The 128,262-nt window shown below is 42.4% G+C and overlaps 5 protein-coding genes across 8 annotated transcripts; 2 read left to right on the top strand and 3 right to left on the bottom strand.

Annotated features, from left to right (window-relative positions):
- Window positions 1-7,225: 7,225 nt before the first annotated feature.
- On the top strand, window positions 7,226-17,956 carry LOC311121462 (double-strand-break repair protein rad21 homolog A-like). Of its 2 annotated transcripts, none has more exons than XM_084157965.1 (14): window positions 7,226-7,309; window positions 8,345-8,532; window positions 8,828-8,957; window positions 9,264-9,363; window positions 9,554-9,660; window positions 9,999-10,211; window positions 10,775-10,894; window positions 15,194-15,322; window positions 15,598-15,821; window positions 16,120-16,267; window positions 16,589-16,734; window positions 16,966-17,130; window positions 17,463-17,546; window positions 17,678-17,956. In XM_084157965.1, the coding sequence occupies exons 2-14, from the start codon at window positions 8,389-8,391 to the stop codon at window positions 17,867-17,869; spliced, it is 1,902 nt and encodes a 633-aa protein (XP_084014091.1). In that variant the 5' UTR covers window positions 7,226-7,309; window positions 8,345-8,388; the 3' UTR covers window positions 17,870-17,956. The 2 variants fall into 2 exon arrangements, with proteins under 2 accessions (XP_084014091.1, XP_084014092.1); XM_084157966.1 differs by lacking the exon at window positions 7,226-7,309 and adding an exon at window positions 7,464-7,482.
- A 1,506-nt stretch (window positions 17,957-19,462) lies between these two features.
- Window positions 19,463-21,557, bottom strand: LOC311121481 (rRNA-processing protein UTP23 homolog). Its single transcript, XM_084157967.1, has 3 exons — window positions 21,045-21,557; window positions 20,767-20,938; window positions 19,463-20,238 (listed from the first exon to the last, which is right to left on the bottom strand). The coding sequence occupies exons 1-3, from the start codon at window positions 21,230-21,232 to the stop codon at window positions 19,846-19,848; spliced, it is 753 nt and encodes a 250-aa protein (XP_084014093.1). The 5' UTR covers window positions 21,233-21,557; the 3' UTR covers window positions 19,463-19,845.
- A 19,414-nt stretch (window positions 21,558-40,971) lies between these two features.
- Window positions 40,972-57,908, top strand: LOC311120602 (E3 ubiquitin-protein ligase RNF5-like). 2 transcript variants are annotated; one of them, XM_084157868.1, is made up of 7 exons: window positions 40,972-41,244; window positions 51,141-51,159; window positions 51,841-51,953; window positions 52,040-52,094; window positions 52,425-52,536; window positions 52,635-52,746; window positions 57,595-57,908. In XM_084157868.1, exons 1-7 carry the CDS (start codon window positions 41,036-41,038, stop codon window positions 57,626-57,628), a joined length of 654 nt encoding a protein of 217 aa, XP_084013994.1. In that variant the 5' UTR covers window positions 40,972-41,035; the 3' UTR covers window positions 57,629-57,908. The 2 variants fall into 2 exon arrangements, with proteins under 2 accessions (XP_084013994.1, XP_084013995.1); XM_084157869.1 differs by lacking the exon at window positions 57,595-57,908 and having other exon boundaries at window positions 52,635-54,400.
- A 1,907-nt stretch (window positions 57,909-59,815) lies between these two features.
- LOC311120038 (choline transporter-like protein 4) lies at window positions 59,816-98,544 on the bottom strand (the record flags this gene model as incomplete). Its single annotated transcript, XM_084157805.1, has 22 exons — window positions 59,816-59,934; window positions 60,038-60,122; window positions 63,151-63,245; window positions 63,404-63,474; window positions 63,635-63,708; window positions 63,848-63,951; window positions 65,681-65,775; window positions 66,459-66,721; window positions 66,918-67,020; window positions 67,171-67,263; window positions 67,418-67,517; window positions 67,686-67,808; window positions 69,208-69,320; window positions 70,917-71,000; window positions 71,860-71,968; window positions 72,089-72,149; window positions 77,835-77,966; window positions 78,274-78,373; window positions 78,691-78,769; window positions 81,914-81,987; window positions 82,209-82,257; window positions 98,499-98,544. The coding sequence occupies 22 exons, from the start codon at window positions 98,542-98,544 to the stop codon at window positions 59,816-59,818; spliced, it is 2,172 nt and encodes a 723-aa protein (XP_084013931.1).
- Window positions 98,545-99,547: 1,003 nt separating this feature from the next.
- LOC311106493 (histone-lysine N-methyltransferase EHMT2-like) lies at window positions 99,548-120,223 on the bottom strand (the record flags this gene model as incomplete). Of its 2 annotated transcripts, none has more annotated exons than XM_084148841.1 (27): window positions 99,548-100,426; window positions 101,979-102,154; window positions 102,365-102,443; window positions 102,576-102,662; window positions 103,903-104,018; window positions 105,530-105,607; window positions 105,715-106,027; window positions 109,989-110,143; window positions 110,403-110,507; window positions 112,424-112,525; window positions 112,923-113,045; window positions 113,348-113,454; window positions 113,693-113,775; window positions 114,111-114,335; window positions 114,571-114,881; window positions 115,127-115,270; window positions 115,861-115,997; window positions 116,225-116,332; window positions 116,446-116,566; window positions 116,698-116,769; window positions 117,850-117,978; window positions 118,111-118,190; window positions 118,526-118,604; window positions 118,811-119,028; window positions 119,154-119,321; window positions 119,454-119,520; window positions 120,182-120,223. In XM_084148841.1, 27 exons carry the CDS (start codon window positions 120,206-120,208, stop codon window positions 100,246-100,248), a joined length of 3,591 nt encoding a protein of 1,196 aa, XP_084004967.1. In that variant the 3' UTR covers window positions 99,548-100,245. The 2 variants fall into 2 exon arrangements, with proteins under 2 accessions (XP_084004967.1, XP_084004966.1); XM_084148840.1 differs by having other exon boundaries at window positions 112,364-112,525; window positions 120,182-120,208.
- Between the last annotated feature and the right edge of the window lie 8,039 nt (window positions 120,224-128,262).

A 128,262-nucleotide genomic window follows, 5' to 3' on the forward strand; every position in this document is an offset into this window, starting at 1 on the left:
ATAAGAGTGAATGTTCCATTAGCAGGAAAACAACATTATCAAAAGTGACCGCAAATGCGATTATGCATGTAATGCTTTTATTATAAAGGTGCATTTTTATGGTGAAAATGATCTTCCCCAAACTTGAAACTCACATGCTGCGTATGTACAGTGAGGGGAAAAAAGTATTTGATCCCCTGCTGATTTTGTACGTTTACCCACTGACAAAGAAATTATCAGTCTATAATTTTAATGGTAGGTTTATTTGAACAGTGAGAGATAGAATAACAACAACAAAATCCAGAAAAACGCATGTCAAAAATGTTATAAATTGATTTGCATTTTAATGAGGGAAATAAGTATTTGACCCCTCTGAAAAACATGACTTAGTGTCGAGTCATCCACATTCATAGACACTCTGGCTTTACTCAAAGCCAGTGGCATGTCATTAGTAAAGATTGAAAAAAAGTAATGGGCCTAGACAGCTGCCCTGGGGAATTCCTGATTCTACCTGGATTATGTTGGAGAGGCTTCCATTAAAGAACACCCTCTGTGTTCTGTTAGACAGGTAACTCTGTATCCATAATATAGAAGGTGAAGTAAAGCCATAACACATACGTTTTTCCAGCAGCAGACTATGATCGATAATGTAAAAAGCCGCACTGAAGTCTAACAAAACAGCCCCCACAATCTTTTTATCATCAATTTCTCTCAGCCAATCATCAGTCATTTGTGTAAGTGCTATGCTTGTTGAATGTCCTTCCCTATAAGCGTGCTGAAAGTCTGTTGTCAATTTGTTTCCTGTAAAATAGCATTGTATCTGGTCAAACACAATTTTTTCCAATAGTTTACTAAGGGTTGGTAACAGGCTAATTGGTCGGCTATTTGAGCCAGTAAAGGGGGCTTTACTATTCTTAGGTAGCGGAATGACTTTTGCTTCCCTCCAAGCCTGGGGGCACACACATTCTAGTAGGCTTAAATTGAAAATATGGCAAATAGGAGTGGCAATATCGTTTGCTATTGTCCTCAGTAATTTTCCATCCAAGTTGTCAGACCCCGGTGGCTTGCATTGTTGATAGACCATAACAAAAATGTCACCTCTTCCACACTCACTTTACGGAATTCAAAATTACAATGCTTGTCTTTCATAATTTGGTCAGATATACTTGGATGTGTAGTGTCAGCAATTGTTGCTGACATGGCATGCCTAAATTTGCTAATCTTGCCAATGAAAAAATTATTAAAGTAGTTGGCAATATCAGTTGGTTTTGCGATGAATGAGCCATCTGATTCAATGAATGATGGAGCTGAGTTTGCCTTAATTCCCTAAATGTAATTTAAGGTGCTCAAAAGCTTTTTACTATCATTCTTTGTCATTTATCTTTGTTTCATAGTGTAGTTTCTTTAGTTTCTTCTTCTTTTTATTCAGTTTAGTCACATGATTTCTCAATTTGCAATACGTTTGCCAATCGGTCGTGCAGCCAGACTTATTTGCCATTCATTTTGCCTCATCCCCCTCAACCATACAATTTTTCAATTCCTCATCAATCCATGGGGATTTAACAGTTTTTACAGTAATTTTCTTAATGGGTGCATGCTTATTAGTAACTGGAATAAGCAATATCATAAATGTGTCAAGTGCAGTGTCTGTTTGCTCCTCATTACACACCACAGACCAACATATATTCTTTACATCAACAACATAGGAATCACTACAAAACGTATTGTATGACCTCTTATACACAATATTAGGCCCAGCCTTTGGAACTTTGGTTTTCCTAGATATGGCTACTATATTGTGATCACTACATCCAATGGATTTGGATACTGCTTTCAAACTAATCTCTGCAGCATTAGTAAAGATATGATGAATACATGTTGATGATTTAATTCCTGTACTGTTTGTAACTACCCTGGTAGGTTGACTGATAACCTGAACCAGGTTGCAGGCACTGGTTACAGTTTCAATGTGCGCAGGCTCCTTAACATTCTACAGTATATGCAAATCATGGGAAAGGCTCCAAGGCGGCTATTATATTGCTAGATGCTCAAAAAGTGTTTGACCAAATAGAATGGTCATAGATGTTCGAAGCACTCACTAGGTTTGGATTTGGTGACTCATTTATTGCCTGGGTCAAAATGCTCTATGCCTGCCCAACATCCTCTATTCTGACCAACAGCGACAAATCCAGTCCCTTTGAACTACATAGATCTGTCCAGCAGGGTTGCCCACTCAGTCCTCAGCTCTTCGCTGTCGCCCTTGAACCCCTGGCGATAAAAATAAAGGATCATCCTAATATCCAATGTCTTAAAGTAGGAAACATAGAAAGCCGCATTTCGTTATATGCAGACGATGTGCCTCTCGGACCCAGTAGCCTCTGTCCCTAACCTACTAGAAAATCAATTAATTTGGCAAACTATCTTGTTATTCAATAAATTGGGGGAAAGTGATCTTGTGTATCTCAGATAATATTACAGCAAGTGAGCTAGAGAGGATACCATTTAAAGTGGTGCATGACCACTTAACTTACCTGGGACTAAAAATACCTAGAAATCCAAAGCTCAACTTCAAGCTTAACTACACAGTGAGCTGGTTGCAAAGCTAAAACAAAACATAGAGAGCTGGAGAATATTGCCTCTTTCTATGATGGGGCGCATTAATGCCATAAAAATGGTTTCTCTTCCCAGGTTTTTTATCTTTGCCAGAATCTTCCAATTTTTCTTACCTCATCATTTTTTAAAGACTTTGGACTCGACAATCTTGTCATTTGTCTGGGGTTACAAAAAACATCGTATTTGTAAAGCTCACTTGCAAAAGCCCAAGGAAAGTGGCGGCTTAGGCATTAGGCATTATTACCGGGCTGCAAATGACAGGGCATTAATGTACTGGCAACTGGGTTTAACGGATAAGTTGGACACTGTTGCCCACCTGTGGCTAAATATGGAAGTCAAGTCTGTAACAAATTCCTCTCTTCCAGCCTTGCTTTTCTCCAAAGCAGAGTGCCCAAACAAACTGACAGGCAACAACTTTGTTTTAAGAAATTCTTTAAGAATTTTAAACCAGATTAACAATGTTTATAAGGTGCCTGATACCTCTGTATACACCCCGATATGCTTTAATCATTATTTTGTTCCATCTCGGTCTGATAAGGTGTTTGTTGAATGAGGGGGAAGGGACTGGCCACAATTTACATATACATACATTTACATTTTACATTTTCGTCATTTAGCAGACGCTCTTATCCAGAGCGACTTACAAATTGGTGCATTCACCTTATGATAGCCAGTGGGACAACCACTTTACAATATATCCAATTATTATTATTATTATTATTTTTATTTTTTGGGGGGGTGGGATAGGGGGAGGGTAGAAGGATTACTTTTATCCTATCCCAGGTATTCCTTAAAGAGGTGGGGTTTCAAGTGTCTCCGGAAGGTGGTGAGTGACTCCGCTGTCCTGGCGTCGTGAGGGAGCTTGTTCCACCATTGGGGTGCCAGAGCAGCGAACAGTTTTGACTGGGCTGAGCGGGAACTGTGCTTCCGCAGAGGTAGGGGGGCCAGCAGGCCAGAGGTGCCCTCATTTGGGTGTAGGGACTGATCAGAGCCTGAAGGTACGGAGGTGCCGTTCCCCTCACAGCTCCGTAGGCAAGCACCATGGTCTTGTAGCAGATGCGGGCTTCAACTGGAAGCCAGTGGAGTGTGCAGAGGAGCGGGGTGACGTGAGAGAACTTGGGAAGGTTGAACTCCAGACGGGCTCTAGCGTTCTGGATGAGTTGTAGGGGTTTAATGGCACAGGCAGGGAGCCCAGCCAACAGCGAGTTGCAGTAATCCAGACGGGAGATGACAAGTGCCTGGATTAGGACCTGTGCCGCTTCCTGTGTAAGGTAGGGTCGTACTCTGCGAATGTTGTAGAGCATGAACCTACAGGATCGGGTCACCGCTTTGATGTTAGCGGAGAACGACAGGGTGTTGTCCAGGGTCACGCCAAGGTTCTTTGCACTCTGGGAGGAGGACACAACTGAGTTGTCAACCGTGATGGCGAGATCATGGAGCGGGCAGTCGTTCCCCGGGAGGAAGAGCAGCTCCGTCTTGCCGAGGTTCAGCTTGAGGTGGTGATCTCTCATCCACACTGATATGTCTGCCAGACATGCAGAGATGCGATTCGACACCTGGTTATCAGAAGGGGGAAAGGAGAAGATGAATTGTGTGTCGTCTGCGTAGCAATGATAGGAGAGACCATGTGAGGATATGACAGAGCCAAGTGACTTGGTGTATAGAGAGAATAGGAGAGGGCCTAGAACTGAGCCCTGGGGGACACCAGTGGTGAGAGCACGTGGTGCGGAGACAGATTCTCGCCACGCCACCTGGTAGGAGCGACCTGTGAGGTAGGACGCAATCCAAGAGTGAGCCGCGCCGGAGATGCCCAACTTGGAGAGGGTGGAGAGGAGGATCTGATGGTTCACAGTATCAAAGGCAGCAGATAGGTCTAGAAGGATGAGAGCAGAGGAGAGAGAGTTAGCTTTAGCAGTGCGGAGAGCCTCCGTGACACAGAGAAGAGCAGTCTCAGTTGAATAACCAGTCTTGAAACCTGACTGGTTTGGATCAAGAAGGTCATTCTGAGAGAGATAACAAGAGAGTTGGCTAAAGACGGCACGCTCAAGAGTTTTGGAGAGAAAAGAAAGATAAGCAATTAGCATCATTCATCCAATTAAATAATAAATTAAATCTCTCCCATTCACTTTTTTTCAGTTATTTACAAGTCAGACACTATATCAAAGGGAAAATTCAAAATGTTGACACCCTCCCTGTACAACATTCATTTTATGAACTGTAAGTCGCTCTGGATAAGAGCGTCTGCTAAATGACTAAAAATAAAAAATAAAATAAAATGAACACCCCCCCCCCCCCCCACCCCCCCCCCCCCCCAAACTCAAAACACCTCATCTCACAGTCTGACTCCTCTACTGGCCTCTACTGGTCATCTCAAGGAGACCTGGGGTAAAGAGTTAAATATTAACATCTCAGATGATGTATGGGGAGAAGCCCTGTCTAGAATTCATTCCTGTTCCATCAATGCCAGATTTCAATTGATACAATACAAGTCATGCATAGACTTCATAACTCCAAAACCAAATTACATAGAATTTACCCCCAGGTCTCCTCACTGTGTGGGTTCAGCCTCAGAGGGTTCATTAACTCATATTTTTTGGCTCTGCCCCCTACTTAATAATTTTTGGAGGAACATCTTTAATTGGAACTCAAAGGTATATGAGAGGGCCATTGAACCTGATGCAGAACTTGCTCTTTTTGGCTGCTCAGAGTCTGTTCTAAGATCATCCTATGAGGAACATGTTTGGAATGGTGGCTGAAAAAAATGTAAAATCTCACAGAATGGAAGTCACCCACCCCCCTTTGCTTCAGTAGATGGCTAGCAGAAATTATTAACACCATTAACTTGGAAAATATTCATTTTTTCAGGACTAACTCCTCCAGCAGATTTCTCAACATTTGGGTTCCGTTTCTGGACCGTCTGGACAGAGACTGACTGTGAACACTGAGTAGGAACGCTTATTGTTGTTGTGACTGTCATTGTTGCTCTATTCTTGTCCCATGTCTTGCTTAAGCAATACTTCATTTCATATGTCTGGCAGCTGTGTTTTTTTGTTAGTTTTTTGTGTGCTTTTGTTTTGTACTAAATTGCAAAAGAAAATCCTTTAAAATAAAATTTACAAAAAAAAAATGTTATGTTGTGTAGTAAGCTGTTAGTAGCCCATGTGCCTCACCCTAATAATTTGGTCAATTTTCCCCTCATAATTTAGCCTACTGTTCTAACTTGGTGGTGCACATGTAGCTAATAGTCTGTTTTAGAGAAATTTAATCATCAAATATTGTAAGAGCTTTCATTGTCTGCTTATATGCCCCCTTGTTGTACAGGGAGAATACTGTAAGAACGGCCCATGTTCTGAATTCTGTCGCTGTACATTTCAAAAGTGCTGAACAAATAGTTATATTGACTACGTCCGTCTTAATCGAAATTACAGATTGCCTCTTATCTGCTCATCGTCCCCTTATTCCATAGTTTGTACATCTCAATTGTCAGTAGAAACCACATTTGTTTAAGCAAGCTAGCCAAATCAGCTATGTTTTTTTAAAGGCAGTAAATGAGGCTGAATGAACTGTTTCGCTGCCAGACAAGGCTCGGCTGATGGCCAGGTGTAGCAGTGGTAAGGATTCACTCCATTGTGCTGAAAAGAAAGCTCTGCTGTTGGGACAGCTTTTTGTAGGCCCTAAAAGTTTTTGGTCACCGTTTGTCACCGTTGTAGTGCAATTAAATGTATTGTTTAATGTTGTGTTGTGGCTTTTCTTGCATGCATAAAAAAATAACTAATCTTGCACCACCAAGATTTACATGCTAAAATCGGCACTGGCCACATATAGAACAATGAGACAGATATTTCACCGGATGTATAAATGTGAAGCATTTGCTTGACGTTTCCACTCACTAACAAATATGGTAGGGAGAGGAAGCCCAGTGGCCAGCAGTGGGAGAAGATGGATGGAGATGGATTTTGGCCGACATTCTGCAAATTTTCTCATGATGAAACGTTTGATCTCAATACAGTTTTCTGTTCCCAAAACTAGAATATGTTATGAACAGAGTGGACTAAGTTTTGTAGACTTTACCCTTTGCCAAAGTTTTTAAAAATCGCGTCGTGTAGGAGTGCAAAGGCGAATTTAGTTTTTGCACACGCGCGTTTCACAGTCTGCGTTCCCTAACGGAGATATGCAGATGTTTGCTAGAATAGGCAAATATGATCTCGCTAGCTCGTGCTTGGCTCTGCCCACCTCCTTGCTTGTTCTGCCCACTATGACTCATTTGTTCCCATTGGAAAGGACAGGCTGTGTTTTATCTTGTTTTAGTTATAAAAAAATATTCGCTATTGCCTGACCACCCGCTTACTTGGGTCTTCACTAGTAACCACAGCCACAAAGTCATAAACCCCGCCTATTTCAACAATTTTTCTGATTAAAATTTGATTTTAAACCTAACCTTAACCACGATGCTAACCTTATGCCTAACCTTGAATCAAGACCTAAAAGCTCATTTTTGTTTTCATACATTTTTACCAGATATGCCATTTTGACTTTGTGGCTGTGGTGGTAACTAGTGGAAACCGCTGACGGTCTTGTAAACATCCTGTGGATTTGAAAATAATATTTGGGCGGGCGGAAGAAACCAAAAAGTCCGCGCCATTTTGTTTGTTTTTAGTGGGAGGAGGAGAAGGGGTGGAAAAAAGTAAACTACGGCCGCCCAAAACAACTACAATTGGTGCGTAATTGATGAGTTGTTTACATTTTAAATATACTTTCATTTACTGGAATGAAGCTAATGTTCTGTATGTTGGATTCCGTTTTTGTAGACCCGAACCAAAAATCTTATCAGAATACGCGCTCTGTTTTGGAAATTACAGGAGGTTGTTGGTTACGTGGTTGCACACACTGGTTGGTAACATTACATTAGTTATCCTATTCTGTTAACTACCTACCTGTTGTACTGTGTGTATTTAGCTAACTTCACATTGGTTTATTAAACTGGAACGCTATATTGTACCAATATTTATGGAAATAAATTCAGATCACTGTGGCGCGCGCGTCTCCTGCAAAACACCAAAAAGATAGCTGCCTACGGTTAGCTAGTTTGTGCTCGCGCCGAGGCCCGGTTTTAAAAATTTTTTTCTTTACAATCCAAACGATTGGGTTCCTAACTAATTTAGCTAGGTAATATAGTTATATGTATACCTTTTGACAACTGAGCTAGTTGTCCATTGTTAATAAATATTCCGATATGTTTAAGTACAGTATGTGGTTCAATTTACGAAAACTAGCTCTGTGTCAACCTCCGCCCCCCTCCACATGGACGGTAGGTACCGAAAGATCAGGACAGCGCCCAGATTGGGCCTCAGTAGCTAACTAGTTAGCTTGACAGATATAGTTGCAAATTCTTCGTTTAAGTAAACAAATCACAAAATTACCCCATTTTAATTTATTTATTTAATTACATAATTTAACTTCTTAGTATTCAATCGTTGTTATTTATTCATTTTATTAGCATTTATCCACAACGCACTTTCTTCATGCAATGCAGCGTGAAAAGTGTTTTTGGTCTGCCAGCGGAGAGGACTGATGACACAGTCAAATGTTACTGTGACAGATTGAGTAATGCAAAGTGTAGTATAAAAATGACGGTTAATGCATGGTTTCTAACATGTATTTCTCAAAGTCCAATCTTTCCTTATTCAATATGACCATCAAAAGTGTATCACTTCTTGTGATTGGAAGTTTTTTCAAACCTTTGTCCCTGCAGGCTGGTGTCCCCCCCTCACCCATTGGTGAGAAGGTGCTGGGACAATGTTTTACGCCCACTTTGTCCTCAGCAAACGTGGGCCGCTGGCCAAGATCTGGCTAGCGGCCCACTGGGATAAGAAGCTCACCAAGGCTCATGTGTTTGAATGCAACCTGGAGAGCAGTGTGGAGAGCATCATCTGCCCCAAGGTAAACAAGCTATCATCGATACAGGGCTTCTATTATGTGTTTCAGTCATGTGCTGCACTGTCTAGTCTCCACTAGAGTAATGCTGCAGTAAGGGTACTTTGACAGACTAGTGTTGCGTAAACCAGTAGAAGAGGGTCAATTTTCAACACACTGGCTGTGAGTCAAGACATGACGCATGAGCATACTAGAGTTGTAGATGCTGATTTGAAGTGAATTATCTCGCCATAGGGGGAAGTGTATTTCTGAACACTGTGTTAAAGTAAATTACATTATTTCTTATTCTTTATTTGTCCAGGTGAAAATGGCCCTGCGTACGTCAGGTCATCTACTCCTGGGGGTGGTGAGGATCTACAACAGGAAAGCCAAGTACTTGTTGGCTGACTGTAATGAGGCATTCATCAAGATCAAGATGGCCTTCAGACCAGGTAATGTATTGGCTAGGGGGCTGGACTGGTCCAACATCTTCTTAGTTTTTTTTTTACATTCAAGACTCAGAGATACAGTTTGGCTCAACCTCCATCTCCTTTAAATCTTCATTTTGCCGTTGGTTTTGGCATTTTCATATACTGTTGAATGAACTGAAATTGGGGCTCCTGAAAGGGTCCCAATATGAAACGTGTGAGAGGCACACTGGGCTGTTAGACTGTACTGACATTGTAGGAAGATGTTATGGCTGTGTATTATGTGGGTCTGAGTTGGCCTGACTCCTGCCTCCATCCCTGCCCTCTCAGGTGTGGTGGATCTGCCAGAGGAGAACAGAGAAGCTGCCTACAACGCCATCACCATGCCAGAAGAGTTCCACGACTTCGACCAGCCACTACCAGACCTAGAGTGAGTCCTGCATGTCATCGGAGCCCAACAAGTTTAAATGTGTTTTTTGATATTTTTCATGTAGCATCGATGAGTGCTCTGTCTCCATTTATGTATATGTCCTGGATGCTCTTACGGGTATTGATTTGCTTGTATCAAGTGCATTAGATGTTCCTTCGCTCAGTGTTAGTGATTTATGTTGTCTTTGCAGCGACATCGATGTAACCAAGCAGTTCACATTGAACCAGAGTCGAGTGGAAGAGATCACTATGAGGGAGGAGGTGGGCAACCTGAGCTTGTTGCAGGAGAATGACTTCGGTACATAGCCTGGCCTCCTACTCCAATCCTTTCACCACCCCTCACTCTTCAAACTAAACCTTTGCTGCATCTCAATCTGTAGTGGCTTCCTTTCTTCATCTCCTTAACCTCATCTGCACTGATCTGGATAGGTGATAGCAAATGCTTGGTAGTGGCTTACCATGTTTTTACCATGGTTTCATATCCAGGCAGATGCTTGAAATGCACCCATACTCCAGCCTATCTCATCCCATCCCAAGCTCCTCCCTTCCTAGTACGACAATCCCTGCCACACATTATTGTTGTATATACACTTGCGAAAACGCATTCTAACATACTCAATGTTCTCTCCCCTTCAGCTGACTTTGGAATGGACGACCGGGAGATGATGCGGGAGGAGAGTGCCTTTGAGGTGGACATCATCCACGTGGCGTCAGCCTCTAACCTGCTCCTAGACCCAGAGACCTCGGGGGCCCAGATCCCAGACAAGTCCAACCACCTGGAATACGACGACCAGTACAAAGATGACTTCGGAGAGGACCCCATGGCTGACAGCGAGGGAGGCATGCTGGGTAAGAAGGAAGGATAATCTGGTTTGGGATACGTCCAAATTCTGTTAAAAGCTTTTCTTTCCTTGTCTCCTTGGGTGCGTCCCAATAATATCTCCTTCCTCCTGAAGTGTGCACAGGTGTGGGAGGAAGGAGATATAATTGGGAGACAGCCCGTACCTTCTCCATGACTAATGTGGCCAATTAATTGTTTACATTAATGAATGAATGAACCCTGTTTGCTAAGGTAGCCCTGGGGCTCGATACATTCTGTAGAACCGAAGAGTTGCGCAATAGAAATGTAAAGGCAATGTTCCCTTGTTTGTGGAGACTGCATTCGCAGTAAACACTGCATGTGTCAGCTTAATTGGGAATTACCTGTTAGCTAAGGTACCCTGTAGCTCACTTGGTAGAGCATGGCGCTTGCAACGCCAGGGTTGTGGGTTCGTTTCCCACGAGGGGCCAGTATGAAAAAATGTATGCACTCACTAACTGTAAGTCGCTCTGGATAAGAGCATCTGCTAAATGACTAAAATGTAAATGTTTTAACTCCTGCTGAGCATTTCCACTCTCCTGTCTGTCTCTAGTTGACAAGCTCCTCAGTAACGAGGATGGGGGTGGCATTTTCGACGACCCTCCTGCCATCACCGAGAGTGTGCTGAGACTGCAGGACCACGATGACGAAGACGACTTTGATGCCCTCTCACGTGAGTTGCAACACTTGCCATGTGCTATTTCCAAAAGGGATTTTAAAGCTGCAATATGTAACGTTTTGGGCGACCCAACCAAATTCACATAGAAATGTGTGTGATATATCTGTCATTCTCATTGAAAGCAAGTCTAAGAAGCTGTGGATATTTTCTATGTGCGCTATTTCTATGCTTCCCGTACTTGCGTTTCGTTTTTACATTTACATTTGAGTCATTTAGCAGACGCTCTTATCCAGAGCGACTTACGTTTTTGTGTCTTTTACGTTAGTTTTTTTACACCAGCTGAAAACACAATATTTTTGAGTCAAGATAACTTTCTGTGTCAAAATGCAAGCCAAGGTCTACTGTTCAGACTTGTTTTTACATGACTTAAAAAACGTAAGCCTATGCAACATTAACCTATTAAAAACAGTGCAGTAGTAATGAGGTTTGTGCAGCAGGCTATGGGCCCAAAACATTATCACCACATTTTTTTTTTTGTTGTTTTTTTTAATTTATTTACAATTCAACATTTGAGGTAGGCTATATGATCACACCGGTAATAGATCAGTTGTTGTGTTCCTTGTGAGGCACAGCTGAGTGAGCATACATTTTTAATAATTCGCTTTTTTATTTTACTGGGCTGATGGAGCCTGCATCAGATGGTCAGTCTCAGCGGAGGGAGAGGGCAGCAGATTGAGGGTCTGCCTTTCAGCGTCCCTCCGCTTTCCCTTTCCTCCGCTGACACTGACCAAAAAGGGACACAGTCTTCCAGCTGATGGCGAAACTCGAGTAGCACTGCATTATTTCTGCCTCATGCACAAATTAAAGGGTTTTTCTTTATTTTTACTATTTTTTCAATTGTAGAATAATAGTGAAGAGATCAAAACTATGAAATAACACATATGGAATCTTGCAGTAAACAAAAAAGTGTTAAACAAATCAAAATATATTTTATATTTGAGATTCTTCAAATAGCCACCCTTTGCCTTGATGACAGCTTTGCACACTCTTGGCATTCTCTCAACCAGCTTCATGAGGTAGTCAACTGGAATGCATTTCAATTAACAGGTGTGCCTTTTTAAAAGTTCATTTGTGGAATTTCTTTCCTTAATGCGTTTGAGCCAATCAGTTGTGATGTGACAAGGTAGGGGGGTATACAAAAGAGAGCCCTATTTGGTAAAACACCAAGTCCATATAATGGCAAGAACAGCTCAAATAAGCAAAGAGAAACGACAGTCCATCACTACTTTAAGACATGAAGGTCAGTCAATACGGAACATTTCAAGAACTTTGAAAGTTACTTAAAGTGCAGTTGCAAAAACCATCAAGCGCTATGATGAAACTGGCTCTCATGAGGACCGCCACAGGAATGGAAGACCCAGAGTTACCTCTGCTGCAGAGGATAAGTTCATTATAGTTATCAGCCTCAGAAATTGCAGCCCAAATAAATGCTTCACAGAATTCAAGTCACAGACACATCTCAACATCAACTGTTCAGAGGGGACTGTGTGAATCAGGCCTTCATGGTCGAATTGCTGCAAAGAAACCACTACTAAAGGACACCAATAATAAGAAGAGACCTGCTTGGACCAAGAAACACAGGCAATAGACATTAGACCGGTGGAAATTTGTCCTTTGGTCTGGAGTCCAAATTGGAGATTCTTGGTTCCAACCGCTGTGTCTTTGTGAGACGCGGTGTAGGTGAACAGATGATCTCCGCATGTGTAGTTCCCACCATAAAGCATGGAAGAGGAGGTGTTATGTTGTGGGGGTGCTTTGCTGGTGACACTGTCTGTGATTTATTTAGAATTCACACTTAACCAGCTTGACTACCACAGTATTCTGCAGCGATACGCCATCCCATCTGGTTTGCGCTTAGTGGGACTATCATTTGTTTTTCAACAGGACAATGACCCAACACACCTCCAGGCTGTGTAAGGGCTATTTTACCAAGAAGGAGAGTGATTGAGTGCTGCATCAGATGACCTGGCCTCCACAATCCCCGACCTCAATCCAATTGAGATGGTTTGGGATGAGTCAGACAGCAGAGTGAAGGAAAAGTAGCCAACAAGTGCTCAGCATATGTGCGAACTCCTTCAAGACTGTTGGAAAAGCATTCCAGGTGAAGCTGGTTGAGAGAATGCCAAGAGTGTGCAAAGCTGTCATCAAGGCAAAGGGTGTCTATTTGAAGAATCTCATATAAAATATATATTTTGATTTGTTTAACACTTTTTTGTTTACTACATGATTCCATATTTGTTATTTCATAGTTTTGATGTCTTCACTATTCTAAATAAAGAAAAACCATTGAATGAGTAGGTGTGTCCAAACTTTTGACTGGTACTATATAAAAAAAATACCCAAGCCACTAATAATAACAACACAAGCCTATCAATACACTTTCCTATGCATTCATTGCAGCTGCAGTGCTGGTTGTAGCATTAGTGGAAGTAGTGTTGAATAGAAAGTGTTGACAGTGCTGAGTAAAACTTAAACATGAACTCACTCATCAAAACAGTCTCCTCCCTATATCTACACTGATTTAACAGGTACAGTGGGGAAAAAAAGTATTTAGTCAGCCACCAATTGTGCAAGTTCTCCCACTTAAAAAGATGAGAGAGGCCTGTAATTTTCATCATAGGTACACGTCAACTATGACAGACAAAATGAGATTTTTTTTCTCCAGAAAATCACATTGTAGGATTTTTTATGAATTTATTTGCAAATTATGGTGGAAAATAAGTATTTGGTCAATAACAAAAGTTTCTCAATACTTTGTTATTTACCCTTTGTTGGCAATGACACAGGTCAAACGTTTTCTGTAAATCTTCACAAGGTTTTCACACACTGTTGCTGGTATTTTGGCCAATTCCTCCATGCAGATCTCCTCTAGAGCAGTGATGTTTTGGGGCTGTCGCTGGGCAACACAGACTTTCAACTCCCTCCAAAGATTTTCTATGGGGTTGAGATCTGGGGACTGGCTAGGCCACTCCAGGACCTTGAAATGCTTCTTACGAAGCCACTCCTTCGTTGCCCGGGCGGTGTGTTTGGGATCATTGTCATGCTGAAAGACCCAGCCACGTTTCATCTTCAATGCCCTTGCTGATGGAAGGAGGTTTTCACTCAAAATCTCACGATACATGGCCCCATTCATTCTTTCCTTTACACGGATCAGTCGTCCTGGTCCCTTTGCAGAAAAACAGCCCCAAAGCATGATGTTTCCACCCCCATGCTTCACAGTAGGTATGGTGTTCTTTGGATGCAACTCAGCATTCTTTGTCCTCCAAACACGACGAGTTGAGTTTTTAACAAAAAGTTATATTTTGGTTTCATCTGACCATATGACATTCTCCCAATCCTCTTCTGGATCATCCAAATGCACTCTAGCAAACTTCAGACGGGCCTGGACATGTACTGGCTTAAGCAGGGGGACACGTCTGGCACTGCAGGACTTGAGTCCCTGGCGGCGTAGTGTGTTACTGATGGTAGGCTTTGTTACTTTGGTCCCAGCTCTCTGCAGGTCATTCACTAGGTCCCCCCGTGTGGTTCTGGGATTTTTGCTCACCGTCCTTGTGATCATTTTGACCCCACGGGGTGAGATCTTGCGTGGAGCCCCAGATCGAGGGAGATTATCAGTGGTCTTGTATGTCTTCCATTTCCTAATAATTGCTCCCACAGTTTATTTCTTCAAACCAAGCTGCTTACCTATTGCAGATTCAGTCTTCCCAGCCTGGTGCAGGTCTACAATTTTGTTTCTGGTGTCCTTTGACAGCTCTTTGATCTTGGCCATAGTGGAGTTTGGAGTGTGACTGTTTGAGGTTGTGGACAGGTGTCTTTTATACTGATAACAAGTTCAAACAGGTGCCATTAATACAGGTAATGAGTGGAGGACAGAGGAGCTTCTTAAAGAAGAAGTTACAGGTCTGTGAGAGCCAGAAATCTTGCTTGTTTGTAGGTGACCAAATACTTATTTTCCACCATAATTTGCAAATAAATTCATAAAAAATCCTACAATGTGATTTTCTGGAAAAAAAAATCTCAATTTATCTGTCATAGTTGACGTGTACCTATGATGAAAATTAGAGGCCTGTCTCATCTTTTTAAGTGGGAGAACTTGCACAATTGGTGGCTGACTAAATACTTTTTCCCCCCACATCAATAAGGGATCATGGCTTTCACCTGGTCAATCTGTCATGGAAAGAGCAGGCGTTTCTTATGTTTTGTACACTCAGTGTATGTCTTTATGGTGTGTGTGTGTGTGTGTGTGTGTGTGTGTGTGTGTGTGTGTGTGTGTGTGTGTGTGTGTGTGTGTAGCGGGAGGTCCAGACAGCCCAGACTCAGACCCAGCGGAGCCCCTGCCCACCATGCAGGACCAGACGGAGCAGACCACGCTGGTACACAACGAAGAGGAGGCCTTCGCTCTGGAGCCCATCGACATCACAGGTCAGCCCACAACCTCTCAACAAATGTTTATATTCATGTTATGATATTATAATAAACCCGTATTGTTATGTCTGTCACTACATCTGATAGGCCTATGTCATAACATATTCAATTAGTAGCACCACTGCTCTTCTTGGAGTTTAGCAGCACTCAAGAAATCTTCTTCAACAATTTGAGTTGCTTGTCTTTCAAGGCATCCCTTCCACTCTGGATCCCAGTTCTGCCACCAAATGTCACTATTCACTAACAAGTTATTTTCTCTTTACACCTCACAGTGAAGGAAACCAAAGCCAAGAGGAAGAGGAAGCTAATTGTGGACAACCTGAAGGAGCTGGACAGCAAGACCATCCGTGCCCAGCTCAGCGACTACTCTGACATCGTCACCACGCTGGACCTTGCGCCGCCCACAAAGAAGCTGATGATGTGGAAAGAGACGGGAGGTGTGGAGAAGCTCTTCTCCCTGCCAGCACAGCCCCTCTGGAACGGCAGGCTTCTCAAGGTAACCCAGTAACTGGTCTGGTAGTTAGACAAACAAGGGCTGTTTACTGTGTTATTGTTCTCAATCCAGCACCTGGCAATGGCTTTCTGTGTTCCCCCCAGATGTGTGCATGTTAGTTCCTGAACCTCTTTCATTAGAGCTTTTCTATATACGTTTCTATTCTCAACAGTTAGTTTGTGAGGACAATGTAGCCACTACTTTAGGGGTTTTGTGCATGTTGTTGCTACCTAGCCTCTTTCTTTTTTCAACACTGACTCTTTCCTCTCTCCTCTCTCTCTCTGTCCCATTCTTTCTGTAGATGTTCACCCGCACCCTGACCCCCCTGGTGCCAGACGAAATGAGGAAGAGGAGGAAGGGAGGTGAGGCAGACAGCCTGGATGAGTTCCTAAAGGACCTGGAGAACCCTGAGGTGCCCAGAGAGGAGGCCATGCAGAGGGACATCATCGGTGAGATACTCCACTAAGTTAACTCACTACTGAATGGCAACAGTGCAATCCTTTACAGTAGATGCCATTTATAGGCTAGAGGGCCAACTCTTAGCATGGATATAATATAAAGACACAGGCTACTATTCAAAGTAGACGCATGGATACATTCAAAGTAGTACACTTCAAATTTCTTCAACACCAGTGGAGCAGACAGACTCCCAATCTGACATAAGCACCTCATCCGATGCTGAACCATAACAGTCATGTACTTGTACTCAATACCTTTGATTGGTGCTACGTTTTTAATGTTCTTTCTGTGTGACATTGTCCATTCTCCAGACCAGACAATCCTGGAGGAGCCCAGTGTACTGCAGGCATCAGCCATGGAGGGCAGCAGGACCACCCTGGACGAGTCAGTCATGCCCCCACCCTCATCCACGCACGGCCAGAAACGCAAGGCCCAGGACACAGAGCCAGCCTTGCCCGTGAGTGCCTCTTTCCTCCTCTCGTCGCTCAAGCCCTGTTTAACCATGGCTAGGGAAACTTTCAAAGGCAGTTTGTCTAGCATACAAGGCTTTTTGGTGTTTGATATTGTATGCACTGAGAGATCTCATTAGTGCTTTTTGATAGAAGTTAGACCTGCTTTTACCTTTTTGCCCATATTCAACCCCCTACTCAATCACTCACTCAAACATTCTTCCTCTCTCTCCATCCAGATGGGTACTCTGGAACAGGCCGCCAACCATTCAGGTGTGTCCCAGCAGTTGGACATGACGTTGGCGCTGCCCCCCGAGGACAGCACCAACCTCAGCCAGTTCCCTGAGCTCGACCTGATAGAGGAGAAGAAGGACAAGAAGGACGGCGAGGACGACTCAGACGAGGTGAGATAGATACGAAGATGTTCCAGAGGTCACCGCCAACCCTGGTCCTGGAGAGCTACAGGGTGTGCAAGCTTGTGTTCCAAGCAAGCACTAAACAGCTGATGGGACTGTGTGTTAGTGTAGGGCTGGAGGAATAGCCTGGAGACAATGTGGCTTTCTTGGACCATGGCTTGTGACCACTGATCTAGTCTGTCTTATGTTCCTTTGGAAGCTAAATATGTAGGCCTAGGAGTTTGCAGAAGCATGTCTCTTCCTGTCTTGTGTTGCTTGTACATTGGCTACTGTGTAGTATGCATGTATATAGAGTTAATGTTATGTGTGTTCAATGGCAGGATGAGGAGGGTCAGGCTGGAGACCAGGACCGAGAGGAGAAGAGATGGAACAAGAGAACCCAGCAGATGCTCCACGGCCTGCAGGTATGTCATAGGAGAGCTTTTACGAGAGAACTCAACTAGACGTTGTGACCCACCAAGTGAACAATCCCTACATTTCTAACCAGAACCGGGTCTTAACTGTGACCTAACAGTTCTCTCCCTCCCTTCAACAGAGGGTGATGGCCAAGACGGGGGCCCAGCAAATTAGCCTGCTGGATCTGTGCAGGAACAACAACAAGAAGCAGGCCGCCGCCAAGTTCTACAGTTTCCTGGTTCTGAAAAAGCAGCAGGCGGTGGAGCTCAACCAGACAGAGCCCTACAGCGACATCATCGCCACCCCTGGAGCCCGCTTTCACCTCATCTAGAGACTCAACACTGGCTGATATATATTTTTTTTTAATGTGTTTTTGTTTTCTCTGTCCTTGTGCCTTTTTTTATATATATATATATATATATATATACCTATGTGCTTTTGTCTTTCTTGAGATAAAAATGTTTTTTTGTTTTTTTAAAGGTCAAGTGGCGATTGGTGGGGGGTGAAATCTCTGAATGTCATGATTGGCGGGAATATCGTATTCCGTCTTTTGGGCTTTTGTTATCCAATGAAAGCGCTTTGTGTTTAGCTAGAATGTGAGTGATAATCCAATCATGTTGCGTTCCAAGGTTCTATTTCCCTCCCATTAAAAAATAGTTATCATGTTTTCTACCCTTTAGCCAAAAGGAGCATGTAGTATTGAGCAAGTTTCTGAAACACTCAACTGAATAGTATACACCAACAATCTTATCTTGAAGACCAACAGTATCTTAGTAGCTTCAAGCGTTCCAATGGGTTAGTTCTTAATTCTGCATTTACAAGTGCTTAAGTCCCTGATTGTACTTAATTTTTTCATAGCTGCAGGTATTTAGAATAGGTCTCCATTGTTGTGGGGATTTGAGGATCATGTAGGTTTAAAAAAAAAAAAATTGAAACTGTACCCTCATTGCCTTCTCCATTTTTTTTATTCCAAGTAATTGCTCCTGAAATTGCATTTTTATGGTATTACTTGAATCATTCCCTTTAAGTCACATACTATGACAATGATACTCGTATCAACTATCTATTGCAGATCTTAATGTTTTGTTCAGAATGAGACTTAGTTAAGCCTGCATTTTTCGCATCAGATATTTTAAACTATAGTTTTCAACAAAATCTCTACATTTCAAGTCACCTGTGTGTGTCTGGAAATTTCATTTCATTAATCAACTCTGATGCAGCTGAATGTTAAGTAATCTCTGGCATATAGAGAAACTTTAATTTGGTATTTATTAATAATCTAAAACAGACAGTTTTGATGCAATGATAACTACTGGGAAACATCACATGGCAAGTCTTAATTTAATTATGTTAATATGTGCGTAGGTGTTTGTACTAAACTCATTGCGATAGTCATTATTCGATAGCTTGAATACGATATTGCTCATCTTATGGTTCATCGCTGCAGAGCACAATTTATAATAATTCTGACCATCCTTTACAATGACAACGAATGCATTGTTTTGATATCCACAATCTTCTGAAATTGTAAATCATGTAATGTTTCAGTGCATCCCTTCTTTTGAACTATGTGCCGGTAAACTTGCATTCTCCTTTCTGTATAAAACCCAAAACGACACATCTTGTAGATACTGTTGCTGAAGTGTATTCTTACACATCAATAATTGTATTATGATGCCATGCCTGTAGTCCTGAGCCCAAGCAACTTGTTACTTTTCTAATAAAATGAATACTGTTTCAACAGTTCATGTCAATGACGATCCTTTTCATAGCTGGTTCATTGAGCCAGAGAATTGGGTATAATGGTTATGGACTTACTATAATAATGACTTAGAAGATCAATACCTTCTGACGTTCAACTCATAATGGTGTTCAAAAACAAGATTGTGAACTGTTTAAGGATACGTTTTTAGAAGCATGCTGATGTCATGATTCATTGTGTTCTTCTTCAAAATATGTTTTCCAGACTTTTTTTTTTGTCATTTAGCAGACGCTCTTATCCAGAGCGACTTACAGTTAGTGGGTGCATACATTTTCATACCGGCCCCCCGTGGGAAACTAACCCACAACCCTGGCGTTGCAAGCGCCATGCTCTACCAACTGAGCTACAGGGGACCTGTATTTGGAACTTGAATTGGGATGCCTTTAAACTGGCAAATGCAGAGCAAATTGGTTTAATAAAGATCTAAACGGTCATTATCTATAAAAAAATATGTACAGTCTTTCTTATATTCAGTTGTTCAACCTTTGGGAATGGTGGAAAAAAACATTGTTATATCCTGCCCTCAACAAAGTCTCTTCCCACCACTAGGGGTTTAGGGTCGGTTTGAGGGATGGACCCTCCCCTCCCTCTGGCTTGCTGCGTTTCCTTCGCCGGCTCCGTTTCTTCTTCTCACCCTCAGTCTTAAGCAGCTGTGTCTGTTTTTTCTTTTTCTTCTTCAGGCAACTGAGCGGGTTGGGGTTGGAGATTTTCCTCTTACGCTTCTTGCCCCGGCGCTCTCCATCCTGCCCAATCCCCTGCACCTCCTTCAGGCTGTTAATGCTCTGCTGCTGGGCTGGGGTGACCATCTCTCCCAGAGCCACAGCCTGCACATGGTTCACCGAGCACGGGCTGGGTTTGTCCAACACTATGGTGTTGAGGATGATATACAGGAGAGGCACGCCTGGGATCTTCTTCAGGCCTGATGTCACCTCTTGGTCCTGAAATGTAAACATCAGACAGGAAGAGGTGAATCAGTGCATCTGGTATAGACTGAATGCATGCAGCTAGATAGGCGGCACTATTGGTTGTTGATGCTGACGAGACAAGTGTCTAGCACAAGGATCATCAACTAGATTCAGCGCATAGGCATGTGCCTCTGCTCAAGAGTTGCTGACGCATCCCTGATCTTACAACGCCTGGATAGGTATTTTATGTAACAGCTCACCACATCATGGCCGTGTTCCCCTGCTCAGACGTTGTATGCATCAACCAATGTTTGCGTGCCACGTCATCGACTGTGCCATCGGGCAGCAGATTGCTATAATTTATGTGGTTAGTTGATACTTATCCTGGCATTGTAAGATCTGGCATGCGTCAGCAACATCTGAACAGAGGAACACAACACCCATGTTATAGCAATCTGGTGCCCAAAGGCACAGTCAATTGACGTGGCACGAAACGTCTCTAAGCAGGGAAACCCGACCATTGATTGACCCAACTAAGTAAAGATACGCTATAACACGTACCTGTGTAGCAACAATGTAGTGGTGAGGATTGGTCCCTTCCATCATGGACAGCAGACACTCTGACGCAGAGACGGGGTTCTTGAAATGCTTGCAGTTTCTAACCTGATACCGTTGCAGGATGAGTTTGGCACCATAGAGGTCCTTCAGTGATTCAAGTTCCTTCAGCGCACAACTGTAGGACATAAAAACACACATTTACACTGAATAGTAAAAAAATCAGTCGTTGGGTAAAACTCATGACAGTGTGACATTGACTACAACAGCAAACCCCCACTCACTTTGTAGTACAAAGTTGCACCTCCCCCATGAGGTATTTCGGCATCTGCTCTTTGATTTGAATCTTATTCTTCAGAGCCGCCTGGCAAAACGTCCCGTCGATCAGAATTTGAAAGGGCTCCCTAAAACTGAAGTTGTGTTTGTAGAAATTAATGTTTTTTTTGGCTTGCTTTTGTCGTCTGATCTTCATTGTGACTAACGTAGCTTGCTAGCGAGCTAGCCCAATAATGTACTAAAAGGAGCTTGTCCGACAGGATTACTTGCTGAAAAATCCAACACAAATCACTCAAATTGACGCAGTTGCATATCGGAGAGCATTATCTATATTCTGTAAATGTGCGTCAGTATCGGTTTACTAGTACACCCTATTCACGGATTCATAACAAATCACATATATGAGCAAATTTACAAATCAAGGAGCATGAAAAATATAAACACACGTTTGTTCCGTTGAGTAACAGCTGAATATGTCCGTCTGGAAACAGAACGTCAGAAGCAAGACTTCTGTTGCTGTCTCAAGCCAGTTCCGTTATGTGCTGTGATACCATGTTCACGAACTAGTCGGAACTAGGAAATTCTGACATTTCCGATTTGCTAACTGGTGTAGTTATACACGTGCCGCGTTCAACCATTTAGCAAGATGGACATTTCCAAGTTTCCCAGTTCCGACTACCACATGAACGCGGCATCTAGTACTGATGATTAAATATGCCTATTTGAAGTAAAAAATATTATTTTGTGAAACGTAACTTTTTTAAATCTAATGTTGTGAAGAATAACATATTTTACACAATGAATACAGTATTACCTCACTGTGCTGCATGGGTGTGAAATGTCCCTTCATCCAACTATGTAAATAACACAAATAAATAAATACTGTATGAAAATACTTCTGCCATTTGTAATCATGTCTAACCATTCAACCCTTTGTGTCAGCAAGTTATTATGTGCAAAGGTGGATGGCACATAAACAAACATTACAATAATTCACTGTGGTAGTTCAGTGAAATTTCTTCTTCCAGTGTTCTCTGCAGTGCGCATCCCATAAGGAGCGAAAAAATTAAAGTTAGAAATCAATACAAAATAGTAAATAAGGTTATCCAAACAATAATTGTATCCCTAGAGCAGTAAAATAATATACATACACTACCAGTCAAAAGTTTGGACACACCTACTCATGAAAGGGTTTTTCTTTATTTTTGCTATTTTTTACATTGTAGAATAATAGTGAAGACATCAAAACTATGAAATAACACATATGGACTCATGTACTAACCCAAAAAGTATTAAACAAATCAACATATATTTTATATTTGAGATTCTTCAAATAGCCACCCTTTGCCTTGATGACAGCTTTGCACACTCTTGGCATTCTCTCAACCAGCTTCATGAGGAATGCTTTTCCAACAGTCTTGAAGGAGTTCCCACATATGCTGAGCAATTGCTGGCTGCTTTTCCTTCACTCTGCAGTCCAACTCATCCCAAACCATCTCAGTTGGGTTGAGGTCGAGGGATTGTGGAGGCCAGGTCATCTGATGCAGCACTCCATCACTCTCCTTGGTCAAATTGCCCTTACACAGCCTAGAGGTGTGTTTTGGGTCATTGTCCTGTCGAAAAACTAATGATAGTCCCACTAAGCGCAAACAAGATGGGATGGCGTATCGCTGCAGAATGCTGTGGTAGCCATGCTGGTTAAGTGTGCCTTGAATTCAAAATAAATCACAGACCGTGTCACCAGCAAAGCACCCCCACACCATCACACCTCCTCCTCCATGCTTCACGGTGGGAACCACACATGAGGAGGTCATCCGTTCACCTACTCTGCGTCTCACAAAGACATTGCGGTTGGAACCAAAAATCTCAAATTTGGACTCATCAGACCAAAGGACATATTTCCACCGGTCTAATGTCTATTGCTCGTGTTGGCCCAAGCAAGTCTCTTCTTCTTATTGGTGTCCTTTAGTAGTGGTTTCTTTGCAGCAATTCGACCATAAAGGCCTGATTCACGCAGTCTCCTCTGAACAGTTGATGTTGAGATGTGTCTGTGACTTGATACTCTGTGAAGCATTTATTTGGGCTGCAATCTGAGGTGCAGTTAACTCTAATGAACTTATCCTCTGCAGCAGAGGTAACTCTGGTTTTTCCTTTCCTGTGGCGGTCCTCATGAGACCCAGTTTCATCATAGCGCTTAATGGTTTTTGCAACTGCACTTGAAGAAACTTTCAAAGGTCTTGACATTTTCCAGATTGACTGACCTTCATGTCTTAAAGTAATGATAGACTGTAGTTTATCTTTGCTTATTTGAGCTGTTCTTGCCATAATATGGACTTGGTCTTTTACCAAATAGGGCTATCGTCTGTATACCACCCCTACCTTGACACAACACAACTGATTGGCTCAAACGCATTAAGAAGGAAAGAAATTCCACAAATTAACTTTTAACAAGGCACACCTGTTAATTGAAATGCATTCCAGGTGACTACCTCATGAAGCTGGTTGAGAGAATGCCAAGAGTGTGCAAAGCTGTCATCAAGGCAAAGGGTGGCTACTTTGAAGAATCTCAAACATAAAATATATATATTTGTTTAACACTTTTTTTGGTTACTACATGATTCCATGTGTTATTTAATAGTTTTGATGTCTTCACTATTATTCTACAATGTAGAAAATAGTAAAAATTAAGAACAACCCTTGAATGAGTAGGTGTGTCCAAACTTTTGACTGGTACTGTATGTTGACTGCATGACCTTTACAACAACCAAGTCAACTGAACATTTCTAAAGTTGCACCTTGAAGGAGACAACCTTCTTCAGTTTTTTTTTTGGAAGCAAAAGGCACTACATGCTCATAAATGGTTGATGTAACCACCTATCATTGGTTATTACTGTTTCATGCAGTTTTATTGAAGAAGACAACAGTGCCTTAGCCAGCATGTTACAACTTCCATATCTTGCGCATAGAACAATGGCATCCGGTCTATACCCTAACAGTTTAGCACCATACCAGCAGGTGGCATCCAAGCCTTACACATAACATCTCCTTTCCTTTAAACATTTAAGTTTTAAACCACAACAGATAACAAATAGATCCAACATCCTTGCCTACAATGCTCAACTGAAAATATATTGTTATTGTCTTTTTTTTACACAATGAAATAAAACGTGATACTTCAACAATAGTAAAACTGTGTCAACGCCCCAAAGTCCCTCGTCCATAGTTTATCGGCTTTAGGTCAGCGAAACCTGTCACTTATAGATTGAGTCTTTTGGGAGGTGTCGTGGAAATTCAACACCAGGGACAGATGAAGTCAATATTAAATTAATCATTCTTTATTATCAGCAAGCTGGAGAGGTTCCAACAAATGTAATGCACCATAGTACAGTGCCTTGCGAAAGTATTCACCCCCCTTGGCATTTTTCCTATTTTGTTGCTTTACAACCTGGAATTAAAATTGATTTTTGGGCGGTTTGTATAATTTGATTTATACAACGTGCCACTTTGAAGATGCAAAATATTTTTTGGGGTGAAACAAACAGGAAATAAGAGAAAAAAACAGAAAACTTGAGCGTGCATAACTATTCACCCCCCCTCCCCACAATAATAAGCCATTTAGCAGACGCTTTTATCCAAAGCGACTTACAGTCATGCGTGCATACATTTTTGTGTGTGGGTGGTCCCGGGGATCGAACCCACTACCTTGGCGTTACAAGCGCCGCGCTCTACCAGCTGAGCTACAGAGGACCACAAGTCTCTTGGGCTATGTCTCTATAAGCTTGGCACATCTAGCCACTGGGATTTGTGCCCATTCTTCAAGGCAAAACTGCTCCAGCCCTTCAAGTAGGATGGGTTCCGCTGGTGTACAGCAATCTTTAAGTCATATCACAGATTCTCAATAGGATTGAGGTCTGGGCTTTGACTAGGCCATTCCAAGACATTTAAATATTTCCCCTTAAACCACTTGAGTGTTGCTTTAGCAATATGCTTAGGGTCATTGTCCTGCTGGAAGGTGAACCTCCGTCCCAGTCTCAAGTCTCTGGAAGACTGAAACAGGTTTCCCTCAAGTATTTCCCTGTATTTAGCGCCATCCCATCATTCCTTCAATTCTGACCAGTTTCCCAGTCCCTGCCGATGAAAAATATCCCCACAGCATGATGCTGCCACCACCATGCTTCACTGTGGGGATGGTGTTCTCGGGGTGATGAGAGGTGTTTGAGGGGTGATGAGAGGTTTGCGCCAGACATAGCGTTTTCCTTGATGGCCAAAAAGCTCTATTTTAGTCTCATCTGACCAAAGTAACTTCTTCCATATGTTTGGGGAGTCTCCCACATGGCTTTTGGCGAACACCAAATGTGTTTGCTTATTTTGTTCTTTAAGCAATGGCTTTTTTCTGGCCACTCTTCCGTAAAGCCCAGCTCTGTGGAGTGTACGGCTTAAAGTGGTCCTTTGGACAGATACTCCAATCTCCGCTGTGGAGCTTTGCAGCTCCTTCAGGGTTATCTTTGGTCTCTTTGTTGCCTCTCTGGTTAATGCCCTCCTTGCCTGGTCCGTGAGTTTTGGTGGGCAGCCCTCTCTTGGCAAGATTGTTGTGGTGCCATATTCTTTCCATTTCTTAATAATGGATTTAATGGTGCTCCGTGGGATGTTCAAAGTTTCAGATATTTTTTTATAACCCAACCCTGATCTGTACTTCTCCACAGCTTTGTCCCTGACCTGTTTGGAGAGCTCCTAGGTCTTCATGGTGCCGCTTGCTTGGTGGTGCCCCTTGCTTTGTGGTGTTGCAGACTCTGGGGCCTTTCAGAACAGGTGTATATATACTGAGATCATGTGACAGATCATGTGACACTTAGATTGCACACATGTGGACTTTATTTAACTAATTATGTGACTTCTGAAGGTAATTTGTTGCACCAGATCTTATTTAGGGGCTTCATAGCAAAGGGGGTGAATACATATGCACGCACCACTTTTCTATTATTTATTTTTTAGAATTTCTTGAAATAAGTTATTTTTTTCATTTCACTTCACCAATTTGGACTATTTTGTGTATGTCAATTACATGAAATCTAAATAAAAATCCATTTAGATTACAGGTTGTAATGCAACAAAATAGGAAAAATGCCAAGGGGGATGAATACTTTTGCAATGCTCTGTACATGCCGGTCGGGAGCTCTGCCGGGGCAGTCCTGTTAGTTCTCTTATATACTGCCTACACACACAAGTTACATTATTCATTTTTCATCATTAATTCACCATTAACGTTTGGTTCATGCATGGGACCGACCAATACCTCACGAGGCTTCTTCTCTCCAAGCTGAGACCTTGAACCTGCGATACCACTTTCGGTCCTCAAAGCAATGTTCTGGGCGTACTGCCAAATTTCTTATACTGATAGTGAGGATTCCTCCCAGGCACGATCAATCAGTCACTTGCTTGAACCCAGTCAAATTTGTTATTAGAAAAGCACAAAAATAACATTTACCTTCACATTCCCTCCTCTTATCACTCTGCGATAATTATCGTTACATTTTAATGTAAGCATTAGATTATAACTTATATCAAAAGGAGGTTCTATATTTCTATTAAAGTAAGTGAAATCAACACATAAAACCAGACACTTCATCCTTTTAAACCCTTCACTCTGGGTTGTACAATCTAAAATACACACAAGGGATCTGTAGACTCAGATTGTTTCCATAGCACTTACCTATAAAACCATTGCAGTAAAATGTTTTAACTTAAGACCACTTCATACAGTTACACATTTTTATGGATTCCGGCAATGACATTTCAGCTGGAGCTTTTGTCGCGAGTGGCATGTTAATGACAGATCGGTATTTCAATGCATTTTTTGTCTAAATTACTATACATTTTGCAGTGTGCAGGCCTCCACAATCAACCTGATACCCCAAATAAACAATTTGTCTAAATCAATTACGGGTACGTACGGTTGACTGCCCCCCCCCCCTTCCCGATGCTCATTCTTCTGGCGTTTGTTCATTTTCTTCTTGAGATAATGTTTCATTCCGTCCTCCCAATGGCACATGTTCAAAGTGGTTGGCCCATGAGTATGTCCCAATTTCAATATCTGGGGAATAATCTGATTTTCCCAAGCAGACGAATCTCTCACCTGAGCCGCCACCACCATCCTTAACGCTCCATTATGTCTTGTCCATTTTCTGACCAGTATACCAGCAGCATGAGAGAAGTTTGGACGGGATCTCTCTCCATGCTCACTCCACGTGGACTCATGTCGCATTCCTGAGAGAAAAGCCATGAGAGAAAAGGCAGTTGATAGCTTCAACTGAATGCTGTGCACAGGTTGCTGGCTCGAACTCAGGTCTCAGGTAGAAGTGGCGAAGGACGATTATTATCCCTTCCATGCATCTAGATACCCTCTGTGGTCACCTTCGCCATAACCTCGAGAGAGGACAGACCAGAACAACAGTTTAGTTTACGGCATTTCTGATTCAGGAAATCCAGACAAACTATTTACTGTATGACAAATGTATTACTACTACCAATATTCTTAATACACATTTCTAAGACAAATGTCAAAGAGAACAACAAGACACTTTTGAAACCAAATTGGCTTATTCTCCCCTATCACATTGGCGAACCCACCGCAGAGTTACAGGGTCAGGAAATTGATGGCTAATCCTTAGGGAGAAATCCAGACCATCCAGCAGACTCAATCTGGTGAGATTTGTATTGAAGCAAGACAAAAACAAAACAAACAAAACAACAACACAAAAACAAAACAAACTAAACAACAACAGCAATACACTTCTTCATATAAAACACCTTATCCTTTACCCAATCAAGCTCTCTGTCTGTAAGGTTACCTGCTTTGGTCCACATGGCATAGTCTCAGCACTGTCTGGTAACAATCCACAAACCCAACAATCTGATACATTCTGTAGTACAGAGACATTACTAGCTATTTGTAAGAAAGTGTTTGACCCAGGGAAAACTTCAACCCATTTGGAGTAACTGGCAACCATTACCAACATATATGTTTTCCTTTTACAGGCAGGCATGTGAACAAAAATCAATTTGCATATTTACCAAAAGGCCCCAGGGGACTGGTAATTCCCCCTTCGGACACATGAATCACGATGTGAGTCATGCGTCCAAAAAACAACAACAACACTGCCGGTTAAATAAAAAATAAACAAATCAGAATAACAAATAAAATTAGAATTACAACCCTTGATAACTCCATCTTAAAAGAATGGTATCCCATAAGGTAATTCAAGGAATAGTAAAACAGACTAGAGAAAGGTGTCCCTCATTCAGGGGCAGCGCACTCTCTCGGTCCTTCTCGTGGTCGGAATCACACATAGGACTATTGATCAATTATTAACTTCTTCCTAATTATCAGTGTTTATATATTACATTTAAATCTCACTCAATGTCTCTAGCCTTTCTAGTGAGTGTGATCAGGCCTCACCAGAAAGTCAGAACAGAGGTCAGAGGTCATTCAACCCCATTAAGTGAGTGTTTCTTTCCCTTTTCATTCCCTGTACTTCAGACTCATTATCTAAAGACATTTCAAACACATTTCAAACATTTCGTGTACCAGATTTACATTGGGTTTTTCAGTACATTTCTTATCAGGAGTATTTACATGTGTGTAACCAAAACTCTGACAATAGATACTTCCGAAAATTTCATTTGTGTGCCCTTTTAGGTGCATTCTTTCTAACCCGTGAAGAACCCACTAAAACCAAATAAAAACACCCCACACAATAAATCAAACACGGTATTAACACCACTAACAAATATTCATAACAGGTGGGTTATGTGTGGGTGCTGGCGTGTGTGGTAAAACGTAGGGTAAAAACAAACACAATGGCCAGGCCTTACTTAATTTGGAGCTCATTTAACAGCCGGATTCGGGTACATTTATACTAACTGTTCTCCCAAGGCACCTGCCTCAGAAAGCATTTCAAAGGGAGAGATACAGAATCATTGGTAAACACATCAGAAAACTTGGTAGTGGACATTCCATAAGTCCTGGAAGAAAGATAATAAACATGTACTTAGTTTGCACTATGCTACATCTTAATCAGTCCTAAAAATTCTTAATCTTTCTTCGAGTTTACTGCATCTTGGGCAGGAAGTCTTGATAAAACCATACGTATACAGAATCATACTTCAGACACATCAGATGATACAGTGTCCCGTTAAGCAGAATAGGCACCTTCTAAAGTAAACAATCCCAGAGCCCTTTTCTTGTAATCTTATCATTTTTACCTGTTGCATTGACATATGTTACGTACTGACTGTCCTTGTGACATCAACTAGTCAAAATATGAAACCTGTTGTTTAACAAATCTGCTAGGTCCTTCGAAAAGTTGGTGCTGGGTTATCAGCTCAATATTCGGAACTAAAAACATTTACTTGGATCTACTTCAATTTTGGACACAGTTCCACGTAATGGAAACAGATTATTGTTTTAGATTAAATTACCTTCTTACTTAAATCACTGGTATATTCATACTATCTAATTGAGAAATAATAGTTGGAAATGGTCAAAAACTTATCTTATTCAATTATTCATACCTCTGCCCCAAATTTTCCCACTGTGTCCCTTACAGCCTGTTTGAGTTCAGTGAGTACTGGTTGCCTATCTATTGGTCCACAGGAAGCTTTATCTTTAACCCAAACACCAGATGGCAGCCTCTAATATAATCAGTTCCAAGGCTCAATCCCTCTGTTCATCATGTGACCTTGTTTTGAAAAATGTACTTCTTCAAATTACTAAGATATTGCATTATTAGAGTGCTATCTGAAATCCACTAATATTACCATTCACTTTGTTACTTTCACTAGTCTCCATATACAGTTGAAGTCAGAAGTTTACATACACTTGGAGTCATTAAAACTCTGTGCCTTTAAACAGCTTGGAAAATTCCAGAAAATGATGTCATGGCTTTAGAAGCTTCTGATAGGCTAATTGATATAATTTGAGTCAATTGGAGGTGTACCTGTGGATGTATTTCAAGGCCTACCTTCAAACTCAGTGCCTCTTTGCTTGACATCATGGGAAAATCAAAAGAAATCAGCCAAGACCTCATAAACAAAATTGTAGACCTCCACAAGTCTGGTTCATCCTTGGGAGCAATTTCCAAACGCCTGAAGGTACCACGTTCATCTGTACAAACAATAGTACGCAAGTATAAACACCATGGGACTACGCAGCCGTCATACCGCTCAGGAAGGAGACGCATTCTGTCTCCTGGAGATTAACGTACTTTGGTGCGAAAAGTGCAAATCAATCCCAGAACAACAGCAAAGGACCTTCTGAAGATGCTGGAGGAAACAGGTACAAAAGTATCTATATCCACAGTAAAACGAGTCCTATATCGACATAATCGACATAACAAAACTGCCATAAAAAAGCCAGACTACGGTTTGAAACTGCACATTGGGACAAAGATAGTACTTTTTGGAGAAATCTCCTCTGGTCTGATGAAACAAAAATAGAACTGTTTGGCCATAATGACCATCGTTATGTTTGGAGGAAAAAGGGGGCAAATGGGTCTTTCAAATGGGTCGCAAATGGGTCTTCCAAATGGACAATGACCCCAAGCATACTTCCAAAGTTGTGGGAAAATGGCTTAAGGACGACAATGTCAAGGTATTGGAGTGGTCATCACAAAGCCCTGACCTCAATCCTATAGAAATTTGTGGGCAGAACTGAAAAAGCGTGTGCGAGCAAGGAGGCCTACAAACCTGACTCAGTTACAACATCTCTGTCAGGAGGAATGGGCCAAAATTCACCCAACTTATTGTGGGAAGCTTGTGGAAGGCTACCCGAAACGTTTGACCCAAGTTAAACAATTTAAAGGGAATGCTACCAAATACTAATTGAGTGTATGTAAACTTCTGACCCACTGGGAATGTGATGAAAGAAATAAAAGCTTAAATAAATAATTCTCTCTACTATTATTCTGACATTTCACATTCTTAAAATAAAGTGGTGATCCTAACTGACCTAAGACAGGGAATTTAAATGTCAGGAATTGTGAAAAACTGAGTTTAAATGTTTTTGGCTAAGGTGTATGTAAACTTCCGACTTCAACTGTATGTTTCCTTCAACTAGGACACTTCCATCTTCCCAATAGGAAGACCCTCTCAATCACTACTGCTAATACACATGGATCACTCTCAAACAATGTTCTGCTTTTACCCCTATTGTAAGGTTTAAAAACAAAACAAACATGATAACTTTCTCCTTATTGGAAGGCATTGTTTTCATTTTAGTCTACCCTAACAATGTTACTCTATATATTTATTACCAATTTCTGTTTGATATTCACTTTCTGCTTCACACTTATTAAATGTCTATTATTTTAAGATTAACATGTAATGCACCGAATGTATAAAATACATCGGCCAATTCAGAAGGGAAGAGATAAACTTTCTGGGATCAACACTGTAGATGGAGTGCTCTGTCCATAATGGCACCTGAGACAGGATAGACTGGGCCTTAAGTTTAGTTAACAAGTCTCTACATGTTCAACATTCATTGGTTCTATTTAACAGGGCATGGGTTTTGTTTCTAAATGTATTACCGGGGTGGAGGAAATCTCATAAGTGTTTATAGTTTTATTGGTTAGGGGTAAGTCAAGTCCCGTACCTTTACCAAAAGTGGATATGCACCAATCTTTGTCTGAGACTTTATTTCCCAGACCCAATGCTTTAACCTTATCTTTATCAAATTATCCATAAAGGGTCCACTCTGAACATTTCTCAGAATACTTTTTACACCACTTACGTACGTCTACTTGTGGGTCTGCAAGTTGTATATTATAATACTTTTTTCCATTGTTACTTTATCAAATCTCTAGTAACCCATTATACCTCCTTTACATTAGTGTTCTATTCATACAGGGGTTTAAATATTTACACTAGTGTTCTATTTATACAGCATATTCGGGAATAGTACTCTCGCCTTTCATATCTTCACATACAGAATCCCTATATAACGTTATAAATCTTAGGTATTCACATCCACACCACCAGCAACGATAACAGCGCAGCCAGCCCGAGAGGTACACATATGTTCTCGAGGAAATGTCAGTAGTCCCAGACCACAGTAGTCCCAGACCACAGTAGTCCCAGACCACATAGACAATTCCCAGAAATCCTATAGACAGCTATCGGTGGGGTTCCTCTGAACAGCCCTTACCCATCTCAGCTGTTAACCTCTCAAACTTTTCAAGGGCTTCTCCTGTCAGTGCTCACTATCTGTAGATCGACGGGCGGTGGTGGACAGAACCCCTAGATAACGTTATAGATCGAAAAACTCAGCTCACACAGAACTGGTTGGGGTATTCATTCAGACACCACCTCTTTCACACCCGAGTGAGTCCCCTGACAGCTCTCATTCACTCAGTACTTAATAGTAATAATATTTCTTATTATCTCAATTTAAATCCTTTGTTGAACTCAGCTTACCAGTCATCATCCAAATGTCAATCTCTTAACACTAATAATGTCTCTTATTATCCAAATTTAAATCAGCTTAATATCCAAATTTAAATCCTTTTACTATCCAAATTTCAATCAGCTTAACACGTCCTTTCCGCACTCACACAACTCTCACATCCACATTCACTTAGTACTATTCCCAAACACACTCAGTAATCTCCCTTATTACTCCATGTGCATCTTCAATGTTTCTCTTGTCGTTACTTCCTATGCACCATATGTATGTTTCTATACATATAGAATAACACCACATGCTCAATAACACCTTGTTCTATTAGTAGTGGCTGCAGACCACGTAGAAACTTCAAATAAATGCCTACAGACTGCTGTCAGCGGGGCTTTTCCATGGTACCGTTCAGGAGCGCAACTTTCACTGGGGACGAGGGGAACATATCCCCACCACATTCGGAAATTGAATTTTTGTCCCCCCCAGTTTTATCATTGGAATGTGATACAAAAATCGCAACGGTGTGCTTTAGGACCATGCGGACAGCTCCAAGCATCGGGTAGGCTGTTTGGAGTGTTTATCCGACTGGATTTAAACAAACAAAACAAAACAGAAATATGTCCCCCCACTTCTAAAACCAAAGTTGCGCCCCTGGTACCGTTACTTGCCCTCACTCTAGTCTTCTCTATAAGACTAGCTCTATCCTTCTTCTGTCATACGTACAGTGCCTTGCAAAAGTATTCATCCCCCTTGGCGTTTTTCCTATTTTGTTGCATTACAACCTGTAATTTAAATGGATTTTTATTTGGATTTCATGTAATGGACATACACAAAATAGTCCAAATTGGTGAAGTGAAATGAAAAAAATATTTTTTTTCTAAAAATTCTAAAAAATAAATACTGGAAAAGTGGTGCGTGCATATGTATTCACCCCCTTTGCTATGAAGTCCCTAAATAAGATCTGGTGCAACCAATTACCTTCAGAAGTCACATAATTAGTTAAATAAAGTCCACCTGTGTGCAATCTAAGTGTCACATGATCTGTTACATGATCTCAGTATATATACACCTGTTCTGAAAGGCCCCAGAGTCTGCAACACCACTAAGCAAGGGGCGCCACCAAGCAAGCGGCACCATGAAGACCAAGGAGCTCTCCAAACAGGTCAGGGACAAAGTTGTGGAGAAGTACAGATCAGGGTTGGGTTATAAAAAAATATCTGAAACTTTGAACATCCCACGGAGCACCATTAAATCCATTATTAAGAAATGGAAAGAATATGGCACCACAACAAACCTACCAAGAGAGGGCCGCCCACCAAAACTCACGGACCAGGCAAGGAGGGCATTAATCAGAGAGGCAACAAAGAGACCAAAGATAACCCTGAAGGAGCTGCAAAGCTCCACCGAGGAGATTGGAGTATCTGTCCATAGGACCACTTTAAGCCGTACACTCCACAGAGCTGGGCTTTACGGAAGAGTGGCCAGAAAAAAGCCATTGCTTAAAGAAAAGAATAAGCAAACACGTTTGGTGTTCGCCAAAAGGCATGTGGGAGACTCCCCAAACATATGGAAGAAGGTACTCTGGTCAGATGAGACTAAAATTAAGCTCTTTGGCCATCAAGGAAAACGCTATGTCTGGCGCAAACCCAACACCTCTCATCACCCCGAGAACACCATCCCCACAGTGAAGCATGGTGGTGGCAGCATCATGCTGTGGGGATGTTTGTCATCGGCAGGGACTGGGAAACTGGTCAGAATGGAAGGAATGATGGATGGCGCTAAATCCAGGGAAATTCTTGAGGGAAACCTGTTTCAGTCTTCCAGAGATTTGAGACTGGGACGGAGGTTCACCTTCCAGCAGGACAATGACCCTAAGCATACTGCTAAAGCAACACTTGAGTGGTTTAAAGGGAAACATTTAAATGTCTTGGAATGGCCTAGTCAAAGCCCAGACCTCAATCCAATTGGGAATCTGTGATATGACTTAAAGATTGCTGTACACCAGCGGAACCCATCCAACTTGAAGGAGCTGGAGCAGTTTTGCCTTGAAGTATGGGCAAAAATCCCAGTGGCTAGATGTGCCAAGCTTATAGAGACATACCCCAAGAGACTTGCAGCTGTAATTGCTGCAAACGGTGGCTCTACAAAGTATTGACTTTTGGGGGGGGTGAATAGTTATGCACGCTCAAGTTTTCTGTTTTTTTCTCTTATTTCTTGTTTGCATCTTCAAAGTGGTAGGCATGTTGTGTAAATCAAATGATACAAACCCCCCAAAAATCAATTTTAATTCCAGGTTGTAAGGCAACAAAATAGGAAAAATGCCAAGGGGGATGAATACTTTCGCAAGCCACTGTATCTTCAACGGTTCCTCTATAGTAGCCATAGTCTCTACTTTATCTATACTCGCTACAGTATCTATAGTCTCGTGTATCTATAGTTTCTCAGTGTCTATAGTCTCAGTAGTCTATGTAGTCATAGATGCTACAGTGGGGGAAAAAAGTATTTAGTCAGCCACCAATTGTGCAAGTTCTCCCACTTAAAAAGATGCGAGAGGCCTGTAATTTTCATCATAGGTACACGTCAACTATGACAGACAAAATGAGAAAAAAAATCCAGAAAATCACATTGTAGGATTTTTTATGAATTTATTTGCAAATTATGGTGGAAAATAAGTATTTGGTCAATAACAAAAGTTTCTCAATACTTTGTTATATACCCTTTGTTGGCAATGACACAGGTCAAACGTTTTCTGTAAGTCTTCACAAGGTTTTTTACACACTGTTGCTGGTATTTTGGCCCATTCCTCCATGCAGATCTCCTCTAGAGCAGTGATGTTTTGGGGCTGTCGCTGGGCAACACGTACTTTCAACTCCCTCCAAAGATTTTCTATGGGGTTGAGATCTGGAGACTGGCTAGGCCACTCCAGGACCTTGAAATGCTTCTTTACGAAGCCACTCCTTCGTTGCCCGGGTGGTGTGTTTGGGATCATTGTCATGCTGAAAGACCCAGCCACGTTTCATCTTCAATGCCCTTGCTGATGGAAGGAGGTTTTCACTCAAAATCTCACGATACATGGCCCCATTCATTCTTTCCTTTACACGGATCAGTCGTCCTGGTCCCTTTGCAGAAAAACAGCCCCAAAGCATGATGTTTCCACCCCCATGCTTCACAGTAGGTATGGTGTTCTTTGGATGCAACTCAGCATTCTTTGTCCTCCAAACATGACGAGTTGAGTTTTTACCAAAATATAATTTGGTTTTATCTGACCATATGACATTCTCCCAATCCTCTTCTGGATCATCCAAATGCACTCTAGCAAACTTCAGACGGGCCTGGACATGTACTGGCTTAAGCAGGGGGACACGTCTGGCACTGCAGGATTTGAGTCCCTGGCGGCGTAGTGTGTTACTGATGGTAGGCTTTGTTACTTTGGTCCCAGCTCTCTGCAGGTCATTCACTAGGTCCCCCCGTGTGGTTCTGGGATTTTTGCTCACCGTTCTTGTGATCATTTTGACCCCACGGGGTGAGATCTTGCGTGGAGCCCCAGATCGAGGGAGATTATCAGTGGTCTTGTATGTCTTCCATTTCCTAATAATTGCTCCCACAGTTGATTTCTTCAAACCAAGCTGCTTACCTATTGCAGATTCAGTCTTCCCAGCCTGGTGCAGGTCTACAATGTTGTTTCTGGTGTCCTTTGACAGCTCTTTGGTCTTGGCCATAGTGGAGTTTGGAGTGTGACTGTTTGAGGTTGTGGACAGGTGTCTTTTATACTGATAACAAGTTCAAACAGGTGCCATTAATACAGGTAACGAGTGGAGGACAGAGGAGCCTCTTAAAGAAGAAGTTACAGGTCTGTGAGAGCCAGAAATCTTGCTTGTTTGTAAATGACCAAATACTTATTTTCCACCATAATTTGCAAATAAATTCATTAGAAATCCTACAATGTGATTTTCTGGATTTTTTTCTCTCAATTTGTCTGTCATAGTTGACGTGTACCTATGATGAAAATTACAGGCCTCTCTCATCTTTTTAATTGGGAGAACTTGCACAATTGGTGGCTGACTAAATACTTTTTTACCCCACTGTATAGTCTCTATACTCTATAGTCTTGCCGCATACATATAGAATAACACCTCATGCTCAATAACACCTCGTGCTATTACTTGACTTGACCTTTTTATGTTTAGTTTTATATTTTATTTTTTATTTTTAACCTGAAGTCAATATTAAATTAATCATTCTTTATTATCAGCAAGCTGGAGAGGTTCCAACAAACGTAATGCACCATAGTACACGTCGGTCGGGAGCTCCACCGGGGCAGTCCCGTTAGTTCTCTTATATACTGCTTACACAGACAAGTTATATTTGCATGATTTACATCATTCATCATTAATTCATCATTAACGTTTGGTTCATGCATGTGACCGACCAATACCTCACGAGGCTTCTTCTCTCCAAGCTGAGACCATGAAACTGAGATACCACTTTTGGTTCTCAAAGCAATGTTCTGGGCGTACAGCCAAATTGCTTATACTGATAGTGAGGATTCCTCCCAGGCACGATCAATCAGTCACTTGCATGAACCCAGTCGAATTGGTTATTAGAAAAGCACAAACATAAAATGTTCCTTCATAGTGGTCATGACAGAACGCCGCTACACAGATGCACAGCGGGTCTTTCAGTGTCTATTTGTGGTGCAGGTGAGCAATGTGCTCTTGGCACATATGCCTGTGTGTTATGTGGCTCACCCATATGCCCCTCCCCACAGACCTTCAGCTTCTCAGCCTCATTTCCAGACGTTCCAGTTCCCACTGTCCTGTCTGGGTCTGGCTGACCACGCTCAGATTTCTCATGCTGTGGCGTTGAATGAGTTTCATCCCTGTGCCTTTGTAAGGCCTGTTCTGCCACTTGAAGGTCCACTCTGTTGCATCTGTAGAGTGTGCCGTCGATGTTCACAAGAAATGACCGGGGAGTGACCCTCTTCAGACAGGAACTGAGCCGCTACCGCCCTGTGTGGTCACCTGGTAATGGTCTCATTCTGATCTCCAACGTTCAAGTCAGGGAGGTCTCTGGTGACCACATCATAGTGTGATTTGGCAATCCTCCTTTTCTGTCAGAGTTTCTCAGTGACACCCAAGTTGTAGTTTTTCAGCTGCATTAACATACCTTGGAGACACTTAGGGGCACAGAGGAGATGCTTCTTGAAGATTGCAATCAATGGCTTATGATCTGTCTCAGATGTTATTAACTCTCTGCCATACAGATAATTATGAAATCTCTGGCAAGCAAATACAATACTCAAACATTCCTTTTCTATTCGAGCGTAGTTTTGCTCCGTTGGCATCAATGCTCGCAAAGCAAACGCCACAGGCTGTCCCTGTTGCATTAGGCAGCACCCTAATCCATTCTTGCTTGCGTCACTCTGCACAGTGACCGGTTTCGAGACTTCGTAGTGCCTCAGAACAGGCGTGACAGACACCAGGCACTTTATTTCCTGTACAGCTTGGTCATGTTTAGGCAGCCAGTGCCACACACTGTTCTTGTCCAGGAATCGGCGAAGTGGCTCACACAACTCAGACAGCTTGGGCAGGAACTTGGCCAGGTATGTCACAAATCCAAGAAAACGCTGTACTGCCTTGGCATCAGTGGGCGTCGGCATGTCTAGTACAGCCCTGGTTTTCTCTGGGTCTATTCTCAGTCCCTCTGAGTATAGTATGTGTCCATGAAACTGAATTGCTTTCAGCTTGAACTGCAGCTTTTGCACACTGAGCCTGAGTCTCACCTCCCTGCACTGCTCCACGAGTGCATGCAGATTGTTGTCATGGTCATGCTCCACCTCTTCATCGGAGTCCCCGCATCTGACAACAAGAATATCATCTGCGATCGGCTCGATGCCTCTGAGGTCCCCCAGCAGTTCATGTTGCTTACGTTGATAAATCTCAGGGGCCACGGACACCCCAAAGAGAAGTTTCAGCCATCTCATCCTCCCCCAAGGTGTCCAGAACATCGTCAACCTGCTGCTGTCTTCATCAAGTTTACACTGGAGAAAAGCATATTTGGCATCCACCAGTGTAAATATGCGTGCCTTACGCAGTTTGTACAACACATCCTCTAATGTTGGCATAAGGTAGTGAGACCTTTTCAGCGGATTAAGGGGTTTTGGGTCCATACATAATCTGATATTTTCTGGCTTGGCAACTACGACCATGTTGCTTATCCAGGGCGTGGGCTAAGTCACTGAGGTGATATGTCCATCATGTTCATATTTCTCCAGTTGGGCTTTCACTTGTGCCTTCAAGGCTAAAGGCACATTCTGTGGTGCACATTGTACGGGGTGCAACTTGGGTCCAGTACGAAGTGTACATCTCCTGGCACAGACTCCACTGGATCATTGAAAACATCATAATATGCGCTCAGCAGCTGTTCTTTGGTTAAAGGTCCTTTGAGGCACTGCTCCACTTTGTTTAGCTCCGCTGGTATTGTGACAGTCATGAGTCCTAAGCGCTCACATGTAGAACCAGAGAGTAATGGATTTTGGTCCGTCTCAACATCTTCAAAGACTAGTTTGTGCTAAACCCCCTTAATGACACAGTCTGTGTGATATCACCCCATTGACCTCATTAACTCTCCCGAGTACAGCTTCAGTTGTGTGTTGCTTGCCTGTAATGGGGTTTTTGGTGATATTCTCTCTTTCACGCTCTTGCTCATTACATTGCAAGTTGCCCCTGTGTCGAGCTGGCATTCTCGTCTTTTATTATTCAGTCTTAGCTGCACCAACGATTTCTGTCCCTGAGAGTGAGCTGCACTGGTCACTGGTCGTGTGGGCAAGCAGTTTGCTGATGTCAACGTTGTGAACATAGTGTATTTTATAGATGACAATTTGAATGCACAGAGATACCGTGATGAGATCCTGAGGCCAATTGTCGTGACATTCATCTGTCGCCATCACCTCATGTTTCAGCATGATAATGCACAGCCCCATGTCGCAAGGATTGGTACACAATTCCTGGAAGCTGAAAATGTCCCAGTTCTTCCATGGCCTGCATACTCACCAGACATGTTACCCATTGAGCATGTTTGGGATGCTCTGGATTAAAGTGTACGACGGTGTGTTCCAGTTCCTGCCAATATCCAGCAACTTCGCACAGCCATTGAAGAGGAGTGGGACAACATTACACAGGCCACAATCAACAGCCTGATCAATTATTTGTGAAGGAGATGTGTCGCACTGCATGAGGCAAAGTATGGTCACACCAGATATTAACTGCTTTTCTGATACACGCCCCTACTTTTTTTTTAAAGGTATCTGTGACAGATGCATACCTGTATTCCCAGTCATGTGCAACCCATAGATTAGGGCCTAATGGATTTATTTCAATTGACTGATTTCTATTTATGAACTGTAACTCAGTAAAATCTTTGAACTTGTTGCATGTTGCGTTTATATTTTGGTTCAGTGTGCAATAGTTTTTGTTATAGAAAATATACAGTACCAGTCAAAACTTTGAACACACCTACTCATTCAAGGGTTTTTCTTTATTTTTACTATTTTCTACATTGTAGAATAATAGTGAAGACATCAAAACTATGAAATAACACATATGGAATCATGTAGTAACCAAAAAAGTATATTTTAGATTTTAGATTCTTCAAAGTAGCCACCCTTTGCCTTGATGACAGCTTTGCACACTCTTGGCATTCTCTCAACCAGCTTCATGAGGAATGCTTTTCCAACAGTCTTGAAGGAGTTCCAACATATGCTGAGCACTTGTTGGCTGCTTTCCTTCAGCTGAGGTCTAGAACTTAGGGAATGATTTGTACCAAATACAATGCTCTTAGTTTTAGAGATGTTCAGGAAATGAAATGAAATATCCTACTTGTGACACAACTAATGTTGTTTCTAAGGCACTGCATCTCAGTGCTTGAGGCGTCACTACAGACCACCTGGTTCGATTCCAGGCTGTATCACAACCGGCCGTGATTGGGAGTCCCATAGGGCGGCGCACAATTGGCCCAGCGTCGTCCGGATTTGGCCGGTGTAGGCCGTCATTGTAAATAAGAATTTGTTCTTAACTGACTTGCCTAGTTAAATAAAGGTAAAATAATCAAGAGACATGCCAAATGGGAGATATGCAATTTCAATGTTGTGTGAGTTGCTTTGTGTATCACCAAATTTGCTTGAGATGACTTTACTGCAACACTCATCCAAGTTTCTTGACATAGGCGTTTCATAGAGCTGTCAGTCAAGGCGAGCTCATGAATATTATCTCCCCACCCACTCTTTTTTAAAACTTCCTGGTAGTTAGCCATGAGAGAAAATTTACTTTTTGTTATATTTTGAACATTTCTATCCCCCAAAAATATTATGGGTGATATGTCAGTCACTCAAAAGGCTATTTTACATGGGAATCAGAATGGCTTTTCGAGACCTTAACTCCTCCTAGTTGTTTCATTTTTTACGGAAACGGAAGGGGTGGTGCACAGGTACGGTGAAATTTCAAAGCTAGCTTTCATCTGGCGGAGTTATTACTTTTTCAGTAAACAATTATGGCGGCCGCGGATCCCCGGTCCTCAAGTGACGGTGGGCCCGCAAGCAGAGGAGGGTTCCCGGATGGTGAGAGCAGCAACGAGCGCGATGGCCCGGGAGGAAGCGGCGGAGAGGGAGAACGCAAGCCAGATCGGGCCACGTTCGAATGCAACATTTGTTTGGACACAGCAAGGGACGCTGTTATCAGTTTGTGCGGGCACTTGTTCTGGTACGAGGCGGGGATACTTTTGATCTATCGCAGAGTAGGGAATGTTATAGCCTGCTAGCAGCTTGCTTACATACATAGTCAGCTGGCATTGCCTTGTTCACCTTTCTAACAAATTCCAGCTAACTAGTTTATATACAGTAACAAGCTGGTTGTTTGTCGGATCACACCCATACGTCGATTACAAATGCGCGCACAAGGCTTATTTTTATATAGTTAAACGTTAGCTAGTTAGTTGGCTAGCAAGCAAGATGGCTAACTTGGAAGTCTAGTTAGTAGCTAACGTTAATCATGAGAACGTTAGCCTCCTTTAGTCTATTATTGGATGTAGCCTAGCCATCAGCATCTAGCCAAAATCAATATTGTGGAACTTGATTAATGTCCCATTCCAGCTGCACCTGTGCGCCAGCTACAGCAACAATGTATCAATCTGACGTTTGCAATGTAATAGTGAATGCCTCTCTGGCACACACCTGCTTGCTGCATGGAACTCAGTCAGTGGTTGAATTTCTGCGTTGGGTGTATTAATAACTATTACACACTGGGCAATGGATAACTTTGGTGACCCTCACTCATTCACTAAACAATCATTGATTCTACCAAGCACATATCATCACCGGCTTAGATACTAGCCAATATTGGTACCTGAATCATGTATTACAAACAGCAGGCGTTGACCTTCAAGTTTCTGCAAAGTTGTTGGCTACAGTTGCATTGTTTGTAATGTAAACATGCGTGTATTTTCTCATTGACTCATGGAGTTCAGTCACATCTCCAAGGTTAAGAGTGTGGGATTGGTGTCAGAGGCACTGTCACTGTAGAGGAGTAAGAATAGACCCTCAGTGTACTCGACAGCAAATACTCTCCAGTCCAGTTGAGCAATGAGACTTGATGGAACACACATTCCTGAACTGTTCGCAATGAAAAATAGAACTAGATATTTTATGTATACTGAACAGAATTATAAACGCAACATGCAACAATTGCACGATTTTACAGAGTTACAGTTCATATAAGGAAATCAGTCAGAAATAAATTCATTAGGCCCTAATCTATGGATTTCAAATGACTGGTCAGGGGCGCAGCCATGGGTGGGCCTGGGAGGACATAGGCCCACCCACTGGGGAGCCAGGCCCAGCTAATCAGAATGAGTTTTTCCCCACAAAAGGGCATTATTACAGACAGAAATACTCCTCAATTTCATCAGCTGTCCAGGTGGCTGGTTTCAGACGATCCCGCAGGTGAAGAAGCTTGATGTGGAGGTCCTGGGCTGGCATGGTTACACGTAGTCTGCGGTTGTGAGGCCGGTTGGACGTACTGCCAAATTCTCTAAAACAATGTTGGAGGCAGCTTATGGTAGAGAATTGAACATTCAATTCTCTGGCAACAGCTCTGGTGGACATTCCTGCAGTCATTATGCCAAATGCACGCTCCCTCAACTTGAGACATCTGTGGCATTGTGTTGTGTGACAAAACTACACATTTTAGTGGCCTTTTATTGTCCCCAGCACAAGGTGCACTTGTGTAATGATCATGCTGTTTAATCAGCTTCTTGATATGCCACACATGTCAGGTGGATGGATTATCTTGGCAAAAGATAAATGCACACTAACGAGGATGTATACACATTTGTGCACAAATTTTTTGAGAAATAAGATGGAACATATGGAACATTTCTGGGATCTTTTATTTCAGCTCATGAAACATGGGACTAACACTTTACATATTGCGTTTCTATTTTTGTTTTGTATACATCATTCATGCAAAGAGGAATGGTGTTAATCTCGATGAAATCTCTATTTCCTTTAGATAATGGTATCAACTAGTGACAAATTATTTGGAGACACGTCTCACTTATTGGTGGTCCTCTGTAGCTCAGCTGGTAGAGCACAGCGCTTGTAACGCCAGGGTAGTGGGTTCGATCCCCGGGACCACCCATACACAAAAATGTATGCACGCATGACAGTAAGTCGCTTTGGATAAAAGCGTCTGCTAAGTGGCATATTATTATATTATTATTATTATTGTAGAGTAACTCTACTTGAGTACCCCTAGTCCTGTTGAATGCATACCTAAGCTTCCAGTAGCTGATATTGAGCCTCCACAAGGGAGAATGATAGGAAGGAAGCCTCTTTCCCCAGAGCCATGGCTATATTTGAATATAACAATGCAGCTGGTGAGAGTAGTCACATGTTCTGCAGAGCAGACACTCATTTGACTACAGGAGCGTCTCAGTAGTCTGAAGAGGCTCCTTTCCTCTTCTTTGTCGGAATTGGCCTGAAAACCCATGGTAGTTGGAAACAAGCATGTATGGTGGATACTTGACAGGCTGGTGTCAGACAGGCTGGTGGTTGAACCAGTTAGGCTATACTGAAGAATGTAAATGTTTTTTCCCGCATCACTGGAAATCTAGGCCTACATGTATGCACATGTCAGAGCTGTGTGAACATTGTGTATTTGGGTTTTTCATAGGGTGGTTATGTAAGGTCAGACCCTGATACAGTGGGAGGAATGTTGCCAACCCCCCAAAACATTTTTATAGTGTGACCTATACACTAACACGCCTTACCTTTCTTTTTTTTCAATGTAATGCATATCTATTGATCCTCACATTATGTAAATGTGCACCATGGGGGGGCCCCAGAACAGAGTTTGGGAAACCCAGGGCTACCATTTGCTCTTAGACAGGGTGTCAAATTCATTCCATGGAGGGCCTAGTGTCTGCAGGTTTTTGTTTTTTCCTTTCAATTAAGACCTAGACAACCAGGTGAGGGGAGTTCTTTACTAATTAGTGACCTTAATTCATCAAGTACAATGGAGGAGCGAAAACCCACAGACACTCAGCCCTCCGTGGAATGAGTTTGACACGTGCTCTTATATCAAAAGCTTTGCATTGCATCGAATGCTTTACCATTGAAGAGTCCTCAACGTGTCCTCAATCAATTCCTGTTAGTTAACATGAATGATTCTACTTTAAGTTGAAGTCATATAAAGAATTTGTCTCATCTAAAAATAGGCTAGGTCACTCTTGAAAAACAATCTATAGCTGAATTCATAATGCTTAAATTGAGGTAGTCTTAGGTAGTTAAGTTGGCTTCATTTTATGTTGTTTGTTCAATATGCCCCTTGAGTAATGTAATTTGTGTAATTTACTTTGGTTAGCCTATTTTCTGAAGGGCATCAGATAAAATACTTGAACATAACATTACTTACGTATAAGGTAAATGAAGAGATAAGACTTGTGTTTTCTTGATGTCTGACACACTACTCAATGGAGGAGGGCTCATTTCCTTGTCGACCCTCCAGTCTTCTCCATGCACTAAAATATTGCAGTGGACTGTCAGTTTGAATGGAAAACCATTTGAATGGAAAACATCAGTCGATATCTGAGACTGCGTTAGGCTAGTTTCCCTAACAAATGATCTAATTTCCATTTAATTTAGCCTACTTAGCACAGGTAGATAGTAGGGCTGACCCCATTTAGTCGGCTGGTCTATTGTTTGGTTGATAGGCTGTTGGTCGAGCGAGATTTCTTTAGTCGAGCGGTAGCAATAAATTATTTACTTTTTTCATGGTGTACAAGATGCCTGTCTGAGTGGACTAATCCATTGTAGAGGCCGTGGGGATGGCACAGTCCATCACTCTAAGACATGTACTACTGAAATTGTATATGGTTATATTACTTAAGAACAGTGGTGCAACACTAATACAAATTAAATTATTTTATAACAAATGCCCTTTCGCCTGCGTTGGATAGCGGTCGCTGTCCGCAGTTCTAAAACACATCAGTGCGCTGTTGAAATGGCGCCTTTTCCTTGAACATGTTGCTATGTACATAATAGGAAAGTTAACCAGTATATTAGTGTTGACAACAATGTGGCGGAGGCAGCAGTGGAGTTAGGAGACGAGAAAACAGCCCTTGCCTTAATAGTCTAAGAAAAATTAGGAGAGAGGAAACCAACTTAATTAGGTCTATAATCAAGCCTAACTGTTAAATTTTAATTTTAATTTTATTTTATTTTTGACAAGTGCCTGGCTTTATAAATCATCCATATATACAGTGAGGGGAAAAAGTATTTGATCCCCTGCTGATTTTGTACGTTTGCCCACTGACAAAGACATGATCAGTCTATAATTTTAATGGTAGGTTTATTTGAACAGTGAGAGACTGAATAACAACAACAAAAATCCAGAAAAACGCATGTAAAAAATTTTATAAATTGATTTGCATTTTAATGAGGGAAGTAAGTATTTGACCCCTCTGCAAAACATGACTTAGTTCTTGGTGGCAAAACCCTTGTTGGCAATCACAGAGGTCAGACGTTTCTTGTAGTTGGCCACCAGGTTTGCACACATCTCAGGAGGGATTTTGTTCCACTTCTCTTTGCAGATATTCTCCAAGTCATTACGGTTTCGAGGCTGACGTTTGGCAACTCGAACCTTCAGCTCCCTCCACAGATTTTCTATGGGATTAAGGTCTGGAGACTGGCTAGGCCAGGACCTTAATGTGCTTCTTCTTGAGCCACTCCTTTGTTGCCTTGGCCGTGTGTTTTGGGTCATTGTCATGCTGGAATACCCATCCACGACCCATTTTCAATGCCCTGGCTGAGGGAAGGAGATTCTCACCCAAGATTTGACGGTACATGGCCCCATCCATCGTCCCTTTGATGCAGTGAAGTTGTCCTGTCCCCTTAGCAGAAAAACACCCCCAAAGCATAATGTTTCCACCTCCATGGTTGACGGTGGGGATGGTGTTCTTGGGGTCATAGGCAGCATTCCTCCTCCTCCAAACACGGCGAGTTGAGTTGATGCCAAAGAGCTCCATTTTGGTCTCATCTGACCACAACACTTTCACCCAGTTTAATCTTTGCTATGCTGTAATAAAGGCCTTACACTTTTTTTAAAAGTTAGAACAGCCTCTCTGGTGTTAATTATAATTTATTTAGTGTTTACACTGTTCCAAATTATCAGAAAATTAATATTTATAATAATAATAACCATCCCTTTTCTTGATATCCTTATTGTTATTATTACTATTTTTGTTATGATCATCATTAAAATAATAAGTAATGTCATTATAATTAGTAGGCAGTAGGCTTAGTATAGCAGCCTTCTATAACCACCATTGAGCTGTAGGCCTTAGAGCGCATCCTGTTTAGTCTTAATACTGTAATTTACGAAGGCCTACAGTGCATTCGGAAAGTATTCAGACCCCTTCCCTTTTTCCACATTTTGTTACGTTACAGCCTTATTCTAAAATGGATTTTTTAAAACAATTCCTCATCAATCTACACACAATACCCCATAATGACAAAGCAAAAACAGGTTTTTATACATTTATGCAAAAGTATTAAAAGTAAAAAAAAAACATACCTTATTTACATAAGTATTCAGACCCTTTGCTATGAGACTCGAAATTGAGCTCAGGTGCATCCTGTTTCCATTGATCATCCTTGAGATGTTTCTACAACTTGATTGGAGTCCACCTGTGGTAAATTCAATTGATTGTAAATGATTTGGAAAGGCACACACCTGTCTATATAATGTCCCACAGTTGACAGTGCATGTCAGAGCAAAAAACAAGTCATGAGGTTGAAGGAATTGTCCGTAGAGCTCAGAGCAGGATTGTGTCGAGGCACAGATCTGGGGATGGGTACCAAAAACTCTGCAGCATTGAAGGTCCCCAAGAACACAGTGGCCTCCATCATTCTTAAATGGAAGAAGTTTGGAACCACCAGGCCTCTTCCTAGAGCTGGCCACCCGGCCAAACTGAGCAATCTGGGGAGAAGGGTCTTGGTCAGGTAGGTGACCAAGAACCAGATGGTCACTCTGACAGAGCTCCAGAGTTCCTCTGTGGAGATCGGAGAACCTTCCAGAAGGACAACCATCTCTGCAGCACTCCACCAACCAGGTCTTTATAGTAGTGGCCAGACGGAAGCCACTCCACTCCAGTCTGCCAAGCGTCACGTCTGGAGGAAACCTGGCACCATCCCTACGGTGAAGCATGGTGGTGGCAGCATCATGCTGTGGGGATATTTGACAGAGCTTGAGAGGATCTGCAGAGAAGAATGGGAGAAACTCCCCAAATACAGGTGTGCCAAGCTTGTAGCGTAATACCAAGAAGACTCAAGGCTGTAATCGCTGCCAAAGGTGCTTCAAGAAAGTACTGAGTAAAGGGTCTGAATACTTATGTACATTTGATATTTCAGTGTCTTATTTTTTATAAATGTGCAAAAAAATCAAAAAACCTGTTTTTTTTGTTTTGTCATTATTGGGTATTGTGTGTAGATTGATGAGGAAAAAACAATTTAATCAATTTTAGAATAAGGCTGTAATGTAACAAAATGTGGAAAAGTCAAGAGGTCTGAATACTTTCCGAATGCACTGTATATTTCAATAGTTATATAGGCGACTGTATCAATCAATCAATCATTCATTCGTTCATGTCATCACACAGCATATGGAGTCATTCATGATTTGAAATGCAAGCAAACATTAGATTTAAAATAAAATAACAAAGTGACCCTTGACTAATTGGCATAAACAATAAATAAACCGTTCCATTTCGAAAATTGTATTCACAAATGAATGCGAATGTTTTTAGTCTTTGCTGTAATAAATGCTAAAAAAATCAAATTAAAATAAAGACTGGTACGCTTAATTTATTTTGTGTTATTAACATTGTTCCAAACGGTCGAAAAATTATATCGTAATCTATACAGCACTTGTTTAGCACACATAATATGCACGCAGCGCTTGCTCCTTACCTTATTTTTCTTGATCTCCAGTATTTTCCACAACTAGTCACACATCTGACTTTCCCTTTACCTCCTGAGCAACCAGTAAACATTCCCCCATTTCGAGTTTATTTGTCACGTCCTCTGCATCCATTTAGCTGTCAATGTGTTACGGTGTTCGGAGTTTGTTATAACCAATTTATTGACGTGATTATCATAGGCTATAGGTCAGGCCCTATTGGTCACGTGCATTCGATGCATACATGTCACGTAAAGAGAGCAAGGGTTGAGGGAATAGGGAATGTTTTTCCTAAATAAATTAGGGATTTCGGTAACAGAACCTTTCAGTCAAATGGCTTTAATTATGTTGCAGCTTCAGCAACACAGACAGTGCGATAAACACTGTTGATGTTCTGTGGTGGTCGCTGCAGCAGGGAGGAGAGAGACAATGGGTGCTATTCTCTATTTTTTTTTTAACACAGCGCAGCAAGTTTGAGCCCGGCACAATCAAATCAATTGGGATTGGACTCCCTCTAGTCATTTGTGTCTTTTTAATTATTTAATCAAACAGTGCTCTTAAAGCATCAGACAAGCTTCCTGCATATAAACTCAGCAAAAAAAGAAACGTCCTCTCACTGTCAACTGTGTTTATTTTAAGCAAACTTAACATGTGTAAATATTTGTATGAACATAAGATTCAACAGCTGAGACATAAACTGAACAAGTTCCACAGACATGTGACTAACAGAAATATAATAATGTGTCCCTGAACAAGGGGGGTCAAAATCAAAAGTAACAGTCAGTATCTGGTGTGGCCACCAGCTGCTTTAAGTACTGCAGTGCATCTCCTCCTCATGGACTGCACCAGATTTGCCAGTTCTTGCTGTGAGATGTTACCCCACTCTTCCACCAAGGCACCTGCAAGTTCCCGGACATTTCTGGGGGGAATGGCCTTAGCCCTCACCCTCCGATCCAACAGGTCCCAGACGTGCTCAATGGGATTGAGATCCGGGCTCTTCGCTGGCCATGGCAGAATATTGACATTCCTGTCTTGCAGGAAATCACGCACAGAACGAGCAGTATGGCTGGTGGCATTGTCATGCTGGAGGGTCATGTCAGGATGAGCCTACAAGGAAGGGTACCACATGAGGGAGGAGGATGTCTTCCCTGTAACGCACAGCAGCGAGATTGCCTGCAATGACGACAAGCTCAGTCCGATGATGCTGTGACACACCGCCCCAGACCATTACGGACCCTCCACCTCCAAATCGATCCCGCTCAAGAGTACAGGCCTCGGTGTAATGCTCATTCCTTCGACAATAAACGCGAATCCGACCATCACCCCTGGTGAGACAAAACCGCGACTCGTCAGTGAAGAGCACTTTTTGTCAGTCCTGTCTGGTCCAGCGATGGTGGGTTTGTGCCCATAGGTGACGTTGTTGCCGGTGATGTCTGGTGAGGACCTGCCTTACAACAGGCCTACAAGCCCTCAGTCCAGCCTCTCTCAGCCTATTGCGGACAGTCTGAGCACTTATGGAGGGATTGTGCGTTCCTGGTGTAACTCTGGCAGTTGTTGTTGCCATCCTGTACCTGTCCGCAGGTGTGATGTTCGGATGTACCGATCCTGTGCACTGCGAGGACGATCAGCTGTCCGTCCTGTCTCCTTGTAGCGCTGTCTTAGGCGTCTCACAGTACGGACATTGCAATTTATTGCCCTGGCCACATCTGCAGTCCTCATGCCACATTGTAGCATGCCTAAGGCACGTTCACACAGATGAGCAGGGACCCTGGGCATCTTTCTTTTGGTGTTTTTCAGAGTGAGTAGAAAGGCCTCTTTAGTGTCCTAAGTCTGTACGTTGTTAGTGTCTTAACGACCGTTCCACAGGTGTATGTTCATTAATTGTTTATGGTTCATTGAACAAGCATGGGAAACAGTGTTTAATCCCTTTACAATGAAGATCTGTGAAGATATTTAGATTTTTACGAATGATCTTTGAAAGACAGGGTCCTGAAAAGGGGACTTTTTTTTTTTTTCTCAGTTGATTGATTAAAATACATAGGATGTGTCTATATACATGTTTTAAAATGTGAAGAACAGACGACTCTCGGTCGACCAATATATTTTTTTTGTCGGGGACAGCCCTAGTAGCTTGACTAGAGTACACACTTCACCTGTCTCCCACAAATGTCTAATGTGCAGTCGCTACTTCTGCTCTCTTTCCACTGGTGCCCAACTGTAAGCTCTTCACCTGGCAAAACCCTTAAAACCCTCCCAGAACTATGTTCACTGCCCAGCTCTACAAATGTTGTTTACACTGCGTCAAGGCCACAAACGGGTTACAGAATGCAAATCTATGGCAGGCTGGCAGCCCATGTGTTGTCACCATAGAAATAGAAAACTACACTGAACAAAAATATAAACGCAACAATTTCAAAGATTTTACTGAGTTACAGTTCATATATATAATTTCAGATCATGAAACATGTGACCAACACTTTACATGTTGCGTTTATATTTTTGGTCAGTGTAGAATGGACAGCCCCATTTCACCATTGTCCGAGGGGCTTTGTCTGTTCAAGACCTATTTCTATGATTGTCACGTACATGGTAGCACTCTCTGTAACCATGGTTTTTAGAACGACCAATGCCGTGTTACTGTACATGTACCATCCTGCTCTCTCACAATGCATTAATCTGGCCAGCAGCGAGGCGAGACTGCTAACGAGCGATGACCGATGGAGCTAAATAACATTAACGATGGGGAGCCCGGATGATTTTAATCACTCACATCATTAAGGTCAGAACAGGGTAACCAGTTGCGCCCTGTAGGTGGGGGCCTACTGGAAAACCAAAGTCTAGTACACTAATTAGGCCTATGGGAGTCTCAATTGCGTACTCCTCGCGTCCTCGCTCCTCGCCTCCTTCTCAAAACCCATTGGAGGAGAAGGTCAGAGGGGCGGGACCTCAGCTTTCTCATCCAATGGGTTTTGAGAAGGAGGCGAGGAGAGAGGAAGCGAGGAGTATGCAATTGAGAATCTCTGTGTGTCAATTTAGACTCGATGAAGTAGGCCGCTAGGAGGTTGCTCCAAATGTCACCATGTTTCTAGGTGACACCATTCATAATACCCACATTCATCTATTTCTCTTTCTCTCTTTCACAGCTGGCCCTGCCTTCATCAAGTAAGTATGCCATTTAAAGGTGTTCTCTTTAGTTTCACAGTAGTGGTAAATATCAGGCTACACCTTTTCTACTGGTTGAAACCAGCCCTCAGTCCCTGTCCGATGACATGAGCTGAGACCACCTTGGTCAGTCAGTTGATTTAGTGCAGCTTAAAGTTGATAATGTTCTCAAGGTCCCATTCATTACACCAGTGTTTACTGTGAACCCCCTTTTTGTCTTTGAGGTGCTTTAGATTATAGCACTAGCTCTACGTACATTGCACCGTGCATAATATTACATATCCTTCTCCTTTATTGTCTGAGAATCAGTCAATGTTTTTCTTTCATTAGTTACTGAGCTAACTCTGTTGATAGAATAGTGTCAACACTACTGTCTTCAGTGCCTTGTGTACCCAGCTGTTCGTATTTGACATTGTTTTGTGCTATATTGCACAACTCTTATTGCTGACACAGAAAGTGCATGGTATAATGTGGAGTTATTTTGTATTTTTTGTCAAATAAATCATTCTACTACAGTATATTGATTCATCCTTCCACATAACACACCACAGCACATAGATCTACCCTGTGTGTTGCACATTGTAGTAAGTCAGTGCATGCCAATAGATAGCATTGAACAGACAGTACAGTATGGCTTCTGTCTCACTGTCTCTCTTTCTCTCCCTCCTCGGTCTGTGTCAGTGGTTGGAGACGCGGCCCAGCCAACAGCAGTGTCCTGTGTGTAAAGCAGGCATCAGCAGAGAGAAAGTCATCCCCCTCTACGGCAGAGGGAGCTCCAGCCAAGAGGACCCCAGGTACACTGTGTGTGTGCATGTGTGTTTTGAGTCAGAGCGTGCATAGTTGTGAAACTGCATTGGTTAACTGGTATTTCGTCCTCCAGGTTGAAAACCCCGCCTCGTCCTCCGGGACAGAGAACAGAGCCAGAGAGCAGAGGGGTGAGTCTTCCTCTCCTCTTAATCGCTTACATTTTAATTTATGTTTAAAGAGATACTTTGGGATTTTATCATTCTAGCAGATATCCAGAGACTTCCAGTCATTGCGCTAACGCTAGTTAGCATTGGCTCGCAGAACTACCTGACTTCCTTCATACTGGACACAGAGACATAGAAATGGTATCCACGAGTTCATTGGGAAGTAGATAAAGGGCCTCTGCCAAAATCCCGAAGTATCCCTTTAATATGATTGTTTATCACATGGTTATTTTGTGTGTTCACTCTATTTGTAATGAGAGACCACTATTCCTTTATTTCCTCCTCTTCTTGCAGCCCTTCCAAGGGTTCGGGGACACTGGCTTCCACATGTCCTTTGGGATCGGTGCTTTCCCTTTCGGCTTCTTCACCACAGTCTTCAACACCAACGACCCCTTCCACAGAGCAGGTATGTATGTACGTACGTACACACACACACAACCATCCATTTATTCCTTGATGCGATAGCTATTGACTGATCATTGATATGTTATCACTGTTCCCCAGATGCATACGCAGCCGATCACCAAGGCAACGGCAACCCCAACAACGGCAACAACTGGAAGGACTCTCTCTTCCTGTTCGTGGCCATCTTCTTTTTCTTCTGGCTGCTGAGCGTGTAAGGGAGAGGAGGGAGAGAGGGAGGAAAAGGTGTAGGGATGGGGAAATTTATTAAAAAGCTCACACTCATATACACACACGTCAAAACATCAGGAACGACTGGCTTACTCAATAGTGGCTCATTCCACGGAGGGCCTATGTACTTGGTTGATGGATTAAGGTCACTAATTAGGAATTAACTCCCCTCACCTGCTTGTCTAGGTCTTTATTGAAAGAAAAAAACAAAACCCACAGACACCACGCCCTCCATGGAATATTTGACACCTCTGCTTTAGACTATAGATGGGTGGTGGTGGGATGACTGGCAGTTCATTCTTAGCAAGATATTTCTAATGAAGGAAACACAAACCAGTCAAAAATATTTGTGTATCCCCCAAATGATTTACGAGACTCACTTGGATAGGGAGAGTACACTGAGACACCACTCTGTGGGGGTGGATGATACCCAAGCGTGAGGGTGAGTAAAGCGAAGTCACTATTGCCCTCTTTCTGTGCGTTTGTACATAAATGCAGACACACACAGTGGATACCCAGGTTGAGGCGTAGGGCGCTGGCTGACTTTTAGGGATGGGACTGGTGGATAGACTGGAATCAGTGTTGAGATAAATAGTCAATATTAAATGATTGGAATAAGTTAATTAAGGGAGTCTTTAAGTAACTTTACTGTACCACAAGACCTATGTAATATGTGGTTAGCGTAGAACTATTTAGACATAATGTTTTTGCTCCTTGAAGGAATTTCAGGTTTATTCCCCAATTAGAGCTAGTTTGAGTTTTAAGGGAGGGTGGTAATGGGATTATAACCTGATACCATTTTTAAAAACCACTATAGCCACCAAAGAGTAACATTTTACCGTCAAGTACGATTTGGGGAAAATGTATTTGGATATTCCTGTTTACAATTTAACTGATTAAATCATTTTAATCCATAGATTTACGAACACAATTTATGAATATTCTGTAGACTAGTGTACAGATGGGTACTCTAACAACTTTATATATTATCTTAACAAACTGCCATTGCACTGTGAAGTCCTATAGAGAAGACAGACCTAATAATGTGGATTGGAGCTACAGTATAGTGAATATAATCACACGATTTAAGAGTTCTTTATCATATAGGTTAACAGACTAACACTGTATTGTAGAGTCATGAGGATAGTGTATGGACAGTATTGGATTGTGTACAGTTGTGCTTTGTGGAGAATTGGCCACATATGAGCAAATACTCTGGGGACAACTTTTGGAACATTTAAATATATCAATCAAAATGATCTGGAATAGAATTGAACACGACACAGGATCATTTGTTCTGGATTAAATGTTCTGAAAAACTGGCCCTGGGGGCTTGTACAGTGCCTTGAAAAAGTATTCATCCCCCTTGGCGTTTCTCCTATTTTGTTGCATTACAACCTGTAATTTAAATGGATTTTTATTTGGATTTCATGTAATGGACATACACAAAATAGTCCAAATTGGTGAAGTGAAATGAAAAAAATTACTTGTTTCAAAAAATTCTAACAAATAAATAATGGAAAAGTGGTGCGTGCAAATCTATTCACCCCTTTGCTATGATGCCCCTAAATAAGATCTGGTGCAACCAATTACCTTCAGAAGTCACATAATTAGTTAAATAAAGTCCACCTGTGTGCAATCTAAGTGTCACATGATCTGTCACATGACCTCAGTGTATATATACACCTGTTCTGAAAGGCCCCAGAGTCTGCAACACCACAAAGCAAGGGGCACCACCAAGCAAGCGGCACCATGAAGACCAAGGAGCTCTCCAAACAGGTCAGGGACAAAGTTGTGGAGAAGTACAGATCAGGGTTGGGTTATAAAAAAATATCAGAAACTTTGAACACTGAACAAATGTCACTATTTCTAAAACAAGCCATAGAAAGTTGGTTGCAATTTCAATTTAATCCTCCAGAAACGACAGAAAAAATAATGCAACAAATATTGTGGTTAAATTCAAATATACTAATTGACAAAAAACCTTTATTTTTTGACAGAATGTTTAAAAAAGGTATAATCTTCGTAAATGATATCATCGGTAGGACTGGTGGAGTTATGACGCACATGCAGCTAACAAAAACATATGGAAATGTCTGCTCTACCCAAAATTACAACCAAATAATTGCAGCCTTACCGCAAAAATGGAAGAGGAAAGTGGAAGGGGGAGAAAGTAAGGAACTTGTCTGTCAGCCTTGCATTAAAGAACATAATTGGTTAAGGAAAACTGTGATAAATAAAAAAGTATATCAGTTTCACTTAAGGACCAAAGGATTGACAGCCGTCCCATATAGATTGCAAAATAGTTGGGAAGAGATCTTTGATGTACCGATCCCATGGCATAGTGTTTATGAACTGACACGCAAAACGACACCGGATTCAAAAATTAGAATCTTTCAATTTAAATTATTATATAAAATTCTTGCTACCAATAGAATGTTATTTATATGGGGGATACAATCTTCCCAGCTCTGCAGATTTTGCTGTGAAGAGACGGAATCATTGGATCATTTGTTTTGGTTCTGTCCATTTGTAGCTTGTTTTTGGACACAGGTCCAGGAATGGCTAAAGGATTGCAATATTTACCTGGAACTAACCTTGCAGATAGCATTACTGGGTGATCTGAAAAGCCATAGTCAATCAATCAATAATATAATAATACATTTAGCAAAACTGTTTATTTTTAATTCACAATCTGTAGAAGCAATGAGAATAGAAAGGTTCAGAACTTTTGTAAAACATCACAGTACGGTTGAAATATATATGGCAAATAGAAATCCTATATGGATGGTGTTAAGAGATAGATGGGAGGTATTGAATGGAGTTGAAGGATGGGACTAATAACAAATAACAACAAATAATAACAAAGATAGCTAATAATGTAAAGCATACTGTGTCCATAATAAGTATATAGGTTGTATGTTGGGAGCTTTTGGGAAGGAGCACAGTTAGAAAGATATGGCATATAGAAGCAAACCGGATGGACATCATGAAAATGATCGGAGAGGTTGAGAGTAGAAGAAGTTCAGGAGCAAATTTTTTAAAAAAAATAAATAAATAATATATATATATATATATATATATATATATATAATAGAATTATTGTAAAAGTAACTCTGTCCATAAGGTGTAGATAGTAAGTATAGACCGGAAGTAGAGGCCTGGGCATTGTTGTTCACTAATTTACTCCAAGTAGGGAAAGGATGGTGGGGTTGAAAAGTAATAAAGGGGAGTATATATATAAAAAAATATAAAAAAAACATGGGGGATTGGAAGTGATGCAGACAATTACATTGATAGAAGATACAATCTATCTGCAATATTAAGCTGATCCATTCCCCCCCCCCAAAAAAAAAAAAAAAAAAGTTGTGGAGAAGTACAGATCAGGGTTGGGTTATAAAAAAATATCAGAAACATTGAACATCCCACGGAGCACCATTAAATCCATTATTAAGAAATGGAAAGAATATGGCACCACAACAAACCTGCCAAGAGAGGGCCGCCCACCAAAACTCACGGACCAGGCAAGGAGGGCATTAATCCGAGAGGCAACAAAGAGACCAAAGATAACCCTGAAGGAGCTGCAAAGCTCCACAGCGGAGATTGGAGGATCTGGACCACTTTAAGCCGTACACTGCACAGAGCTGGGCTTTACATAAGTGGCCAGAAAAAAGCCATTGCTTAAAGAACAAAATAAGCAAACACGTTTGGTGTTCGCCAAAAGGCATGTGGGAGACTCTCCAAACATATGGAAGAATGTACTCTGGTCAGATGGGAAACTGGTCAGAATTGAAGGAATGATGGATGGCGCTAAATACAGGGACATTCTTGAGGGAAACCTGTAACAGTCTTCCAGAGATTTGAGACTGGGACGGAGGTTCACCTTCCAGCAGGACAATGACCCTAAGCATACTGCTAAAGCAACACTCGAGTGGTTTAAGGGGAAACATTTAAATGTCTTGGAATGGCCTAGTCAAAGCCCAGACCTCAATCCAATTGAGAATATGTGGTATGACTTAAAGATTGCTGTAAACCAGCAGAACCCATCCAACTTGAAGGAGCTGGAGCAGTTTTGCCTTGAATGGGCAAAAATCCCAGTGGCTAGATGTGCCAAGCTTATAGAGACATACCCCAAGAGACTTGCAGCTGTAATTGCTGCAAAAGGTGGCTCTACAAAGTATTGACTTTGGGGGGGTGAATAGTTATGCACGCTCAAGTTTTCTGTTTTTCTGTCTTATTTTTTGTTTGTTTCACAATAAAAAATATTTTGCATCTTCAAAGAGGTAGGCATGTTGTGTAAATCAAATGATACAAACCCCCCCAAAAAAAATCCATTTTAATTCCAGGTTGTAAGGCAACAAAATAGGAAAAATGCCAAGGGGGGTGAATACTTTCGCAAGCCACTATAGCTGGGCACAGACCTACACAGGAAAAGATGACAGCAGGGTCACGTTCATTAAGGCACAACATAGCAAAACATTTTGCAACAGAAAAAAAAACGAGTGTTTATTGGACAAATTCAGATTGTACCTCTGTTTCACTCCATTTTTTTTACAGTTTTCTTCCATTTTGTGCCTACTGAACACAACCCACGTGCAGAAGTCAATACAGTGTTTGCCAGATCCTTTTTGACTCAAGTCAGAATGAGTATTTGATGTCATTATCATCTGCAGCCAAGAAAATAACATGAACTGTGCCCAATGTGACATGGACTATTATCATATTATGATTTCTATTGCAATGAGTGTTTCTCCTGATTGTGTTTGTGTGTGTATACATTTGTATAAATGAATATTGTAAATGCTGTTTTTATGTGTTTCCGAATGACCAGCCATGGGAATGAGACAAGATGTGAGAGAACCTGACAAGCACGTCATGATGTGGCCGAGTCCCCCTCTTCCACTCAGTGAAAGACAAGTTACTCTTCTGTACTCGTTAAGGGGATAAGTAATTTCCTGCATATCACTGTCTGATCAAGCTAAGCATTTGTATTAGGGGTCTATTGTGACACAAAATAAATTTAAATTACATTTGTATTGCGAGTCTTTTGCAAGACGAAACAGTGAGACATTGTGCAAAACCAAATGGTCACAGAGCTGTGGAAATGATGTTTTCCTGCGATCTGAATAAATAGTTGTTTAATACATTTAATGTGGCCTGTGTTGTCTCATAGTTCTGTGCACACTTCTATTATGAAGTTTACATTTTTATTAAATGTCTAAATATCCTGAATTGTGAAAGACAATGGGCGAGGCACAGATGGGATTCATTCAATCACAAATAACACACTAGATCCATGTCAAGCATAAAATAATTGCTCAGCTTCATTGTAACCTAAATTAGCTGGATCAGGTGTATCCAATCTATTACTATGCTTGTAATATGATTGTAGTCGAGATGACCATATGATTAACAGAACCTTTTGCACAGGTTATTGTATACCCCCATGCTGTACCAAACACTGCAATGTAATGCTATTACAAATGTCTCAACAGTAGAGGCTCTTGTACTGGACCATTGAATGATCACGTGATAAGTCTCTCCTGTTAGTAGATCACATGATACAACACATGACTGCAAACTCCCACATGCATTCTCTCTGGGTCTCAGGAGACAAGAGGTTGAGGAATGTAGTGAGATTTTGACATATTGGGTAGTACAGTATGTGAGGTAAATTAACATTGATCCTTGACAACTGAAAGTACTGTAGTTGTGTTGAGTGCGTGCAGCCTAATGGATGGATGTGCTCGCTCTAGACTGAATTTGATTTGTTTCAGGGTCCAGTACTTAATAAGAACATAAATAGGGGCCCAGTCCAGACTGGTCTCATAGACTAGGCGTGATATAGTAAACGTAAATCCAGGACACTCAAATTAGTATGGTTACATAAGACACAAGGTTGCTTAAGGAAAAAACGAAAGTAGGGTGGGTGGACGTATAACGTGAACGTCTAGCAACCAAAAGGTTCTACATTCGAATCTCATCACAGACAACTTAAAAAATGTAGCTAATTAGCAACTACTTGCTACTTTTTAGGTACTTTGCAACTACTTAGCATGTTAGCTAACCCTTCCCCTAACCCTTTAACCTTAACCCTAACCTTATCCCTAGAGCTAGTCAGCGTTAGCCAACAACAAATTTGAATTCGTAACATATCATACGAAATGGATTGTCTTTACATACAGAATAATACGAAATGCTCAGATCACATTGAGACACCTCATACATCTGACTTGCTATAAGTTCTGCTAAAGAGAGCTTTGTCTTCAGCTCCCATGTACAAGGGTCTGCAGCCTGCAAGTGTCTCATAATTTTCAGAGCATTTCAGAAGATCACATGCACCTCTGCTTCAAGCTGATGTGTGAAATAAACCAGAGCTATTTTCCAATAGAGCAATCAATCATTGCACAAGGAAATTACAGGAGTGATGTCAGCATGGGAAAAACTAATAATAACGTTTTATATATAATCATTTACAATCAAGTATTTTATTGTATTTTTATTAATACAAAAATATCTACAATATTACATAACATCTAAGAAAATAGAATCATAATAAAACTGCTAGTGTTACTTTAACAAATAAAAAAACTAACACAGACCTTAAACTGAAATCATATACAGAGTACTGAGGAGCATAAAAAAAGTATTAAACAGTTATGGCTAATAAATAATTTGTTGACTTGAGAAAACGGTCTCTTTTCTGATAACAAATAAGCACTGTGAGAGAATAAACATTTGGTTTTGGTCAGAGTAATAAACAGCTCTAGTTTTGGTCACTTAAAATTGTTAGAAGGAATAGCTGGAATTTAAGAATATATCTCACACAAGTAATCTTTCACATAAGCATGGACACATAATCTCAAATTGAAAGTGCAAAAAAGTTATCAATTTTGTGTCAACGTTGACATGTCAGAAGGGGAAAAACAGAAGGAATGATAAGGCTGAAAGATACACAAATATTAAAAAGGTGATATTTCTAGGATGTTGCGATGTTTCTAGGATATTGAAAATGGCTGTGCGGTTCTAATTCATCTCAAGGCACTATTTCATCAATCCTTTCCTTTGTCCTTTTTAGGTCCCTTGTTCTTTTTATTTAGGATTTTCATCAGGTTCTTGGACATGTAGTATGGCTTCTGCATCGTTCCGTCATGTCGCTCCAAGTCCTCCACTGTGAGAACAGGAGAGAAGAAAGGAAGAGAAAATCAATAAGCATGTTGGAAAAGAGTGTTCAGTAATACAGTAATATGTGTTGCTGGAGGTGCTCTACTCACAGAAGCAGAGGAAGAGTGTGTCCACACACATGTTGTACACACTGAAAAAACCATGAGCAATGAGGTACGCTCCCACCACAACCACCTGTTACCACAAAGACATATACACCACTGTCAATTTATTTCTCTAACACACATTTAATTCTCTTTCACTTCCACTATGGAATACCATTCGGAAAGTATTCAGACCCCTTGACTTTTTCCACATTTTGTTATGTTACAGCCTTATTCTAAAATGGATTCAATTGTTTATTTCCCTCAACAATCTACATACAATACCCCATAATAACAAAGCAAAAACAAGTTTTTAGATATTTTTGCAAACGTATAAAAAAAAAGCAGAAATATGACATTTACATAAGTATTCAGACCCTTTACTGAGTACTTTGTTGATGCACATTTGGCAGTGATTACAGCCTCGAGTCTTCTTGGGTATTACGCTACAAGCTTGGCACACCTGTATTTGGGGAGTTTCTCCCATTCTTCTCTGCAGATCCTCTCAAGCTCTGTCAGGTTGGATGAGGAGCGTCACTGCACAGCTATTTGCAGGTGTCTCCAGAGATGTTCGATCGGGTTGAAGTCCGGACTCTGGCTGGGCCACTCAAGGACATTCAGAGACTTGTCCCGAAGCCACTCCTGCGTTGTCTTGGCTGTGTGCTTAGGGTTGTTGTCCTGTTGGAAGGTGAACCTTTGCCCCAGTCTGAGGTCCTGAGCGCTCTGGAGCAGGTTTTCATTAATGATCTCTGTACTTTGGTCCGTTTATCTTTCCCTCGATCCTGACTATTCTCCCAGTCCCTGCCGCTGAAAAACATCCCCACAGCATGATGCTGCCACCACCATGCTTCACCGTAGCGATGGTGCCAGGTTTCCTCCAGACGTGACGCTTGGCATTCAGGCCAAAGAGTTCAATCTTGGTTTCATCAGACCAGAGACTCTTGTTTCTCATGGTCTGTGAGTCCTTTAGGTGCCTTTTGCCAAACTTCTTCCATTTAAGAATGATGGAGGCCACTGTGTTCTTAGGGACCTTCAATGCTGCAGACATTTTTTGGTACCCTTCCCCAGATCTGTGCCTCGACACAATCCTGTCTCGGAGCTCTATGGACAACTCCTTCGACCTCATGGCTTGGTTTTTGCTCTGACATGCACTGTCAACTGTGGGACCTTATACAGTGGGGGAAAAAAGTATTTAGTCAGCCACCAATTGTGCAAGTTCTCCCACTTAAAAAGATGAGAGAGGCCTGTAATTTTCATCATAGGTACACGTCAACTATGACAGACAAAATGAGGAACAAAAATCCAGAAAATCATATTGTAGGATTTTTAATGAATTTATTTGCAAATTATGGTGGAAAATAAGTATTTGGTCAATAACAAAAGTTTCTCAATACTTTGTTATATACCATTTGTTGGCAATGACACAGGTCAAACGTTTTCTGTAAGTCTTCACAAGGTTTTCACACAATGTTGCTGGTATTTTGGCCCATTCCTCCATGCAGATCTCCTCTAGAGCAGTGATGTTTTGGGGCTGTCGCTGGGCAACACGGACTTTCAACTCCCTCCAAAGATTTTCTATGGGGTTGAGATCTGGAGACTGGCTAGGCCACTCCAGGACCTTGAAATGCTTCTTACGAAGCCACTCCTTCGTTGCCCGGGCGGTGTGTTTGGGATCATTGTCATGCTGAAAGACCCAGCCACATTTCATCTTCAATGCCCTTGCTGATGGAAGGAGGTTTTCACGCAAAATCTCACGATACATGGCCCCATTCATTCTTTCCTTTACACGGATCAGTCGTCCTGGTCCCTTTGCAGAAAAAAAGCCCCAAAGCATGATGTTTCCACCCCCATGCTTCACAGTAGGTATGGTGTTCTTTGGATGCAACTCAGCCTCCAAACACGACGAGTTGAGTTTTTACCAAAAAGTTCTATTTTGGTTTCATCTGACCATATGACATTCTCCCAATACTCTTCTGGATCATCCAAATGCACTCTAGTAAACTTCAGACGGGCCTGGACATGTACTGGCTTAAGCAGGGGGACACGTCTGGCACTGCAGGATTTGAGTCCCTGGCGGCGTAGTGTGTTACTGATGGTAGGCTTTGTTACTTTGGTCCCAGCTCTCTGCAAGTCATTCACTAGGTTGGTTCTGGGATTTTTGCTCACCGTTCTTGTGATCATTTTGACCCCACGGGGTGAGATCTTGCGTGGAGCCCCAGATCGAGGGAGATTATCAGTGGTCTTGTATGTCTTCCATTTCCTAATAATTGCTCCCACAGTTGATTTCTTCAAACCAAGCTGCTTACTTATTGCAGATTCAGTCTTCCCAGCCTGGTGCAGGTCTACAATTTTGTTTCTGGTGTCCTTTGACAGCTCTTTGGTCTTGGCCATAGTGGAGTTTGGAGTGTGACTGTTTGAGGTTGTGGACAGGTGTCTTTTATACTGATAACAAGTTCAAACAGGTGCCATTAAAACAGGTAACGAGTGGAGGACAGAGGAGCCTCTTAAAGAAGAAGTTACAGGTCTGTGAGAGCCAGAAATCTTGCTTGTTTTTAGGTGACCAAATACTTATTTTCCACCATAATTTGCAAATAAATTCATTAAAAATCCTACAATGTGATTTTCAGGATTTTTTTCTTCTCAATTTGTCTGTCATAGTTGACGTGTACCTATGATGAAAATTACAGGCCTCTCTCATCTTTTTAAGTGGGAGAACTTGCACAATTGGTGGCTGACTAAATACTTTTTTCCCCCACTGTATAGACAGCTGTGTGCCTTTCCAAATCATGTCCAATCAATTGAATTTACCACAGGTGGACTCCAATCAAGTTGTAGAAACATCTCAAGGATGATCAATGGAAACAGGATGCACCTGAGCTCAATTTCGAGTCTCATAGCAAAGGGTCAGAATACTTATGTAAATAAGGTATCTGTTTTTCATATGTAATACATTTGCAAACATTTCTAAAGACCTGTTTTCACTTTGTCATTATGGGGTATTTTGTGTAGGACAAAACTGTAATTTAATCAATTTTAGAATAAGGCTAACGTAACAACATTTGGAAAAAGTCAAGGGATCTGAATACTATCCGAATGCACTGTATATGACTGTCACTTACAATAATGGGCATCCAGTAATAGTTGAGCATTTCAGTACGGAAATTGCTGCCTGGTAGTCTTATTCTGCCAGAGAAGAAAAAGAAGGCCAGGACACCTGAGAAGAGTAGAAGAGGATTGGTTAAAGATTCAATTAATTTAGACCGGTTATCCAATCACATTTCTGGCCTGTAAAATGCACCAAAGGAGTTCCCATTCAGAACTACCACCAATGATAACGCCATAATGATTATGTTGGCGTTTATGTCCTCTTACCTACTCCTCCCACCACTAGCAGCTTCCCAAAGAACAGCAGCAGGTCCGTCACTTTATCGAGCACCACCACCCTGTGGGAAGAGGCACAGTCAGGGAAACACGTCCCCAGCACTCAGCTATGGTTCCACAGCAGTCAATCAAATCCATGCAAAATGTTCTTATGCATGAGGGAAAAAACAAGTCTACACATTCCTACAGGCATACCAACCATTACTAGAGCACATACTGTACCTGACAATGTTCCTCATTAGAAGCATGAATGCGTTTTTCGCGGAGACACAGAAGTTTTTTCCATATACAGCAATCTGTTGGAAAAAGAGGAACGTGTATTAGATATATAGCCTACCAGAAATACTCTACACTGGGGAACTGAGGGAGAGAGATTGACTGACAGGGAGTTGTAGTTATATGTGATGATGTTATGGTGACGTAGTGGAGACTGACCATGATGTAGGCGTTTCTATTGAGGAACTTGATGAACTTCTCCAGACACCAGAAGCAACACTTCAGACAGCACATGAGGAACCGAGCACAGGGGTTTTGAGCCGCTAGAGAGAAAGAGACATAATCCTTATATTACTAGACATATATATATATATATATATATATACACTGCTCAAAAAAATAAAGGGAACACTAAAATAACACATCCTAGATCTGAATGAATGAAATAATCTTATTAAATACTTTTTTCTTTACATAGTTGAATGTGCTGACAACAAAATCACATAAAAATTATCAATGGAAATCAAATATATCAACCCATGGAGGTCTGGATTTGGAGTCACCCTCAAAATTAAAGTGGAAAACCACACTACAGGCTGATCCAACTTTGATGTAATGTCCTTAAAACAAGTCAAAATGAGGCTCAGTAGTGTGTGTGGCCTCCACGTGCCTGTATGACCTCCCTACAACGCCTGGGCATGCTCCTGATGAGGTGGCGGATGGTCTCCTGAGGGATCTCCTCCCAGACCTGGACTAAAGCATCCGCCAACTCCTGGACAGTCTGTGGTGCAACGTGGCGTTGGTGGATGGAGCGAGACATGATGTCCCAGATGTGCTCAATTGGATTCAGGTCTGGGGAACAGGCGGTCCATAGCATCAATGCCTTCCTCTTGCAGGAACTGCTGACACACTCCAGCCACATGAGGTCTAGCATTGTCTTGCATTAGGAGGAACCCAGGGCCAACCGCACCAGTATATGGTCTCACAAGGGGTCTGAGGATCTCATCTCGGTACCTAATGGCAGTCAGGCTACCTCTGGCGAGCACATGGAGGGCTGTGCGGCCCCCCAAAGAAATGCCACCCCACACCATGACTGACCCACCGCCAAACCGGTCATGCTGGAAGATGTTGCAGGCAGCAGAACATTCTCCACAGCGTCTCCAGACTCTGTCACGTCTGTCAAATGTGCTCAGTGTGAACCTGCTTTCATCTGTGAAGAGCACAGGGCGCCAGTGGCGAATTTGCCAATCTTGGTGTTCTCTGGCAAATGCCAAACGTCCTGCACGGTGTTGGGCTGTAAGCACAACCCCCACCTGTGGACGTCGGGCCCTCATACCACCCTCATGGAGTCTGTTTCTGACCGTTTGAGCAGACACATGCACATTTGTGGCCTGCTGGAGGTCATTTTGCAGGGCTCTGGCAGTGCTCCTCCTGCTCCTCCTTGCACAAAGGCGGAGGTAGCAGTCCTGCTGCTGGGTTGTTGCCCTCCTACGGCCTCCTCCACATCTCCTGATGTACTGGCCTGTCTCCTGGTAGCGCCTCCATGCTCTGGACACTACGCTGACAGACACAGCAAACCATCTTGCCACAGCTCGTATTGATGTGCCATCCTGGATGAGCTGCACTACCTGAGCCACTTGTGTGGGTTGTAGACTCCATCTCATGCTACCACTAGAGTGAAAGCACCGCATTCAAAAGTGACCAAAACATCAGCCAGGAAGCATAGGAACTGAGAAGTGGTCTGTGGTCACCACCTGCAAAACCAGTCCTTTATTGGGGGTGTCTTGCTAATTGCCTATAATTTCCACCTGTTGTCTATTCCATTTGCACAACAGCATGTGAAATTTATTGTCAATCAGTGTTGCTTCCTAAGTGGACAGTTTGATTTCACAGAAGTGTGATTGACTTGGAGTTACATTGTGTTGTTTAAGTGTTCCCTTTATTTTTTTGAGCAGTGTATATATATATATATAGGCCTAGTAGGATTACATGTTTGAATTGGATAACAATAACAGGTTTTCAAGGGAAGTCCATGGCGGCCTCCAGCCTTACCTCTGGTCTTGTGGTCCAGGTACTCCAGGATGATCCGGACTATCTGGATGAGGGTGAGGATCAGAGCACCAAATGCCAGGGAGCCAACATGGTATCTAATAGAAGAAACATAGACATAGGGGGAGAGAGGGAGTGAATTGAATGGAAAGCTAACAAAATACAACATTTGATTGTGGCTCAATTTACACTGAGTGTACAAAACATTAGGAACACCTGCTCTTTCCATGACATTGACTGACCAAGTGAATCCGGGTGAAAGCTATGATCCCTTATTGATGTCACTTCTTAAATCCACTTCAATCAGTGTAGATGAAGGGGAGGAGACTGGTTAAAGAAGGATTTGTAATCCTTGATACATGGATTGTGTATGTGTGTCATTCTGAGTGTGAAAGACAAAATATTTAAGTGCCTTTGAATGGGGTATGCTAGTAGGTGCCAGGCGCACCGGTTTGAGTGTGTCAAGAACAGCAACGTTCAACAGTTTCCTGTGTGTATCAAGAATGGTCCACCACCCAAAGGACATCAAGCCAACTTAACACAACTCTGGGAAGCATTGGAGTCAACATGGGCCAGCATCCCTGTGAAACACTTTGACACCTTGTAGAGTCCATGTCCCAACAAATTGAGGCTGTTCTGAGGGCAAAAGTGGGTGCAACTCAATATTAGGAAGGTGTTAATAATGTTTGTACACTCAGTATATGGTATGTGGACCCTCTAGTGGCCAGGCAAGGAAAGGCACCACCACAGCCCTTCTGCTGAAGTGTGTCTACTCCATTACCGTAGTGTGCGGATGAAGGCCTGGGACAGGGGGAAGGTGGGGATGTCCGAGGGCTTGCTGAAGGCCCAGTAGTAGGAGGCGAAGGCCCCTGCCAGGGTGCACTGGCCCATGGCAATGACAAAGTTGACGCACCACAGAAAGGCCACCACGTTGTAGAGCTGCAGGTTGAACAGGTTCCTCTGCAGCAGGCCCTCGTTGTTGTACTTGATGAAGATGCAGCGCGCCGACGGGCACCACGAGTAGTCTGTAGAGTTGTAGAATGTCTGAGGGAAAGATAGGAGGGGGGAGAGATGAAAGAGGAAGGGATGAGATATGAATGGAGAGATGGAAAGGGGTCAAACATTTTTTCAATTACGTAGACAGCTGAAGGATGTACACACATTTTCTGTGTTTCTGATATCTGAGTTGGGCTTTTCTGCATCCATCTCTATGGGGTCAAAGTTCATCAGGGACACTTACCTGTGGGTCACAGGTCTCATTGCCACTGATTTGGCCACAGTTATCCTGAGTAGAGTTGAGAGCCACCACTTTGTACACTGGAATGCCTGAAGTGGCCAGATACCTAAACATCCTCTGTTAAGTGGGTTAATGATACCGTGGAGTTTGTAGACAGTGCTCAGTGGAACACAGATACAAAACAGACCTTTTGTCATAAAACTATAATAGGCAGTGTAAAATACCCACAAATATTTAAACGACTGTGAGAGGATACAGAGCAGTGATGCCCCAATAGGCCACACACACCACCAGGAGAACGAAGGTGATGAGAGGGTAGAACAGCGTAGACATCATGTGACTGACAGCCCTGTGAAAGAGACAGACGTTACAGTTACAGTATGTGTGCTGAAAAGTTAGGTTGTATCGCAATATTGGTAGAATATTGTCACAATACATGGTTTTGTGTGTGTAAGTATGGGCCAGTATGTGTAATCCTGGCTCATATATCTAACATGACTCACTTGCTGGACTCCTGGATGAGAGCAATGGCGATGAGGATTCTGGTCCGCAGAAAGATCAAGGTCAGGAGAAGAATGCCCTCTACCACAGACAGGATTATCACTGAGTGATAAAGAGAGAGAGAGAGATAGAGAAAGGAGAGGAGAGAGAGATATAGGGAGGAAGTAGATAGGTCAACACAATGGTACAGAGTTGTCATCAGAAAGGCATGTCTGTCAGTCTGTGTACAGAAGAAAACAGAGACATAATATCGTGTAATATCAGACTCACAGAAGGTCAGCCAGGTCTCCTTGACCTGAAGGTAGACCTTGAAGTCGGTGGTGAAGCCTATGTCAGTAATTGAGACGGTCGACTTTCTGTAGTTGTTGTACTCCCACCAGCAGTGATATATGCCTACAGACAGACAGGCAGAAAGACAGACAGAGCGAGAGAGGGAGAGAGAGAAAAAGAAAATGCTTTAACTACCCTGAAAAGTCCATGTTCTTAAACCAATGTGACCTACATACACTATATATACATAAGTATGTGGACACCGCTTCAAATTAGTGGATTCGGCTATTTCAGCCACACTTGTTGCTGACAGGTGTATAAAATTGAACACACAGCCATGCAATCTCCATAGACAAACATTGACAGTAGAATGGCCTTACAGAAGAGCTCAGTGACTTTCAACGTGGTGCCGTCATAGGATGCCACCTTTCCAACAAGTCAGTTCGTCAAATCTCTGCCCTGCTAGAGCTGCCCCGGTCAACTGTAAGTGCCGTTATTGTGAAGTGGAAATGTCTAGGAGCAACAACGGCTCAGCCACAAAGTGGTAGGCCCCACAAGCTCACAAAACAGGACCACGAGTGCTGAAGTACGTAGCACGCAAAAATCGTCTGTCCTCGGTTGCAACACTCACTACCGAGTTCCAAACTGCTTCTGGAAGCAACGTCAGCACAAGAACTGTTCGTCGGGAGCTTCATGAAATGGGTTTCCATGGCCGAGCAGCCGCACACAAGCCTAAGATCACCATGCGCAATGCATGTAGGCTGGAGTGGTGTAAAGCTTGCCGCCATTGGACTCGTTCTCTGAAGTGATGGATCACACTTCACCATCTGGCAGTCCGACGGACAAATCTGGGTTTGGCGGATGCATGGAGAACGCTACCTGCCCGAATGCATAGTGCCAACTGTAAAGTTTGATGGAGGAGAAATAATGGTCTGGGGCTGTTTTTCATGGTTCGGGCTTAGCCCCTTAGTTCCAGTGAAGGGAAATCTTAACGCTACGGCATACAATGACATACTAGACAATTCTGTGCTTCCAACTTTGTGGCAACAGTTTGGGGAAGGACCCTTCCTGTTTCAGCATGACAATGTCCCCGTGCACAAAGCGAGGTCCATACAGAAATGGTTTGTCGAGATTGGTGTGGAAGAACTTGACTGGTCTGCACAGAGCCCTGACCTCAACCCCATCGAACACCTTTGGAATTAATTGGAACGCCAACTGCGAGCCAGGCCTAATCGCCCAACATCAGTGCCCAACCTCACTAATGCTCTTGTGGCTGAATGGAAGCAAGTCCCCGCAGCAATGTTCCAACATCTAGTGGAAAGCCTTCCCAGAAGAGTGGAGGCTGTTATAGCAGCAAAGGGGGAACAAACTCCATATTAATGCCCATGATTTTGGAATGAGATGTTCGATGAGCAGGTGTCCACATACTTTTGGTAATGTGTGTATAGACCTACTAGAGAGAGTACACTACACACATGCTAGTAGACATATTATTACCACACTGATATTATCAATGACTTACCATAAGCACCAACTGCCAACACTCCAAATATAAGGACCCAGACCATAACAGGGGCAATGAACCTCAACAGAAGGAGAAAGAGAAAACTGACCACCATGGCTATGACCAGAGCACTGAGGGAGGAGAGAGGAACACAGCAGAGTAAGAGAGAGGATTTGAAGAGCAGAGAGAGGGTAAAGTTAAAAGGAGGTAGAGGAGAACAACAAAAATAAGAAAGAAAAGGAGATACATTTCTGGACATTATTAAAATATAAGGCCGGTGTCACAAATGAGGTGGATCAGCCTAAAATATTATGACATAATTGAACTCAGTGATTTGTAAATATGTATCAAGCCACCAGATATATACTGAACAAAAATATAAACGCAACATGTAAAAAAGAGCCCAGAAATGTTCCATATGCACAAAAATGTGTTTACATCCCTGTTAGTGAACATTTCTCCTTTGCCAAGATAATCCATCCACCTGACAGGTGTGGCATATCAAGAACCTGATTAGTCAGCATGATCATTAAACAGGTGCACCTTGTGCTGGGGGACAATAAAAGGCCACTCTAAAATGTTCAGTTTTGTAATACAACACAATGCCACAGATGTCTAGAGTTTTGAGGGAGTGTGCAATTGGCATGCTGACTGCAGAAATGTCCACCAGAGCTGTTGCCAGATAATTGAATGTTAATTTCTCTACCATAAGCCGCCTCCAACGTTGTTTTAGAGAATTTGGCAGTACGTACAACCGGCCTCACAACTGCAGACCACGTGTAACCATGCCAGCCCAGGACCTCCACATCAGACGTCTTAACCTGCGGGATCGTCTGAGACCAGTCACCCGGACAGCTGATGAAACTGAGGAGTATTTCTGTCTGTAATAAAGCCCTTTTGTGGGGAAAAACTCATTCTGATTGGCAGGTCCTGGCTCCGCAGTGGGTGGGCCTGGCTCCCAAGTGGGTGGGCCTATGTCCTGGTTGCACCCCTGCCCAGTCATGTGAAATCCACAGATTAGGGCCTAATGAATTTATTTCAATTGACTGATTTCCTTATATGAACTGTAACTCAGTAAAACATTAAACATTGTTGCATGTTGCGTTTATATTTTTGTTCAGTATACGTCAGAGCTATGTATCTAAATACTGTATATGGCTCTGATACAGGTAAAACACATACTTTATTGACACCTACAGGTTTGTCCTGTTTTATAAGCACTTAGTGTCATAAGCATTTACAATATTCTTTACAAGGCAAAAATGAAAACACGAAGCAGACCAAACTCTTCGGTCCTTTAAAAACCTGCTGTATGTAAAATATTGTGTGCTATAGCTTGAAAAATAAATACATGACTCTGGATGACATTATAATGATGTTTGTTTCCAACATTAGGGCTGTTTTCCTAAAGAAGTTAAATACGCTTCGTGTTTTGTTTCCTTGCCACGATACTAACTAGCATAGCGATACTGGTATCGTCCCGGCCCTAATATGCCCTCTCTAAAAGAAATTAGCTTCTTTCTGAAGCAGTCTCATATTTAATAAGTTAAGCGTATTAAGTGTGACGTGAACGATAGGCTGAGAAGATAGAGCGACCATGCAAACTTTTCAGGTTTCTCCTGTTCCAATACAACAGTACAGCACACTGGAAATTGTGCATTGACAAGTAACTGGCAGTAGGGGGTGGTTTGATGCGAGGTGAAAATTAACCCAAGAGAGAGACTCACGCAATGATCCACTGCCATGACGACGCAAAGTCCTCAAAGATTCTCACTCCAATCTCCTTGGCATTGAAGCTGTTTACTATATCACTACAAGACGCACAGGGAAAAAACATGTTAATGCTAGTATTTACTGACAATGTCTCTGACACAAAACAGCACGATGAAGAGTACTACACGATAAATGAAGATTAAAGCAGAGACGATTTAGAAGTAGAGGAGGAGATAAGAGTAACAAAGAAAGAGAAATATGAGGTTGCTTTGTAATAGTACATTCATGCATTGGTGGCATTTATAGAGCTCAATAGAAAGAGAGGGTAACATTATAAGCTTTCTTTGACTGCAGGTATTCAGTACTAGTAAGTGTATTGATTACTACAGCACATTGAGGGATAATTTGGGAGGGTGTACAACTACAGCCATTGACAGTTCCTTGGGTTGTTTGTGTAGAAAATACTAACAAGTGCCCACTATTACACCTGTTCATGTGTTTTATGTGTCAAAGGATGAACATAAAAGTCTAATAGCCTAGTTATCTTTAGTCTTATTCTTTGTTTATTACATTTAACAATGACCACTCAGGTCTGGACATCCTGGTCAGACTCAGTGTTAATATTATCCTCAGAATCAACCCAAGGCTTTATGTGGGATCTAGTACTAAAAGGAATGTTCTAGTCATGTGATGTGCAAGGGTACTACTGGAGCTAAATGACAGGGCAGATGACTACGAGGGTATGGCTAAGGGCTACCCCTATCATAAAGCAAGACACCAACACGCAAACACAGGTCTACGTCTACACACAGGAACTAGTCTACTATATTGATGAGAGATCAATATAACTCACTCAACCAGGGACCCTTCACTGGCAGTGAGAGCAATTATGAATTATTAATGGGAATTTACAGTGTGTGTGTGTGTGTATATATATATATATATAACACCCCCTACCCTGTGGCGTTCCTGATGCCATTGACTGTATCATTGATGCTTGATGGCAAGCCTAACGTATTAGGAATATTTTTCAGAGCGGTAACATCAGGTATGCATCTTCCCAGCACTAGACAGGGGAAATAAAAAATATAAGTATGAAAGATAATTCATTTGAAATGTTTAAATTTAACGACTTAAAAGCATCTACATATGTAATTATGAAAGTGAATATAAAAAAGCAAGGCACCAGAGACTGTAGGAGTGTAGAAGAACGGACACAGCTCTTGATCCACAATTTCTTTAACTTTCTGAGGCAAAGAAAAAAAGGTTAAACTACTAACTTTGGCTACACAGAGTAAAAACAACTAGGAAAACCCTCCAGTAAAATTTCCACAAGACAGTCCAAAGGCTTTGAGGAGTCACTGAAAACCATGATCAATGAAAGCCTATCTGAAGAAAATATGAATTTTCAAACCTCCGTAGTAATAGGATGGGACTTTTTATTATTATTATTATTATTATTATTATTATTATTATTATTATTGTTATTATTATTATTAATACAGCGAAATTAGAGGGGAAATCAGCTTTAATATTGCAGATAGATTGTGGCTTCCATCAATGTAATGGTCTGCATCAATCCCCCATATATTATTTTGTAAATACATATACAGTGGGGAGAACAAGTATTTGATACACTGCCGATTTTGCAGGTTTTCCTACTTACAAAGCATGTAGAGGTCTGTCATTTTTATCATAGGTACACTTCAACTGTGAGAGACGGAATCTAAAACAAAAATCCCGAAAATCACATTGTATGATTTTTAAGTAATTAATTTGCATTTTATTGCATGACATAAGTATTTGATACATCAGAAAAGCAGAACTTAATATTTGGTACAGAAACCTTTGTTTGCAATTACAGAGATCATACGTTTCCTATAGGTCTTGACCAGGTTTGCACACACTGCAGCAGGGATTTTGGCCCACTCCTCCATACAGACCTTCTCCAGATCCTTCAGGTTTCAGGGCTGTCGCTGGGCAATACGGACTTTCAGCTCCCTCCAAAGATTTTCTATTGGGTTCAGGTCTGGAGACTGGCTAGGCCACTCCAGGACCTTGAGATGCTTCTTACGGAGCCACTCCTTAGTTGCCCTGGCTGTGTGTTTCGGGTCGTTGTCATGCTGGAAGACCCAGCCACGACCCATCTTCAATGCTCTTACTGAGGGAAGGAGGTTGTTGGCCAAGATCTTGCGATACATGGCCCCATCCATCCTCCCCTCAATACGGTGCAGTCGTCCTGTCCCCTTTGCAGAAAAGCATCCCCAAAGAATGATGTTTCCACCTCCATGCTTCACGGTTGGGATGGTGTTCTTGGGGTTGTACTCATCCTTCTTCTTCCTCCAAACACGGCGAGTGGAGTTTAGACCAAAAAGCTATATTTTTGTCTCATCAGACCACATTACCTTCTCCCATTCCTCCTCTGGATCATCCAGATGGTCATTGGCAAACTACAGACGGGCCTGAACATGCGCTGGCTTGAGCAGGGGGACCTTGCGTGCGCTGCAGGATTTTAATCCATTACGGCGTAGTGTGTTACTAATGGTTTTCTTTGAGACTGTGGTCCCAGCTCTCTTCAGGTCATTGACCAGGTCCTGCCGTGTAGTTCTGGGCTGATCCCTCACTTTCCTCATGATCATTGATGCCCCACAAGGTGAGATCTTGCATGGAGCCCCAGACCGAGGGTGATTGACCGTCATCTTGAACTTCTTCCATTTTCTAATAATTGCGCCAACAGTTGTTGCCTTCTCACCAAACTGCTTGCCTATTGTCCTGTAGCCCATCCCAGCCTTGTGCAGGTCTACAATTTTATTCCTGATGTCCTTACACAGCTCTCTGGTCTTGGCCATTGTGGAGAGGTTGGAGTCTGTTTGATTGAGTGTGTGGACAGGTGTCTTTTATACAGGTAACGAGTTCAAACAGGTGCAGTTAATACAGGTAATGAGTGGAGAACAGGAGGGCTTCTTAAAGAAAAACTAACAGGTCTGTGAGAGCCGGAATTCTTACTGGTTGGTAGGTGATCAAATACTTATGTCATGCAATAAAATGCAAATTAATTACTTAAAAATAATACAATGTGATTTTCTGGATTTTTGTTTTAGATTCCGTCTCTCACAGTTGAAGTGTACCTATGATAAAAATTACAGACCTCTACATGCTTTGTAAGTAGGAAAACCTGCAAAATCGGCAGTGTATGAAATACTTGTTCTCCCCACTGATATATATATATATATATATACATATACACAGCGAGGGAAAAAAGTATTTGATCCCCTGCTGATTTTGTACGTTTGCCCACTGACAAAGAAATGATCACTCTATAATGTTAATGGTAGGTTTATTTGAACAGTGAGAGACAGAATAACAACAACAAAATCCAGAAAAACACATGTCAAAAATGTTATAAATTGATTTGCATTTTAATGAGGGAAATAAGTATTTGACCCCTCTGCAAAACATGACTTAGTACTTGGTGGCAAAACCCTTGTTGGCAATCAGAGGTCAGATGTTTCTTGTAGTTGACCACCAGGTTTGCACACATCTCAGGAGGGATTTTGTCCCACTCCTCTTTGCAGATCTTCTCCAAGTCATTAAGGTTTCGGGGCTGACGTTTGGCAACTTGAACTTTCAGCTCCCTCCACAGATTTTCTATGGGATTCAGGTCTGGAGACTGGCTAGGCCACTCCATGACCTTAATGTGCTTCTTCTTGAGCCACTCCTTTGTTGCCTTGGCCGTGTGTTTTGGGTCATTGTCATGCTGGAATACCCATCCACGACCCATTTTCAATGCCCTGGCTGAGAGAAGGAGGTTCTCACCCAAGATTTGACGGTACATGGCCCCGTCCATCGTCCCTTTGATGCGGTGAAGTTGTCCTGTCCCCTTAGCAGAAAAACACCCCCAAAGCATAATGTTTCCACCTCCATGTTTGACGGTGGGGATGGTGTTCTTGGGGTCATAGGCAGCATTCCTCCTCCTCCAAACACGGCGAGTTGAGTTGATGCCAAAGAGCTCCATTTTGATCTCATCTGACCACAACACTTTCACCCAGTTCTCCTCTGAATCATTCAGATGTTCATTGGCAAACTTCAGACGGGCATGTATATGTGCTTTCTTGAGCAGGGGGACCTTGCGGGCGCTGCAGGATTTCAGTCCATCACGGCGTAGTGTGTTACCAATTGTTTTCTTGGTGACTATGGTCCCAGCTGCCTTGAGATCATTGACAAGATCCTCCCGTGTAGTTCTGGGCTGATTCCTCACCGTTCTCATGATCATTGCAACTCCACGAGGTGAGATCTTGCATGGAGCCCCAGGCCGAGGGAGATTGACAGTTCTTTTGTGTTTCTTCCATTTGCGAATAATCGCACCAACTGTTGTCACCTTCTCACCAAGCTGCTTGGCGATGGTCTTGTAGCCCATTCCAGCCTTGTGTAGGTCTACAATTGTCCCTGACATCCTTGGAGAGCTCTTTGGTCTTGGCCATGGTGGAGAGTTTGGAATCTGATTGATTGATTGCTTCTGTGGACAGGTGTCTTTTAAACAGATAACAAACTGAGATTAGGAGCACTCCCGTTAAGGGTGTGCTCCTAATCTCAGCTCGTTACCTGTATAAAAGACACCTGGGAGCCAGAAATCTTTCTGATTGAAAGGGGGTCAAATACTTATTTCCCTCATTAAAATGCAAATCAATTCATAACATTTTTGACATGCGTTTTTCTGGATGTTTTTGTTGTTATTCTGTCTCTCACTGTTCAAATAAACCTACCATTAAAATTATAGACTGATCATTTCTTTGTCAGTGGGCAAACATACAAAATCAGCAAGGGATCAAATACTTTTTTCCCTCACTGTATATATATATAAAATATATATATATTTAATATATTTTCCTTGATTATTTTCCCCTAACCCTACCATCCCTCCCCTAATTGGAGTAAAGAATGGACAACAAGTCAGGCTTCTACTTCCAGCTTATACATACTATATACATTTTACTGACACGGTATAGTTTACAATAGTTATCTTTTGTTTGTTTTTAGTCCCACCCTTCAGCTCCACTCAACCCCTCCCATCTATCTCTGTACACCATCCAGTTTTGTTTTCTATTTTTCAACTGTGCTGTGATGTTTCACAAAAGTTCTGAACCTTTCTATTCTCATAGATTCTACATATTGTAAATGAAAGATAAACATTTTTGCTAAGAGTATTACTATTATTATTATTAATCAATTGACTATGCCTTTTTAAATGACTCAGCAGTGCTATTTGCAGAGTTAGCTCCAGGTACAGTGGCTTGCAAAAGTATTCACCCCCCTTGGCATTTCTCCTATTTTGTGGCCTTACACCCTGGAATTAAAATAGGTTTTTGGGGGGTTTGTATCATTTGATTTACACAACATGCCTACCACTTTGAAGATGCAAAATATTTTTTCTTGTGAAACAAACAAGAGATAAGACAGAAAAACTGAAAACTTGAGCGTGCATAACTATTCACCCCCCCTAAGTCAATACTTTGTAGAGCCACCGTTTGCAGCAATTACAGCTGCAAGTCTCTTGGGGTATGTCTCTATAAGCTTGGCACATCTAGCCACTGGGATTTTTGCCCATTCTTCAAGACAAAACTGCTCCAGCTCCTTCAAGTTGGATGGGTTCCGCTGGTGTACAGCAATCTTTAAGTCATACCACAGATCTCAATTGGATTGAGGTCTGGGCTTTGACTGGGCCATTCCAAGACATTTAAATGTTTCCCCTTAAACCACTCAAGTGTTGCTTTAGCAGTATGCTTAGGGTCATTGTCCTGCTGGAAGGTGAACCTCCGTCCCAGTCTCAAATCTCTGGAGACTGAAACAGGTTTCCCTCAAGAATTACCCTGTATTTAGCACCATCCATCATTCCTTCAATTCTGACCAGTTTCCCAGTCCCTGCCGATGACAAACATCCCCATAGCATGATGCTGCCACCACCATGCTTCACTGTGGGGATGGTGTTCTCGGGGTGATGAGAGGTGTTGTGTTTGCGCCAGACATAGCGTTTTCCTTGATGGCCAAAAAGCTCAATTTGAGTCTCATCTGACCAGAGTACCTTCTTCCATATGTTTGGGGAGTCTCCCACATGCCTTTTGGCGAACACGAAACGTGATTGCTTATTTTTTTCTTTAAGCAATGGCTTTTTTCTGGCCACTCTTCCGTAAAGCCCAGCTCTGTGAGGTGTACGGCTTAAAGTTGTCCTATGGACAGATACTCCAATATCCGCTGTGGAGCTTTGCAGCTCCTTCAGGGTTATCTTTGGTCTCTTTGTTGCCTCTGATTAATGCCCTCCTTGCCTGGTCCGTGAGTTTTGGTGGGCGGCCCTCTCTTGGCAGGTTTGTTGTGGTGCCATATTCTTTCCATTTGTTTATAATGGATTTAATGGTGTCCGTGGGATGTGCAAAGTTTTAGATATTTTTTTTATAACCCAACCCTGATCTGTACTTCTCCACAACTTTGTCCCTGACCTGTTTGGAGAGCTCCTTGGTCTTCATGGTGCCGCTTGCTTGGTGGTGCCCCTTGCTTAGTGGTGTTGCAGACTCTGGGGCCTTTCAGAACAGGTGTATATATACTGAGATCATGTGACAGATCATGTGACACTTAGATTGCACAGAGGTGGACTTTATTTAACTAATTATGTGACTTCTGAAGGTAATTGGTTGCACCAGATCTTATTTAGGGGCTTCATAGCAAAGGGGGTGAATACATATGCACACACCACTTTTCCGTTATTTATTTTGTAGAATTGTTTTCATTTCACCTCACCAATTTGGACTATTTTGTGTATGTCCATTACATGAACTACGAATTAAAATCCATTTAAATTACAGGTTGGAATGCAACAAAATAGGAAAAACGCCAAGGGGGATGAATACTTTTGCAAGGCACTGTAAATGGATGGGACTTACCAGTGTAGTTCTTGCTAGGTCAAAGGATGGCACGCAGAGTGATTGGTTGAAGTAGTCTTGTGGCTTGGCTTTCGGTAAGTAGGCAATAGGATTCAGAGCCCAGAACACATCTGGGCACGTTTCCACACAGACCTGCAGGGTGAGGAATGAAGAGGTCTTCACTTTGTGACTGAAACGTGATGCCTGTCCCAGATATGTAGATACACATGACATTTTGGGACATAGAGACCATGAGAAAAAGGCCTCACACAAATGAAAATGAAATAGAAGAGAACTTGTATGAACGGCTTGGTGAAGACATTACATATAAATACAATTTGACCCAGGAACACACACTCACACACACACAATGTAAATTGTAGATGAGCACAGAGTTCCTTATTACTCCTGACATCAGCCTTTAGAGAAACTAGGACATTATAGTGTAATGTTACTGTACCTGTGTGGTGGGGCACTGTAACCCATTAAGGCTGGCGGCCATGATGTTGATTGATGTGGCACATTTCAGTATGTCAAAGTAGAACACACTGGGTTGAGCTCTGGGAAAGGAAAAGTTAACAGTGAGGATTCTGTGAGTACAATGCAAACTATGCATTGTGAATGAAAAATATAATATGACAGTTCGACATACTGTATAGTGAGGCATGCCAAGATTGAATTATTAACCCAGATGACATGTCTGACTGGATTGGCCAGATTTTCTGCTTTTATCTGTTGCATTTATGGCAAAAATGCATGATTAGTAAATTCACATGACATAGCCTCAGGTCTTCTGAACTTCTGAGTAAAATAATAGTTGATGGTTCATAAAGGATTTCAAGTTCAAACACATCATGGACACCAGAGAGGTCCTTACTCATTCACCCCGATGCCACAGAACATTCCGGTAGAGTTCCGTGGGTAGAGGACGTGCCGGGGATCACCATAAAGCCATGCTGGTGGAAATATAAAAACAAAACACATCAACATCTAACAGAGAGATGGGGACACCAATACATTTACCACAGTCAAAGAATACAAGAGAAAATGACTCATACATTTGTCAAAGGCAACTAAATGAACATACAAAGCTCATTTACAGTGCATTCGGAAAGTATTCAGACCCCTTCCCCTTTTCCACATTTTGTTACTTTACAGCGTTATTCTAAAAATTGATTAAATCGTTTTTTTTCCCTCATCAAGCTACATACAATACCCCATAATGACAAAGCGAAAACAGGTTTTTAGAAATTTTTGCAAATGTATTAAAAGTGAAAAACAGAAATACCTTATTTACATAAGTATTCAGACCCTTTGCTATGAGACTCGACATTTAGCTCAGGTGCATCCTGTTTCCATTGATCATCCTTGAGATGTTTCTACAACTTGATTGGAGTCCACCTGTGGTAAATTCAATTGATTGGACATGATTTGGAAAAGCACACAGCTGTCTATATAAGGTCCCACAGTTGACAGTGCATGTCAGAGCAAAAACCAAGACATGAGGTCGAAGGAATTGTCCGTAGAACTCCGAGACAGGATTGTGCCGAGGCACAGATCTGGGGAAGGTTACCAAAAAATGTTCTGCAGCATTGAAGGTCCCCAAGAACACAGTGGACTCCATCATTGTTATATGGAAGAAGTTTGGAACCACCAAGACTCTTCTTAGAGCTGGCCGCTCTGCCAAACTGAGCAATCGGGGGAGAAGGGCCTTGGTCAGGGAGGTGACCAAGAACCCGATGGTCACTCTGACAGAGCTACAGAGTTCCTCTGTGGAGATGGAATAACCTTCCAGAAGGACAACCATCTCTGCAGCACTCCACCAATCAGGCCTTTATGGTAGAGTGGCCAGATAGAAGCCACTCCTCAGTAAAAGGCACATGACAGCCCGCTTGGAGTTTGCCAAAAGGCACCTAAAGGACTCTCAGACCATGAGAAACAAGATTCTCTGGTCTGATGAAACCAAGTTTGAACTCTTTGGCCTGAATGCCAAGCGTCACATCTGGAGGAAACCTGGCACCATCCCTACAGTGAAGCATGGTGGTGGCAGCATCAAAGTACAGAGAGATCCTTGATGAAAACCTGCTCCAGAACGCTCAGGACCTCAGACTGGGACGAAGGTTCACCTTCCAACAGGACAACGACCCTAAGCACACAGCCAAGACAACGCAGGAGTTGCTTAGGGACAAGTCTCTGAATGTCCTTGAGTGGCACAGTCAGAGCCCGGACTTGAACCCGATCGAACATCTCTGGAGAGACCTGAAAATAGCTGTGCAGCAACGCTTCCCATCCAACCTGACAGAGCTTGAGAGGATCTGCAGAGAAGAATGGGAGAAACTCCCCAAATACAGGTGTGCCAAGCTTGTAGTGCCATCCCCAAGAAGACTCAAGGCTGTAATCGCTGCCAAAGGTGCTTCAACAAAGTACTGAGTAAAGGGTCTGAATACTTATGTAAATGTCATATTTCAGTTTTTAATTTTTAATAAATAAACCTGTTTTTGCTTTGTCATTATGGGGTATTGTGCGTTTTTTATTTATTTTTTATTTCACCTTTATTTAACCAGGTAAGCCAGTTGAGAACAAGTTCTCATTTACAACTGCGACCTGGCCAAGATAAAGCAAAGCAGTGCGATAAAAACAACAACACAGAGTTACATATGGGGTAAAACAAAACATAAAGTCAAAAATACAACAGAAAATATATATACAGTGTGTGCAAATGTAGCAAGTTACGGAGGTAAGGCAATAAATAGGCTATAGTGCAAAATAATTACAATTAGTATTAACACTGGAATGATAGATGTGCAAGAGATGATGTGCAAATAGAGATACTGGGGTGCAAATGAGCAAAATAAATAACAATATGGGGATGAGGTAGTTGGGTGGGCTAATTTCAGATGGGCTGTGTAAAGGTGCAGTGATCGGTAAGGTGCTCTGACAACTGATGCTTAAAGTTAGTGAGGGAGATAAGAGTCTCCAGCTTCAGAGATTTTTGCAATTCGTTCCAGTCATAGATTGATGAGGGGAAAAAACAATTGAATCCATTTTAGAATAAGGCTGTAACATAACAAAATGTGGAAAAAGTCAAGGGGTCTGAATACTTTACGAATGCACTGTACATCAATTACTTCATTTGGTTTTGGTTGTTTTATGTACTAAACCACCACCTGCCTCCTTTCAATAAAAGGCCTACTCTATATCCGGTCAATGAACAATAACCTATCACATTAATCACATAATAAGCTATTGACATTGGCAATATATTCATTTGACCTCCTTTCTTATCAGGCAGCTCTATTGACTTTAGAAAAGGCAGAGTGAGTTCCTGCTGGAATGTGTTTGATGACAGGTCATGGATGTCGTGGGTAAGGGTGAGCTTCTGCTTTGGAACTGCTCTTTGGAACCACTCTGGGTGGGAGTCAGCGGAGAGGGAGGCCTTTCGACCGAAAGACAAAAAGGAGGAGAATATCAAGGCTATAGAGATGCCTTATAATACTAGAGAAGGGTGAGGGCATAGACTTTGAAGAGGGGAAAAGCCAGAAAATCATAGAATCAATGACAAGCTTATGTTTTCAGTGCACTCTCGATAATGGAGGTGCTGTTCTCACTTGTGAGTGGCGTTTTGACGAGCTGTTGGAATTGAGGAAGGGACCAGGGCGATTATGTCACTGTTGTTTTGTTTAGCCATCATGGCCGGACTGTGCGTTCTGCCTGCTAATACTACATTTACATAGGGCATTATGGCGAGGACACCAGAGTTTCAAAAGGGATGTAAGAGTCATAAAGAGAGATTGACAGGCAGAAAGAGATAACGCCAGCAATCGGACGTCATCTAATAGTGAGAGAGAGAGAGAGAGAGAGAGAGAGAGAGAGAGAGAGAGAGAGAGAGAGAGAGAGAGAGAGAGAGAGAGAGAGAGAGAGAGAGAGAGAGAGAGAGAGAGAGAGAGAGAGAGAGAGAGAGAGAGAGAGAGAGAGAGAAAGAAAGCGACTGAGTGAGAGAGAAGAAAAAGCAACACAATACGGAATGCGTAAGTGTGTGTGAGAGAAAGTGAGAGAGGGTCTGAGAGAGAGGTGGGAGGTGCGTAGAAGGCCCATCTTACCCAAAATCCCCACCGCCATGTAGCCAAGGATGACGACAATGAAGAGAATACAGCAGATTATGTCAGTGCAGCCTCTGAGGGAGAATGGAGAGACAATAACACAAATAGTGATTTTGAGCATTGCTGTGGCATAGATGCCCCCAGGCTGAAAAATATGTGACAGAAAGTATGCCTACGAAAGGCACTTGAGACATACAATGGACAATTTGCACACAGAGATAGAGTGGTAGTTAGGGCTAGGCTCTGTAGACTTTCTAGAGAGCATGAGTGAGAGAGAGATACTGGAAGAGGCTACCTTTTTCGAATGGGTCCATTGAAGTTGGGGTCATACTGAGCAGGTTCCCCTGAAAAGAAAAGGCAGAGAGATAATGGTTCAATAACAGAATTTAACTATATTTTCTGAAGGTATTTACAATGACTGCACATTAACACAAAAACCTGATAGCAGTGTGTGATGGTGTTGTTAGTCAGATCAGATTGAATAAGTAGGGAAAACGTCTCTCGGTAATGGCATTTTGCATTGATATTCAAAAGAGCTCTACTGTGTGTGAGAGTCTATGGAGAGAATTACGTGACTGAGTTTGAGGGTTTGTTGGGGGGGGGGGGGGGTTGTTGCTATGCAGCGAGAGCGGCCTTTGTTAGTATGCAACTCAGTGAGTTAATGAGCGACAGTCTTCAGCTTGAAATGGAGCAAAAATAATAAGACCTTGAAGCAGGTCGTACAATCTGTACAGACACTGGAGAGTTTTGGTGGTGATGACTGGGTTATGATGATGACTGGGTTACGGGAATGACATTGCTTAGAGTCACTTCCTGGAACACTAGGGCAACTCTTGGCCAATGGAGAAAAACAGAGAGCAAGAGATGGTAAAAGAGATCTATTAAGATATACTGTACATCTTTCATCGTTCCTCTCTTCATATCTCTACATTGCATAAGTCAATGTATTTATGGCAAATTTGATGGTTTACGCACCCTTAAAAGAAAGGTAGCCTCAAATGAAAAAGAAGGGACAGTATGAATTTGAATTCAAAGATGGAGAGAGTAGGCTCAAAGCAGAGCAGTGAATTTTGAAAGCGATCCCCCAAATATATTCCATCAGACATTTTCCACTGAAACCCTGCGTGTCATGGTCACTCACAACTAGGGCCGGGACAAAACCAGTATCGCGTTGCACGTTAGTATCGTGCCAAGGAACCAAAACACGAAGCAGATTTAACTTCTTTAGGAAAACAGCCCTTATGTTGGAAACAAAGATCATTCTGTTGTCATCCAGAGTCACATTTATTTATTTACAGCAGGGTTTTAAAGGACCACGGAGTAGGGTCTGCTTTGTGTTTTCATTTTTGCCATGGAAAAATTATTGCGATACAGATATCGTCACAGCCCTACTCAAAATGGGCAATATTCCCCTTATCACAGTATGCAATTACCTTTGTTTGGTTTATATCCTACTTAGCAAGCCAAACATTTCTAAGAGATATTGCTCTTGGTCTCATGGACTCCTCACAATAAACCAATCAAAATCCCTGAATAAAATGCCTTCATAAAATGACAAATTAAAGATACAGCACCTGTTGAACATTGCACTTCTGTCTAAGGAATATGCAGTTGAGCATGATGTTTATTTTGTTCATTTCAATTAGGCTGCTATAGGATAGAGTATCAGGCCAAGTCTAGTTGGCCATTACAACAATCACTGATTGGAAGCAAGCAAAGCACTCATGTCTACAATGAAGTCAGTAACTATGGCTTAGTGAATTTACATTACAATGTAGGCCTGTTCATTAGGTCCATGGCCTACAATGTCTCACACTGTGGTATAATCTAAGAAGCCCTAAATATAAAATAAATGAATCGTGCTTAATTTACTTTTAGTATATTCTCTATCAACTATTATCGGATGAGACCTTTACATCCTATATACAGTTGAAGTCGGAAGTTTACATACACTTAGGTTGGAGTCATTAAAACTCGTTTTTCAACCACTCCACAAATGTCTTGTTAACAAACTATAGTTTTAGCAAGTCGGTTAGGACATCTACTTTGAGCATGGCACTAGTAATTTTTCCACCAATTGTTTACAGACAGATTATTTCACTTATAATTCACTGTATCACAATGTACAGAAATGTACATACACTAAGTTGACGAACGTACTTTGGTGTGAAAAGTGCAAATCAATCCCAGAACAGCAAAGGACCTTGTGAAGATGCTGGAGGAAACAGATACAAAAGTATCTATATCCACAGTAAAATGAGTCCTATATCGACATAACCTGAAAGGCCGCTCAGCAAGGAAGAAGCCACTGCTCCAAAACCACCATAAAAAAGCCAGACAATGGTTTGCAACTGCACATGGGGACAAAGATCATACTTTTTGGAGAAATGTCCTCTGGTTTGATGAAAAATAAATAGAACTGTTTGGCCATAATGACCATCATTATGTTTGGAGGAAAAAGGGGGTTGCTTGCAAGCCTAAGAACACCATCCCAACCGTGAAGCACGGGGGTGGCAGCATCATGCTGTGGGGGTGCTTCGCTGCAGGAGGGACTGGTGCACTTCACAAAATAGATGGCATCATGAGGAAGGAAAATTATGTGGATATATTGAAGCAACATCTCAAGACATCAGTCAGGAAGTTAAAGCTTGGCCGCAAATGGGTCTTCCAAATGGACAATGACCCCAAGCATACTTCCAAAGTTGTGGCAAAATGGCTTAAGGACAACAAAGTCAAGGTATTGGAGTGGCCATCACAAAACCCTGACCTCAATCCTATAGAAAATGTGTGGGCAGAACTGAAAAAGCGTGTGCGAGCAAGGAGGCCTACAAACCTGACTCAGTTACACCAGCTCTGTCAGGAGGAATGGGCCAAAATTCACCCAACTTATTGTGGGAAGCTTGTGGAAGGCTACCCGAAACGTTTGACCCAAGTTAAACAATTTAAACACAATGCTACCAAATACTAATTGAGTGTATGTAAACTTCTGACCCACTGGGAATGTGATGTAAGAAATAAAAGCTGAAATAAATCATTCTCTCTACTATTATTCTGACATTTCACATTCTTAAAATAAAGTGGTAATCCTAACTGACCTAAAACAGGGAATTTTTACTAGGATTAAATGTCAGGAATTGTGAAAAACTGAGTTTAAATGTATTTGGCTAAGGTGTATGTAAACTTCCGACTTCAACTGTACCTACTAATCCTGTTTTATGGGAGCTCAATGTTTTAGTAACAACTTCCTGGAGATAGCCTAATGCATATTGAAAGGAAATCTGTGAAAACTGAAGCTTTGCAGTGAGTAAACAATAAAGTTATAGGATATTGACAATCATACTGTTTGTTTTGCGGCTACTAACTACAAGGCCTACTGTATGAAACATTTAGACTGTGGCATGCTGTTGGCTTCCAACTGGCAGAATACACATAACCTTAAACATCTAATACAATATTCAATACAGAATCCACTGCATTTTCTGCTAGGCCTTGTACACTGAGTGAAAGTCTGAGAGAAGCAATGTGGATGTCCCAAACAAAGAAACCTGTTCCTCTGCCTCATTGCCGGTTGTAAATGAATATCAGATTATAGCAGAATACAAATCTGTCTGTTTAGTGCAAATCACAACCTGAAAACTGACTGGCAGTGACCCTTTCCTGATGTCGTGTTTATACTTCCTGCTTTTTACCACCATCTGATCCCATAAAGAATAGGAATTTTTGGACCCTACAAAACTTGGACCTCAGATGTAAGGGCATTTTTACTACAGTACTAAGGCCCAAACAATGCATATCTCTGTATGTGAGTTCAAGTCATTTGGCTTGACCTTGGATAGAGTGGTGACGTAAAAGAATGATCAACAATTTTTTGTCCAATTTAGAACCTGACAGGTATATCAGTTCACCGATATTATCGGCAGATATTGGCCTTTCACCGTTATATCGGTATCGGCCGATAATTCCACCAATAACCGATATTCAATAAATAGGATGAAAAAAGGGAATCTCATGCTTATCTGAACATTTGCGCCCATTTTCATGATGTCATTATTGTCACAATGTAAGAAATCAACATCTGAAGCATATTTATTGGACAGTTGCTCTTTGGGATGGCAATTTATGAGAACTCGTGGAAAAATTACACTTTTTAATTTCCCTGCTGTAAAACAGTATATCAGCAGATACACTATATATACAGAAGTATGTGGACACCCCTTAAAATCAGTGGATTCTGCTATTTCAGCCACACCCGTTGCTGACAGGTGTATACAATCGAGCACACAGACATACAATCTACATAGACAAACATTGGCAGTAGAATAGCCTTACTGAAGAGCTCAGTGTCTTTCAATGTGGCACCGTCATAGGATATCATCTTTCCAGCAAGTCAGATTGTCAAATTTCTGCCCTACTAGAGCTTCCCCGGTCAAATGTAAGTTCTGTTATTGTGAAGTGGAAACGTCTAGGAGCAACAACGGCTCGGCCACTAAGTGGTAGGCCACACAAGCTCACAGAACGGGGCCGCTGAGTGCTGAAGCGCATAGTGCGTAAAAATAGTCTGTCCTCGGTTGCAACACTCACTACCGAGTTCCAAACTGCCTCTGGAAGCAACGTCAGCACAATAACTGTTCGTCGGGAGCTTCATGAAATGGGTTTCCATGGCCGAGCAGCCGCACACAAGCTTAAGATCAACATGCGCAATGCCAAGCATCGGCTGGAGTGGTGTAAAGCTTCCTGCCATTGGACTCTGGAACAGTGGAAACCAGTTCTCTGGAGTGATGAATCACGCTTCACCATCTGGCAGTCCGACGGACAAATCTGGGTTTGGCGGATGCCAGGAGAACGCTACCTGCCCCAATGCATAGTGCCAACTGTAAAGTTTGGTGGAGGAAGAATAATGGTCTGGGGCTGTTTTTCATGGTTCGGGATAGGCCCCTTAGTTCCAGTGATGGGAAATCTTAACGCTACAGCATACAATTACATTCTAGATGATTCTGTGCTTCCAACTTTGTGGCAACAGTTTGGGGAAGGCATTTTCCTGTTTCAGCATGACAATCAGTGGTGGAAAAAGTACTCAATTGTCATATTTGAGTAAAAGTAAAGATACCTTAATAGAAAATGACTCAAGTAAAAGTGAAAGTCACCCAATAAAATACTATTTGAGTAAAAGGATAAAAGTATTTGGTTTTAAATATATTTAAGTATTAAAAGTAAATGGAATTGCTCAAATGTAAACCATTTCAAATTCCTTATTTTCTTGTTTTTTTAAATGTACGGACAGCCAGGGGCACACTCCAACACTCAGACATAATTTACAAACGAAGCATTTGTGTTTAGTGAGTCCGCCAGATCAGAGGCAGTAGGGATGACTAGGGATGTTCTCTTGATAAGTGTGTGAATTGGATGAATTGGAACGCCCCGACTGCGAACCAGGCCTAATCGCCCAACATCAGTGCCCGACCTCACTAATACTCTTGTGGCTGAATGGAAGCAAGTCCCCGCAGAAATGTTCCAACATCTAGTGGAAAGCCTTCCCAGAAGAGTGGAGGCTGTTATAGCAGCAAAGGGGGGACCAACTCCATATTAATGCCAATGATTCTGGCAGGTGTCCACATACTTTTGGTCATGTAGTGTATATCGGTAAGTTTTGTCCCCCAAAAAAACGGATTCAGTGTCGGACCCCCAAAAAACATAGGTCGGGCTCTAGTCCAATTAGAGATATTGATGTATGGGTTATGATGTGGCATTATAATTACTTTTTGGGAGGGTATGTTAGACCGCATAGTTAGTTAGTTGTGTGCATGTATGTGCGTGTGTGTGTGTGTGTGTGCGTGTGCATGTGTGTGTGCGCGAGTCCATACCAGTGCCTAAGAGGAAACAGTGCAACTTTTACTGTGAGACTTAAGGTAGGCCTACACACACCCCACCCTCTTCTAATGCAGAAATGGAACGCTTGAGGAAAGGATGTAGGGGGGCCCAGCCCCAGAAGTGACTCTTATCAACTGTATGCAAGGATTCGTCTGTGTTGTCTTAGGAATTCAACATTCTCTGTGTTGATCTCACCAACCCCCATTGTCACACCTCTGGGTTCATTCATTTTACAATGTAATTAAATATCTGCCTTTAATATAGACAATTCTCATGACCATTCCTTGATCTTAGTCAGCTAAACGCATAATACTTGATTGCACATGGTTTAACCATAGTCTCTGGCATATTGCTGTATTATTTTATGGAGTCAGATAATTCATTTGATGGGCTAATTGCTTAATCTTATTACGAGTTGCATGTGAGGCATATAAAATATGCATACATATTAGAGCTGACCCCATTTAGTCTACAGGCCGATTGTTTGGTCTGAGATTTCTTTAGTCGAGCAGTAGCAAAAACTATATATACACACACAACCAGGCAAAAGTTTGGACACACCTACTCATTCAAGGGTTTTTCTTTATTTTTACTATTTTTTTACATTGTAGAATAATAGTGAAGACATCAAAATTATGAAATTACACATATGGAATCATGTAGTAACCAAAAAAGTGTTAAACAAATCAAAATATATTTTATATTTGAGATTTTTCACATAGCCACCCTTTGCCTTGATGACAGCTTTGCACACTCTTGGCATTCTCTCAACCAGCTTCATGAGATAGTCACCTGGAATGCATTTCAATTAACAGGTGTGCCTTTTTAAAAGTTAATTTCTGGAATTTCTTTCCTTCTTAATGCGTTTGAGCCAATCAGTTGTGTTGTGACAAGGTAGGGGTGGTATACAGAAGATAGCCCTATTTGGTAAAAGACCAAGTCCATATTATGGCAAGAACAGCTCAAATAAGCAAAGAGAAACAACAGTCCATCATTACTTTAAGACATGAAGGTCAGTCAATATAGAACATTTCAAGAACTTTGAAAGTATCTTCAAGTGCAGTCGCAAAAACCATCAAGCGCTATGATGAAACTGGCTCTCATGAGAACCGCCACAGGAATGGAAGACCCAGAGTTACCTCTGCTAAAGAGGATAAGTTCATTAGAGTTACCAGCCTCAGAAATTGCAGCCCAAATAAATGATTCACAGAGTTCAAGTAACAGACACATCTCAACATCAACTGTTCAGAGGAGACTGTGTGAATCTTTGGTTTTTCTTTGTGGAAAAGAAGGACAAAGCCCTACGCCCGTGTATCGACTACAGGGGCCTCAATGACATCACTGTAAAAAATCGTTAGCCGCTACCACTCCTCTCCTCGGCTTTCGAGCCTATCCAGGGGGTGACCATCTTTTCGAAGTTGGACCTTCGGAACCCCTACCACCTGGTTCGGATACGGGAAGGAGACGAGTGGAAGACAGCCTTCAACACAGCTAGCGGGCACCACGAGTACCTGGTTATGCCGTTTGGTCTGACAAACGCTTCCGCAGTGTTCCAGGCCCTGGTCAACGATGTGCTCCGTGACATGTTGAACTGGTTTGTGTTTGTCTATCTCGACGACATCCTTGTCTTTTCCCGGTCGGCTCAAGAGCATGTTCACCATGTCTGACAAGTCCTCCAGCGCCTCCTGGAGAACCAGCAGTTTGTTAAAGTGGAGAAATGTGAGTTCCATCGTTCCACTATCTCCTTTCTTGGATACATCATCGCTGCAGGGAACATTCAGATGGATCCTGACAAGGTGAGAGCGGTGGTGGATTGGCCTCAACCCACATCCAGAGTGCAGCTGCAACGTTTCCTGGGATTTGCTCATTTCTACAGCCGCTTTATTCGGGGCTACATCACCCTGGCCTCCCCCCTCTCTGCACTCACCTCTCCCAAGGTTCCGTTGATGTGGTCCCCAGCTGCTGACCGGGCGTTTCTGGATCTGAAGCACCGTTTAACCACAGCCCACATCCTAATCCATCCGGACCCGTCCCGTCAGTTCGTGGTGGAGGTTGGTGCCTTGGACATTGGAGTGGGAGCCGTTCTGTCCCAGCGTTCTGTCCAGGACCAAAAGCTGCATCCCTGCGCTTTCCTCTCCCATCGTCTCAATTCCGCTGAGAGGAACTATGACGCGGCAAGTTCCGGCTGACCTCCTTCAACCACTCCCTGTTCCTCATTGCCCCTGGTCCCATATATCCCTGGACTTTGTCACTGGTCTCCCTCCGTCAGATTTTTACATTTTAGCAGACGCTCTTATCCAGAGCGACTTCCATTTAGTGAGTGCATACATTTTTCATACTGGCCCCCCGTGGGAAACAAACCCACAAACCTGGCGTTGCAAGCGCCATGCTCTACCAACTGAGCTACAGGAGGCCTACAGATGGCAACACCACCATCCTTACTGTGGTGGATAGGTTTTCCAAAGCTGCACATTTCATTCCCCTTCCCAAGTTACCCTCAACCAAGGAGACGGCCCAGCTTATGGTGCGGCACGTCTTCCGGATCCATGGACTTCCGGTCGACAGGGTCTCCGATCGGGGTCCTCAGTTCTCGTCCAGGTTCTGGAAGGCATTCTGCACCCTCATTGGGTCATCGGCCAGCCTGTCCTCCAGGTTTCATTCCCAGTCTAACGGCCAATCGGAGCGAGCCAATCAGGACCTGGAGACTACTCTTCATTGCCTCGTCTCTGCCAACCCCACCACCTGGAGCCAGCAACTTGTGTGGGTGGAGTAAGCCCGCAACTCCCTTCCCTGCTTGGCCACTGGACTCTCGCCCTTCGAATGTTCCTTGGATTACCAGCCCCCGCTCTTCCCTGAGCAAGAGGAAGAGGTCAGCATACCCTCGGCCCAGATGTTCGTCCGCTGCTGTCGGCGTACCTGGAAGAATGTCCGGTCCGCTCTTCTTAAGACCACCTCCAGGTATTGGCGACAGGCGGATCGCCACCGGACCCCGACTCCCCACTATCGGCCCGGGCAAAGGGTATGGCTGTCCACCCGTGATCTGCCCCTCCGGGTGGAGTCTCGAAAACTTTCCCCCCGTTTTATTGGTCCATTCGCCATCTCTAAAGTCCTTAGACCCTGCTGTTCGTCTTCTGTTGCCCCGTACCATTTGTATACATCCCACTTTCCATGTGTCTAGGATTAAACCTTTGTCTTACAGCCCTTTGTCTCCTGTTTCTGGTCCAGACCAAATCTGAACCAATCATAGACGTTTATGTTTGGTTCAGATTTTGTCTGGTCTGGACCAGCCTTGATTTGGTCCAAACATAGACATCTATAAATGACTTATTTTAAACGTTCATTCAGAACCGAAAATTAACCTGATTTCAACATCTGGAAAATATGTGTTTTTCAACGTCCGGAAAATACTTATTTCCCTCATTAAAATGCAAATCAATTTATAACATTTTTGACATACGTTTTTCTGGATTGTTTTGCTGTTCAAATAAAACTACCATTAAAATTATAGACTGATCATTTCTTTGTCAGTGGGCAAACATACAACATCAGCAGGGGATCAAATACTTTTTCCCCCTCACTGTATACAGTACCAGTCAAAAGTTTGGACACACCTACTCATTCAAGGGTTTTTCTTTATTTTTACTATTTTCTACATTGTAGAATAATAGTGAAGACATTACAACTATGAAATAACACATATGGAATCATGTAGTAACCAAGAAAGTGTAACTAAGATGTAATATATTTCAGATTTGATTTCTTCAAAGTAGCCACCCTTTGCCTTGATGACAGCTTTGCACACTCTTGGCATTCTCTCAACCAGCTTCATGAGGTAGTCACCTGGAATGAGGATAAGTTCATTAGAGTTAACTGCACCTCAGATTGCAGCCCAAAAAAATGCTTCACAGAGTTCAAGTAACAGACACATCTCAACATCAACTGTTCAGAGGAGACTGCATGAATCAGGCCTTCATGGCCAAATTGCTGCAAAGAAATCACTACTGAAGGACACCAAAAAGAAGAAGAGACTTGCTTGGGCCAAGAAACATGAGCAATGGACATTAGAGCGGTGGAAATCTGTCCTTTGGTCTGATTAATCCAAATATGAGATTTTTTTACACAGCGCCTGGCCCAGCACAATCAAATCAATTGCTGGTCGGACTCCCTCTAGTCATTTGTGTGTCTTAATTATTTAATCAAACTGTGTGCTTAAAGCATCAGACAAGCTCAGTGAATATATTTGATTTGATTAAAACACATAGGATGTGTCAATATATGGAAAAATACACATTTAAAAATGTTGACCAATCGATTGGTTGAAAGAACAGAGGACTTTTGGTCTACCAAGATTTTTGTTTTGTCGGGAACAGCCCTAATACATATGAAATATTACCCCACTACAGTAAATGGTGGCCCCTAGCGAAGTATCATTAGGAACTTGTGGATTATATTAATAACTTTGGAAGTACAGTAAATGGCGAAATTCTGACTTGATATACAGTATCTTATGGATACTTTGGACTAAATTTGAGTTTATTCCGTTAGATTCCCCGATATATAATGAATATGTAGCTTACGTGAAGGTGAATATGCAAGCAATGGATATTTTTTGAGTTATGGCAATCATCTCTTATTAAGGATTTGATCAAAAAAGGCAAGAATGGTCTAAGGCACTGCATCGCAGTGCTAACTGTGCCACTAGAGATCCTGGTTCGAATCCAGACTCTGTCGCAGCCGGCCGCGACCGGGAGACTCATGGGCGGCAAACAATTGGCCCAGCGTTGTCCAGGGTAGGGGAGGGAATGGCCGGCAGGGATGTAGCTCAGTTGATAGAGCATGGCGTTTGCAACGCCAGGGTTATGGGTTCGTTTCCCACGGGGGGCCAGTATAAAAAAATAAATATGTATTCATTAACTGTAAGTCGCTCTGGATAAGAGCGTCTGCTAAATGACTAAAATGTAAATGTAAATTTGATTGGACTAGGGATGAAATTCTTCATTACTGGCAATATATTGGCATGTATAAGGAAACAATCTAAGAATATGTTAATCCTAGAGCTTGTTGTGTTTTTACTTGGGAATAATGAATTGCCAATTAGCAAACTAGCGATGAACATGCTTGATATGACTAAAGTTCCAGAGGACATCAGAGTGCGAAATTGAGCAGTTGCAAGCAGAACTTCAAGAATGCGAAAAAGAGCATGATTTGACTAGGTTTTTTCTACATGACGCACAGCAAATGTGTTAGAACAGAGCACAAATAGGCTCCGAAGTGACATGTCTGACTCGGATACAGATAGCAGGATAGCGGGATAGCACAGTCAGTCCAACCTACCGGTGTGGTGTGCGTCCACGCTGCTCTCTAATGTATGAGCGGGCCAGCTACCAAAATAGACCCTATTGCAGCTATTGGGAGAGGTAAGGAGGCTAATCCCAAACAGCCCACGAAGCGTTGTTGTGATTTCTGTAAAAGTGAAGGGCATATGGTCAGGCGCTGTTGGAACCTAGGCAGAGGAAATCCTCCTGCACATTTTAGGCAGCCTGCCGGCCCACAGAGTAGAACCAACTATTCAGTTAGGTTTTGTAACTAGTCACAGAAGTGGTCATACGATGGAGAGATATTGGGATTTAGGGAGGGGCAGACTGTCTCGATTCAGCATAGGGTCGATTTTGAGCTTTCTCCTAAAATGTAGGATGTTCATTATTTGACGATGATGTGTTGTTAATCATTTCTTCCTTTGCAACTAAATAATTTCTATATCCATTTGTGATGGCTATATAGGTTCGTTTTGTGAATGTGCTGTCTTTGACAGATTGCTAGACAAAATGTAATGGCTCCTGTTAAGCCACAAAGAATAGTTTGTTTTCATATGCGTAGTCCATCTGAATGTATAGATGTGTGTGTGCTATGAAAAGTAATTGCTTTATTTCTCACAAAATGGCATTGGTATGCTAATGTTGGGTGCTGTAAACTGAGATGCTAATACATGTACTTTTCTAATTGCGTGTGAAACCAGTTGCTTGAAAGTATTTAGCTTCCAATAATTGTTTTGGATTATTAAAAAATTCTGGTTATTTTTATTTATTTTCTCACATTCAAGTCAAATTCATTTTCTCTCAAAGGGAGGAGAGTTTGAGTTTTCATTTCAGAGATATGGTCTTATATGATGCAGTGATCTTTGATGTATTTTATATTAATCTGACTGATTTATAAAAACATATCTGAAGGGTGCTATTGAACAATCCAATCAGATAAACAGACAATTTTATGTTGATTGAAATGTGAATTAATCTGTGATGTACCTTCAGTTAAATGTTTGCTCTTAAAAGCGTCCTCGCGCTACCCAGCCGAAACAGTTCGTGCATATATTATGACGTCATTTTGTGACGGTTTTGTTCGCATCCGTAAGAGTTTTTTCGGCTGTTAGGGCACACAACATTTTTCCTAGATGCCAGCCGAAGTTTGGGAGCCGAAGTCTACGCCCATTCTTCCTTGATTGGTCAACTGTAGGGATTCTTCAATAAAATCTTTGTTGTCGTTCAAATCAAATCAAATTTTATTTGTCACATACATGTGTTTAGCAGATGTTATAGCGGGTGTAGCGAAATGCTTGTGCTTCTAGCTCCGACAGTGCAGTAATATCTAACAATTTCACAACATATACCCAATACACACAAAACTGGTAAGGAATGGGATTTAAGAATATATACATATATGGACAAGCAATGACAGAGCAGCATGGACTAAGATACAGTAGAATATTATAGAATAGAATGCAGTATATACATATGAGATGAGTAGTGCAAGACATGTGTCGTATATGATGAATGGTGGTCATCATTGCTGTCAACAAAAGGAGTCTGCTCATACTGAACATTGATCATAAGGTTTATTCAGACCACAAGCTTCAGCATGAGTTTACAGACACGCGTGGTCCGGAGAGCAGTGTCCTCCAATTCTAATGTCTGCTCTGTCCTATCTTCTTCGTGTACCCCTATTTATAACCAATGCAACAAGATGGGCTCCCTCTTCTGGCCAGTTTACAATACACTTCCTGTCTATTATATGTTACATTATACTAAACATTGCCTTTTGATACTAACATAACCAACATTCCATTTCGTCATGAAAAACATTTAACAAAGGCATAATCTTCAGATACGATACATGTAAACATTAAAGAATGGTCCCCTATAGCTCAGCTGGTAGAGCACGGCGCTTGTAACGCCATGGTAGTGGGTTCGACCACCCATACACAAAAAATGTATGCACGCATGACTGTAAGTCGCTTTGGGTAAAAGCGTCTGCTAAATGGCTTATTATTATTAAAGTGACTAGTGTTCAATTTCTTAAAGTGGCCAGTGATTTCAATAGGCAGCAGCAGCCTCTAATGTGCTAGTGATGGCTATTTAACAGTCTGATGGCCTTGAGATAGAAGCTGTTTTTCATTCTCTCGGTCCCAGCTTTGGGACCGAGAGAAGGAACGAGAGACGACTCGTTTTCATGCACGTTTTTTAATTGAGAAATACTGCACCAAACATCTTAGTTAGAATTGCGCAACTAAGATCTCCTCGGCAAAAGCCTCAAAATGAATTACAGATTTATTGAGATAGTAGATTAATTCTGACTATTTTGAGGAAGTGTGGCTACAGCGTCTCAAAATGGACAAACAGTACTATTGCCGATTCTTTCTTGTTTTTCAAGCGAAAGTATTTTAAGGGAGTATGCGAGCACACTCGTTCGGTTCGCCTAGCCGCCAGCCTAACTGAAGCATGCCGAGGCATAAAAAGAAGAATGGAGCATTCATTTCTAGCTTGCTTGCAGGAAGGTGTTACCTAACACATTTGCATGTCTAAAGAAGACAATCCTATCCACCAAAAGGACATTTCTGAAGTGATGCTGCTAGGTCCATGAACTGAAGATTGTCTACAGTGACTACAGTGCTGGCCGTCCGGTTTTGAACACTTCTGTGTGATGAAGAATCAGATGTACAGTAGCTCGCCTAGTCTTCCATCACCAATTCCCTCTCTCAGTTCACTATTTTGTGGAGATGTAGCTAAATATTAGCTTGCTAATATATAATTATAACCTCATGGTGCCTCTAAAAAAATAAAGAGATGACACAAGTGACCTCGGTTCTAACAGTATCTCACATTAATAAAAACCAGTCCAGGTCCAGCACCTTAGTGACAGCATTTGTATCTATAGTGCTAAAAGCAGCAGAAGTGTTCAAACCAGTGTGGTCTTTGTGTAGTTGAATCATTGCCTTTCAAACTTGGTTCTCAAATGTTCTTTGGTACTTGCTCTTAGGCCTGGCTCACCTCACACTAATGACTGGTCAATGATTAGGAGGCCATTATTGTAGGCTTTTCAGTATTTTTTATATTGTATTTGTATAAAATAAAAATAAAAGTGCATATATTTTTTACCCATTCTCCTCAATTGGTATTTACAGTCTTGTCCCATCACTGCAACTCCCGTAGGGACTCGGGAGAGGCGAAGGTCGAGAGCCATGCGTCCTCCGAAACACGACCCTGCCAAGCCGTACTGCACTTGACACACTGCTCGCTTAACCCGGAAGGCAGCTGCACCAATGTAACGGAGGAAACACCGTACAACTGGCGACCAAGTCAGCGTGCATGCGCCCGGCCCACCACAGGAGTCGTTAGAGCACGATGGGACTAGGACATCCCAGCCGGCCAAACCCTCCCCTAACCCGGACGATGCTGGGCCAATTGTGCGTCGCCTCAAAGGTCTCCCGGTCGCGGCCGGCTGCGACACAGCCCAGGATCGAACCCGTATCTGTAGTTACGCCTCAAGCACTGCAGTGCCTTTGACCGCTGCGCCACTCAGGAGGCCATGCTTTTCAGTATTAACCACACAGTCTAGAGCAGGGGTGTCAAACATACAGCCCAGGGGTCCAATTCGGCCGGCGGGTGGTTGGAGTACAAAAATACAAATTAAAACTTTTGGGGAGGAATGTTTTTTTTTTTTGGGGGGGGGGTAAAACGAACTCAATATACTTTAAAATTACGCAAACCAAATCAGAACTGTGTAGAGATTATATTGGACCTATATTCTTACAGTTTCTTGACTGTCCAGCTCACTAATAATCACTAGACAGTCAGCGAGCATTGAAAATGTAAAAAATGATGGACAGAGAACTATTATTTTGCAAATTTTGACGGCAAGAAAATATAACCCATTTTCAGTGTGGCCCCAGGAGCAAAATGAGTTCGACACCCCTGGTGTAGATTAAACTTAACCTCAGAACACAAAAGACTGCTGACGTCAAGGGCTGCTGATCAGGAAAAGAAAACCTTAATGTTTGACCTCTCAATCAAATGAAACTTTCAGCTGAAAGTCAAATAGACTCATTCTGCAAACTGAGGGTGTAAGAACTCTGTCAATAGGAATACATGTTTGCTTCCTCATAAGATTGCAAAGGAAACCACTTCCTTCTTTGGAAACAGGATGGACAGACTGGACACTGGACACTGGCGCCTTTACCTATCCAAGAGGCAACTGAATTTACATGGAGTGGCTTTTTGAATACCAGGATCTAGGATCAGTTTAGCCTTTTAGTTAATAATAAATAAGATTGTATGGAAAGATCAGCACTCCTACTCTCAGACATTTTGTGGATATGGGCCCTGGCCTTTACTTTGGTTTACCTGCTGCTCATTTACCCATGTCTTTTACTCTCCTGTCTCCTCTTCTGCTCTTGCGCTCTATGCAAACTTCATTTATTTACACAAGCATCCCAGTACTGTTTCAGAACTCCCAGACTGTCAATAGACTCCATTCATCTCGCGCAAAAAACTGGATTATGTCCCAAATGGCCCTATGGACCTGGTCAAAAGCAGTGCACTATTTAGGGAATAGGGTGCAATTTGGGATACAGCCCTTGAGTAAGGTGGACAGGTAATAAGACACACTAAGGCAGTGAGCCTTTATACACAGGCACACCCAGAGATGGACATATGCTAAACATGGCTCCGTATGAACACCACAACTCACAGCAGACTGACAGAGAATGAATGGCTCACAACAAAACATATTTTTCATACAATAAATATTCAAACTTCCTCCTCTATATTTCCCCATCTAATGCAAAAACCTACATGAAAGCATTGGCATGCCATAGAATATCAGCTACAAGTGCACTTCCGTTTTATTCAGCCGAGTTAGAAAGTTGATGTGATGTTGCCTGTAATGCTTACTGAATATTGATTTTATATCACAGATTGAAATGGAAAATTATTTTTTTGCTGCATTTATATATCAAGAATATCTTTACAGTTTAAAATATTCAATAACCAAATATATGATTGTTGTAGTATTTTTGTAAAATGTCTTGAAATGTTTTGAATGTCATGAAAACAATTATCAACTTTGCCTATAACTATACAGTAAGTATGTACATCTTGAATAATAAGCAATTGACAATGTCACACATTGTTATTAGGCTACTCAGATATGCGGTCATCGGCTATAGACCCAAATGTGACACCTCTAGAGATGTAGGCCTAATAGGGGTCACCACTCATAAGGAACTCTGTGTTTTCATCACTGGAAAAACGCAAATAGGCTAGACTAGAGACAAATAAATAAACATTTTTCATTGAAGAAATATGACCGAGAATATGACACTATTCTGTGAGGTTAGACAAATACTAGTCCAGGTAACGTAACCGGCGATGTGAAATGTACTCACCATATTCCGACGACTCCGAGCTCTCATCCTTCAGGTTTTTACCCATTTCATATCCTTTCCTCCACTAGTTTATAATCGTCTAAAACGTCCAAATGGCCAGGTAAATCAAGTCCAAGTTAAATAATCAAAACAAAAGTATAAAACAACGTCTTAAAGGGTGTTACCTACACTTAATGCACATAAAAAGCAAACTTGCTTTGAAGAAATCTTTCTCCGTCGCCCTCCAGTGACTAGGATTGTGACATCACGAACGCACCTGTTGTGTGACGCGCACCTGCCTGCAGGCGTGGTGTAGCATTCCCGTCCCTTGGCCTCCCTTTACTAAATGCCCCCTGCTGTTTGATGGGCCTGCACGTAGTAAATGAAATGACATTTTTCGGATTATTTGGCTGTATGCCTATATAATACATTTCTATTTAAAATACCCGAACGAACACATCTGATGACATTTCAGTTGAAAATGATCAAATTGTGTATGATAATGTTTGAGACATAGAGAAATACAAACATTTTATTTAGATGTTTGATGGAGTGACATTTCCTACCATCACACTAAGAGCCCTTCCTTATTGCTTTGGATATGTTTAATATCTCGCCTATGTTCTTCAGTTCACCACAACATGAAACCTGGCACAACCCAACCAGATAGTGTTTAACATAAAGAAGGCTGTCAAATTGACTTTTCTGTCAGTATTACTGAAGAAGTTATAAAAGCAGAGTTCATACTCCCTTTCCCATCATGAGTTGTAGAAGATTGCAATAACCATGAATTGGGGCAGGGGAAGGAAAGCATGGTTGAATAGTGAAGTGTCACCTATTCAACACGTCCCAAGAACTCTGTCAAAGACCAGATTAAGGTGCTGTTCAGAGCCTAGTCTCAAACTCAAAAAATAAAGTTACAGATGGAATGTTACATTATCTCAACTACTTTTTAGCAAACTATGCAGAAATTAGAACCACAAATTCTCTGGATTGTCTGGGCTGCTTGATATTCAGTGAGTTGTATGAAATGCAACACTGCTGAAACAAATGACAGTGGATCCATTAGTCAATTTTGAATCAAATTTATTAAATGACAAAACAAAACAATAATTTTGTATAAAAACAGACATATTCAATATGATCACAATACTACTCAAGTCAGCTGTCAGTAACTTCTTCAATTGCTTAACAGCAGTAGATGGTATCATGGTAGAGTACTATTTTTTTTATTTTACCTTTATTTAACTTGGCAAGTCATTTAAGAACAAATTCTTATTTACAATGACGGCCTACACCGGCCAAACCCGGACGACGCTGGGCCAATTGTGCGCCGCCCTATGGGTTTCCCAATCACGGCCGGTTGTGATACAGCCTGGAATCAAGCCAGGGGGTCTGTAGTGACGCCACTTGGGCTCCCGAGTGGCGCAGTGGTCTAAGGCACTGCATCTCAGACTATGTACTATGAAATTAATTGTTGAGTATGTATTTGGCACAGCATGTGGTGAGCATAACTAGCATAGCATGCTGTAGTGCCACTGTCTCATGGCAAAGGGGCATAGCAACATTACAGTAAAAAAAAATAAAAAATACTGTACTGTATGAAAGGGTCTTACACAGAAGACACCCTTTTTTCAGTCATTTATATCCGATACATGGAAAAAGTTAAGGCTTGTTTACCACACAAACAATAACTGTACAAATTCATACAAAATGTAAGAGTGAGTGCAAAAACGGAGAAATACATGCAACAGGCCACAGGGAAAGCCTAGAAGTTTCCTAGCATGGCAAGCCCAGGGTCAGTCTCCGATTCTGGGCAGGTCTCCAGTCGAGCGAGCCTGCTCTGCTCCAAGGCAATGGCCTCCGCTGAGTGTTTGCATTTCTCTGATCCACACTGGCAGGTGAAGTATTTACTCTTGATGTCCCAGAAGCGGTCTCCATAATCAAACCTGTGCACACAGAACATTGATCAAATTCTCAGCCTGGAATTACAATGTACACTACTGTTCAAAAGTTTGGGGTCACTTAGAAATGTCCTTGTTTTCTAAAGAAAAGCAATTTTTTTGTCCATTAAAATAACATCAAATTGATCAGAAATACAGTGTAGACATTGTTAATGTTGTAAATGGCTATTGTAGCTGGAAACGGCTGATTTTTTATGGAATATCTACATAGGCGTACAGAGGCCCATTATCAGCAACCATCAGTCCTGTGTTCCAATGGCACGTTGTGTTTGCTAATCCAAGTTTATCATTTTAATTGGCTAATTGATCATTAAAAAAACCTTTTGCAATTATGTTAGCACAGCTGAAAACTGTTGTGCTGATTAAAGAAGCAATAAAACTGGCCTTCTTTAGACTAGTTGAGTATCTGGAGCATCAGCAACTGTGGGTTCGATTACAGGCTCAAAATGGCCAGAAACAAATAACTTTTTTCTGAAACTAGAGTTGCAAAGAAAAAGCCATATCTCAGACTGCCCATCTTAATATTTTCTTTTTATTGGCCAGTCTGAGATTTGGCTTTTTCTTTGCAACTCTGCCTAGAAGGTCAGCATCCCGGAGAGACTGGTGTTTTGCGGGTACTATTTAATGAAGCTGCCAGTTGAGGACCTGTGAGGCGTCTGTTTCTCAAACTAGACACTCTAATGTATTTGTCCTCTTGCTCAGTTGTGCACCGGGGCCTCCCACTCCTATTTCTATTCTGGTTAGAGCCAGTTTGCGCTGTTCTGTGAAGGGAGTAGTACACAGCGTTGTACGAGATCTTCAGTTTCTTGGCAATTTCTCGCATGGAATAGCCTTCATTTCTCAGAACAAGAATAGACTGACGAGTTTCAGAAAAACTTTTTTTTGTTTCTGGCCATTTTGAGCCTGTAATCGAACCCACAATTGCTGATGCTCCAGATACTCAACTAGTCTCAAGAAGGCCAGTTGTATTGCTTCTTTAATCAGCACAACAGTTTTCAGCTGTGCTAACATAATTGCAAAAGGTTTTTTTAATGATCAATTAGCCTTTTAAAATGATAAACTTGGATTAGCAAACACAACGTGCCATTGAAACACAGGACTGATGGTTGCTGATAATGGGCCTCTGTATGCCTATGTAGATATTCCATAAAAAAAATCAGCCATTTCCAGTTACAATAGCCATTTACAACATTAACAATGTCTACACTGTATTTCTGATCAATTTGATATTATTTTAAATGGACAAAAAAATTGCTTTTCTTTCAAAAACAAGGACATTTCTAAGTGACCCCAAACTTTTGAACGGTAGTGTACGTCAACATCATAAATCAGTGGAATAAACAATATACTCAGGCCATTTTATTTCTGGTGCAAGAGAAGTGATACATCGAATAGATGCTACTGTTACTGAAAACGTGGTGCCAAATCATGTTGTTTCCACTCTGCTTTCCTAAGGCAGTATCAAAACCACTCCATTGGGCATCCATTTTGTGTCTGTGGCTCAGATCCACAGTGTGTGTGCGGTGCAGCCTCTCACCCTAGCTCCTGTCCTGTGAGGATGTCTCGGGAGCTGAAGAAGGCGATGCGGGGGAAGCGCAGGTCCTGGTGCAGCATGAACACCCGCACAGGGATGATGTTGGGGTCGCACAGGTGGTTGATGAAGCGGCTGATGTTACCGTAATACCGGGCATCAATGCAGTACACCTCCCCGTCCTTTAGAGGGAAGGAGAGAAAGAGGGAGAGAGGGTTGGTGATGTACTGAGTTACATTGGTAGATCAGTAGTCTGTTTTTAAAACGTATCTCTGTGTCTAAATGACAGTAAAGTCTAAACGTGTTGTATTCAGCGCATGTGACAAATACAATTTGATGTATTTTATTGTTTTGATGTGTAATCCCTATGAGAGGAAAAACAGATGAGGTACCTTGTTGTCCAGGTCAAAGAGGTAGGAGTCATCTTCTCTTACATCTGCCTCTGCGTCAGAGATCAGTTCTCCTACATATCTGTGTGGAGAGAAATGTTACTTACATCTATCAACAAGACAATTAACTAATTGATAGAACGGGTAAGACACATTAGATTGGCTAATAATACTAATTTCCTTTAAATAACCATTCCCACGCACACACACTTACTCGCAGATGAAGCTGCCTTGGGGAATGTCCTGTAGAGCCCGAACTCCCCATCCCATCTTCTCTGTCCGGTACAACTGGAGACGCACCCTAAGACCAAGATAAAGTATACAAGTGAGTAAGAGATGAGGGTACAGTCATAGATACAGTGCCTTCAGAAAGTATTCATACTCCTTGACTTATTCCACATCTTTTTTTACAGCCTGAATTCAAAATGGATTAATTCTATTTTGGAGGTGACCAAGAACCCAATGACCACTCTGACAGAACTACAGAGTTCCTTGGCTGAGATGGGAGAACCTGCCAGAAGGACAACAGTCTCTACAGCACTTCACCAATCTGGGCTTTATTGGAGAGTGGCCAGACGGAAGCCACTCCTGAGAAAAAGGCACATGACAGCACACCTGGAGTTTGCAAAAAAGGCATGTGAAAGACTCAAAAATGTTACTTTTTGGCCTGAATGCAAAGTGCTATGTCTGTAGAAAACCAGGCACAGCTCATCAACTGTCTAACACAATCCCTACCGTGAAGCATGGTGGTGGCAGCATCATGCTATGGGGATGCTTTTCAGCAGAATGGACTGGGAGACTGGTCAGTATAAAGGAAACAATGAATGGCGCCAAATACAGGTAAATCCTTGATGAGAACCTGCTTCAGAGTGCAAATGACATTAGACTTGGGCAAAGATTTACGTTCCAACAGGACAATGACCCCAACCATAAAGCCAAAGAAACGCTGGAATAGCTTCAGAACAAGAACGTTAAAGTCCTTGTGTGGCCCAGCCAAACGCCAGACTTGAATCCCATTGAAAATCTGTGGGAAGACATGAAGATTGCTGTTCACCACCACTCCCCATCTATTTTAACAGAGCTTGAGAAAATCCCCAAATCTAGATGTGCAAAGCTGATACAGACATACCCAAGACAACTCAAAGCTGTAATCACCAGAGCTTGAAGAATAAAAATAAAATAAAAATGGGCAAATGTTGTACAATCCAGGTGTGGAAAGCTCTTACTTACCCAGAAAGACTCACATCTGTAATCACTACCAATGGTGCTTCTACAAAGTATTGACTCAGGGGTGTGAATACTTATGTAAATTAGATATCTTTATTTCATTTTCAATAAATGTGCTAACATTTCTAAAAACATGTTTTCACTTTGTCGTTATGGGGTATTGTGTGTACATGGGTGAGAATTTTGAATTGCGGCTGTAACAACAAAATGTGGAATAAGTAATGGGGTATGGATAATTTCTAAAGGCGCTGTATATAAAATTGTGTTGTAATTTGATTTCAATGTGTACAGTGGTGTAGTAACACAGCTCTTACTTGATGCCCGCCTGCACCACTCTGTTCTTGCAGGTGCGGAAGCAGGAGCACCCCAGGTTACATTCAAATATGAGAGGCGGTTCGATTTTATTGAACTCCTGGAGCAACCGGTGGTCCTGGTAAACACAGAAAACACATGGGTGAAAGAAATCAACATAAGATACTGACGAGCTCTATAATTAAAAATAACTATAAATATGTTGTCCCCCACAAATGATGCAGCGTCCCCACTTGGGCCTATCAGTGCAATTTTATAAATGCCGGATCTCTATGGCAAGACACATCATTCACCCAAGTTTTGTCAAAATCGGGACGGTGGTGTCAGATATTGGTGCGTGACTAACGTACATACGGAGACAGATCCATAGTCCCCCCCCTACGATTTGATTGTGGGGAACAATAACGATATTTTAGCCCTTCACCGTGAAAATAGAAATAAGCTAAAGAAAAAGGACAGAGCCCTCCAAACGACCTCGCCAGTCTTTCGAGAGAGATGGCTTGGTGACAGCTTGGTAAGTAAATTCTGTCTCGTATTACTACTGGGTGCATCACTAACCATGATCAAAAAAGGCAACAGTAAACATGTAGTCCCCCACAAATGATGCAATGCCCCCCTTGGGCCAACCAGTGTAGTTTTGTAAATGCCAGATCTCTATGGCAAGACACATCATTCACCTAAGTTCTGTAAAAATCGGGCCAGTGGTGTCTGAGATATCCCGTGGGTTAGCTAGACACATATCCCTGAGCATGTGTGCAAAATTTCAGCACACTGAGTCAAACAGATCAAGAGATTAAAATGTGCCCGTTATAGCGCCACCGTGTGGTCAATATGAACGCTTGTACATATGTTTTCGCAATGTGTACTAAATTGTGTTACAATACGAATATCCTTCACTGATTTATATGCATTTATGTGCCAGGCCACGCTCACGTGAATGTTTATTGGTCAATAGTTGCCATGTTGTTTTAGGTACTCTGAAAAATATTGCATTGAAAGACCTTTGTCCATAGATGCCACATACACTATATATACAAAAGTATGTGGACACCCCTTCAAATTAGTGGATTCGGCTATTTCAGCCACACCCGTTGCTGACAAGCGTATATCAAATCAAGCACACAGCAATGCAATCTTCATAGACAAACATTGGCAGTAGAATGGCCTTACTAAAGAGCTCTGACTTTCAACGTGGCACCGTCATAGGATGCCACCTTTCCAACAAGTCAGTTCGTCAAATTTCTGCCCTGCTAGAGCTGTACCGGTCAACTGTAAGTGCTGTTATTGTGAAGTGGAAACATGTAGGACCAACAACGGCTCAGCCACGAAGTGGTAGGCCACACAAGCTCACAGAACAGGACCGCCGAGTGCTGAAGTGTGTAGCGCGTAAAAATCGTCTGTCCTCAGTTACAACACTCACTACCGAGTTCAAAGCTGCCTCTGGAAGCAATGTCTGCACAATAACTATTAGTTGGGAGCTTCATGAAATGGGTTTCCATGGCCAAGCAGCCGCACACAAGCCTAAGATCATGCGCAATGCCAAGCGTCGGCTGGAGTGGTGTAAAGCTCGCTACCATTGGACTCTAGAGCAGTGGAAGTGGGATGTAAAATAAATCATGCGTCACTAACCTTGTCGTACCAGCAGCGGATACTGAGCTGTCCACACAGACAGTTGCTGGAGGAGCAGTCGTCTGTGCAGCTGCAGTGCTGAGGGACAGAGACAGACACAGGTTTATAGAAAGGCAAGATGCATGCATGTTCAATGATAAGTATCATATGTATCATCTAAAAGTGTGTGGTGTTACCGTATGCACCTGTAAGTGCGTGATGTTGCGGTCGATGTTCATGGCTGAAGTCTCACAGTTCTCTGAGACATACTTGTAGTCTGAGGGACATCCCTCATCATCCACTGCGTTCACACAGGGGATAGGCACATTCTCATACCCCTGGGCTACGTCACTGCTGATGATCTTCTCTGTATGAACCATACGATTGGCTATCCCCCTCCGCAGCTTCCTGTTTATCTGGAGTGACACCCAGACGGGCGAATCGGAACGCGCCAGAGAAAGAGGTGTGTCCCCTTCCCTGTTCATGATATCGATGTCTGCCCCCCTAGAGAGGAAGAGCCTGTAGAGAGGAAATAAGCAAACAAAGTGTTAAAGTTGCCCTTAGGCACAGATCTAGCATCAGATTACCCTTCCCATATCCTAACCTCAACCATTTTGGGCGTAAAATACTCAACTGACTTCAGATCAGTATCTACGGACAAATTCCAAACTACCAGACTATAGGAGTGACTAGGGCTGTCATGAAATTTTGTCAGTGATCGTCAAGCAAATAACTGCTGGTCTCATGGTAATTGACCGTTAATTAACATAAACACATTTAGCATCTCCTGGCTTCCACACATAGCTTACAAGCCACTGATGCAGACCTTTGGAACATCTACATTTGAAAAAGTCTATTAAATCCATTAAATGTAGCCTACACCATCACAATAAATCCATTATTTATTTTAGACAGGTCTAAAGAAACATGATAAGAAGAAAATGCTGTCTATTTCAGAAGAACATAATAGCATACTCTGAGTTGTCCTTATGTTAGACCCTGATCTGGCTATGCCATATGGCTGTTGGCTACACTAGTTCATTTATCAGACAAGATTTGCTTAGAGTATGAAGAATACAATTGAACATTGCTGAATAAAATATAAATTATATTTTCTCCAAACTATTTGAGGGAGTAAGCACATGCGGCTTTTCTGTGTTGAGCGGTTAACAAAGAAACATGTACTCCTATATGCTTAATTTAGAGTTATTTATGTAACTTTAGTTGTGATACAGATGTTGGGTTATATGCTTTGATTTTTAATACATTCTGATGCGACTGTAAAGAGGATTTGAAAAAAGTTGCATGAAAGGCATGAGCTCTGCTTTGGTTTTTGACAAGCACTTGATAATGCCTCAAATTTCCCGGCTGCATCCCCTTTGTGTGGCCATAATCCCCCTAAAAGAATGCATGCCTTTTGCGGCCAGTGGCTGTTGTGCCCTTGGGCTGAATATAATAATTATAATTCCCTTCACCCCGCTGCGTGCTGAAGCACCTCTCACTTACATGGCTCTCAGTCACGTGATCGGGTCTTTCTCACAGACTACAAGTGAAGACAAACACGTCGGGGACATAACTGCGTGCGTCCTTATCCAATTCCGAGGCGCATATTGAAGATATTGGAAGAATTGTCCACATTTACTTTGTCAGCCAACAAGATGAGTATGCCTAACAAACAGCAAAAGCACTAGCCTATGTCAATCTACTATCCCCCATAGTACAAAAGTTGACTTATTCTATTCTGTGCGAGAAATAAATATTCCAAACATAGTCCGGGTCAGTTGTGAGATGAGATAGATCCCAAATGAATACAACCACTAGCATTAAAAAACCTGTTTTACGCAATGAGCCTGATGCAACAGATGAGAAAGTTTAGCTTAAAATGTTGATAAACTATTAGGCTATCACATTATAAGCGCAGCAATGCGCACACGGCAGTTGGCTATAAGCGCAAATGTTCCATTAGCAGGAAAACACCATTCTCAAAAGTGACCACAAATGCGATTATGCATGTAATGCTTTTATTATAAAGGTGCATTCTTATGGTGAAAATTATCTTCCCCAAACTTGAAACTCACATGTATCTACACCGGTTGTAATGCGGATTAATGTGCTTCATTTTAAGAAGTTATTTGGCCACTTTAGTTGTGATACAAACCTTATCAAAACATATAGGCCTATGGGCTAGGCTACATGAGGTGTGCGACTATGATTTGAAAAAGTCACCCAAAAAAGCATGCGCTCTTTGCCTTAAGCTGGGCATCATTAACAAGTGATAATATACAGTGCATTCGGAAGATATTCAGACCCCTTGACTTTTTCCACATTTTGTTACGTTAAAGCCTTATTCTAAAATGGATTTTAAAAATTATAGTTCCTCAATCTACACACAATACCACATAATGACAAAGCAAAAACTGGTTTTTAGAAAAAACAGAAATACCTTATTTACATATGTATTCTGACCCTTTGCTATGAGAATCAAAATTGAGGTCAGTTGCATCCTGTTTCCATTGATCATCCTTGAGATGTTTCTACAACTTGATTGGAGTCCACCTGTGGTAAATTCAATTGATTGGACATGATTTGGAAAGGCACACCTGTCTACATAAGGTACCACAGTTGACAGTGCATGTCAGAGCAAAAACCAAGCCATGAGGTCGAAGGAATTGTCCGTAGAGCTCCGAGACAGGATTGTGTCAAGGCACAGATCTGGCGAAGGGTACCAAAACATTTCTGCAGCATTGAAGGTCCCCAAGAACACAGTGGCCTCCATCATTCTTAAAATGAAAGAAGTTTGGAACCACCAAGACTCTTCCTAGAGCTGGCCACCCGGCCAAACTGAGCAAGGACCAGATGGTCACTCTGTGGAGATGGGAAAACCTCCCAGAAGGACAACCATCTCTGCAGCACTCCACAAATCAGGCCTTTATGGTAGAGTGGCCAGACGGAAGCCACTCCTCAGTAAAAGGCACATGACAGCCCGCTTGGTGTTTGCCAAAAGGCACCTAAAGGACTCTCAGACCATGAGAAACAAGATTCTCTGGTTCGATGAAACCAATAATTAATTATTTGGCCTGAATCCCAAGCGTCACATCTGGAGGAAACCTGGCACCATCCCTACGGTGAAGCATGGGGGTGGCAGCATCATGCTGTGGGGATGTTTTTCAGCGGCAGAGACTGGGAGACTAGTCAGGATCGAGGGAAAGATGAATGGAGCAAAGTACAGAGAGATCCTTGATGAAAACCTGCTCCAGAGCTCTCAGGACCTCAGACTGGGGCGAAGGTTCACCTTCCAACAGAACAACGACCCTAAGCATACAGCCAAGACAACGCAGGAGTGGCTTCGGGACAAGTCTCTGAATGTCCTTGAGAGGCCCAGCCAGAGCCCGGACTTGAACCCAATCAAACATCTCTGGAGAGACCTGAAAACAGCTGTGCAGCGACGCTCCCCATCCAACCTGACAGAGCTTGAGAGGATCTGCAGAGAAGAATGGGAGAAACTCCCCAAATACAGGTGTGCCAAGCTTGCAGCGTCATACCAAGAAGACTCGAGCCTGTAATCGCTGCCAAAGGTGCTTCAACAAAGTACTGAGTAAAGAGTTTGAATACTTATGTAAATGTGATATGAGTTTATTTTATACATTTGCATACATTTATAAAATCCTGTTTTTGCTTTGTCATTATGGGGAATTGTGTGTATATTGATGAGGGGGAAAAAACAATTTAATCAATTTTAGAATAAGGCTGTAACAAAATGTGGAGAAAGTCAAGGGGTCTGAATACTTTCCGAATGCACTGTATCATTCACAAGTGATAGGCTAATGTTGTCACCCATCACACTCTCCTTGATTTAATCTTGTCTTTACATATACTAAATTGTGGATTTTTTAAATTTATTTAGAATGGACAATTATCATGCAACAGTCTCGAAACAGGGGCAGCGGGAAAAAAATACATGTCATCTATGCACTTAAATAGCGAATGGAGGACACTTTTCCCGTGGTTCATTTTCATGCCAGCCAGGTAGGCTATACTCCTGTTTTAAAGATATGCAATGTGCTTAATATTAGGAAGGTTGAGAAATAAATATAGTAGGTCTAGCCTATAGAAAGCTGATGGGATCCTCCTCTTTTTAGGAGGCCATCACTCTGTTTTCTCACGCAATTGCATAGCCTATAGAAATGTTGCGCAACATGAGCTCACGGGCTCTCATGATTTTCGATTATATTTGCATTGACGTCAGAGTGATTAGAGGGACAATACAGTGCTGAGTACCAGGCAGTTAGAAAGTTTGGTAGGCTACTAATAACCATCACCAGCATCAGAGCTTGGAGAAGCCTAATTACCGTGACTAAACAGTCACATGGAATTTGACTGCCATCATGACTCGTGACCGCCGGTGTGGCGGTAATAAGGTCACTGTAACAGCCCTAGTAGTGACCGATGTATGCGATTGACAGGGTATTGGTCTACTCACGTTACACACTCGAGGAAACCCTCCCTGGAAGCGATGTGTAGGGGAGTGTCCCCGTGCATGTTGACAGAGGACAGCGGGCAGCCGGCGTTCAGCACCATCTCTGCTATCCCAACACAGCCTGCGAATGACGCCCAGTGGAGACACGCATTCATCTCCTAATAGAGAGAGCGAGAAGAAGAGATTTTTATCATCCCAGAGGGACTTTGATCACAACAAATTAATGGATAGAAAGAAAGGTTTGGAGTACTACAACCAAAATTACCTACACCTTCAATAAATCAAGTATCAAGAAGCAAATGCTGTCGTTTCAAGGATTTGTGACATGCCGTGCCTATAAATCCTCCACATCCTCCTTCAAAATCAGTTTGGCCATTGTATGCCCATATGTTGTTATACCAGGACAGAAAGACTAACCTTGTCCTTCAGGGTGACATCAGCCCCCCTGTTAAGCAGTGCTCTGATGACCTTAATGTGCTTGTGCTCTGCAGCCCAAATGATAGGAGTCCAGCCTCCACTATCCTGAGAGGGATGTACAACACAATGACTCAGAGGGTTAGGGGACTGGACTATACAATGGTATTCAAGCCAATACAGCCAAACACAAGTGCTATGGTTCAGTACAGTACATGGAACTGGTAGATAGATTAAACATACAGTGCTATGAAAAAGTATTTGCCCCCTTTCTAATTCTCTACTTTTGCATAATTGTGATACTTAATGTTATCAGATCTTCAACCAAAACCTAATAGTAGATAAAGGGAACATAAGTGGACAAATAACACAACAATTACATATTTATTTCATAATCAAAGTTATGCAACACCCAATTCCCCTGTGTGAAAAAGTAATTGCCCCCTTACACTCAATAACTGATTGTGCCACCTTTAGCTGCAATGACTCCAACCAAATGCTTCCTGTAGTTGTTGATCAGTCTCTCATGTCGCTGTGGAGGAATTTTGGCCCACTCTTCCATGCAGAACTGCTGTAACCACCACGCTTGACCTTTGGTATGATGTTCTTACTGTGGAATGCAGTGTTTGGTTTTCGCCAGGCATAATGGGACCCATCTCGTCCAAAATGTTGACTCAAGTTTGTCAAAAAGCACCTGGATGATCATCAAGACTATTGGAAGAACGTTCTATGGACAGTTGATTCAAAAGTATAACTTTTTGGACGACATGGTTCCAGTAATGCCTGGCGAAAACCAAACTCTGCATTCCACAGTAAGAACATCATACCAAAGGTCAAGCATGGTGGTGGTGGTGTGATGGTTTGGGGATGCTTTGCTGCCTCAGGACCTGGACGACTTGCCTTAATAGAAGGAACCATGAATTCTGCTCTGTATCAGAGAATTCTACAGGAGAATGTCAGACCATCCGTCTGTGAGCTGAAGCTGAAGCGCAGCTGGGTCATGCAGCAAGACAATGATCCAAAACACACAATCAAGTCTACATGAAAATAGCTAAAAAGCAACTAATTGGAAGTTTTGGAACGGCCTAGTCAAAGTCCAGACCTAATCCCAATTGAGATGTTGTGGCAGGACTTGAAACGAGCAGTTCATGCTTGAAAACCCACACGTCACTGAGTTAAAACAGTTCTGCATGGAAGAGTGGGCCAAAATTCCTCCACAGCGACGTGAGAGACTGATCAACAACTACAGGAAGCATTTGGTTGGAGTCATTGCAGCTAAAGGTGGCACAACCAGTTATTGAGTGTAAGGGGGCAATTACTTTTTCACACAGGGGAATTGGGTGTTGCATAACTTTGTTTATGAAATAAATATGTAATTGTTGTGTTATTTGTCCACTTATGTTCCCTTTATCTACTATTAGGTTTTGGTTGAAGATCTGATAACATTCAGTATCACAAATATGCAAAAGTGGAGAAAATTAGAAAGGGGGCAAATACTTTTTCATAGCACTGTACATGTTTATTCTGGTGGTAATAGTTAACTCAGAGTCTATTGACTAATTAAGAACTACAGGTAACTAACATTACCAAGTGACACATGATACAGTATCTGTTATTGGGTACATTGAATAATTACTATACCTACAAAGGAAGGTGTTAGTGCTACGCAGAGTGAAGGAGTACTACACTGCAGAGACCCACATAACATACAGAGGGATACATTTTGAAATTAGATAAACTATCTGGTTGGCCTATGTAAACAAAAATAACAGAAGGTTACAACTTCATATTAAATAAAAATAATTATATTATCTTCAACTGTGCATGCATAGTTTTAGTTAGCAGCAAAAAATGTCATCAAAGCAATTATTCTCAGAACACAGACAATGTTGCCATTGGACATGATGCAGTGTGAAGTATGCAGTCGACAAAGAGGGACACAGACTGATAAAACACACACTGACTTGTTGGTTGTTGCCACCCTGTCTAGAACCCAATAGTGTTCCTCTCTCGCTCTGCCCCACCTGTGCGTTGATGTCCACCTGTCCAGTCTCCAACAAAAGGGTGACAATGTCCAGACTGCCCAGTTTAGCCGCGTGGTGGAGACCGGTGTAGCCATCTTCTTCCTGGAGAGCAGAGGAGGGGGAGGAGAGAGGGAGGAGAGGAAAAGAGAATGAGGAAAGGAAGAGAGAATGGAAAAAAACAGAAGAGAGGAAAAGCCAATAGGAGGGGGAAAAAAATCTTCACATTTTAATATTGTCAGACGTGGAGAATTTGATTGCAATCAAGATTGTATTAACATGCCACCTACAGGTCCTAGCTACAGTTAGTCTATAATAGATCTTCCTGTTGACTTCTGAGGTGACTTAAGGTGATGATCAAATTCTTTCAGGTTTAAATCCTTTACTGCTCATGTTTTTAGAGCCGCTACTAGTGTTAGCTAGTCTGCTAAATGGCATATAATATTATTATATTATGTTAGCTGGCCGGCTTTGGTATAGGGGCTGTTTACCAGGCACTCACAGTGTGATAGACGCAGGCTCCACTCTGGACCAGGTACCTGGTCACCTCCACATGGTTGTTGACGATGGCCTCCAGGAGAGGGGTCCTCATAGATTGGTCTTGGACGTCCAGTTTAGCACCTGCCTGTAAATAGACAAGAAACATATTTGAGCACTCTGGTGAATAATAACTGTATGAGTGACACTGATCCATATTGGGGTGAATAAGAGTAAAAGGAGTCACTTTTATCATTGAACATAAAGATAAAGAGCAGGGTCGTATTCATTTGGGCACACTGTAGCAAAACATTTCCAACAGAAAACGTAAACAAGCATTTCTTATTGGACAGTTTCAGGTAGTCCCTCCCTGATTCAGTCCGTTTCCTTCAGTTTGGTGCCTAATGAATATTACCCAGTTGTAATGATTGAAGTGAAAAGTTTGTTCACCTGCACCAGCATGTAGCAGACCTCCAGCAGGCCTCTCTGGGCGGCAACGTGGAGAGCACAGCGTCTGTTCTGGGAGTCAGCCTGGTAGGCTGGGTCTATGCCCTCCACTGAACCAAACAGAGAGAGTAACTCAAGTGGAGGGGTAATTAGCAGCAGTAGGGGTCAATATCAACTCATTCCTTCACTTGCACTTATGTGAAAGAACAGTGGACAACATGAGTTTCCAGAGCAGATGAAGGAGAGATGAGGAGAGCAAGCCACTTTAGACAAAATATGCAATCAGATCAGGAATGTCTATTTTATCTAACAGTAAAATATGAACAAAGGACTCCTTATGACACTTACTGAGCATGAGCAGAACTCTCTGCACCTCGCCCTGCTTGGCAGCTGGATAGAGCTGGCGGGGGTGGAACCTCAGCTTCTTCCTCCTGACCAATCACAACCAAGAATCACCATGTGAGAACAGCTCCTATGTTATGGCTGTCAGAACTCTGTGTAAAATGCATCTCCCCCACATCTATTCCTTGGACTAATCACTGATCCAACACCATCAAATACATTTACCCTACATAGCTTTCCACAATTCAGTCAGTTCAGAAATTTAGAATTTCAACAAAAGGAGGAAAGATGGATGTATTTCAAAGCATTCAAACAGGGCCCAAGTCTAGCTGTAAACAATTCCCATCAATCATTGATTTGCAATAAAGAATTATATTCTATAAGACTTAGACTATTATTAATCTATTTTATTATTTTGTCTCACCTCTCAGTGTCCTGGATGAGAATGGCCTTCTGCAGCGCCGCCCTACTGGGCCCTGGGGGAAGTGCACTGGGACAGACTGGCTTCCCATTGGGCAGACAGAGGGAGGGTCCCACACTGTCCACTGCCCCCTCACCTGGGGGGGCTGTGTTGACAGGCCCTGCTGCCAGAGTGGCTAGGGGGGCCTGCTGATCCGGGTCCCTCTTTACCACCCCACGCATCCTCGCACTGACAGATAGAGAGGAGAAAGAGAGAGTAAGTAAATAAAGGCTGCAACGATTAGGGTGGTGCGAATATCCATTATTTCCATATGAATAGTTATCAAACAATAGACTCACAGACACAAGCTCAAATCAATCAATTATCCACAAATACACAACAAGCAGAGCAAAAGCACCCAATAATTGCACTGCATCCTACACTTAGACATATTACACATCTTTATCTCCCCCTTTCTCCTCACCTGATAGGACCCACCGGCCTCTTCCCATTCTTCAGCGGCCCCATGGAGGCCGCCAGGGAGAGGGCCGAGGGGATGGGGGGTGGGAGGGACAGTGTGGTGGTGGACGAGGCGTTTGTGGTGACTACTGTGGCCGCGGATGATGAGGGGGGGATGGTGACCTCTTGGGCCTCCGAGGCATCCTCGCCACAGTGGGGGCAGAAGAGCATGCCAGTGCCCATGCCCCTGCCCCTCCCAGCCCCCAGCACTGTCACACAGCCCCGGTGGAAGCGGTGGGCGATGCGCTGGTCCGGACAGCACTCTAGGAAGGTGCCCTGGGAGATCAGAGAGAGGGAGGGGTGTGAGGCCAGGTCAAACATATACTGTACATGCACAGACTTATAATGCATCTCAAGTGTCTGCAGTGGCCTCTCTGTGTCTCCTCTCCATCTTTACAGATCTGAAAACTAGGTCTAAGGTGAAAGCAATATGGAGGATGTCTACCTGGAATTTCCTTTCACCTATCCAGTTCTTTGACATCAGATAGTATGTGTGATTGCGGGGTGGCACAAAACCTTACTGCGACACAGAAGTATCCACATCCAGGGCAGCAGTGATGTTTGACCATATGTAACCGATGGCTCTCGCACAGCACAATGAGGGAAACCCGACTGGACGGCCGCATGGTCTCCCCCTTCTGAATGATATTGGTACAGCCCACCAGCTGCGAAAGACAAGAGGGAGAGGGAAAGTGAACAATTGAAAGGGTAAATAAATAACGAGTCGTATGTTGATTCCAAATGCGATATGAGATTGAACAGCTTACCATGTTGCCCCTATATTCATTTAGCAGCGACTACCAAAAAATGGCCGCCACTCCCAAAGAAATGACGATCTTTTTATAAGTACAAAAGATAATGGAGCTATATATTTTTTTAATAAGATCATCTTTGAGAACTAACAACCACCAGAATAAAAACTAGACAGTCACAGAGAATCTAAAATTCCAAAAATGTCATGGCATGGGGCCCCCATTGATTTTGTTATAATGTTTGAGTCACTTAGATTGCAAAAGAACACAGCATAAGCCATGGTCAAATGTGCAGAATTGCAGGAAATTACCTTTTAATCTGCAAACTCTCTCAGCCCCATCGCAAAATGTGTAGCATTGCAGGAAATTAGCTTTAAAACAGCAACATTTTGTATGTGCGGTCGGAGAGCCCCCCCCCCCACGCTAACTTTGCCACCACTGATGATAAAAATCCTAGGGAAAACATAGCTTCATGTAGGCTACATGTGCACAGCCACACACACCTCTCCGTTGACACTCTCTGTGGCCATGCAGAGTCTGTTGGGCCGTCTGCTGGCGCTGTCTACACGTGGTGCCTCCATCCTGCAGCTACACAGAGGCAGCTCCTCCAGACGCTCTGTCTCCCCAGCATCACTGCCTTCTACACAGACATGCAGATATGACATTCGCTCATCAGTGTTCTATGGTACTATTCACTGTAGCATATAATCAGTGCTATTCACTGAGAACCAAATTGTGGCTTTAGTTATGTACGCACATCATGTGTTCACAAGACATCAATGGGAGATTTGTGTCAAAGTTACAGGAAGCATACGCCAAGCTAGACATATGCAGATTGTGTATTGTGTGTGAACACAATCTACCCACCGTTTTGTGGTGAGAGTGTTAGGTTGTCTGTTGCCACGATGTCCAGGGAGCCCAAGGCAACCTCTGTGTACTCGCGGGACCCACCTAGAGTAGCTGCTGCCGACACTGCTGGGAGTTACAACATAAAATAATAATTGACCATCAATAGGGCACTGTGGTGATAATGATAGTGCCGGTGATAAGACTATTTATACAAACGAATAGATCTCCCCGTCACTCACCTCTTCCTGCCTCTACTCCTTCGGCTCTCTCTCTCCCTTTGCCCCGCCCTGGGCGAGTCCATGGCGAATCGCTGCTCCCTTCATTCCTCTGGCCCTGCCTCTGTGGGTCCGACTCTGAGCTCTGAGGACAAAGAGGGTTTGCTTGACTGACAGAGGAACATTGCTTTGACCAAATAGAAATGATGTTCAAGCAAGGGAATCTTATGAAACAAATGATTGTAACTTCCAACTCGGACCGGTAAAACTACTCACATGATCAGACATGTTACCAGACTCCTCTGCATCTCTTTCATGTAGCCTTTCCTCTAGTCCACCATCTTCAGACTGCATAAGGAAAAATGGAAGGTATACATATACCAGTTTCATTGTATCTATTCAAAATCGTGGCTATTCAGCATTAACCCTTTAACTGGTACACCAAGAGAAAAATATCAGAAGAACAATTTTTCTGCAAAATACTATATATGTATTTAGCCTCAGTTTAGGCCATATATGAAAAAAGTGTGTTTGAATGACTTAAACTTTGATAGATAATGCATCGCAAACATCTCAACCAGCCGGTTGCCCAATACAAACTTTGTATTGGAATTTGCATAGACTTTAAATCATCTAAAAAATGACACATGAATTTACATTATGTCTGCTTCATTTACGTTTAATGGAAGATAGGTCTAGTTAAATGAGGACTGACATCAAATATTAAAATAATACATTTGTGTGTCAAAATATGAATAGAATGCATGTACATTTATGCGTTTACAGTTTATATGCTTAGAATACCAGTAAAATGACATGTACTGAATGATATTCTGAAACATATTGAAGATATGAATACTGATATGGATTTGAAAGGATTTTTGTATTTGCACAGACTAAAAATCCAATAACAATATTTCTCCATTGTCCATTATCACTAGCTTTGACTTAATATCGTTCCTTTAAATGCGCAACTCAACCGCCTGGTAGAGCATGTTTTTCAAGAGTTCCTAAAATTGTAAAACAACAACATAGTAATTTAATCATTCTTAAATGATGCTTTAGAGGTCAATAGCATTTTATGTTGTAATTTCCCATTTTATACACAATTAGTACAAAAACAATGTATGGTAAATGAGGTTCGGTTTTGCTCATGTTCACGTCCTGTTTTTCAACCATCTTTGAATCCGTGTTTCAAAAAATATGGGAGTCCGATAATGAAAACCACATGATCATTTTACTAAATGGCATTGGTTGAGATTATAAAATATGCCAAACAAAATGAATATGTTAAATGTCATTTAAAATTGGTTGCTACCTCGCCCGGTTGAGCTGCCTGTTAAAGTGTTAATACAAATGGGTTGTGGCCAAAATAATCATATTTATTCTGTGGTGAGCGTGTTAGTTACATTGATATTAGCCTCTGACCTTGCTGTCGGAATAGGCTGCGTCCGTGTCGTCTCTTGCATAGGGGTTATAGAGAAGAAACTCGTCCTCTTCCGCATCCTCCAGCCAACTGTCACGCCGTCTCGCCGCCTCACGGAGTACACGATCTGCCTGAAATTCAAGTAACAAAAACAAAACGTTAGGTCAGGGTCACTACTTAATATCTCAACATGAGACCTCCTTTAAGCAACTATTATCTTCATGCTATAATAAAGCACTGACACACCCCTGCCCCGTCCTTACCTTCTGCTCTGTGCCTATAGCGCTCTCTGCCTTCTCAGGTGTACCGTCAAAACCTTGGACCAACCTTCTCCTTTTTGCTGCTGCTGAGTAAGAGACACAAAAATTACGTGACAGAATTCAAACTCAACAGTAAGTAATCTTACACACAAACGTTAAAGGAAAGATTCACCCATTTTTTATTTTATATCATATTTGTGCATCTCTGAGCATTGTTCTATTGATTCTCAGGGAAAAACACGTCGTACCGGCTATATTTCTGCCTGCTTAAACGGTGAATAGTTACACATGAAAACATTACATGACCCTGGGAATCGATAGAACATCGCTCAGAGATGTACAAATACAATATAACATTCAAAATGGGTGAATGTTTCATTTAAGTCAATCTAAATGTATGCAATATTTCAACATTGACCAGTATCACTGTCTGTCGCGAAGCTGGTCGTGGGGTCTGTGGGGTTGACTAGCACGATTGCCGACTCAATGCACCTCATCTGAAAGGCAAAGACTCAATGGATCAGATGGTCATGAAGGGGATAATGTGAAAATGTGACAGGAATAAAATAACTTGAGTGGTAAAATACTCTGATTTGTCAACATACTAACTCAAACATAAGATATGCCCTTTTTGATTGATATCACTAAGTGGCTATTCTAAAAAATATAGCGCTACTACCAGCCATCGTCTTAGAAGACTCACCTGTGTTGGGGGAGGTCTGTTCATGGTCTTGCGAGCACGGTGTATCTTTACTGTCTGGCCAGGGACAGGAGGGGGAGAGGAGGATGAGGGAGGTGGCAGGAGAGCTTTACTTCCAGGACCAAAAACACTCATCTTTGCTCTGCCAGAAGGAGAGGAAGTAGAGGTGGAGGAGGAGAGTGAAGAGGAGGATGTGGATAGAAGGGTCTTCGGTGCATGTCCTGTGTGCGGGGGGTCATAGATTAAACCAGATAAACTAAAAAGAGAGAACTGACAAAGAGATAAACATGAAATTAATATTTTTTTGGTCTTGTAACCATGGATACTAGATAGATCAATATTTTACCTGTGAGGGTTCTGCCTGACACAGAAGAGGATGTTGTTGATGGTTGTTCGCTCTCCTCCCCGTTTTTCGAACCGTCTCTCTGAATCTCATGGAGTTGCGACTGTGACAGCATCCCACCCATGGGCAAGGTCTCCTTAGTAACCACTCCTGTGTCGGTACTTGCATCACCTAGGAAACATTCAAAGCCTCTGCATCAATATGCACAGCACAACCCAAATGAGTTTCCATAAAAGCTGTGTATGTATGTATGAACATAGACAGATATGTCTAAATCTATAAATTCTCAATGTACATCCATACCTTCATCCAACTGGCTTGAGAGTCTCACTTCAGGATCAGTTTCCAATGCATCACTCTCAGACAACTCCTAACATTTGGAAAACCAAATACCAGAGTAGAGCCACATATATATCATGCAGATGAAGGAGCATTTTTAATTTATTTGATGTGCAACAGTTGCAGATTACATTCCAAATCATATACTGAATGAATGAATACATAAATGCAACCGTAACAAGACAGATTTTAATATCCATAATAGGTCGAAGTTTTATCCATCTGATGCACAAACTCCAGAGGTTGTGTTGACATCGTAGTGAGTGACACTGGAAAATGCACGCACGCGTAGAAATTCAACTATTCCTACTGTATGAACGAGCCAAATAGGTGGCTACTAAAGTTGAATGTGAAACATTTTAGCACCATTGAAAATGTTGGACACTCAATCACCACAAAATATATTGCAGAATGTTGGAATATTTACTATGAATGTTTTATTGTGAACCTTTACCTCATCTTTCAGAGCCCTTTTCTAGCTATGTGGCTAGCTAATTGTTCATGGGGGGCGGCTGCCTTTATGCTAGCAGAATGCAAGAAACAAGACTTTGCAAGCAAAACAACAAACAACTTCCTTGTAAAGATTGCATTTCGGGTATACATCTTCGAGGTATTGAATAACTGGCAAATTTGCAATGAAGATAGCTGTTGTAAACTAGCTAGACAGCAAATTAAAGCTAATATTTATTTACCTTGGTCGTTTTCTCAGATGCCGACATGTTTCCAAAAAAATTTGACGTATTTGACGTGATGTGCGTAAACGTCCATTCTCCGCCCCTTTGTTCATTGATTCGCAGAGCTGACTGAACTAGTTCCAAGTCAGTTAGCCAAACTCGTAGAAGGGATGTGTACAGTCGTGGTGAAAAGTTTTGAGAATGACACAAATTCAAATTTTCACAAAGTCTGCTGCCTCAGTTTTGATGATGGCAATTTGCATATACTCCAGAATGTCATGAAGAGTGATCAGATTAATTGCAATTAATTGCAAAGTCCCCTTTTGCCATGAAAATGAACTTAATCCCCCAAAAACATTTCCACTGCATTTCAGCCCTGCCACAAAAGGACCAGCTGCCATCATGTCAGTGATTCTCTCATTAACACAGGTGAGAGTGTTGACGAGGACAAGGCTGGAGATAACTCTGTCATGCTGATTGAGTTAGAATAACAGACTGGAAGCTTTAAAAGGAGGGTGGTGCTTGAAATCATTGTTCATCCTCTGTTAACCATGGTTACCTGCAAGGAAACACGTGCCATCATCATTGCTTTGCACAAAAAGGGCTTCATAGGCAAGTATATTGCTGCTAGTAAGATTGCACCTAAATCAACCATTTATCGGATCATCAAGAACTTCAAGGAGAGAGGTTCAATTGTTGTGAAGAAGGTGTCAGGGCGCCCAAGAAAGTCCAGCAAGCGCCAGGACCGCCTCCTAAAGTTGATTCAGCTGCGGGATCGGGGCACCACCAGTGCAGAGCTTGCTCAGGAATGGCAGCAGGCAGGTGTGAGTGCATCTGCATGCACAGTGAGGCGAAGACTTTTGGAGGATGGCCTTGTGTCAAGAAAGGCAGCAACGAAGCCACTTCTCTCCAGGAAAAACATCAGGGACAGATTGATATTCTGCAAAAGGTACAGGGATTGGACTGCTGAGGACTGGGGTAAAGTCATTTTCTCTGATGAATCCTGAGACCATTCATGTGTGGGGTTGCTTCTCAGCCAAGGGAGTGGGCTCACTCACAATTTTGCCTAAGAACACAGCCATGAATAAAGAATGGTACCAACACATCCTCCGAGAGCAACTTCTCCCAACCATCCAAGAACAGTTTGGTGATGACCAATGCCTTTTCCAGCATGATGGAGCACCTTGCCATAAGGCAAAAGTGATAACTAAGTGGCTCGGGGAACAAAACATCGACATTTTGGGTCCATGGCCAGGAAACTCCCCAGACCTTAATCCCATTGAGAACTTGTGGTCGATCCTCAAGAGGCGGGTGGACAAACAAAAACCCACAAATTCTGACAAACTCCAAGCATTGATTATGCAAGAATGGGCTGCCATTAGTTAGGATGTGGCCCAGAAGTTAATTGACAGCATGCCAGTGCGGATTGCAGAGGTCTTGAAAAAGAAGGGTCAACACTGCAAATATTGACTCTTTGCATAAAAATAATGTAATTGTCAATAAAAGCCTTTGACACTTATGGAATGCTTGTAATTATACTTCAATTTACCATAGTAACATCTGACAAAAATATCTCATAACACTGAAGCAGCGAACTTTGTGAAGACCAATAGTTGTGTCATTCTCAAAACGTTTGACCACGACTGTAGGCTAAGTCTGGCATAAGCTTATTCCCACACTTTACAATAATTATGTTGCGGTGGTTTTAGGTAGTCTCCGTATAGGCTATTCCCTCCATCGCGACACTGCTGCCCAGTTGAAGAGCTTGTGATCTCCATGCAGCACCACAGTACCATGCGCCTTGGGAAAAGCACTCCTCAGCCTCAGAAGATGACCTTCTGGAGGCATGCAGTCATAGAGTCATTATACCCTAATGTAGGCCTATTTGCCTACTAGCTAAATAAAGTGCAGAGCATGCATGATGCGTGCAACTCATCATTCCAACATGATGGAACATTTAATTAATCCTTCATTCTGTTCAGTTAGTCAGTATGTCATCCATTCAGTCATTTGTCTGAGTTGCAATAGGAACTAAATCCAAGAGAATAGAACAGTCTTATCCATTTGTTTTTTGAAATTCATGTGTATTCAAAATTATCTAAATTCTCCAAAGTTCTTTAGCCTATCACTTTAATAATTCAATGTTTAATTTAGGCCGATCCAAATGACAAATAGGCCTTCAACTTGTAGGCATTGCAATTTAGGCTATCATCTTGGGTACTGGTTTCTTGGGAATAATTTTAGAACTCTATTTGTGTTTTATAACTGTTTTTATTATAGGGCTCCCCTTAAAAAGAGACCCTAGCTCACAGGCCTCTAAATATAGCCTCTAAATAAATGTTTTACTAAATACTTGAAGAAGGACATGCAGTGGCTGATAGAGAAAACAGATCTGGCAATAAGAATAGGTTATAGATGGTCTTGACCATTTGGGACCCCTTGGCTATTTCGCTCAGGACAGGTTATAGCCAAGACTTAATCAATATTTTGTTTTGTCTCATTTATTGATATGGATATAGCCTCTGCATGATGGGGTTATGCAATGCAAATAGCTATAACAAGCCTACATAGAGAGTGGAATTCACTAATACAACAGTCAAAATGCCTAATATAAGGCCTGCAGTCCGTGCTCCCAAATACTGGAAAAAGTGGGATTCATTAGGTTACATGATCACCATAGTAGCCCCACGCGGCTATAAAAATTAATTATGCAATTATATGGCCATTAAATAACACACAACAGCATGGCATATTTAGATAGCCGAATAGGCCTAGCCTAAATTATATTTACTTTATATTTTGCAGCTCAGGCGGTTATTCTAGACAAGGCTCTTCTGTGTCTTTATCATTCTCATACAAGTCATTTCCTGAAGGCCCAAGCCTATACTACGTCATCTACTGGTATAACGTCGTTATTGAATGCAGTTCTAAAACAAGCTCTAGACTTTTATTTTGGAAAGGAAATCGGAAGCTGTAAAGCAACTCTAATGTCTGGGCTAGAGTTGCTCGATTGACTAGCTAACTTCGACTAGCTACATTCGGTTCATGTCCTTTGCAGATGCCACGTTACTGACAAAAGTTTGTACGCATAAAAAAGATCTGTAACCGAGTAAAGGGAGATGTAAACTAAGATTTGAACGTGTAAATGTTCATTCATAGTCGTAACATAGGGTTTGTACGTTTACAGATCTATTGTAACGTTTACATTTCATATTTCACACATGGCTTTTCTTACGATCCTAATGATACCTACGATCAACTTTTTGGCAAGTATTTGGCTCCATAGAAAAGACTGTGCCAAAGAAAGATGAGTGGACAACACTGAAGTCCAAGAATGGAACAAAAAGGGCTAAAATTGTTGTGGAAAATGAGTCTGATGAATCGTTGCTTGTTGGAGTATGTTTTTTGAATAAGGATGTTTATTTGGGAAACCCCTTTGAAGTCACGAGGATGGTGAAGAAGGCATTGGGAAAAGTGGATGCAGGCTAAAGATTCCAGGAGTAGTTAATGCACGTCGCTTGACCCGTATGGATAATGGGAAAAAGGAGCAACGTTTATCAGTATTATTGATGTTTGATGAGTATTTACCACCCTATGTAAAGTTGGGATATACAGTAGGGAGAACAAGTATTTGATACACTGCCGATTTTGCAGGTTTTCCTACTTACAAAGCATGTAGAGGTCTGTCATTTTTATCATAGGTACACTTCAACTGTGAGAGACGTAATCTACAACAAAAATCCAGAAAATCACATTATATGATTTTTAAGTAATTCATTTGCATTTTATTGCATGACATAAGTATTTGATCACCTACCAACCAGTAAGAATTCCGGCTCTCACAGACCTGTTAGTTTTTCTTTAAGAAGCCCTCCTGTTATCCACTCATTACCTGTATTAACTGCACCTGTTTGAACTCGTTACCTGTATAAAAGACACCTGTCCACACACTCAATCAAACAGACTCCAACCTCTCCACAATGGCCAAGACCAGAGAGCTGTGTAAGGACATTAGGGATCAAATTGTAGACCTGCACAAGGCTGGGATGGGCTACAGGACAATAGGCAAGCAGCTTGGTGAGAAGGCAACAACTGTTGGCGCAATTATTAGAAAATCGAAGAAGTTCAAGATGACGGTCAATCACCCTCGGTCTGGGGCTCCATGCAAGATCTCACCTCGTGGGGCATCAATGATCATGAGGAAGGTGAGGGATCAGCCCAGAACTACACGGCTGGACCTGGTCAATGACCTGAAGAGAGCTGGGACCACAGTCTCAAAGAAAACCATTAGAGTCACACAACGCCGTCATGGATTAAAATCCTGCAGCGCATGCAATGTCCAGGCCCGTCTGAAGTTTGCCAATGACCATCTGGATGATCCAGAGGAGGAATGGGAGAAGGTCATATGGTCTGATGAGACAAAAATAGAGCTTTTTGGTCTAAACTCCACTCGCCGTGTTTGGAGGAAGAAGAAGGATGAGTACAACCCTAAGAACACCATCCCAACCGTGAAGCATGGAGGTGGAAACATCATTCTTTGGGGATGCTTTTCTGCAAAGGGGACAGGATGACTGCACCGTATTGAGGGGAGGATGGATGGGGCCATGTATCGCGAGGTCTTGGCCAACAACCTCCTTCCCTCAGTAAGAGCATTGAAGATGGGTCGTGGCTGGGTCTTCCAGCATGACAACGACCCGAAACACACAGCCAGGGCAACTAAGGAGTGGCTCCGTAAGAAGCATCTCAAGGTCCTGGAGTGGCCTAGCCAGTCTCCAGACCTGAACCCAATAGAAAATCTTTGGAGGGAGCTGAAAGTCCGTATTGCCCAGCGACAGCCCCGAAACCTGAAGGATCTGGAGAAGGCCTGTATGGAGGAGTGGGCCAAAATCCCTGCTGCAGTGTGTGCAAACCTGGTCAAGACCTACAGGAAACGTATGATCTCTGTAATTGCAAACAAAGGTTTCTGTACCAAATATTAAGTTCTGTTTTTCTGATGTATCAAATACTTACAGTGGGGAAAAAAAGTATTTAGTCAGCCACCAATTGTGCAAGTTCTCCCACTTAAAAAGATGAGAGAGGCCTGTAATTTTCATCATAGGTACAAGTCAACTAGGACAGACAAAATGAGGAAAAAAATATCAGAAAATCACATTGTAGGATTTTTTATGACTTTATTTGCAAATTATGGTGGAAAATAAGTATTTGGTCAATAACAAAAGTTTCTCAATACTTTGTTATATACCCTTTGTTGGCAATGACACAGGTCAAACGTTTTCTGTAAGTCTTCACAAGGTTGTCACACACTGTTGCTGGTATTTTGGCCCATTCCTCCATGCAGATCTCCTCTAGAGCAGTGATGTTTTGGGGCTGTCGCTGGGCAACACAGACTTTCAACTCCCTCCAAAGATTTTCTATGGGGTTGAGATCTGGAGACTTGCTAGGCCACTCCAGGACCTTGAAATGCTTCATACGAAGCCACTCCTTCGTTGCCCGGGCGGTGTGTTTGGGATCATTGTCATGCTGAAAGACCCAGCCACGTTTCATCTTCAATGCCCTTGCTGACGGAAGGAGGTTTTCACTCAAAATCTCACGATACATGGCCCCATTCATTCTTTCCTTTACACGGATCAGTCGTCCTGGTCCCTTTGCAGAAAAACAGCCCCAAAGCATGATGTTTCCACCCCCATGATTCACAGTAGGTATGGTGTTCTTTGGATGCAACTCAGCATTCTTTGTCCTCCAAACACGACGAGTTGAGTTTTTACCAAAAAGTTATATTTTGGTTTCATATGACATTCTCCCAATCCTCTTCTGGATCATCCAAATGCACTCTAGCAAACTTCAGACAGGCCTGGACATGTACTGTCTTAAGCAGGGGGACACGTCTTGCACTGCAGGATTTGAGTCCCTGGCGGCGTAGTGTGTTACTGATGGTAGGCTTTGTTACTTTGGTCCCAGCTCTCTGCAGGTCATTCACTAGGTCCCCCAGTGTGGTTCTGGGATTTTTGCTCACCGTTCTTGTGATCATTTTGACCCCACGGGGTGAGATCTTGCGTGGAGCCCCAGATCGAGGGAGATTATCAGTGGTCTTGTTGTCAGGGCGTGTGTAGGTGTGGTGTAGGAAATCAGATGCAGGACGCAGACGGTAGGTTCCAAAAGCTGTATTCCGACCCAAACACAGGCAACAGGGCAACAAAGCCCAACAGCTAAACTACGCCCAAGGCGTGTAGGCAAAATGCGCACAAACAGGTGCGACAAAATAAGTAGTGCACGAAACAAGTGCAAACGAGCTCCAGCGCAGTGGAGAGAAATATGCTCAACCGAGCAAACACTACACTGACGAAAACAATCACACACAACACAAGACAAACACAACGAGAAACTTATAGGACACTAATCACGTAAAACAGAAACAGGTGTGACACAAACAGACAAAAGCAAACGAACATGAAAACATAAATCGGTGGCAGCTAGAATTCCGGAGACGACGAACGCCGAAGCCTGCCCGAACAAGGGAGAGAGGCAGCCTCGGCCGAAACCGTGACAGTACCCCCCCCTTGACGCGCGGCTCCAGACGCGCGCCGACTCCGGCCTTGGGGACGACCCGGAGGCCGCGGCGCAGGGCGCGTCGGATACCCCCGATGGAATTCCGTCAGGAGCGACGGGTCCAAGATGTCTCTCCTCGGCACCCAGCACCGCTCCTCCGGACCGTACCCCTCCCACTCCACTAGATACTGAAGACCCCCTCTCCGACGTCTAGAATCCAAGATGGATCTCACGGTGTACGCCGGTGCCCCCTCGATGTCCAACGGGGGCGGGGGGGTCTCCAAGATCTCATGTTCTTGGAGCGGGCCTGCTACCACCGGCCTGAGAAGGGACACATGGAACGAGGGGTTAATACATTTATACTCCACTGGCAACTGTAATCTATAACAAACCTCGTTCAACCTTCTCAGGACTTTAAATGGCCCTACAAACCGCCGACCCAGTTTCCGACAGGGCAGGCGGAGGGGCAGGTTTCTGGCAGAGAGCCAGACTCGATCTCCAGGTGCGTACACAGGCCCCTCACTGCGGTGTAGGTCGGCGCTCGTCTTCTGTCGACGTATGGCACGCTGCAGATGGACGTGTGCAGCGTTCCACGTCTCCTCCGAGCGCCGCACCCACTCATCCACAGCGGGGGCCTCGATCTGGCTCTCATGCCATGGTGCCAGAACCGGCTGGTACCCTAAAACACACTGAAAAGGGGTTAGTTGGGTGGAGGAGTGGCGAAGAGAGTTCTGTGCCATCTCAGCCCAGGGCACATATCTCGCCCACTCCTCCGGCCGGTCCCGGCAGTATGTTCTGAGAAACCTGCCCACATCCTGGTTTACGCGTTCCACCTGCCCATTACTCTCCGGGTGGTAACCCGAGGTGAGACTCACCGAGACCCCCAACCGCTCCATAAAAGCTCTCCAGACTCTGGAGGTGAATTGGGGACCCCGGTCAGCCACAATGTCCTCGGGCACCCCGTAGTGCCGGAACACATGAGTGAATAGTGCTTCGGCGGTTTGTAGGGCAGTAGGAAGACCCGGCATGGGGAGCAAACGACAGGCCTTAGAGAACCGATCCACAACGACCAGGAGTGTAGTATTCCCTTGAGAGAGGGGAAGGTCAGTTATAAAATCCACCGAGAGGTGGGACCATGGTCGTTGTGGAACGGGCAGGGGTAGTAACTTACCCCTAGGCAGATGTCTAGGCGCCTTACACTGGGCGCACACCGAGCAGGAGGAAACATAAACCCTCACATCCCTGGCCAACGTAGGCCACCAATATTTGGCACTAAGACAGTGCACTGTCCGGCCGATACCCGGATGTCCAGAGGAGGGTGACGTGTGAGCCCAATAGATCAATCGATCCCGACACTCGAGCGGAACATACTTCCGACCCTCCGGGCATTGTGGTGGACTAGGGTCGGTGCGTAATGCCCGCTCGAGCTCAGAATCGAGCTCCCACACCACCGGTGCCACTAGACACGACTCCGGCAGTATGGGAGTGGGCTCCACGGACCTCTCCTCCCCGTCATACCGCCGAGACAGTGCATCTGCCTTACCGTTTTGTGA

The sequence above is a fragment of the Coregonus lavaretus genome (genome assembly GCF_964263955.1).
Source record: "Coregonus lavaretus genome assembly, chromosome: 3".
Taxonomy (NCBI): Eukaryota; Metazoa; Chordata; class Actinopteri; order Salmoniformes; family Salmonidae; genus Coregonus; species Coregonus lavaretus.

What these genes read in the sequence shown, in the direction of transcription:
- LOC311121462 (XM_084157965.1), top strand. Translation starts at nt 8,389, where the DNA reads ATGTTTTACGCCCACTTTGTCCTCAGCAAACGTGGGCCGCTGGCCAAG. An exon ending in GGAGCCCATCGACATCACAG is followed by an intron (nt 15,323 to 15,597) that starts GTCAGCCCACAA and finishes TACACCTCACAG; the next exon opens with TGAAGGAAACCAAAGCCAAG. An exon ending in AGATGCTCCACGGCCTGCAG is followed by an intron (nt 17,547 to 17,677) that starts GTATGTCATAGG and finishes TCCCTTCAACAG; the next exon opens with AGGGTGATGGCCAAGACGGG.
- LOC311121481 (XM_084157967.1), bottom strand. Translation starts at nt 21,232, where the DNA reads ATGAAGATCAGACGACAAAAGCAAGCCAAAAAAAACATTAATTTCTAC. An exon ending in GTGCAACTTTGTACTACAAA is followed by an intron (nt 20,939 to 21,044) that starts GTGAGTGGGGGT and finishes TATGTCCTACAG; the next exon opens with TTGTGCGCTGAAGGAACTTG. An exon ending in ACTACATTGTTGCTACACAG is followed by an intron (nt 20,239 to 20,766) that starts GTACGTGTTATA and finishes TTTACATTTCAG; the next exon opens with GACCAAGAGGTGACATCAGG.
- LOC311120602 (XM_084157868.1), top strand. Translation starts at nt 41,036, where the DNA reads ATGGCGGCCGCGGATCCCCGGTCCTCAAGTGACGGTGGGCCCGCAAGC. An exon ending in TCCAGCCAAGAGGACCCCAG is followed by an intron (nt 51,954 to 52,039) that starts GTACACTGTGTG and finishes TTCGTCCTCCAG; the next exon opens with GTTGAAAACCCCGCCTCGTC. An exon ending in CAGAGCCAGAGAGCAGAGGG is followed by an intron (nt 52,095 to 52,424) that starts GTGAGTCTTCCT and finishes CTCTTCTTGCAG; the next exon opens with CCCTTCCAAGGGTTCGGGGA.